We start from the raw sequence: 122935 nt of genomic DNA, 5'->3' as shown, positions 1-122935 counted from the left end.
TTTTTTTTTTTTTTTTTTTTTTTTTTTTACAGCTAGTATCCACTTATGAGTGAGTACATACCATGTTTGTCTTTCTGGGTCTGGGTTAACTCACTCAGGATGGCTTTTTCTAGCTCCGTCCATTTGCATGCAAGTTTCAAGATATTATTTTTTTTTGACCACTAAGTAGTATTCCATTGTGTAAATGTACCACATTTTCTTTATCCATTCTTCAGTTGAGGGGCACCTAGATTGTTTCCAGGTCCTGACTTTTGCAAATAATGCTGCTATGAACATAATTGAACAAATGCCCTTGTAGTATGATTGAGCATCCTTTGGGTATATACCCAAGAGTGGTATTGCTGGGTCCTGAGGTAGGTTGAGTCCTATTTTTCTTAAAAAAAAAAAACTGCCATCGTGATTTCCAGAGTGGTTGTACAAGTTTGCATTCCCACCAGCAATGAAGGAGTGTTCCCCTTACTCCACATCCTCTCCAGCCTAAGCTATCATTGGTGTTTTTGATTTTAGCCATTCTAACAGATGTAAGATGGTATCTCAGAGTCATTTTAATTTGTATTTCCCTGATATTAACTAAGGATATTGAACATTTCCTTAAGTGTCTTTTGTTTGGTCATTTGAGATTCTTCTGTTAAGAGTTCTCTGTTTAGTTCTGTAACCCACTTTTAAATTGGATTATTTGGTGTTTTGATGTCTAATTTCTTGAGTTCTTTATATATTTTGGAGATCAGTCTTCTGTCTGATGTGGGGTTGGTGAAGATCTTTTCCCATTCAGTAGGCTGCCTTTTCGTCTTATTGACTGTGACCTTTACTTTACAGAAGCTTCTCAGTTTCAGGAGGTCCCATACATTTATTGTTGCTCTCAGTGTCTATGATACTGGTGTTATATTTAGGAAAGTGGTCTCCTGTGCCTATAAATTGAAGGCTACTTCCCACTTTCTCTTCTATCAGGTTCAGTGTAGTCAGATTTATTTTGAGGTTTTTAATCTATTTGGACTTGAGTTCTGTGCATGGGGATAGATATGAATCTATTTTCATTCTTCTACATGTTGACATTCAGTTATGCCAACAGCATTTGTCAAAGATGCTTTCTTTTTCCACTGTATAATTTTAGCTTATTTGTCAAAAATCAGGTCTTCATAGGTGTGTGGATTAATATCTGGGTCTCAATTCAATTTCATTGGATGAAAGGGGAAGATGAAAGGTGAAGGGGAGCAGGGAGGAGAACTTGAGGGTACAGTATAGTCAAGATGGGGGAAAGACAGAGACAAAGAGAAAAGAAAGAGATATCTTGATTGAGGGAGCCATAATGAGACTAGCAAGAAAACTGGCACTAGAGAAATTCCCAGGAATCCACAAGGATGATCCCAGCTAAGACCCTAAGCAGTAGTGGAGAGGGTGCCCAAACTGGCCTTGCCCTGTAATCAGATTAATGACTATCTTAAATATCACCATACAACCTTTATCCAGGAACTGATGGAAGCAGAGGCAGAGAGCCACAGTGGAGCACTGGGCTGAGTTCTCAATGTCCAGCCGAAGGGTGGGAGGAGTGAGAATATGAGCAAAGAGGTCAAGATCATGATGGGGATATACACTGAAACAGCTTACCTGAGCTAATGGGAGCTCACCAACTCTAGCTAGGCAGGGAAGGAACCAGCATAGGACCAAACTATGTCCTTGGAATGTAGGTAACAGTTGTATGGCTGGGCAGACTGTGGGCCACTGGCAGTAGTACCTGGATTTATCCCTATTGCTTGTACTGGCTCTTTGGGGGGGGGATACCCTGATCAGCCTAGATATAGTAGGGAGGGCCTTGGTCCTTCCTCAAAGCAATGTGCCTTAGCCTCTCTGAGAAGTGGGGTAGTGGGGAAAGCAGAGAAAGTGTGAGGAGGTGAGGGAGTGGGAACTAGGATTGGTATGGAAAATGAAAAAAAAAAAGATGGCTTTTTTCTGCTTTTTTCAAATAAAATAAAAATAGGAGGAAAAAAAAAAAGCACTTGCAAAGAAGCTCCCTTTCATTTTTGCCTGCAGCAGTCCTATTGCAAGTGAGCTCTGAAAACTCTGGACCACTGTGGAGCTGAACCTGGAGTTGACCACACTCACATCCTAGCTCTTCTGCAACAGCTTAAGCTGGCATACCAGGCATTTGGCTAGATGATGCCCCATCCAACTAACATTCTGATATTGTTTCCTGTCCCAAATTCATGCCACCGTTGTCTCAGACTTTTATTTAAGAGTTAGAATTTTTCACTTTGTGTTTGATAGCAACCCATGCCCCCCTGTAGAGGTTGGCCACCGTGTTTATTAACATATCAATCACTGCAATGGCTATCTTTCTACCCTCCAAGTTAATAAGATTTAACTTTAACAAGACAGCCAGTTTTTTGATTCTTGAGTCTCCTAAGCTCAATAGAGACAACTTAATAACAGATCTTGGAGGGAGAAGAGGAAAACAAACAAACAAAACCCTAGTTAGTGGCATAGCTTTGGAACTGGGTACAGTCTGATTTCATCTCCTTTGGCGTTTTGATCAGCTTGAGGAGGCGGAACCTTTCTACCTATAATCTAAAGATGTTTTCTCAATGAATGTTGTTGACACCTAAACATGAGGCCTAAATATCCTGACACTATGCATAACCCTAAACTCTAAAGCTTTTTAGTGAGTCCACACTAAGAAATGTCTTCTATCTAAAATTTAAAAAAGCAAAAAAAAAAAAAAAAAACAACAACAACAAAAACCCTCTTAAATCTGTGTTCTCTTGATCATGTCCCCTATCTCGGCTACCCAGAGGCTTGACAGCTTGTTCAGCACCTGAGTGATAGTTGCTCACAACACAGGAACTGGCCCCACTCACCTCCCAAAGCTCTGAGAATTCTGTAATCTCCTCTAAGAGATAAGCATTGTTGAGAATGTTACCCAATTTCCAGGAGATTAGCAGTTGCTGTGGTGTCCTGCTCTAACCTGATACTGACAGCCCTTCACTGACTTTCAAAGCCTATATTTCACTGCTACAGCATAGCAAAAGAGCTCCGATCATGTTCCCAACAACAGCTAGGGCTTTGCCGGTAGGAAAAACTGTCCCACATGTGTGCCAGTATGCCAGATCAACTGAGGTGTTCAGTCGTCTGCCAGGAACAGGTGGTGTCCCTGTTAACACGTGATACCTGACTAAAAAAGAAATGTAGATTTCTATTGAAACAAAATGAAAGGCTCATTTGGATGGCATAACTGTGCGTGAGTCTCAGTGTGCTTCCGGATATTCACAGCGAGAGGTGAGGGGAGTGCTCTCAATAGGAGACAGCAGCTAGCTGGAATCTGGAAGCTAAATGATCAGCATGGGGCAAATGATAATCAAAGTTATAGTAAGTCAAAACAGCTAAGACAGTGTATAAATTATTTTTCCAAAGTGTTCTTTTTCTTTAACAGATATCAGTTTTTCTTTTTGTGGTTCTGGGAGTAGAACCCAGAGCCTCATACACAATAGGCAAGTATTCTACCACTGAGCTGTCTCCTGTTCTGACTTCTACCTTTGACAGCATAATCCAGTGTGGGTTTATCCTTCAATAATTATTTATCATTAAACATTTGCTCAAGACTTGGGGTATGACCAAAAAAAAAAAAAAAAAAGAGCTGTACTAAATATAAAATACAGTCATGTTAGGAGGCCACCCTTCAATTGAGAGGTGGACGTCCACTCCACAATTAGAAAGTAAAAAGTTAAATAGCAAAGTAGATAAGGCAGATTAAGAGAATTAAAGTCTTAGAAATCCTTTTTCTCAGAAATACAAACACACACACACACACACAAGACTCCATTTATCTATTTATTTATATCTATCTATCTATCTATCTATCTATCTATCTATCTATCTATCTATCTAGCCATCCAGTCAAACCAAAGGCCAGATAAAACTGTCAATCTGTGGATAAATTTCTGTGCTCACAGGGCCTGGAATGGCCTAGTAAAGCACCCACTGGAAACTGTTAACAGTCCCTAATTCACTGAAACAGGTTACAGAGACTCAACCCTAGAGGCCACTGCCAAAGCACCTTCTTTCTTCCTTCTGCTCTCAGTTCAGAAGAAAAAGAGAGCCAGTGGGGGCCTGAGGTCAGGCTTAACACTACATTCTGCAAATTACTTGCCTACTCTATCAGTGAAATTCTACTTAAAATTCAAGCAGTTGTAAACCTGGCAGGTGCTCTGGCCAAACCAAGCCCACCTCTAAAGTCAATCTCAAGACTGGCTATCAAGAAAGCACTGCCTTAGCCTGGCGATGGTGGCTCAAGTCTTTTATCCCAGGACTCAGGAGGCAGAAGCAGACAGATCTCTGTGAGTTAGATAAGAAAGCACTGCCTATATAGAGAAAATGAAGTATCGTTGTTGGTGACTCGTGAGTCTGGGAGCCATGGGGCTCCCAATCTTTCAAGCCTCGGGTTCTTCAAATGACAAACAGCCATGCTGATTCTCTGCCTCACATGTGTTTAACAACATATGCTTAGCCTAGCAGTTCAGAGGAGAGTAGAGAGCGTTCATTTCAGGAAGGAAGCAGAGACTGAAAGGTGTTTTTACATAGTTAGGGTTGACATTCTTCTTCAGTTTAAGAGCTGCTCCATGGGGGACCCTCACAGTGTCCTTTTCAGGACATCCCAGGTAACAGTCCTGCCCACAGCTAAGAGCAACCAGAGGAAGAAAGCCAGGCACCTAGCTGCTGCGGAGTTGGGAATGGGTGTGATATTTAGATGTAAAGACCTTCCAGTGAACCCAAGCGAGGAGCTGCTGTGAACACACCTGGGTCTATTAATCAGCTCAGCCTTCTTCCTATGTCACTTTAATAAGATTATCCTCTATGAACTGCCGAGGGTCCAGGGAAGCCAAGTGCTGCAGAGGGCTCTCCGGGAGGACCAGAGCCACTTCCAAATCCGGAGATGGAAACCCCACTTTTTCAAGCAGGGGGCAGACTCTCTTAAGAAAGCTATACAACTAGTTATCGAACTAGGAGATAAGCAGTGCTGACTCCCCCAGGACGAAAGCCTGGGTTTGGTTGAGCTGAAGTACAGAGAGTCTTCCACAGTTGTTGAAAGGGGGTCGCACAGACAAAACAACTTTTGATCCTGTTATTCGCACATTTTCTAGTTTCTTCCCTGTTAAATCTATAATGAAAACACACCCTCTCGCTTGATTCCTCAACGTTTGAAATGTAGATTGTCTTCGTAGGCGGCTCTGCTATGGCTCCCTTCGACCTACTCCAAACCACCACTCTGCCCCACCCCCAGCCCTGAATTGCCGCCACCCCAGTTTTTTTCTAGTGGCAACTACTATGAGGCCACCCGCAGTGCACCTACACCAGTCTAGGTCCAAGCTGCAGGCTGAGTCTCAGAGTACCGACGTCGTGACCGCACGCCTCTGTCTTTATTCCTGGTCCTGCTGGTCAGGACTTGGGCTTTCTCTGGACCTTCAGAGTGGGTTCTTCTGAACCTCAAGGCGACCTGGAGCCTTTTAGGACCAAGGGAAGCCATCGTTTCCATAGTCCGAGGCTAATCCCTGCTCTCCTAGTCCCTAGTGGCAGTCCCCTTTCCCCCCCTCCCAGCCTCTGTCGCCCCAACGTTTCCAGACACCCGCCCCGGGCCACCCGCCAGCCGCTATCACTGAAGAGGGCACGGCTGGCCTGGGGCAAAGTTGGCGGCCACCTTCGCGCACCGCTGCTCCCTCTCTTCCTCCTCTTCCTCCCTGGGGGGCCTCCGGTCGCCTCCTCCCTCGTGCAAGTCGCCAAGCTCGGTGAACCCAACAGAGCGGAGCGGCGCACTCCGGGTCACCCCCTGCTCAGCCCAAGCCCTTTCTGCTCCCAGGGGCCAAGAGGACCCAGCTCGGCTAGGGCGGCGCCGCTGCCCCGCGCCTGGCGCTCGGAAACCTTGTGCGCGGGGCAGCCCGAGGCGCTGGCTGCGATCCAGGGAGGGGAGCGGCGGGGGAAGCAGCGCGCAGGGGAGGGCAGAGGCGGAGAGCCACGAGCCCAGGAGCAGAGGCGGGCTCCGCACCGCACCGCGCCCCGCACGCTCGCTGGCTCCCGAGACGCGCGGGCGGCCGCCTGGGCGCACCAGCCGGGTCACCTTGTCCCGGAGGTAAGTCCTGAGCGGCGGAGCGGCGCGGGAAGATCGGGGGCTGCGGGAGTGGGCGGCGGCAACGGCGAGCGGGCGGCGGGCGCGGGAGGATGCCCGCGGCTCAGGCGGGCGGACGCCTCGCAGCTCGCAGACCAGGCGGCGGTGTGCCGGCCCGCGGTAAGTCCCGTTGGGTCGCGGTAGCCGGACCGGGGAGACACTGTGTCGCCCCGTGAGAGGGGAGATGGCGCCTGGCCGGGAAGATGCAGAGGACAGGAACCAGTACTATCAGCCGGCTGCACCTTGGCTCCTCGCCACCTTGGGTACCCAGGCGGCATGAAGGGGCTGCTGTGCGACGTCGGTTAGAGCTAGTGAGTCTGTGAACTGAGTGCGAAGGAGCCAGGCTGCTCCGGGCCAGGCCGGGATACGGGAACACCAGCCTAGATGATTCCGAGCATTCCCTGGAGCGACCTAGCGGAGTCCAACAGGGGCTGGTGAGCGAGGTACCCGTGGAGCTGGCACTGAAGTCCACATGGGACAGAGAAGGAAAGGGCCAAAGGAAAGGGAAGGTAGAATTCAGAAGGACCTAGATGAAGTAGGGGGCACAAGAAGCTATCTGGATGGAGGACAGGACTTCTAGAGCCCCTTAAGTCCGACCTGGAAGAGACCGGGTTTTATGAGCTCTCCGGGCCCTGGCAAGCGCGACAGTCTGCAGCCTTGGAGCCGCCAGTCCTGGCGCCTAGGTGGGGGCAAGCAGATGCGCTAACGGGGTTCAGCTACTAATTTGGTTGTCCCCAGGCGAGATTTCTACTCTTCATTCGCGCTCTTCTCTCTGTATAATGGAGAAAGAGTGGGCCACCCATGGAGTTGGACACTTTCCTTAAGAAAGGGCTTTGGGCATTTGCCTGTTCTGAGGACCCTTCCCTCGGTGTGGGAGCCTTTCAACTGAGTTTTGTGGAGGCAGCGGAGGGGCGCTTGGCTTTATTAAAGGAAAAAAAGAAAGGGGTCTTCTAGCAGTCCTCATTTTCTGTGGGGTCTTCTGGCAGCAGAAGCTCAGGCACGGGGCACCTCCGACTGAAAGTGCGCACCACGCTCCTGGCTCCTGCGGTGTTAGCTGTGGCGGTGGCGCCTCTGCGCTGCGGGTAAGAACTGGGCTGCCTGCGCCTATCAGAGCCTCACCAGGTTTTTGGTGCAGCAAACGGTGGTCCCGGCGAATTTGTTTGGGGGACGGACGTCGGTTGGGGCAATGCCGAGGGGTTCTTTTTTTTTTTTTTTTCTGTTTAGAATCAAGCAGTGGACATGCTTCTGTGAGGCCCTCTCCTACAGCCCAGCGAGTTTGGTCAGAACCCTAAGCCAGAGAGGCAGCGAGCTGCGCAGACCTGCTGCTTGAGCCCCCGGTGACAGCCTCCAACCAAACCTCAGGGCCAGCCAACTTTTCTTTGCCAAGGTGTCATTGCTGGAGCCTCGGGGGTGCGTGCAGAAAAATGGTTTCAAAGAGGAAAAATAGGGTCGCCAAAGTAGCGTCAACAGTCTGCTGTCAGTTTGGAGGATGGGAGGAAGAAACTGAGAGGAATTTTCAGAGGAGCTGAAAATTCAGAGGTATTCAGAAATTTCAGAGGTATCCCTTTGACCGGCCTTTTGAAGTTGCAGACCACAGGTGCGGGGCCTGTGGATGTGTAAGAAAGCACCTCTCTTTTTTTGCTTCCTTGCCTCGCGCCTTCAAACACTTTGGCCCCTTGCTAGGGTGAGCTTGGCCCTGCCAGTGATCAGGTGCCCTTCTTTCTCACCCTGCCCCCACTGCCTGCCTGTGCAAAGAGGACTCATAAATTAGTTGGCCCTTTTCAGTAAGGGAGAGGACTGGGCCATGGGGGCAGAGGGAGTGAGGAAGCATCTCAAACTTTTCTATTGCAGAAATTTCCAGTGGTATAGAAACATAGGTAGATGCCCCTGCCCTTCCCTTGTTTCTCAGAGTACTGGAGGCCTTATTTGAATAAAGGCTTCAAAAACCATGCCCCAAAAGATGGCTGTTTGGGGGAGGGATATGCTAATTAGCTTGGTGCAGTTATTCCACATCACACAGCTAGATCTTAGCATCACTTTGCGTCCTGCAAGTTTATACCATTATGAATGTATATACAGTAACCAACAAAGCAAATTTATGGGTCGAAAATAATAAATTATATTGCCTTTTCAACTTACTTTTTGAATGACCTAGCAAAGTGATAGGTTTACATATGGAATTTTCATTTTGGTTTTAACCTTAAGAAAAAAAAAAAGGCATTCTTAGCTGACTTCATCTGTCTGCACATAGTCCTATCTCCGTAGCTGACGGCAGTTCATTGCGGGTTGGCCTGACCATCAGAAATAACTGTTATGTGTTTGGTTTCTGTGCTGGATTGAATCCCAGGGCCTCACCACAAATGCTAAGCATGGTTGGGTTACATTTTAGCTCCAAAATATGACTGTTACTAGTGATCCCACTTAGAGCACAGATAACGTTCAAATACGAGGAAGACATTCCTCTCCCCATTCTTATTAGAGGCGGGGGGGGGGGGGTGGAAAGACATTCTTCCTGGACAAACAGGGAAAGGACATTGCAACAGGAAAGACAAATCCAGTTACTAAGGAAAGGGGACTTTTAAATTTTTCTATACCTATCTATCTGGGGGCATGAGTGATATTTTAGTTGACCGTTTGCAGCAAGAACAACAAAATAATTGGGAGAAAAATTGGTGAAAACTTTACTCAGTTCCTAAGTATGCAATTTTTTCCACATTTAATAGTGACATACATGTAAGGGCTGCAACTTGCCCTTCATATTAGCCTCCTCCAGTGAGTCTTGTTTGCCAGGAGACATTTGCTTATGTAAGTTTTCTCCGAGACACCGTCTCTGCTGTTGCTGTTGCAGGGCTCACTGGGAAGGCTGCATGCTCGAGGGGTGCATTGGGAAGCCTTGGGTGGGCCTTCCTGCCACACTTACTAGGCCCTCAGAAGAGGTGTCCTGCCTGGGATTTGGTACCCAGTGTGATTTCCATACCGTAGAGAGGGGCCACACATACCAGAGAAGGCCAGGAGGGTTTGCAGGAGGAATGTCTTCCCCTGCAGACCCCTGCTGTACACCTCTGTATTTTCTTTGGGATAAGAGTCATCTCTGAAAATGTCAGTGGAGTTCTGGGAGCTGGGTAGACTTTGGAATGCCTTCATGAAGAGCTCTATAGAAAGGGATCCTCGGTTAACCTTTTGTTAAGTGGACAACTGTCATGTCGGTGAGCGCTTTCACCACGTCCTCCCAGATAAAACCTTGATATGTTTGTGATATGCGAGGGCAGGCCCCTTTCTCACATTGTCCCTTCTAAGTTTCCCCTGCCCATTGGAGAGCACAGATCCCCAGGGATGGCAGACACCGGCCCAGTATTGCAACCTGTGGTTTGAACAATGGCAGATGTTAGACACACTATGAGACGGGAGGTCGAGGGGTCCATTTGTCAGCAGCAGCTGGTAGGAGCTGGGGGACACTGGAATGCTGCATGGGGCTGTTTTACAGACATATGCTCGTGTGAGATGTTCCGAGGGCCATAGCTTGTGACCTAGTTTCACTGCACTGGGGACATTGAGGCACAGTGTCCAAAAGGTGAAACTACTCAAAACGTTGAAGGCAGGCCACCAGAACTGTGATAATGAAGCGCAGCAGGTGGTTCTAGATGTGAATTTTTAACATTCTCGGTGCAAGACTCTTGCGTGTTTCAAATTATTGCCGAGAGTTTACAAACCTGTTTTAATTGGAGGCTGTGATCAATCAAGCAGCACTCTGCGACCCAGTTCCCTGGCCATCGTTTCTTACAAACACTGGTGTTCTGGAGGCAAAGGGAAGAGTGAGTCTTCTGTCCCCTGGCTGTCTCTCTGTCCCTGCAGAACTTTCAGAAGCAGTGGAAAAGGTCAGTGTTCCAAAGTCTGGGCTTTCCCACTGAGCTTTGAACGGGTTAGAGAAATCTCTTATCTTTCCTGAGATTCTGTTGCTTTTCCATCACCTGCTTCTCAGGATTTTAAAAACAAAACATTTAAAAACGTCACCACTGTTTGCTAAAGAAAGGAAGCTCTAGGTAAAAGATGCCCTTCGGTCTGATTTTAGTTGCTGTTCTATTGTACTCACCACGACCGCAGTAATTCTTAATAAGGAAAGCATTTTATTGAGCTTTCTCACAGTTTCAGAGGTGTAGTCCATTATCAGCAAGGCAGGAAGTATGGTTGCATTCATACAGACTTGGTGCTGGAGGAGCTAAGCGTTCTACATCCCTATCTACAGGCAGCAGGAAGGAGCAATGAGAAACTGGGTCTGATTCTGGCTTCTGAAACCTCAAAGGCACCCGCAGTGACTTGCTTCCTCCAACAAGACCACACCTACTAATGCTTGCAAACAACCCCACTGCCAATTCCCTAAGCATTCAAATATGTGAGTCTGTGGAGGCCATTCTTATTCAAACCACACCACAAGTCTTCACTGACTGTTTCTTTTGGGCATGTTTTCAGTAACTGACTAGATGAGAAAACAGAGTGGGCCTGCCTTTCCTGTATCTGTATCTTATAACTATTGGTCATCAGGAGTTCCAGGAGGACAGTGCGTCCACTTCCTGAGGGCAGCCCAGCTGTCCCACAGGAATGTGTGTGAAAGGGTCAACAGTCCTGTGTGCTAAAGATTTTCAGGGACCATGGAGACAGCCACATGAGCAGTAGTGTTGAATACAGCTAACTTAGTGAAAAGTGGGTTCCTATCACATTACAGAACTTTCCCGACTCATTGCTTACAATTCATTGCCTAAACCATCATGTCAGATTACCAACAAAAGCCAGCCACCATGTGGGACACGTGATGATTTAGACTATCACGATGATTTAGGTTGTGTGCATGACATAGTCTAAATCATTGTAAGTCTCCATGTGACAAAGAATCTATTAAATCTGTTACCCAAAATAAAGCAAAATAAGGCAGTCGAGAAAAACAATGAGTGAGCATTGGGATTGGAAGATCAGTTAGAACCAAATAACCATAAATGGAGAATCTCTACCCTCTCCCTCCCTCCCTCCCTCTCTCTCTCTCTCTCTCTCTCTCTCTCTCTCTCCCTTTCTCTCTCTCTCCTTCTCCTCCTCCACCTCCTCCTCCTCCTCCTCCTCCTCCTCTCTCCCTCCCTCTACTCCCACCCTCTACACACACACACACACACACACACACACACACACACACGGAAGATAAAATAAAAGCTGGATCTAAGCTGGATCTGTATATTCTTATAATCCCACCTACCCAGGAGGCTGAGCCAGGGGATTGTAATTTCAAGGCCTACCTAGGCTACATAAAATGTTTATGGCCAGCCTGGACAACTTACCTTATCATGAACCCATCGCAAATGAAAAGAAAAACTGAAGATAGCTCAATGGCAGATTGCTTGTCTATAGTGCAAAAAGCCTGAAAAGTTCAATTTTCAGTACCACAAAACAAGCAAACATTGTTTCAGAAAACACAGAGACAGCTTCATGTACATAAACTAACATTTAGAATCCAGTTAGTATTACTACAGAGACAAACATTTTGCTACTGAATTTCAAGTGTGTTTGTGTATGTGTCTGTATTTCTGTGTGTGCCTGTGGGTATTTAAATGCCTTTATTGGCTCTTTTTTTTCAAGTCTTTATTTTAGATGCATTGGTGTGAATATGTCAGATCCCCTGGAACTGGAGTTACAGATAGTTGTGAACTGCCATGTGGGTGCTGGGAACTGAACCTAAGTCCTAACTGCTGAGCCGTCTTTCCAGCCCCTTCAAATATGTTTAATGTGAATATTTTTGTTGGCTCTTAGTTCCTAGCTGGGTTTAAGTTGTATTATAGAACACTTTGAGGTTGTAACTCAGAGAGAGGAAACTTAGATTTAGCCTAAGATCCATCTTTCAAAAGGGCTTATGTGGAAATTCATATTTTGAACAGTTGTGATATCTCATTTGAATCTATCATTTGATAGACTGGGCTACCATTCAGATGTGTGTCTATCTGTTCCTTCCTTCCTTTTTTCTTGGTCCAAAAGTATTTAAATCTAAAATCGCAAACGTGTTTCAGACACTAAGAACCACTACGGTCGCATTCCACTGCCTCAACTTGAAACACACTTCAGAAAGCAGAACGCTGTGTTCTCACTTCCAACACATTTGGGATTCAGCCTTCTCCCTTAGGAAATTAAAACAGTGGCTGTTATATAAGCCCATTCTTCCATGGTGGGTATAATATGCATTTAAATGAATTCTTATGGGCTTGGTCCTCACCTGGTGATGGTGGCTCTGAGCTGGAGCAGGTTTGAAACAAGTGGGTTTATGTCCCAAGAGCCACTCTGGGGTAGAATTGGGACCAGTGCATGTCCATGGTGAGGCAAGCTCAAGAGTGAGTTCTAGTAGATTTCTAGGATCCCCAACTCATCCTATGAGAGACTGGCGCCAGCCCCACACTTAAAATGGAGTCTAAAAATGCATCTAGTACGATACAAGCACTTCTACACCCACCTTCACCTCCAAAAATCTCAGTTTCAGCCTGTCTTCCATATGTTTTCTTCATAAGAGACCCTATTTCTACCAGCTGAACATACCATGGGATACTGGTGCAGGGCCTTAGGGTGGTGAGAAGAGGAGAAGAGGTGAGACTTCCCAGGAGAGCAAGCTATGTGTAGCATCGGAGAGAGAGATTACAGCAGGGTCTGTCCGGAGCTTGTAGTTCAGACATCTCTAGATAGACTTCAGAACTGTTTATCTGCTCTGCATAACCCAGAACAGCTCCCTGAATTCAAAGCCACTGCAAGCAAAGAGGATCTGCAGGCTGGACCCCAGCCTTGATTGCCTATATCGCATCCAACTTTTCACTTTTCTGCCGTCTCCCACCCACCCCCATCCCTTCCATCTCCTCTACAGATCCAGGAACTGACTGATTGATGTGCCAACCACCCCCTACTCAGCTCCCGGGGCCTTAGTCCAGTTATTTCAGTGCTTTGACATAAAAAAAAAATGCTCTAAATTCCCTGACAGAAGTAGAATTTTATTTAAAATGTAAATACGGGGGAAATAATCTGTTTTACTATTTCCTTACTCTCTCGCTTTCATTTGCGACCCCACCGGTATGTGTACAAGTTGTGTATTTGGAAGGTGTGTGTGTGTGTGTGTGTGTGTGTGTGTGTATGTGCAGATGTGGCTTCTCTGACAGCAAGGGTTATGTGGTCTGCAGTACAGCTGACCAAGGGACTCAGAACTGCCATATCCTGAATCCCGAGTCACCTTCTTTGAGCCCCTTATTCAGGTCCTGGTGTGTAGTGCTCATTGGCACCATTGCTAATCTGACTGCTCCTACTGACTGGTGTCTTGGCTGTGAAAAAGAGCCCCAGATGTGTTTTACAGGACTGCAGTTAGCGATCCATGGGGAGAAAACCTATTTGTTGACTCAGAACACGTAGAGCTCTGCAGCTCCCTTTCTTGTCGCTGATTTTCCAGGCACCTTTCTGAGAGCCGCACACTTCAGGAGCCTGGGTCACTCACTGAGTGTGTCTCCATTCCCACATTTCAACAACTGCCCTATTTGATGAGCATCACCTGTCTACATGGCCAGGGACACAGGAAATGTTGGTGCAGACATGCCTGGAACACTGTGACCTCTCTCCATCTGTGCTTGGTCTTGACCCAGTCTCCAGCACTCCCTTCTTTATTAGAGTAGGAGTGTTTTTAAGTGTCCAGGTTTTCTGTGGCCTCAAGATTGCATTTGGGGAAGTTGATATTTTGATGCTTGCTTCCCATCTTATTAGCTGACCATTTTTGCTCCCCCAACTTGGAGGCTCCTTTGCAATCCACTGACCTCTTTCCCTGGCTCTATCCCCAACAGAACTCTGCACTGTCTTTTCAGCCACCAGTTCGGATCCTACAGCCTTACCCAGGTACACTGAGGCCCAAAGGAATAAGACACATAGATAGCTGTAATATTTGGTATAAGCTATAAGCTGGTCCAGGACACCCCTGCCCCTCCATGTCTTGTCTTCTAGCTATTGCAGTGACCTGCAGAGGCTTGTCTGACTAGGAATAGCAAGCAGCAACCAATTTAAGGCTCATCTCTCCCGGGGTTGGATAGAAAGACTGCCTGACTGGTGGGCTCATAGTATTTCAGTATCTGGCATGTCCACTCTGCCAGCATCAGGACCCAGGACCCAGAAGTGAAGAACAGGTTAAAAGTCATCATCCTATGCCTTAACTGGTGCTATATACCTCTTCTTAGCCATCAGGAGTTGCCTTGGATACCCAAATGCACCATGTAGATCCTTCCATCTACCCCAAGGGTCTTCCCACAGCACCACCCTGCTAGGAAGTTCTGCCTCCAGTCCTGGGCCTCATAGTCTTGGGATTCTCTGTGGCCTTTGGACATTGGAAGGGCAGCTTTAGCACTGACAGACACTTTAAACAAAGGACTGATGTTCCCCGGATTCTCTGTTGCCCCAGTGTGAAATCAGTTCCACCTCTTTAGATGCTGTCCTCCATCTGATATACGTCTGTCTGCTAAGTGGGAGTTGAGGCAGCTGTCTGTTCTTGAATGTGTATGAAGGAGCTTGGGGAGTGACAATGTCAAGGGAGTAGAGTGGAAATACGTGTCGTGCGGAGAAGATGGGCAAGTGACTGGTGCCATGGCAGGAACATGGTGAGCCTTGATAGGATGCATAGCAGCTGTCTCCTTTCTCCGTCCCACTGTGTCCCGGCAATTATCTATCCAGGTGACATAGAGCTAGGGACATAGGTTAGGGAGAACCTTGGGCCCTGGGAACATTAGCACCTCCATGGAAACTGAGCCTGTGAGAAGAGCAGAATCCTGAAGGAGCTAACAGAGAGCTGAGTGCTGGCTGATTGATGGGTCTCAGCCACTGTCACTTCTGCCTGGCTGAGGATCTTCCAGATTCCAAGGGTCTCTGACCTCATTTTCTAAACTTTCTGACCCTGGGGTTTATATTAAGGCTGGAGTGGAAAGACTGGTCTTTCTGTTCAACTCCTCACTTCAGGAATGGATGGCTGTCTCTGAAGACTGGGTGAGCTAATGGATTTAGAAAATACAGGGGTTCTAATGGAGGGGCCAGACCAAAGCTTGTGTGGCTTATTTGCATCGTGTTATGAGTGTTGGCACGGGAAAACCGACAGCAGCTTCCACTCTTAGGTCCTTATTGCTAGTGATGTTTCTCCATAGCCAGATGGCAGCACCAAGGAAGGAAACGGCAGAGTGGAAAAGGGGAAAGGGAGATGTGGAGTGTGCCTGTGACTCCATTTGGTTCTCTCGGCACACTCTGGAGATGCCCCTGATTTACACTTGGCCATTTGGCATGACTAGGAGAGCCAGAGGGTGCCAACCTGCTGTCCAGCCTTATGCTGCCAGAGTGGGGTACTGCTGCAGAGGCACATCTCCAGAGCATGCCTGCTTTGGGGCTGTTTCTAAAGGTCATGTTATCTCACCCTGCTCTGTTTGGCTGCTCAGGCCTCTGGATACTGCTGGAACCTACAGTACCTGCTAGAATTGTTGTACATCCTCTGAGAAAGGCAAAGAGATGGAGACTATTCTATCACATGGTAGATCCTAAGTGGACCAAGTCATACTTAGGTTGTTTCTCCGTGCAGTTTAGATGGCTTCCATGGGATGCAATGCCTACAGCAAGTCAGCAAGTGAGACACAGGACATAGGTTAAGCATGACTCAGGATTTAGGAGTACTGGAGAGCCAAAATCACATGCAGCACATCCAGGCAGCCGGGGGGGGGGGGCGAGGTGCTTATTGCCTGCGATGCCACAGGTCCCAGAAGAACAACAACCTAAGCTAAATAGAACAGCGGGTCTACCCTTGTTCTTCTCTTGCTCTCAACATTAATCTTTTCCCTGACGGTGGAATCTTTTTTCCTCTGCTGATACTGCCCAGAAAACGCTGGTTTTCCTGGAACTGGTTTCAGAGCCTTATGCATTTCAGAAATACATTTTAGTGAGTTGGACTTTGTCCAATAGTCTTTGGGCCAGTACATCTCTGGGGGGAAATCAGGCATGATCCCAACTGTCTCAGAAGGGCTATATCAAAGCACTTCTGTCTCTGGAGGGTCTGGCTTAGTCCAGTAGAGGATCTTGGGACCCCACTGGTGATGCATGTGTCCCTCCCTCTGCGTCTCCCCCATTCCTGCCCTTCCTGCGTGTTACAAAGCACTGTTGGGGTGAGCTATTTTGCAACACTGTGATCAAATGACTGGCAAAAAACAATACAAGTGAGGATTTATTTAGGCTTACCATCTCAGAGTTTTCAGTCCTTAGGCTTTGGCTCCATTCATTCTCAACCCATGATAAGGAAGGGTGTCACGTTGCTGTGACCTACTTTTTCCATAACATTCTAAAGTCGGTCCCTAGTTGAGGGCCAAAGTTAAACAGATAATCCTGTGGTGTTGTTTCACACCCAGACCATAACTGGAACTCCTAACCAAGCTGCCCAGTGGCATCACTGTTGGTTGTGGATTTTAGATCTTCCTCAGCTTACAGTGGGATTCTGCCCCCGAGAGCCCAATCCCATGATGAAATACGGTAAGTTTAAACTGCCCTGAACACACCTGAGTGTTACTTTCCTGTTGCCGTGATCAAACACTAGGAGCAAAAGCAGCTCACCAGAGGATGAGTCCATTTGGGTTTATGGCTCCAGAGGGAAGAATCCGTTGTGGTGGGAAGGCACAATGGAAAGTGGTGGCCATGATGGCAGATGTAGGAGGCTGAGAACTCACATCTTTAGTTGCAAGCATGGAGCTGAGAAAGGGAATTGGAAATAAGAGAATGCTATATAATCTCAAAGCCTACTTCTAGTGACGTACTTCCTCCAGCAAGGCTGTCCTACCAAAAATCCCCCAAACAGCACCTCCAAATGAGAATCCAGTGTTTAGATACCTGAGCCTGCAAGGTATATTCTTATTCACGCCACCACAGCACCCAACCTGCCGAGCATCTAAATGGCTTAGCAGCACACAGGCTGTATTCTCAGTTGTTTTCCCTTGGCACTGCAGGGCTCTCTGTGGCTCTGTCTCTCTGCCCTGGACAGCAAGGTGAATAATACCCAGACACAAGAGCACCAGACTGGATAAGAAATGAATTCAAAATCCAGAATGTATTCATTGCTGAATACTTACCAGTTTGCATCACTGTAGAGTTGGGAAATCCTAAGCAGAGCCATTGCAAGTCTGAGATCACTCGCAGATACAGCTGGGTCCCAGCTGATTTCTCTATTCTAAGACAGTACTCAAGGCTCAGACTTCAGCTCACTACATGTGATGTTCCTCAGTGGCCATATTCTCTGCAGGTTCCCTACCATCCTCCAGCCCTCCTCCCACTTCCTACCTCCTCTGGGAGGGATGCTCAGAAATGTGGTACCCACTCCCAGAGGTTTCGTTTCTCCTCTTTTCTAGGCTTAGCTGCCCCTTCTATCTGTCTAGCCACTCCTTCTCATTGGACACATCTGGACCCATTTCTGACCACCCTGTCACAGCCTTTCTGCAGCTCCTTCTACCTGCCACCTGCTGTGAGGATTGTCCCAGGAGTAAGCTTACCAGAATGCACGTCTGCCTCTCGCCCCTTACCAGCCTTCCCTTCCTCTTATCAGGCATCTCCATTCTAGATACACAGGACAGACCAATTAGAGAGAATATGAAGCTGTTGAAACAGTAGCTACAGGCCCCCCAATCTCATCACCACTTGCCCCTAATTCCAGAACATGGGGTTCCTCCTACCCTATCACGCACTTGCACATACATGCATCAGTGTATGTGTGCATACACGCCATATGCCCTCCTTCATCTCCAGCTTTGTTTAGCTTCTTCTCACTAACTTCATTCAGAACTCAACTTAGTTATCCCCTTATCCTGGTGGTGTCCTCCTCTCAAGTTCAGCATTTTCACTTCTGGGTGTCTCTGGTATCTGGCCTACCTGAACCCTGCTGTGGCACTAGCAGAACCACCAAAGATGAGATGTCGAGAATTGGCTTCGGCAAGATGTGTCTGAGATCCATAGAGTGCAGACTGTGTAGATTTCCTCATGGAGTAAAAGATCAGGAACCTTCCATGGTGAGTGATAGGGCAGAGGCCGTTTAATCAGAATGTCAGTGTTCTCTGCCTTTTAAGCTCGAGGGTGTGAGTCACAAATTCATGAAAAAATAATGAGGCTGCAATGCTAAGCATGTCTTTGCGTGAAGAATTGTTCTACCAGATAATAAAACCAAGTGGCAAGATCACATTCACTGACCTTGCATCCAGTCAAGTTTTAAGAAGGAGATGGAGAAAGTGGATCCACACCTGTTGTCAGATTAGAGAATTGGGCAGTCACTGTGGGGGAAAAAAATGGAGGCACCAAGGAAGACTAAGCAGCATTATCTTGTGATCCAACAATCCTACTTCAGGATATACATCCAAGATAATTGAAAGCAAAGTCTTGATATTTCATAGCCATATTATTGGCAAGAACTAAAACATGGAAGCCATCAACAGATGAGTGAATACGTGTGTATATGTATACGATGGAATATTACTCAGGCTCTAAGAAGAAGGAAATTCTGACATATGCTATAACCTGGATGAACTACTTGGGTACTTAAGTAAAACGAACCAATCACAAAAGATTACATACCAGTAGTCAATCTTATGGAACCTGGAAGGAGGGTGGTGGTTGCTAGGAAGAGAGGAGATAGCGGGTTATTGTTTATTGGTTATGGGGTTCCAGAAACAAAATGAGGAGGTTTCAGAGATCTGTTAGAGGCTAACGCGGTTCACTTAATGCTAATGTGCTGTAAAGTACAAAGTGGCTAAGAGGGGAAATTTGATGGCAGTGCACTTTTTACCATAGCAACAAACAATGATAACTACATTTGGAACTCTTAGAATCTTAGTTATTGGCAAATAGTTTATAGGATGTGGATATTATCTACTGCTATGTAACTAACTTGCCCCAACTCCATTCTCATGGTTCATTGGGTTAGGATTTGAACAAGGGTCCACAGAGACAGTTTGTCACCCTTTGTGGCTTCCCAGATATGTGGGATTGGAGTGTGCCAGTTTGCACCCCCTAGAACTGGGTCATGGACACATCTCATCTCTGAGCTTGCACCCAACACAGTAGCTTTGAAGTTGTTGATTTCCTTGTGTTAAAGATGATGATGTGTGAACAGGAGGGAGCCAGCCTCACATAACAGTCTCCAGTTCATACTGTGTTCATTCCATCCTGCTCTTCTAAGCCAGTCTAGACCCAAGAAGAGGCAAACTGGACCCTTTAAAGGCTTTGCAGTTACATTCGATCTATCATGGAGAAAACTCAGGACAGATAAAACACGCTAAGATATATTCCTGGGAGCCCAGTGCTAGGGACGGCAATGTGGGGGCCTGGGGAAAGCATGGAGCGTGGAGGAACTAGGCTACTTGTGTGTAAAGTGTTTGCATCTCCCCTCACGACTTCACAACACATTCTGAGTGAACAGAACACCGTAGCAGTTCATATGAAGTATTCAGATGGTAAAAATTCATGTGATTTAGGTTTTACCAAAATAAAAATAAAATCTACATTAGAAATCATATAATTCTAGGTACTAGGAAACTATTAATAGACTTTTCTAGTTGCTTTTTGTTTGTTTGTTTTGTTTTGCTGTTGGTGCTTAACAAACTGACCTCCAAACTTAGTGCTTTGGGATCTGTGGATCAGGAATTTGAATAAGGTGCAAGTGGGCAGACCGTGTAATCATGTAATTCATGGTTTCTGGGGAGTATAACTCCTATTACAACAGTCTCTGAATGAATATAAGAAGCATTAATAAAGGTATGTAAAAAAGAAGCCTGGCTATGTCTAGCCTGTAGCAGAATACCTTAGCATTGGTAAGTATGAAAACCATTGATAAACTCAATTTGTATTCTATATTCTACATAAAGAACTGAAAGCAAGAGTTGAAAACATACAATTAGTAGAAATGAACACTTGCATCAGAGAACAAGAGTCCTGTTTCAGTCATGCTGTCTGCCCCTGCTCTGTGCCAGGAGTCTACATGCATCATGTACTTCACCCGACCACATACTTCCACCTTCTTACCTCCTGAGAGGGCTGTCCTGGGTTCCCCAAGACTGCAGTCTGAGGGTGTCCCTCTGCTCTGAGTGGGTGTGTGCCTTCTCTTTTCTGTGGTAGCAGGTTTGGCTCAATTCCCACAGCAGTGGAAGCTCTTCTGGAGCCTGGGTTGCTGGGGTGGCGTTAGGCTCAGAAACACAGCTGAGAAGACTGTAGAACACCCCATGACCATGTAGCCATGCCCAGGGGGTAGGCTACCCTGTGCTGTCACGAGTGTGATGAGAAAGGTGGACCCAGGCCTCTGGCCATATCAGCAAGTAGAATGCTGTGGCAAGAATCAGCCACGACCTAAACATAAATGCTCTGGACAGAGGAGAGAGTTCCGATTTCTAGGCGGAAGGAATGGGCCGAGTCAAAGGTTAGAGAGGTCGGGTCTTGTGAAGGGTCAGATTTTGAGGTGACTTTAGAATCTAATTCACACTGATGATGTGACTAGGGTTTAGGGGACAACTTGAGGAACAGCAGGTGAAGTCAGACAGACTCACCTCCCCTGGGCTTTGCCTACTGCTGCATTCAGATTGCCCCAAACTTAGTGCATGGACACCTTGGAGGGTCAGCTGCGTCTTCTAGCCCCAGATGTGAGCACTAAGGGCATCCGGACCTGGAAGAGTTGGGACTCGGAAAGCTGGGACCCTTCCCCAAACTGTTACCGGAGGGTCCCCATGTGGACTCTCTATTAGGCTACACCATTCTACCCCACAGTACAGTGTGGCAGCCTTCAGGTTGTGTGCTTCTTAGTGACAGTTCACAGCTCTAGCTCAAGTTTTCTATCAAGGTTACACAAACGTCTCTTATTAAATCTCAGGAGTTCCAAATATCCCTGCCGGCGCCCTTCTTCTGCTAACATGAATCCCACCTAAGTAGACTTGAGGGTAGGGAGCAGAGACCCATACCCCTCCCGGCAAAAAGTGCCAGGGCCACAGATGGCATAAATGTGAGACAAGAAATATTGTTCACCCTTGAAAATATGAGTGGACACAAATCCTAAGCGGGAAAATGCTTGTGTCCACCATAAGCCTTTATGTTACATGAAAATGAAAAGAGGAGCCTTTCTCATCAGAGGATTTATTAAGGTTTATTTTTAAAAAATTATACTAATTTTTCTTAGTCTCAATTGTTCTCCAGTGTCAGTAAAAATAGTGTGTCCGACTGTTCTTAAAAGCTTCACCTAGAGTGTGAAGCTTCACTTAAGGTCATAAGTCAGAAACTGGGACAGAGATGAATGGCACCAATTTTACGTGCTGTAGGGACACATTACTCTTGTGAAAGGGAGTTTTAGGGCTTTGAATTCTTCAATTTCATCACTTCCAAATTCCTTTAGTGAAATGGTAGATTAGAAAGATGGGGGGAAAGACTGGAAATGTCGGGTCATCATTGTTCTGGTGACTTCTCCAGACTTACACAGGAATCGGTGTCAATGCCAATTGTGATCTACCTTCTCTGGGTTTTTGTTGTTATTGTTGTTTTATTCCTTTTTCTCTTTCCTTCCTACACTGTAAAGTCTCCCTTAAAGCATGAAAATTGAAGCATGCCGATATGGCACAGGTCAGAAGTAGAAGACCAAGAAATTACAGAAGCTATGTGTAGTCATCCTCCTGTTCAGGACCTGAAGATTCGAGCCCCCTCCCACCCCAGATGTGAGCCTGGAGGCAGAAGGTGCTGACTCAGTGCCCAGTGAAATCAGGACTGAATTTCTATGATTTCACAGCCTTCCCATCATGGCTGCTATGCAGCTGCTTCTACCCCAGATAGCATGTATGAAGTCAAAGAAAATACAGAAGGTGGACAGAACCTCCCAGGAGACTCCTTAGCTAGATCCATGGCCACCATTGGTTATAAGGAAGTATGGAATGAGCAGGAGGATTTAAGGTTCCTAGCCTCCTGAGGAAGGTGGCAAAGGTGACGGATTGGCATCCATCAGTGAGTGCTGCATCCAGCCAATGCCACGCCCCGAGGGCACAGCCTGGGGCATGGGTTTCAGGCAAAGATGAATGTGTTTGTAAATTCAGAGAGGAACCTATTAGTGACAGGCTTGGCCAGAGCATCAGGAAGACAGATCTAGGGTGGAAGTTCTCTGTACTTTCAACTGTACAATGCAACTGGTGAGCGCGTTGGCTGAATTTCACTGTGACCAGCTCCTGGACCACACCTTGAGAGCACCCAGATCCAGAGTGGCTCTCATATTTTGCTGACTGTTAGACTCACTTGGGATTATTTAAAAACTGGCTCACCTTCTGTAACAGTTTGGAAACGCTTTAAGTGTCTCGCTCACAGCTTTCTGAGCTGGCAGCTTCATCCGGGTATGGTGGTTGAGCTGATGGAACTTTGGGGATCTAATGGGGAGCTTGTAAGCCCCCAGGGATGCTATTCTTCAAAAACGGATTAATGCTGGCCCTGCAGGTGACTTGGGTCTCAGAAAAATGAGTTAGTTCCTAAAAGAATGGGTTCTTATAAGGAGTAACCCCGGTCCCTCGGGGCCTCTTGCTCATTATGTGATAGCTTCCTCTTACAGGCACTTCCGCTATCTTGTCAGCTCCCCCGCCAGAGCCGAGCCATTCCGGTGCCCTGCTCTCAGCTCTCCAAACTGTGAGCTGATAAGACATTTCTGTGTGTATGTGTGAAGTCTCAACCTCAAGTGTTCCATTACAGCGACGGGAAAGAGATTACACGAGAGAATACTCAAAACTACTGTAGGTGAAGTTGGGGCAGTCCCAGGCGACCCATTAGCATCCGTGTTGACTGCTGCAGCATTCAGGAGGTGGCATCTTCAAACTGGTGCCCGTGCCAGCCACCTGGGCTCCGCAGACCTGCAGGCTACAGATGAACCCGTCTGGATTGGGCCTGATAGCCTGTGTTTCTAACAGGTGCCAGGTGCTGCTGGCTCGCAGGCCACACTTCAGCAGCCAGGTCGTGACGGGCTGAGGTGAGGAGAGGGGACCGGAGGGTAGGTCAGTGTATTGGGGATGTATTGCCAAGGGAGGTAGACATGGTTTCAGCTGATGATGCTTACAACAGCTTGTTGTGGTCCACATCTGTTTTTACTTGCTGTAAAGAAACTCCCATTATCTGGATTAGGAGTCAAGAGGACAACACATTTGAGGTCATCTTATGTAACCCTACAGCAAAAAGAAGCACTAGCATCCATTTTGTTTACACCTGGAGAACGGGAATGCATGTAGAGTGTGGCGTCTCTACTGTCGCACATCTGATTTGGGGGGCAGTTTGTTGTAAGGAGGCTTGTGAGGGACTGGAGGCTTTATAGCCAGGTCTCTCTCTTCCCAGCCCCACAGCTCACCTGAGTTCATTAATCTCTTTGCTTTGGCTTCTCTAGTTTTGAATTGTAATGAGTCCCATGTTCTCAAAGAAAGGGGGGGGGAATACTTGCAAAGATATATAGTACGTTCTTTAGCATACAGTAGAATCAGGTAAATAAATGAGTGTAAATCTGCAACACCCACCCACACATGTGCATGGAATAACGTCTTATTCCTTCTCTAGAGGATCTTGCTTCTGGTGATCGTGGGTGATCGTTTCTGAGGAAGGACCTGTGACTAAGCTCCCTACTCTACACTGCCAATGTTTTCCATTAAGAGTACTAGACTGCTCTCCGTGTGACCTAGCATGGGTTCCATGGCTGTCTTTGGTCAACACATCTTACTGAATATGGTCTAGCTGACCATTCTCACTGTCGGGCACATTAATAACACCACTGTGTGCCAGCCAGGCACCACAGAGTCCTGGGTAGCTAGAGGAGTGACCAGTGACCACAGGAGAGAAGCCAAGAACCCAGGAGCCCGGCATCGCTCCAGTAGCTGGATCAGAAAACTCAGTAGCTGCTGTTTTAACCCACCTACTAAGTGTTCCGGTGTATCACCTAGGGAGTGATGGCATATGGCTAGAAAGAAACATCTGTATTCATAAGTCAATCCAGTAATTCAGTCCTTGGGGAAATGTTGGCTGTGAGCAAGACCTTCACTATTGAATTTCCACACTGGCGGTACGGAAAATCATTCAGCCAGGGTCCTTCAGATCCTGTGTTGATGCTGTATTCACACCTATACAGACTTGGGAGAGCCAAACACTTATCATGCCATATGGACACAGGCACTTCCCAGGCAGCCTTACCTTCCCACCAACACTGATGTCTGTCACTGATCATGGCTTTCACAACCTGACAGGAGCTGAGAATAGACTTCTGCCTGTTGAACCAAGACAGCGGTGGGATGGTCATAGTTTACTGGTCCCTGTGATAAGCAGGGGACGCTGGAGTCTCTTCCATACTAGAGCTGTGGTTGGGAGTACTAGCTGCACCCTCCTGTGTTTTGACTGTTTCCTGCCTAGAAAGTGGGTTCTGGTTCCGGCTTCATTGACTTCACTATTCCTCGAGTAACCCTAAGTTTCTTATCATGGGTCAGGCATGTTTTGCTTCAGCACCCACAGGGACCCAGGGAGAACCTCTGCCACATGCACTTCCTCAGAAAGGGAGACCTTTTTTTGCAAGTCCCAGGAAGGCCTTATGGTTTTCTCGAAGGGCTGAGACTTCACCAAGGAACATCGCTGAACAAAGAAAGTGTGTGCCAGACCCGAGGTCAGGGGGAGTTACTGAGGGGTGAGAATACCCTAGGCCGGAGAGGAGCAGGATGGGTGGGTCCTAGAGTGTGGGTTCCACTAAGCTTCAGCTCCAGACAAGACACTGGTGGTCTGGTGCATTTTCAACCTGTCATGGGTAAATCCTCAAATTCCAAAGGAAAAATAAAACAACAAAGCCTGGTGGAGCCCTTGCAAGGCGTGTTAGTCTGCTTATTGGGCTATGATGAAGCCTGAGGTAGGCCAGCTTTACACAGAAATATACTTCATTTAGCGGTTTCGTAGTTTTGGGGATGAATGTTCAGACTGTATTTGCACAGTGAAGGCTGGAAAGAGCCCTGCCAGAAGCGCGTGAGTGTGTGTGTGTGTGTGCGTGAGCATGCGTGTGTGTGTGTGTGTGTGTGTGTGTGTGTGTGTGTGTGTGTATGGGGGGGTGAGGGTATAATTATTCTGAGTGTTCACACCTTTGTGACACTACTATTGTGCCCCACTATTAGGAGCAGTCTGTTAAAGATTCCCACTTCCAATGTAGAAAGCCAATATCTGAACACATGAACTTTTGCAGAGGAAACAATGGATAAAATCACCAGTTTTCCTAGAGTTGGGCTGTGCTGGTCTTTGCATATTCTTTATTGCCCATGACTAAACGTGTAATCATTCAACACAAGTCCTCCTAGTTACAAGTTCCCTGGGCAGGGACTGACCCACCTGCTTAGCACCTGGTGACTCAGACCCCTTATAGTCTTCCTGTACTCGCTCTTCCATTCGGTCACATCCGGGCACGTCTGATTCTCCTGCCTAAAAGTCGGGTCCATGAGAATCAACATATTTGCAGAATGGCAGAAATCCAGAAGGTGGCTGCAATGTAGGGGGTGTGTCTATGTGGGATTAAGACATTAATTACCATAACTCTGCTCTGCTAACCCATTAATAAATGATGCAGAGAAAGTCTACCGGCCTGGGGCTGGAGAGGCACTTTGCAAATATGAGTCTATCAAAGCACTGTGGCATGCTCAAAAATGCAAGGAAGCCTTTGGACGTTACTGTGGAAAGCTTTCTTTGCCACCGTCAAAACCAATTGCTTTGGCAGAATAATGCCAACAAACCTCAATGAATCTGGATCAGTTTTTGTCCTGGCAATTAGCACACGCTTGTAAATTGACTCTGAATCTTGCTAAAGATTAAACAAACTTGTTTACATGGTCATAAGGACATGAATATCAATTATCACAAATCTATCTACCTCCCCCTCACCTATACACACACTATAAAGTTGTAAAGCTTTTTTCTTGTTTTAAGTTGATTTATTTAAGTGGATTTCCCTCTGATATTACATATCCTTTGAAAATAGTTCATGAAAATACATTGCTATTTGGGAGAGTGGCCCCTACACCTCACCTGAACAACACAATAGAGCTGGCCTGAAGGTGTAGGTATGGGAGAACTAACCCTGAAGACTTAAACCCCTGAGAACTGGCCCCACCCCTTGCTCATCACTGCAAGCAGGAAGCTAGCCAGGGCAATACTAGAGAGTGGTGGGAAAAGAGATGGGTAAGATCAGGAGGCATAATATGAAAGACACAAAGAATAAATAGAAATAAATAAATAAAAATGCATTGCTAGATGTCAGGGCCCAAAGAATCTCAGTACGAAAGTCCAACTGTGGTGCCTATTAGCATACCAAAGTGCTAGCACTGCCCCCAACACCCCAAGTGCTCTTGACTCTTCTTACCTCCTCCCCTTACCATAAACCTCTCTAGCCCATGGGCTTTGTTTCTCTTCTCCAGTTTCTGATTCCTATACGACCCTGCCATTTCTGCCATGCAGTCACTTGGTTCTCTTTGCCCTTTCCTCTCTTGGTTCCCCCTCTCTCTGTCTCTTTTGCTTCATCTCTTTTATCTTCCTTTTTCACTCACCTCCCCCCAGGCCTCACAGCCAGCCCAGTTCAGTCTGAGGGCCATGTTTAGTCTAGTTCCTTCTCTTCCTGCTCTGGATTCTTCCAGATGCCTCTGGTTGTACTCAACCTCACGCCTACACCAAAACCTTTCTCCTCATGCATACCTTGGAGTGGTCATATCCTCATTTCATTCAGGAGAGGTTTTTCAGAGGATTCTTCCACTGGGATGTCACAAACAGGGATGCATTGACTGGTCTATGATCATTTAGGAGCACGGACTTTCATTGACAGGGCATGACCAACTAGGGCTCTGTCTTGGCAGTGGTCTGCTCCAAACAAGGCCATATAACAGTGAAAGCTCGAGTTTCACATTAACGCTCATAGCACCACAAGCAGAGTGAAAGAGCAGGTGTCAGCAGGCAACCACCACGCAGATGAGAGTCTCCTGCCAGCTAGGTGCATGTGTATTCTGAAAAGCATAGGTGGGAGCTTTTCCCAGAGGCTTAGCTCTCTCATCCAGTCAATAGATGAGCGATTTGATATGCCAAGTTTTACTCCGGGTGCATGGTATTCAAAAGTTGTGACTCAACCGGAGTCTCAATGTGATGGTGTTACTTGTGTGAGGAGAGAGTTTGGGGTTGTGTGACTACTCAGAAGAAAGTTCACACGGCTGCTTGCTGGAGGTTTGTGGAGCAGCATATACACAAGCTGTGAACAACAGTGTGTTCAAGAAAATAATCCTGCAGCAAAGATCCTGAAGACAAGAGTGATCTCACCTTGCAAAGACATACACAGAGCACCAGAGTAGAGATACACAGGCCTTGAGATCCAAATGGAAATCCAGTTAGCATGTGGTGCAGGTGAAAATTGAGCAGAAATGTGGTTGTACTGGCTGGACACACACTTAGAGAATCACCAAGCAGGGACAATCGTTAGAGATGATCTCAGAGCATCCACTAGAGGCTAGATTGTCTCCTGGGTCTCAAATAGGTTTGTACTTCAGTCTATGAATATGGGGAGGGTTTGTCAGGCTCTATGCAGTAGGAAGATGGGATGGTTGGCCTTTCTAAAGTGTTAAAGGCAGGGGTAAGCAGAGATCAGGTTACAGGTAATAGATGTTCTTGTCCAGATGATGTGGATTGAAACAGTATTTTCTATGGCTGGAGATGGGTCGGGCCACTGTGACTCAGGATGACTCTGGGGTTTCAGGTGGAGTGACTGCGTGGTAGTCGCCATGAAGACAAGGATTGCTACCTGTCTTGCTTTTCTATTCAGTGCTTAGAAAATGTCTGGTGCTTCTGTACAGTTGAGTGAATAGACAGTGTGATGGAGGAAGACAGAATTCTGCATCAAAACCTGTGTGAGGACTTTGTCCCAGTGCTCATGTCAGCCAGTCATGCTCAGGGGGGCTGGCGTGATGGGGGCTAAATGAGCTATGGAGGCACCATTAGCATCATAATATCCCCAAGACCTAGGACTAGCCAACCTCAGCCAGGTAAAGGAGGAACAGGTTGGGTTCCATCATCATCTGAATGTATGTTGTCTAGGCAGAAGACTGGCTGTGGAAGCTGGGATGAAGAACAGTAGACACCATAGACTCCCTAAATGAAAGCTAGTCCGCCCATGCCTTGCTATAGGACCAGGGATTGTGCTTAAACAAAGCGGAAGCCTCACCAATCAGAAACAAAGCAAGAGATATGGCAAGGGAACAGTGTTCACATAGCAGTCTGATTAAAAAAAAAAAGCATAGGCTGAGTAAAACATGAAAGACTCACGAGGCTTGAGGTTGAGGAGTTGAGAAGAGGGTGAAAGATATAACAGAGGGTTCAGAGTCAGGAGCTGCCTAGCCTTGATGCTCAGGTGAGTCAATTAGCAATCAAATATACTGACAACTGAGGTTTTAATAATGTGCAGCTGGAGGAATCTGAGGTTAGAAGCGTGATGGCATCTGAGGAAGAAAGAGGAAAAAGGAGCTTGGAGGTTGAGAAACCAAGACCTTCGGGAGTGAGTTAGCAAACATCGATGTCACAAAATGACACAACCAATGGTGAAGAGAGAGAGAGGACCAAGTAATGGCATTCTTCTTGACACTTGTGTTGAGAGTGTCTTGGATGTTGAGCCCTAAAGATGACTAGGAACAGGAAGGGGGAAGCAGACCAATCGGGTCAGGGCACAACTGACAGAAAAGAGTCCTAGAGTGGAAATGGTGCCTCAAGGTGCAGGCCTGCTTGCTCCTGCCTCAGTTCATGCAGTAGGTGTGGTTGGCTACCTAGAGAAACCCCAGTGTGCAGGCAGGAGGGACCTGAAATGGCAGGTACCATGTGGTTCTGGTTCCTCCCGCGCCACACACCTGGCCCTTGTAGAGGTCTTTCCCAGCTATGCATGGCTCTGTGTCTAGTCCCCTTCTTTGTTGGGAGAAATGCGCACTGTTTCATTTAGGGTCTGAGAAACTCTGATACCTTCTGGATTTGATTGGTAGATAGATGTTAAATAATGGCTTGTAATCACAAAGACAATCTTAACCTGCACTTGCTGCATTATGGATGCAAACAGTTGGTTTTTTTTTGTTTTGTTTTGTTTTGTTTTGTATTGTTTTTTGGGTTTTGTTTTGGTTTGGTTTGTAATTGCACTGGATTTTTCTTTTTTCTTTTTTCTCCCTTTTTTTAATTGATTTTTATTGAGCTCTACATTTTTCTCTGCTTCCCTCCCTGCCTCTCCCCTCCCTGCTTCAACCCTCCCCCAAGGTCTCCATGCTCAGGAGATCTTGTCTTTTTCTACTTTCTACTCCCCATGTAGATTAGAACTATGCAAATCTCTCTTGGTGTCCTCATTGTTGTCTAAATTGTCTGGGATTGTCGTTTGTAGGCTGGTTTTCTTTGCTTTGTTTAAAAACCACCTATGAGTGAGTACATGTGAATATTGTTTTTCTGTGTCTGGGTTACCTCACTCAAAAATAATGTTTTCTAGCTTCATCCATTTTCCTGCAAAATTTAAGATGTCAATTTTTTTTTCTGCTGTATAGTGCTCTATTGTGTAAATGTACCACATTTTCCTTATCCATTCTTTGGTCAAGGGGCATTTAAGTTGTTTCCAAGTTCTGACTATGACAAACAAAGCTGCTATGAACATAGCTGAGCACATATCCTTGTGGCACGATTGAGCATCCTTTGGATATATACCCAAAAATAGTATTGCTGGGTCTTGAGGAAGATTGTTTCCTAATTTTTTGAGAAATCTCCCACTGACATCCAAAGGGGTTGTATCAGCTTGCACTCCCACCAGCAATGCAGAAGTGTTCCCTTTTCCCCACAACCTCTCCAGCATATGTTGTCATCAGTGTTTTTGATCTTGGCCATTCTTTCAGGTGTAAGATGGAATTTCAGAGTTGGCAAACAGTTGTTTTATGGTACAACACTATATAGTACCATCCAAGACAAGGATGTGATGCCATGGTCCAAAGGGCAGACTTGCTCCAGTCCTAGAATGGGATTCTTTTCAGTTATATTTTGTGGTCTGAATGTCCACCGCTTCTCATAATCATCACAAGATGAATTGTGTTCCTATTAGGTAAGAGAACAATGGCATGGTATGGTGTGTCTGTTCCCAGCTTGCTGAAGGTCAGCTCTAGACAACCTCAAGTGGTTCCTTCCTTTTGATGCTTTTTTGAAGGACACTCATCCATCCATCATTGTTATCCCTGTCTTAGTTCATATCTCAGAGTAGCTCCATTTCTGACTGACCAGCCATTGATATCGAGAGACAGATATGGTTCATGCTTTTGAACTCATATGTTTTCCAAGGGCTATCATGTAGAACTCTTAGGAAGAAAGAGAACACACACTAGGTGTGGTCTGGAGAAAGGAAGTTAGGTTGTGGGAGACTTGCCCTTCAAGGTCATATTAGGATCTAGCCACTTCCCCCTTGGACTTTTACTTTCTGACTGCCATGAGGTAGCAGCCTCTTCTGCCACATGATCCCGCCAGGATGTGTTGTGCCCAAAGCCACAGGTTCAAGCTGCCATGGATTGAACCCATGAAGCCAGATGCCAACTTAAATCCTTTAAGCTGTTTGTCTCGGGTGTTTTACCAGGGTGACACAAAGCTGTCTCACTCACGGGGGAGGAGCATGAGGAGGACAGTTTTGACTCACCGCCCTGTTGTTTCTGTGATGCACCAGACTGGCATCCAACATCAAACTGATCACAGCAAGCCCACTAAAGAACAGCCTTTTCTCTACGTATGGGGGATTTATTGGACAGAACAAGGCTCAAATCTTAGAACTGGGACTTGGCCTTCTAAGTACACAAAGCAAAAGTAACACAGTCCTAAAGCTATTTGGGGATTCAAGTGGGATCATACCGGCAAAGTCTGCTAAAGCCTGGCAGTAGGCTAGGCAAATAGTGGCTGCCCGCTAAGTGAAGCATGCTATTATTTTTAGAGGGGGAAAAAACAGCTCCGTTGACTGTATGGCTCAGAAGCAGTCGGTGTGTGACCCTGTCCCTTGCCCTTCCATGTGAATTTGGGGATACACTTGTCAGTCTCTGCCAGCAAGCCAGTTGGTATGTCAACAGGGATGGTGCTGAACCTGTGGTTCAATTAGAATTACTGCCATCAAAGATAGAGGCTTTTGAGTTCACTGTCACAAAGTTTCCCCCTTTTATTTAGACCCTTGCCATTTATTCCAACGACACCTTGCAGTCTTCAGCCTACAGCTGTTTCCTATTGTTGTTAAACTTACTTTATTTCTTTGCTTGGTTCCCATCAGTATGGAAGGATGCACTGGAGTGGATATGAGCTTCGATTGATGCTGGGAAGCCTAGGTGTAATTATTCACCAGGTTTTAACCCTAGGCAGGATAACTGGCTTCCCTGGCCATCTGTTTCCTCATCTATAAAATGGGCACCATAACTCATCCCTGCTGCTGTTGGCAGGCTCTCCACCCAGGGTGATGAGTGTCCATGGCTCAGCGATAGTAAAGTCTACCCCTCCCTTTACTAGATTGGCCATAAAGCTTGGCACTAAATCAAACGCTCCTGTAAACGTTCTTGGTGGTGGGAAAATGTGTTTGCTCCTGCACTGGCGATATTTAAGATGGTCTCACACTTACTTATTCTTCGGTGGCAGCCTCGGTATCTCTTTCTTATTCTCAATTCCTACCCACTTCTTTCCTAAAAAAAAAAAAAAAAAAAAAAACCTGGGCACTTTACTCTGAATCCAGCCTGAGTTAGAGTCTATTAAAGGGTTTTATAGAATCTTCATGGGCAAAATTTAGTTCAGTTACTATCTCACTGCTAGTTCATATTTTCTTAGAAGTACACAATTTTACCTGAATGTTTTTGTTTGTTTGTTTTTGTCTGTTTTATATGTAAAGCTTGGGATAGTTGATGTCCAGACCTTAAAAACAAACAATTCTTTCTGTCTTTTAATTCAGTTTTTTAAAAATCATAAACAAGATCTTTAGATTTCAAAATGATAGAAAGGGGCTGAGTACCTGGTTGGAACAGGACAGGTCTTGTCTTCCTTATGCACCACACCGTAACCATGAGGAAGTAACAGACAATTGGATGGTCTCTTTCCTCAGTAACATTGAGTCTTTGCCACCAGCTGACCTGATACCAAGGCTCTGAAATAACCCTAGATCCATTGTGTCTGAAGAGAAAGCATAGTAGGGAAGCCTCCCATATAGGGTTTCAGAACTTAGCTAATAATTCCAAGAAATATTTGAGGATTATACTCTGTTTTGTTTTTCTATTTCATCTGTGGGTTCACTTCCACTGCAACTAGACAGGAACTGTTGGCTAAATGCTCACAATTCATGGTCTTCTCCGCCTGTTCTATCTGTGTTTTTTTTTATTTTTTTAAAAATAAAACAAGCTATCTTTTTTTCATTTTACATACCAATCCCAGTTGCCACTCCCTTCCCCTCCTCCCATCCCATCCACCTAACTCCCCCACCATACCCTCATCCATTCCTTAGAGAGGGTAAGGCACAATGTTTTGGGGAAGGTCCAAGGCCCTCGCTATTATATTTAGGATGAGCAAAGTCCATCCAAAGAGAATAGATTCCAAAAAGCCAGTACCAAACAGTAGGGATAAATCCTGGTGCCACTGCCAGTGGCCCCGCAGTCTGCCCCAGCCATGCAACTGTCACCCACATTCAGAGGGACTAGTTTGGGCCTATTCTGGTTCCTTCCCTGTCCAGCTGGAGTTGGTGAGCTCCTATTAGCTCAGGTAAACTGTTTCAGTGGGTGAACCCATCATGGTCTTGACCTCTTTGCTCATATTCTCACTCCTCCCACTCTCATCTCTGTCCTTCCCCCATCTTGACAATCCTGTTACCACAAGTTCTCCTCCCCTCTCTTCTCCCCTTGTCTTCCCTTTCTGCCCTCCCTACTACCCCCCACCCCCATGCTCCCAATTTTGTCAGGCAATCTTGTTTGTTTCCCCTTTCCAGGTAGATCTATGTATGGTTTTTTTAGGGTTCACCTTGTTACTTAGCTTCTCTAGGATCATGAACTATAGGCTCGATATCCTTTGCCTCCAGCTAGTATCCACTAATGAGTGAGTAAGCCTAGTACAGGTTTGCATACAGAGAAGGCTTTGCGGTCCATGCAATACACTGACAAGTTATATCAATGGTCACTCAGCTGTTTCCCAGACCTCAGCCCAGGGTGTTTACCACATGGTGATATCAAATCCTGGACCATAAAAAAGCATCTATCTGTAGGCTCAGAAGAAAAATCCAAAGCGCCCGAGTTTATCGAGGTATCACTGGTAGGCAGAAAGTTGTGAGCATTGATAGCTGAGAAATATGCAGATCTGAGGCCATCAATCTACATCAGTCATACCCATCTACAACTCACCCATCACTTGCAAAGTTCCCCTTGCTGTCTAGTAATTATGAGTGCTAAGAACACTTTAACATTAGACATTCATTCCTAGCAAATGTCTAGGAGTTTAGTTCCTATTATTATGTATAGACTCCCAATCAGTAGGTATCTAAGACTTGCTCACTTTGCATGAGCAAAACTTGGTGCCTTTCTACCAGTATCTCCTTGTTCCTGCTTCTGCAATTTCTAGCCCCTGTCAATCACCATTCTACTTTTGGATTCTATAAATTTGACTACTTTGTATTCTCTCTATCATGTATATGGTATCTGTCCCGTGTCTTACTTCACTTAATATATGTCCTCCAGGCTCATCCATATTGCCAATAGCAGGAACTGTTGTTTCTTTTTCTTTAAAGAGTAAACACTATTCCATCATGTTTGTACAACCATGGTCTTTAATTTTCCGTCCCCTGAAGGACACTTAAGTTGGTTACAAATCTTGGCTCTCGTGAACGGCACTGCAGTGAACACAGCGTTCAGATATCTCTTTCCAGAGCTCAGTTCCATTTCCTTTAGATACATGGCCAGTAATGGGGTTTCTGCATCGTACAGTGCTTTTACATTTCATTTCTTGAGGAGCGTTCACACTGTTTTCCACAATGGCTGTTCTGGCCAGCGGGTCTTGATTTTTATGAATGTCACCATTTGAAGGAGAGGTGAAAATATTTTCTTGAGCTGATGTTTTTCTGACTGGGTTGGAAAAGAACAGGAAATGGGGCTTTGTGTTCTCTCATTATCCCACCTGCTGGCGCACAGTTAATTTCAGGAAGGCATGGAAGATAATTGGTTCCTATTCTATGGTCTGCCTCTGCTGCCCAGCAAGGCTGCATCGCATGCTGTCCATAAACACAGTTACTATGTTTACCCATAGCTGTGGAGAGCTGCCAGCACCTGCCAGCCTGAGTGGCATAAGCATTTAAGGAGCAGAATTTTGATTATGTGACATATATGTCTTGGGTTAGTTCCTCTCCACATTCCATAGCTTTGCAGCGAATCCTTGTAGTGTATATAGCTTCTCTCACTGGTCTGTCTAAGCGATTTTTGGTTTGGTAGTGGGAGAGAAGGGAACAACTAGATGTATTTGTAATAAATTAAGAGAGAGCCACTCTTCTGGCATTTAGAAATTAGGTAATAGTTGAGATCTCTATAAACAGTTTATATATACATATAAAACATATGTATACATACATATATATATACATATATATATATATGTATATATTAAAGCCAGCTCCTAATTTTCAACCTAGGGACTGAAGAGCATCACTGTGTTGTAAATTACGTCATTGCTATTGTTTTTATTGCTCTAATCAAAGCATATTTCAAATACAATCTCTGCGTCTTGAAGAGCTATGCTCACTCTTCCCATGCTTAGTGGAAAGTAAAATGACCAAATGATAGGCATTAGGAAAGAGAAACGGAAAGTGGAGGGCAGCAGTCTTTCATTGAGTATGGATTTGTTACCGGACTCCAGAGCTGGTGTCTGTATCTGTGCAGGCAAAGCACCAGGACAGACTCACATCCCTGTTGCCCCAGGGGATGCTTAATTCGCTCAGCTCTATCTTACAAATGGCACATGAAATGATGCTACATATGACGCTTGCATCTTTAAAAGTGAGCGGTTCCTTACTGTTGGAAGGTGTTATTGATAGAAAGTGACAGAAAAAATACAAAGACTGGAAATGCTACAAAAGGAAGGGAGGACATACTGTCTGCAAACTTCAGGACAAGGTGACACCTGCTATGCATGTTCCATTTGTGTCCCCATAATTGGGCAAGTCCAACTGAGGCCCACACACTCCAGGCACCTAAGGATCTGTGTGAATGCAGTCCAACACAAAATCATAAAGTCACTTAAAATATTATGAGATTGCGTGTGTGTGAGTGAGTGTGTGTGTGTGTGTGTGTGCATGCACACATGCATGCGCGTGCCTTAACCACCCAGTTCTCAACAATTCCTGGGTCCAAATGTTATAAATGACATCATGTTTCAATGACAAAATGCTGAGCACACCTACAGGACAAACCTGAACAGAATCTCAGTTTAGACAACAAACCTTGTCCCGGGAACCCCTTCTCTAAGACTACCCTAAAAAGTCTTCTTTGGATATTAACCCCAAGTGCCTCAAGGGTGACTTCCTGTCCAATGATTTATAGCCCAAGCCTTCTTCAGAAAGTGGTGGGGGAAAGCCTTCACTACCTGAGGTGGACCCAATCCATAGCTCCTGAGGGGTTTGGGCTTTCAGAGGTGTGGAACCTTCAATCCAACGTCAGAGACCCTAAAATTACAGCATCTAATGGAGAATGTCAACAAACCTACCACCTCAACAAGCCTCAACACATATCTCACTTGCCACAGAACACTCAGCTGCCAGAGCTCCCTCAAGATGCATTAGCCCACACACATCAGAGAAAAAGCATCTCGGTACAAGAGCTGAGGATGGCAAAAAGGTTATGCCTGGTTACATGATGAGTTCTATATCAGCCAGGATTACAGCGTGAGATAATGGCTCAAAAGACTAATAAAATAAAAATAATAAAGAAGGGCAGAAAGATAAAAATTAAAAGATCTGAGACTGAACGTTTTCCACCAAAGACACCTACATGTGGACCTACATGTCCATAATGACACCTATTTGTGTCTCATCTGCCAGAAGTTCACCAGCAGGTCATTGGGTTGCACATGGGTGGCAAGCTTCTCCCCATGCCGGAGAGTCTTTGTGACTTCACAGGTAGCAAAACCCAACATGAGCATTGAAAATGGCAATGCAGCTGTAATCCACAAGGACAAATGTGGGAGAAAGCACTAATGTTGATAAATCCAGCTTCTAGGATGCCTCCAGTGGGTCCTCATCAGACCTCCACACCACTTCCCAGCACCTCCCTGGCACTGCCCACTCAGGTTCATCACAACTGCTTCCTTAGATGCTCTCAGGAAAAGGTTTCTTTGGACCTGAAACAGCAGATCAATCAAGAAAATAGCACAGTGGAAAGTGATGGCCCAACCAATAACATCCTCACAAAAGACTCACGGGGAATATCAGAATCAAAGTCCAGGTGCCATGAAAACCATGTCACTTAAGGAAGTGTCCATGGCCATTAGCTATATAGAAAGCATCAACTCTGATACAGGAGTAGCTACCTGCTTTCTGATTGGATTTGAGGCCAGTTCCATAGGAACTCATGTCTGGTTCTATAAATTTGGTCAAGAACCCTTTGCTAGAGAGGTCTTCGGCTGTAGGGAGAAATCGTTTACTACCGCTATATTAAACAGTCCTTTTGCCACACTGCTTTCTAAGACTCCTGCTTATACTCAGAGGCCAGTGTTGTGTTAAACATTCATCGAAGAAGATTTATAGTGCACTACGCAGCAAATGCAGAAACTTGCAGCTGGTCAAAGCACCTAGAATCAGTGATAATGAAGTGTTTGTCATTACCAGCTATAACACCCTCTTCAAGGCTCTAGAAACACCACAAAAGAAAGGATAGGAGAAAGGTAACCATCCAGGATGGGGAGATGTACAGGAAAAACAGCCTTTTGATATGGCACAGACATCACACGTAGGAATTTAGGATTGTTGGCAATTACCACCTGCTGGGGAGGGCTGTCTCTTTCTTCAGTGGGGTAGCCAAAGATAAGTTGCCCTTGCTTCACTAAATAACTCCCCACTCCATCAAGAAGCTCTAATTAAACTCAGTGAGCCACAGATAAAAATAAAGCCTAAAAGTAAGAAGGGGACCCGTTGAAGGGGACCAGAGGGAGAGAAAGGGAATGTGGGGGGTAAATGGAGGGTGAAAGAAAGCACAGTTGGGTATATAAATAGATGAAACTCTCTGTGGTAGTTTGAATGAGCGTGGCCCCCACAGGCTTGTGTATTTGAATTCTTAGTCTCCAGTTGTTGGAACTGTTTGGTAAGAATTAGGAGGCGTGGCCTGGTTGGAGGAAGTGTGCCCCTAGGGGTGGGTTTTAAGGTTTTAAAAGATTTTCCCCATTCCCAGTATGTTCTCTCTGCCACCTGTTTGTGGATCCAGATGTAAGCTCCCAGATGCTCTGTCATCACTGCCTCTAACCTTTTGAAACCATAAATCTCAAGCTGAGTGCTTTGTTTTATAAGTTGCCTTGCTTATGGTGTTTTGTTACAGAAATAGTAACGGAGACAGAAGTTGGTACCAGGAAGAGGGCTATTGTTGTGGTGTTCCTAACCATGCTGGTTTTGAAGGAGTGTGGGATATTTTTGAGACTTTGGACTAGAAAAGTGGTTGAATGCAGCAAGCACAGTTTAATGTGGCACCCTAGAAGGAGTACAGAAGACAGTAGCCCTGAGAATGGAGGAATGGGGTCTGTATTTGGATAGCCTCTTCAAAGATACCTCCATAGTAACCTAATCCCACCCCATCAAGGTTACTTCCTACATCCACCACCTGCCTGTAGCACTGTGCTAATGTGCTGGGGACCAAGTCTTCAACAAATGAGTGTTGGAGGGCCTTCTAGACCCAAACTGTAACACAAATCTTTATTTTTTATGTCTTAATACATGTGTGCTATACCTGTCACAGAACATGAAACCAAAGCACTGTCCTGTCCTGTCTGACACCCTTCCTTAGGTTTAACTTCGATGCCTGGCTCAAAAACACCCCCAAAATGAAAACTTCAGTAAAAGCCTGACTTGTAAATGCTGAACATCTCTAAGTGTCTCTTGGGGTGGCAGGAACCCCCTGATGAGGAAGAGGGATGAGGCTGGTTTGGTTTATCCTCATACCTGTGCAGAGGGAGAGCCGCTTCCCATTGTGCAAAACAGATTGCATTGCTGATCTGACTCTGGCAGCTGCAGTTCCTGCAACTCCAGGGGAGCCCGGGGGGGGGGGTGTTTCCTAATTAGTGAAGAAAAATTGAAAATGGAAGCAAGAGAGCTTACTGCCATATAAATGCACACACACACACACACACCACACACACACACACACACACACACCGCACACACCATGGTACACACACACACAGAATGAAAAGAGGTGACATCTCCTCAAGCTGGCACACATACGAAAATAATTGGAAGCTTTTAGGAAAAGAAATAATTTCATGTTTCTAACTAGGAAAACTGTGCATTTGCATATTTTATCTATTTATGTAGAGCACAGTTTATTTTATGCCTCATATTTCAGAATTGCTTGGAACACTGTACTTCCTTATACATTAAAATTGTTGAAAATTGCTGTTCCACTGGGATCTAGAATGTTCTGCCTGTGAATTCTCTATAGAGGATCATGAGTCCTGGGGTCATGGTTGGGTCAAGGCAAAGAGCTGATGGGTCTGAAGGTGCAGAACAGTGGCATCACCGCAGATTTTGTTTCCACGTCACTGAATCCCTACGCCAGCCTTCAGGTTTATCTCAGGTCACAAGCTATGCTGTAGACAGTCTTTCCAGTGGTTGCATGTCTTTGGGGGGGCATTTTGGGGAGCAGAGATTGGAAAAGAGGCCATGAACCAGAACGGTTGGGTTCCCCTTCAGCTTTGTGTTAGTTACTCAACTGTAAGAAACTAGGTTTACCTCCCTGAACCTCAGATCCTGCTTTGAAAGTGGAAACAATGTCCACTTTTACAGAATGATGGTGGCATACTCAGTTGCAAGTGGTTGATTGTGTGCCTCTGATACCATCCATCCATCCATCCATCCATCCATCCATCCATCCATCCATCCATCCATCAGTAGGTTGTATCTTACAAACTTAATGGATGATTCACTGGTGTCTCATTCAAGAGTTATATACACTAGAGCAAATAAGGCCATTTGCCCAGGTGTGAAATACAGGTACTCACCTCTGTCAGTCCAGAGCTTTTTACCACTGGTGATCAGGGCTTTCTACCTGGGGACTTATTTTCAGCAGCAGGAGACTGTTCAGCTCACGCTGGTGAACTACCAGAGTCAGAGAGAGAATGTCGCAGAAATGGTTCCCATCAGCAACGGGCAGGGGGGTGGCGAACAGGGGCCTAGCTCTCACATTTCCGTGGAGTTCCTGAGTATCATTTTCTAGACTCCCCTGCAGGGCTGAGCCTGGCTTCCTCAGAACCTGACTGAGCAGCGTTTCTCCTGTGTTCCCCACCCTGTGCACAGCTACCTGCCCGGTTTTCTGGAACTGCTTCCTAAGTAAATTACAATCAGTCCTGAGGGTTGGACCCACATCTGTAGATTCAACCATTTTGATCCAATCATGACTCAAAGACATTTAGAAAATAATTGTCTGTAGTAAGCATGTATAGATGTCCCCCTTGTCATTGTTCCCTAAACTGTAGAATAGTGTAGCACCTTCTTATGTAATCTTTACAGTATATCATACATCATAAGCAATCTAGAGATGATTTCCAGTATATTGGAAGATGTGTCTTAGTTATATGCAAACACTGACTTAAACATACACTGTTTGTGGAGATGCTAAGTCAGCCCCACGGGGAAGCTGAGGAATGGCAGTGTCCACACTAAACCTCTCCTCTCAAGTCAGCTTCTGAAGCCAACCTCAGAGAAGCTGAGGGATGACTGACTATCCCTGCCAAGCCCTCCTCTTAGGTCAGCTTCTGGGAAGCTGTGACGACATCCAAGCACGGGGACCGTGGCATTGCTGAGAGGTGGCCTGTTCCACATCATCACCTTTTATCAGCAAGTGAATTTCTTCTCAGGAGCAGCATGGCCTGGAGCTGATGTGTCACAGGGGAGGCAATGTCACTTGGGAGTTAGCTTTGCTGATGTGGGGCTCTGGCTCCTTCGATTCAGGATGAGTCAAGGTGTGCGGAGAAGGAATACTTCTCAGGGTACTCCACAGTGCACACACACCCTGCACACACGCCCTGCACACACGCCCTGCATACACGCCCTGCTGGGGAAGAGCACTGGCCTGAAATAAACACTCTCTCAAACTGAAAAAAAAAAAAAACTATTTTAGTGGCTTTCAAGAATAAACGCCATTCTATGAACATCCCATCTACATCTTTCTTAGGAACATGCAGATCCACTTTCTGGATCAAATGCACGTCCTCCATGGTACTTGGCCATCTGGCTTCTGGCTAGCAGGGAGCCGGAGCCGGGCGGGGTGGGGGAGGGGGTCACTCTCAATTAGAAAGGAAAGAATGCCAAGGCCACTGAGTAAGACAAGAGTGTTGAATTGTAAGGCTTGATCAGAGGCAGAGCTCTGGGGTGCCTGGAAAACATATTTGAGGGATTTTCTGATATATTGACGTTTGCCCTATTCTAAACTTAGACAAGATCAGGCCCTCAGTAGAAATCAACTTTTACAAAATTATATTTGATAATCGTTGAAGATATCCCAGTAGCAAGGCTATTGTGACTGAGCTTGGCAAGCACACAAGAGTGGTCGCTTTCAGCGTCAGGGCTTGTAAGCGTTGTCTTTAACTGAGGCAGGTGAGAGCGCCAGAGCCTCACCATTATTTTTTTTTTTTTGGCTGCCCTTTCCTGATGACCATGGAGACAGGCTGGCTTTCTTTTGCTTTGCCAGGGGCAGCTTGCCAGTGGATAGAAATGATGCAGGGGAAGGGGCTGCTTCTGCCTGGGACTTATCACCCGGGGCACACCCGACAGATGTGTCAGCATGACAAGATGCACAGGTGATGCTAACGAGGTGGATGGAAGACATTATGGGGAAATGAGATTAAACCAGAGAGAGGTCAGGATCCCAAATATATACTCTGATGTCCATGGCCGACTGTGAGCTCAGCAGCAGCTGTGCGGAGAGACAATCAGTAGCGTGACTCATGGTGTCCAAGAGGTAAAAATAGGACTAGAGACTCATGGAGAGCTCATCTCCTTTTGCTCTTGATAGTAGGTGCAATGAGCGCCATCCCCAGAAACATCCACTGGAGATGCCTTACATCCCACGCACTCCAGGCTCCCTCCTGCTTGCAGGGCTTCTCTATGGCTCTTTCCCATGCCGCTCCTTACTAAATTCGCCATCCGCCTCCAAACTTTGGATGGAGTGCCAGCTTTACACAGACACGGTCTGCTCCAGCTGGATCCCTGATGACCCTAGAACAGTGCGTAGCTGTGAAGTTACTAGGCTGGTGGAATCTCTCAAAAGCCATTCCTCGCAAAGTAGAGCTGCATAATGTGTGGAGAGAGACTTCTCACTTGGAGATGATCTTCCATTGCTGTCTCTGGATGGCTTCTTATATGTATTGTGACCTAGGGAACAAATACAGGTGGAACATTAACAAAAGGACCGCATCAATGACAAACTGTTTAAAGATGATGTTGGTATCTCGGTGTGGTGGTGCTTGCCTTTAATCCCAACCCTTGTGAGGCAGAGGCAGACAGAACTCTGTGAGTTCAAGACCAGCCTGGTCTACATAATGAGTTCCAGGACAGCTAAGCTATATAGAGAGACTCTACTTAAAACCAAATATATACATACTTGCATACATACATACATACATACATACATACATACAAGACCTTTGAAAGAAAGTTAAAAGCAGTCGTTCAGATGTGCAAGCCATACTGTCTACCCTAGCCTTGGCTGTCTATCTATGGCTATAAAGCTGCTGAAGCTCTGAGTCTGGGAGCTTTGTCATCCTTTTGTGAAACAGGAAAGCTGTTGGTGTTCAGTCCTTTTGAGATTGGAACAGGATATACACTTTCCAACCTTCCCGTCATAAAAAATAATTCTTCAAAAAAATGTCAAAGAAGTCAGTCATAGTGACTCATACCTGTAGTCACAGCTACATGGTACCTCTTGAACCTGGGAATTTGAAAACCATCTGGATTACAAAAATACCCCTCTATCCTCCCAGAGTGAAAGAGGGCCAGTGATGTTTGAACATAGAAAGATGGAACTCATCAAGAGTATGAGTAGAGAATACGCAGGGGTGGTGAAAGAGGGTAGCAAAAGCCAGGCTAGAGTCTGGTATGTTCTCCAGGCATAATGTCATTGTAGGAATTTACTCAGAAGTAACACAAGATCACTTCTATTTCTATAAGACCCCCTGATGTTGTTGTTTAAACCAATCGTGTAAGTAGGAAGGTGCTAGAAGGCCCTTGATATAAACTGGGTGAAAAATGATGCTAACTTGGTCTACGGTAACAAGGGAGAATTGATTGTTCTGGTCAGAGATGCACTTTGTATGGTTTATTAGGGAGAGTTCCCTACAGGAGTAGACTTGAGGGGTGTGTGTGTGTGTGTGTGTGTGTGTGTTTGTGTGTGTGTGTGTAAAGTGAATTGATAGAACAGCTTGTGACACTTAGGGGCTGGGTATTTCATCAATGGCTGTATTCACGCTGGAAAAGAGGAGCATATATATGTTAGGTGGTCAGTACAGAGACCTGGATATCTCAGTCGTCCCAATATGGTGCTGAAACCCGGGAAGATGGCAGGAGTAGTTGTTGATTTTTCAGTCTATACTGGAGCCCAAGGAAACTGTAGTTTGATGGCGGCAGCAGCAACTGAGATAGACACACCAGCAAGAAGTGAAGGCAGACATGCAAACTGCAGTGATTTCCCTCCAAACTCTTAGGATTGAAGAAAAGTTCCATGCACTCTGGGGAAGGGTCTTTCCTCTAGTTAATCATCTCACAGACCTGTGCACAGCCCTGGCTCCTAGCTGCTTCCAGATCTTACCCACTTGACAATCAAGACAACTATTATAGATGGAGTGAAAGAGGTGGTGAAAAATAAGCTATGGGGTTGACACTTTGATTGGCGGACAGTTGGTGGGGCAGTTCACAGCACACGGTGGTGAGGATCTGGCAAAGGGTCCGATGTGTGGTGATGGTCTCCTGTTCACAGACCCCTGGCTCCAGGGAGATGAAGAATCAGAAAAAAACTGAAGCTTCTACTGGAAAAGCAGAGAAGTATGCAGGGCGACATTGGTGGGGCAAGAAAACCGGAAGCAGGTGCAGCCTTGGTCCATGGCTGATGTATTTCTGAGACATTAAGCATGGTGAGGCATAGGAGGCTTCTCTCGGCTCTTGGTTATGCATGCTCCCCTCAGTGGGACAAGAGAAGAAGATCAGGATTGCGTCCACACATCCTCACCCCTGATTTGCCCCTAATTCCCTTATCCTAGAAGCTCAGTTTGGGTGGATGCCAGGGCTCTGCATGGAGTTCTGAGATGTCTATGTTGTGTGTTAGTAGAGCCACAATATTTTAATGAAATTTAAATGAAATATGATCTTAAGGAACTGTCTGTGCTAACTACTTGTCTGCTGTGATAAAAATACTCAGACAAAAGCAACTTAAGGGAGAAAGGATTTGTTTTGACTCACAGTGCCAGGTCCCTTACAGCTAAAAGCCAGGCAGGAAGAGCTTGAGGAAGCTGGTTACATTGCATCAGCAGTTAGGAGGCAGTTAGGAAGATAAATGCTTGCCCAATCCAAGATCCCAATCCACAAAAGGACTATCCCCAGTCCAAGATCCCAATCCACAAAAGGATCCCAACCACATTTAAGGAGGTTTCTCCCACTTGAGTTATTCTCATCTAATATCCCCTTACTTGCATGCCTAGAGGCTGGCCTCCTAGATGGTATTACATCATACCAAATTGAAAATCAATATTAATTGTATAAATATATTAATATTTATATTATTGTGTATTTGCTGATTCAAAATTGACTCTCCAAGTCTGCCTCAGGTGTTTGTGTCAACTGGATGCTTTCCAGAACTATCCTTAAGAAGCTGGGCACAGACAGCAGGGGATGGGAGCGGGACTTTCTTCACCATTGCGTCGCCTGAACCAAAGTGTTAAAAACAGTAACGTGCCTCCTAAAGACTTGGAACTCTTAGCTGTCTCCCTCTCCCCATTCTACGAAATCCTCTGGTCCTGTGCTAAGTGTAGGCCGCCTACATCACAGTATTGCTGACGTGAGGTCCTCTGTTCACTACGTGGCCCCGGATGACAGATCTGATAGAGGGCGTTCATACCATCTCAAATGTTGACCCCCCCCCCACAGGATGATACTCTCCATTCCTGGTCCCAGTTTATATCAAGGGCCTGAATTAGTGCTGCAAAGTTCTATAAACAGCTCCAGAGAGGAATTTTCATGTAAGTCAGCACATCTGTATCTGGGAGCTTACTCTTGCTCTGACGTGAGAGTCTGTTAACCCAGGCTTTTAAAGGACAAAAAAATAAAAAATAAAAAATAAAAAAGAGGCTATAGACAAAAGGCATATAAAATAAAACTAAGTGTTTTGTGCTTCTGGACCCCTTCCTCCACGCCAAGGACCAAACCCAGGCCTCACACATGCTAGGCAAGAACTCTGTCACTGAGTTATATCTCCAGCCCTTGGTGTATTGAGATAGGATATATTTATGTAGCCCTGGCTGGCCTCAAACTCATTGTGTAGCCATATCTGTCTTTGAGCTTTCAGTCTTCCTCCCTCAGCCTCCCAGGAGCTAAGGACTAGATGCTCTGGGGTATTTGTACGCTGTGTGAAGATGTGTTGCTGTGATTGGTGTAATAAAGAGTTGAATGGCCACTAGCTAGGCAGGAGACAATAGGCAATACTTCCAGGCAGAGAGGACTCTGGGAAGACACTCAGGAGATGCCAGCAAAAGTGTAGACGTTGGCTATACAGTACAGGGCAGAGGTAACCAAGCCATGTGACAAAATGCAGATTAGTAGAGACAGGTGAATTTATGTTATGAGAGCCAAGCTTTCACAATTAATCCTAAATCTCCATGCCATTATTTGCAGGCTGGCAATCCCGATGAGAAAGTACGATCACAGTTAGAGTTTCGCACACCACATCCACTGAGCATAGGATAAAGTTACATTTTTAAACTATGCCAAGTGTCCACACCTCCAGAAGGAGAAAAGGCAAGTACCGTGGTATGCTCATGCTATAAGGAAACCATGTGAGATACAAAGAAATCCCCTGAGAGGTGGAGAGCCCAGTATTCATCTCCCTTGAGACCGCCAGAGTTCAAGGTGGTCAGTATATTGTTACTTAGATTTTTTTTCTGGAAACTGAAGAATTAGCTCCCAGTCAGCTTTCTGAAGTTCATCATAAGAGAAAGAATCTGCCATGCCAGGAGAGGTAGGTGTGGACACCCTCTGTCTCACACTCTGGGACATAGCAGCCAGAACAAAGGAGGATTTGATTAGGGCACCCAGGACCCTCCTAAGACCCACTGTAAGTCAAGTGTTCGGGTGTGTGTAGCTTTCTGAGAGCTGACTCCAAGATGTCATAGAAGTGTGATGGGGAAGAAACAGGAGAAGGAAGACAACCAGCACATCACTCTTTGTCAAGAGCCACCACCATGTCCTGCTGGAGCCCAGGGAGACAAGGAGAAGCTCTTCAGATTGGCTCTGCCTAGAGACTGGTGATAGTGCATGGTTGGCCCTAACTACTAGGGCCCCATCATTGAGGCCCTTGCCTAACACGCCTCCAGGGCTTCCATTAGGATAGTGCTAGTGTGTGGCTCACTGAGACACTTCAGCATCTCAGGGACCTATCTACATCCCTGGAGACGTTCTGAACAGCTTCCCTGATCCATCATTATCCCCCTGTGGTTTCTGAAGGTGAAGGTAGAACAAATGAGACTCAGCACCATTTTGCCGCTGGCTGTTGAGAGCAAGGGTCTTGCGGTAGAAGCCACATATAGCACAGTGTGGGGGCTCCTGTGTCTAAATCTCTGTTTTCAGATGACTCCTTAACATCCCTGGGAGTCCAGTTTTGCCACAATTGGATGCTGCAAGCAGGGAACTCATCTTTCAAGAGTGGGTGGTGAGACATGGGAGGTCCGGTGTCCAATGGACACAAGTGTGATCCATTCCAATGGGACACAACATCAGTGGGTAAAGGTGGTCTCCCAAGGAGACCACTGCAGGCTGATTGACCTGATCAAGTGCCTGGACCTCTTTGGAGTGCACAACAACATAATCTTTAGAACCATTAGAAAGGACAGTGCTTAATTAAAGAGGGAATAGAACAGAGAAGAGAGTAAAAAGATTAAGAGATTAAGAGAAAAGGTGAGAAAGAAAGATTAACTGGCAATGTTAACAGTAGGACAAGTGGGAAATTGATGCTGAATAGAATAATAGTGAAATGCCCTGTAATTTAAATGCTCAGATGAATAATGAGGTAAGTATAATAAAAAGAGATTAAAAATAAATGCTAAAACAAACAAGCAAAGCCCACAGCCAACAAAATTAAAAGGGAAGTCTAGAAGTGAAAGGCTGTATTTTTAAACCTAAAATAAAATCCAAATGAGCATGCAAAAGTTAAAACAAGAGCAGAAATTGGAAATGAAATAAATATAGCCCTTCAAAATGGTAAAAAAAAAAATTAAGACAAGACTTCACCAGCTCCCACTCCCACCTCCCCCACAGAACATCCTGGAATAATCTTGAACAGTCATGGAAAAGGAAACTGAACAGAGGGGGAAGCAAGGAGCTTGCAGATTAGCAGAGCCTCGCCATTGGGTTAGGAAGAAGAAGCTAGAATGGGTGGTGGTGCAGAGTTTGCTGCACAGTGTGTTCAGAAGCAGCCAAAGAAGAAGGAGGAGGGAGAAGGCCAAAGTAAGACACAGGAGAACTCCCTAGAGTGAGCTCTGACTCACCACAGTGTCCTGAGTTCAGGTGCAGATGACTGATGTTCAGAGGTGATGACCTGATGGGCTGCAGGCGTGCTTTATTTAGCCCTTAGAGGCAGAACACACACATATGTATGCAGAGGTGTGTGTGTGTGTGTATATGTATGTATGCATGTATGTATGTATGTATGTATGTATGTATGTATGTATTCCAATAATTCATAAGTGTAAAATAATCTTGGCCCTTTTCTAAAGTTGTTTATTTCTTTGAAAGCCATTCTAATAAATATCTCATACACACATATAGAAGGTATACTACTTATTTACTACTTATTCATAATATTAAATGTTATCGTTATCATTTCTAAATGTGTTTCTAGGTGACTAAATTCGAGAGTACTGTCATCATTCTCCTTAACGACACAAAGAACTTAGACCCTTCCCCCATCCCATGTAATATTATTATTCACTATTTCTGCTCCATCTAGATTGTATAACACCAGAGCTCATCTCTCTGACAGCTTTTGGTGCTGTTTTCTGCTTTCAATGCTTGCTTAAGACAACCAGCATTCCTTGCTTCCTTCTTCTACCTGTGTCTTGCTTTCACTTTCTTTGATGTCTGAGGAACATCCTTTAATCATCCTAATGATAGTTTTTAATCATCTTAACAACAGTCTACAGGCATCTCTTTTCCTGGGCCCCGAATGAAGACATTGTGAATGGAAGTTTAGTTAGATATAAAACTTTATATTTAAAGTTTTTTCTAATGAACTTTTAAATAGTTTTCAGATTTGTGTGTGTGTGTGTGTGTGTGCGCACATTTCCACACATGTGTGTATAGTTTCTGTTGTGAGAAGTATACTCTTGATGTGTTTTTCCACATAGGAATTCAGCATTTTCCCTCTGGGTAATATAACCTCTTAGTTTTGTTTTAGTGTCTTTCCTTTGCCTGATGTTAGGTCTTCTGAATCTATAAAGTACCATCTATCAGTCCTGAGAAACTCTCAGATCTCTTCAAATGTTGCCTTTTCTCCTCCTCTGTGTTCGTTTATTCTGGAATCCCTTCTCTATTCTTTCAGAATTTTTATTACTTCACTGAGGGAAAGTCTTAGCTCATTTATTGCATCTTTTATATTTTATGCTAAATTCGTGCTTCTAGTTTCTTAATTCCCTCATCAAATATTTCAGGTTTTTTATTAACGAATTGCTATGTGTGAAATTCAGTGTTTACTTTTATTTTAGAAAATTCTAATTTGGTTTGCCTAAGTGTGTATGTATGTGTGTGTGTGGTTTATGTAGTTATGTGTATGCAAGTGTGTACACATATGCACTTGGAAACGATAGACTGGTGTTAGGTGTCCTTCTTGACTTTTACTCTGCACCCTGTTTTTAGAGAGAGGCTCCCTCATTAAGCATGGAGCTCACTCATTTGGCTAGACTGGCTGGTTAGCAAGCCCAAGCAATCCTCATGGTTTTGCTGGATCACAGATGTATGACATCAGATCCAGTTTTTTATGTGGGTGCCAGGGATGAAACTCAGGTCCTCATACTTTGGGTAGCAAGCACTTTAAAGACTGCTTTTTGATGCTGTAGTTTTGCCTATTTGGATTGACTTCCTTCTTGTGTGTCTTGGATATCTTAGAGCAGACTTATTTCATTCACTACCCTGAAGTTCTGGAAAGCTCTTCTGCCTGTTTCTGGATAAGTTTTAAAGTCTTGAGTTAAGACTGTCTTCCATGGAACTATAACTGAAAATTGTCATTGACGACTTCCTGATGTCAGGCTGTGCCTGACAGATACCCCTAGGAACTGCCCATTCAAGACAACCTTTCAGAGAGCCTCAGTGTAAGGTTTCCCAACTGTGAAAATGTCAGGATTTCAAACAGCAGAGCCATGTGTCATAGTGTTTCTAGCATAGAGATTTCTCTAGCCAGGCAAGTAAAACAGTCTCCAGTTTCTCTTCACCGCCCTAATGAGCCATGTCATTCTAGTTAGCATGTCACTGGATGACACATTAGCATGTCATTGGTGAGGAAGAGGCCTGGGGACTGCAGTGTTCCTGCAGTGCTTCCTGTGCAGAAATGATGGCTATGGAAACTGCAGTGTCCTTCTGGGACACTGTATCATTGGCTACATTTTTAAAGGAAATGTTTTAATATATATATATATATATCTTCATTTGGAAAGAAAGCTTAATTCTGTTGCTTCAGGCATCAGGTCATCACAGGAGCTCCCTAGCCAGCCATGCCTGTGTCCCAGCCCCTGGCTTCCTGCCCAAGCTCTGAATCACAGGGCCCTTGCTGCTGTCAGAGGGCTGACTCATCTCTCTATTCACTGTGGAGCATCCCTCTCTGCACTGCCTTTCCAGTCTAAAACAAAGTCCACAGAGCAAACATAGTCCCCAGAGTTCACCCAGTAGAAACCCAAGTTCCTATCTATTGGCAAGTTTTGTAATGAAATGAATGAAGGGGCCTTTGGTCCAGCTTTGTGCCGGACCTCCTGTCTTCCTAAAGGCCTTCCTCTTGGCCAGGGGGGTCAGACACCCCTTGAGTGGGCTCAGGTTGGGCATCACATTCCCTGGAGTTGATGTTTTAGCCCAGTTTGTGTTGCTTGACCTCACTCCATCTTTGAAGGCCATCACAGGCTAATAAGCAAATAATGATACCATTATAGACTAGTATTCAAATAATAAATAGCTATAGGAATAAATTAAAGATATTAGCAGAGAAATTCTGCATTGCACTGAGAATCATTTTCTCATTGGTCAGAACTATGAAAGACTAATTTTAGCCACAGATATTTTCTTGTTTATCAGCCTGAACTGGTCTTCTGTGTTCTATGTGAAGGTCCAGGAAGCAGACTAAGCATTCATTATGGCAATGTGATTCTAATTAGAGGGTGGATTCAATCCTAGCCCATGAAATGGTGTATTTATTTCTGAATCTTTGTGATAAACAGGTTGTAGTTTTGTATTGAACACACACATTTTATAGAAAAAAAAACACAGAATAATGATTTTTAGTTTTTTGCTTTTGGTTTATTTGAGAAATCTGAGGTAGAGGAAAAACCTATGACATAGGAAAAAGCAAATAACTGTATTATTTTGTTTTTGTAAACCGAGGATGTCATCGTCATCAATGTCATCATCATTATTATGTCGTCATCATCATCATCATCATCAACATCATCATCATGTGCTGGGGATGAAACCCAGTACCTATACTCCAACCACCCCAGCATTTTTTAGTAACATTATTTGTGGTATGAATGATGGGCTGTCTGTATTATCATCTCTGCGTTTGTTTCTGTGAACTTGGACAAGTAAACAGCATGTGACTCTTGAAGCTTTCTTTACCATTTTGCCATGAACTGGCTCCTAGCCACAGCCAATTGCATCCTACGTCTGCCTTGAGTATCCTCACTGTTGACACAGAAAGCTGCCTCCACTTGAACTCTCTGATTTTTGGCTAATTTATATTTTTCTTGAGACTGTGTCCTTTAGAAGTGGAAAACCTTCATACCTTCATGTGCCATGGACATCCTTGCCCCCCTGACACACACACACACACACACACAAACACACACACACACACACACACACCCCTTACCAGTACCACAAAAACACTGCTTGAATGTTGTAGGTTACACCCATTGAGAAACTGATGCATGTAACATGAGGGCCTGCTTGTTGGGGTTTCTGTCCTCCCACCAGATCCCACAGCCATTTGGCCCCAAAGAAAATCACACAGAGAGTCTATATTAAGGATTAAACTGATTGGCCTATTAGCTCAGGCTTCTTATCAACTCTAATAACTCATATTAACCCATTATTCTTATCTATGTTAACCACATGGCTCCGTACCTTTTTCAGGGGGGCAGGTCACATCCTGCTTCTTTGGTATCTGGACAGGACTGGGGAGGAATGGGCTTCCTCCTTCCCAGAATTCTCCTTGACTCGCCTCTACTTCCTGCCTGGTTGTCCCGCCTATACTTCCTGACTGGCTACTGGCCAATCAGCATTTATTTAAAACATAATTAACAGAATAAAGAATTGTCCCGCACCAGATGCAGGCTCGAAGATTTTCTACAGTCTACAGTTTTATTTTCTATCTACTCAGTTTTCTACTTAATATGTGATTTTCCAGCTTCACCCTGTACTTTTTTTCACATTCTCAGACCTGGCCATCTGCATTCTAGCAAGTTCTCCAGTGATCCTGATGCACACATACATCTGAGACCTATTCTTTAATGAATCTTAGCTGAGAATAGTTCTTTGGTCTTGGCTTCTGGGTGTGATTATACCCCTTCCACTAATTGTTTGTGTGGTACAGGAACAATCTTTGGAGATTTTCCTCCAAGCCAGCAGTGTCTCTCAGAATCCAAGCTCTCATTTTGCAGCAAGAGGATCATTCAGAACATCTAATCAACTTTAATGCCAGAAGTAATAGTCTGCCTGTTGAGTGTTTAATTTTCTCCAATGTATTTCTTTATTTCTAAAAGTCTGAGCCTTCTATTTTTAGACACATTCAGCATTGTTAGCCTGTAGTCTTTATCTGATGGTGTCAGCATCTGCAGGCTTTGTGCTCCTGATTTGTGGTGTTTTGCTTATCCTTGCTAATTGCATCTTATTTCCTCTTGCATGCACGCTTGTCTTAGTCTGCTCTGATGCAATCACAAAACACCACAGGTTAAGTAATAACTAACATAAATTTATTTCTCATAGCTCTAATGTCTACTTTAGGCATTAAGTTCTATCATATTTATGTTGAAGGGGAAGCAATTCATTCAAACCATAGAAGTATTTCCTTCCCTTTAATTTTAAACCCGGGTTCATTTCATCTATGGAGAACTTATGAGGCCTGTCTCTCTAACAAACACTTTTTTCTAGGTTCTTTTGCTTTTGCCATGAACAGAGAAGGGAATTCATTGCCAAAACATTTCTAGGGACTGAGAGTATGGGCATCTTCAGAGGCTTCTAAGTAGAAATCCGCAAAAGAGAAGCTAAGCTCCAAGACTTGCCGCCTCAAAACTAGCTTCACCAATGGGAAGTTTAGAGACCAAATGGTTTGAAGACCTCCCCTCTCTCCCTTGATGGGTAGCGGTGGCCTCGCTGACAGACATGCCGCTAGCATCAGCTGTAGTGCAGCAGTGCTCCAGAGTATTGACGAGGTAACAGGGATAGCGGTCCGAAGGGGATGAAGGTGTTCTATTAAAAGTCAAATTATGTGGACTAAGCTTTGCAGATGATATGGTTCCCAACAGAACTGTCCTTGTGAGGAAGCTGCCATAGATAAACGGGAGTGAGGTGTGCATATAGTCTAATGAAAGTTTGTTCATAGGCACTAATGTTTGTGTTTCATGGCATTATCATGTACCATGAAAAATTCTTTCCTTCCACTATTTGAAAAGGTAAAATCCATCCCCATCTTCTGGGTTTTACAAACATGCATGGGTACTAGGTGTTCAGCCCATAAGCAATAGTCTGCAAATCCTGGTGATGTGAAGGTGTTTGTGATGGTAGTGGTGGTGATTGTGGTATGCTGGGGTGCTAGGGATGATGTAATGGTGATGGTGGTGTGGGTAGCACCCCTAGGGATGGAGCTAGAGATGGTTCAGGGAGTGGTCCTGAGGCTGGTAGTCAGGTTGTTACTGCTTGTGACAGTGGTAGTCATGGCGACAGTGGTGTTGCACTTCCCATGGTAGAGATAAGTTATGCTCACGGTGGTAGTGAGGGTGCTGGAGATGGCACTGATTGGCAGGCGGCACTGCTGGTGATAAAGAAACCTCCTCTTCCCAAATCTCCCTTACAAAATGCCATGCTGATAGAACTGCTAATCATTCTGATTTTGTCTGTTCATATTGAATCCACGTGTTGAAATATCACACTGTGCCCCACACATTCACATAGTTATGTGCTTATACAATTTTCAAGTTGCTTGAGGGGATGGGAGAAATGTAGAGAATCACAAAGCTATGGGGGATTAGCATGACTTCTAAAGGCAGCAAGAGCTCAAATATTCCATGTGTCCTTATTTCTGAATTCCATTATAACTGCTAGATTTCTCTGACCGTTAATAAATCAGGTGAAGAATGCATAGAGACAGCCCCGATGGTGCTATATGGAGCCTTCACTCTCCAGCAGAAGCTTGGGTTGACCTGTGAGCAGGAAGTACCAGGCCACATTGTCTACGTCACTTGCAGGGCAAGATGCTGTTCAGATGTTGGCCCTGATGCTTCATTAACTGTTGCCCCTGCTGATTGACATGCTTTTCCATGCATTTGTACTAGAGGCAATTTTTAATAATCATAACACTACTAGTAATAATGGCTGGCATGACTCTGAATACTTCATCGACAGTCACCACTGTCAAATCCCAGGCTTTTCCATGTGTTTGTACTAAAGGTGAATTTTCTGTTTTTAATTTTCTTTTTAATTAATGAGTTATTATCATTATTGATATTATTATCATTATTATTATTTTACAGCCTGACCAAAGTTACCCCTCTCTTCTCTCCTCCCCATCCCTTATCCTGCTTCCCCTCTGTCCCCCCCCAACCCCCTTCTCCTCTGTCTATTCAGAAAACTGCAGGCCTCCCATGGATAACAAGCAAACATGGCATTTCAAGATGTAACAAAATTAGGCACCTCATATTAAAGTTGGGCAAGGATTGTTGAATAAAGATTTGCATTTTTTTTGCATGGGTATTGTCTGCTTAGCTGCAGGGGAGCTGGCTATTTGTGTACAAGACTTCTAGCCGTGCTGGGGCTCAGGAGCAACTGGCACCTGGTGCCCTTTGAGTGCTTTGCTTAATTGAGCAGGGTGAGAAGGGATTAAAAGGATTGGGAGCTATCCCCGCCCATTGCACACCCAGAGCCCTGGCTCAGCTAACTGCAATTACTTAAGTTTTCTCCCTCGGTTTCCTGGGTTGTTTTAACCTTCAGCTTCTCCTGGGGAAGCCACTCTGTAGGTTGAGTTTTGTACTAAATATGACTATTGTCCACCGAAGTCTTTGTTCTAAAGTTCCTGTCAGCAGCAGAGATCCAAACATAGGCTTTCTAACTTTCGCTGTATCCCTCACATGAATAACCCATCAGGACCACGGGTGCAGGCCTGTCAACCGAGAAACGGAGGAGACCAACTAGGCCAACCAAGAAAAAGCAAAGAAAAGGGGAAATACAGATTATTTCTAAACCTAGAATTATTGATATCTTCTGAAACAAAGGAAAAGTGACTGTTTGTATTTACTTTGTTATTCATGCCTTTGTTTGAAAACAATTGTTCTTGTGGCACTGGTTTCCGGAATGTTTATTTCTTTTTGTTATTTCTCCAGAGCAAAACCTTCTATTGATCATTAGACCCACATGCAGGAAAACTAAACTTGTAACATACGATCCTGATTTCTACACAGAAGGATCCTATGTAGTTCTGTGTTATCCATGATGCAGAATGCTTCCCGGACAGGCCGGCCTGCAGGAAAGCTACAAGCTGGGTGTGTGTGAGGAGATGATGCTCTCTTGGTGTGGAAGGTGGAGAAGAGCCTTCAAGAATGGCTGCCTTATCTGCAGGAATCTAACTCCATAGAGTGCAGTCACCTGGCACTCATTGTGTCTGGGTTTTCTGTTTCCCAGTGAGACCGTGCCTGGTAGGGATGGTCTAGTCCTGCCGAAGTTTCTGAGACACGCCCCTCCCCAGCTGAGTTTGAGGTCTGTCACCCGTGTTCCATGCCATTCCTTTGTCACAAAGGTGTCCACTGAGAGTATTGTTATATTGTTTCCTTTTAAAGATAATTTTATTCTAACTGTATGCCTACCAGAGGAAAGAATTATTTTTATCAGTCACTCACCAGAAGACTGAGATTGTAACTAACTCAGTGTTATTGGAGGATTTAGTGACAATAATTAGCAAACGAAAGCTGCACCCGAACACAATGTGTGCATACAAGGAATACTATTCAGGTATAAAAGGAATACAGGGCTGTAGAATGGTCCACATTGAAAGCAATAAGCTAAAGGGAAGAAGCTAAGCACCAAAGGTTTACATGAGTCTGTGGGTGTGAAATGTCTATTACAAACAAATCGAGAGAGAGAGAGAGAGAGAGAGAGAGAGAGAGAGAGAGAGAGAGAGAGAGAGAGAGAGGTAAGGGCCAGGGGCCTGGGAAAGGGAGTTGCAAGGCCTGTTGGGTGTGTTAGGAATTCTGTAGACTTAGTGGAGAAAGTTGCCTAGCTCTTAGTAGTCCATGCCTAGACTCAGTGCAGCGCTTGAAAAGTTAGCTAAGTTTTAAGACTCATGAATTCTGTTTCAGTAGAGCTGAAGGTTTGAAAAATGAGAATAGGGCTGTAACTCGGGAGAGTAGAATGGCCCAGAACCCCTAGCACTGCAGACAAGAAGAGAATGAAATGGTTAATCTTATTAGTTTATTATTCTGTGCCTGTAACGAAAGCCCTGAGGCAGTCTGTGAAGAGGTTTCATTTAACTCAGCTTTGGAGGCCAAGCAGCTTGTCACAGATTCTCTCAAGAGCCACTTTGAGCTCTGTCACCCCACAGCAGAGTGCCATAGTGAGAGAGGAATTGAAGGGGTGAGAGTTGGGGTGCCATTAAAAATAGGAAGTCAGAAAGCCTGGCTCAAGCTTTTATGTCCCCCCCTGCCTTCCTCTGTCCCCTTTCTTCCTCTTTTCTTTCCTTCTTCCTCTCTTTCCCAGGGTTCCCTCCCTTAGCAGTCTCTTCCTATCTCCCCAGGCACTCTGAGTTGACCTAAAGATTGCATAGGTCTCCTCCTCAAATGCTCCCCTCCTCCTCAAAGGATCAGACTGCCTGTACATAACCCTGGAGACAAACTACAATCAAATCAGGGAGCCAATTGAAGTGTCCCACAGGTGTCTGGAAGCATTCATTATTCCAGCAGAGTTGGGGACCACTCTCAGTCCCAAAACATTTCAGCCTGAGAGGCAGTGAGGGGGGCTAACCTGGTCTAAGCAGTTTCAGGCTGCTCAGCTGCCTCATGGGTCTTCAGAACAGTGAGACCACACCTTCGCATCCCGTGGACCTGGGCTGGTTCCAGTCCCACTTGCCCTCTTACTGGCCAGGGTATCTTTTCTTTCAGCGTTTAGCTCAGCAACTGTACTTTTAGGCCCACAGGGCCGCCATGAGTCTGCGCCCACAGGTGCCCAGGAACTTTCATTATTTTAGCGCTCAGCGAGCTGTGTTTGCTCTTGTGCCTGAAGGCCAGGAGGAAACTGTTGCCCCAGCCTCTGTGAGAGAGTGCATCTTTCAGAGCAGGCTTAATTATTCCACCTTCTGAGACTGCTTTGTGGAACCAGAATACCAATTTATCAATTAGTGATGAGGAACTATTCTCTCGGGGACCGAGGGCACAAAGACTGTGTGACCCCCATACACCCTTTCCCTGTAATCAACAGTTTATGAATTTGCAGAGAAAATTAACCATCTTGCAGACCTGGTTCTGATTTTTGTGGTAAGATGCCAACACAATCTCCTTCCCCTTGCAGGCCAGTGTTCTTGCTTCTGTTTAAACTTCGGTGAGGGAGCTTCTGCTTGAATATGTCAAGCTGGCCATTTCTCCAAGCCCTGACCATAGAGTTCTAGTTGTTTGGTGATATCTATGGACATGTATGCACAGAACTTACAATTACGCCATCCATGCTTATAGCATAGCAGTCTAGTGGTTGGGGCTTGTTCTCCAAGAAGCAAGCTCCTGTGCAATTCTAGTTTTCTGGTTTTTTTTTTCTTTTTATTAATTAATTTATTTATTTTACATTCTGACAGCAGCCTTTCCTCCCATTCCCTCCCCTCTCCTCACTCCCACCCTCCCATTCACACACATCCCCCTTTGTAATCGCTTAGAAAGGGGCAGGCCTCTCACAGGCTTCAACAAAGCATGATACATCAAGCTGCCATGTTGATGTTCAGGCTGGGTAAGGCAGTCCAGCATGAAGAACAGGTTCCCAAGAACAAGTCAAAGAACTGGGGTCAGCCCCTGCTCCCATTGCCAGTAGTCCCACATATACAGACCAAGCTCTACAATTGTCACATATACGCAGAGGTCCTAGGTCAGTCCCATGCAGGCTTCCTGCTTGTTGGTTCACTTTATGTGACCTCCCATGAGCCAGGCTAGTGGTTTCTGTGGGTTTTCCTGCAATGGTCCTGACCCCCCTGTTCTCTACAACCCCTTCTTCATCTTCTCCGCAAGACCCCCTGTTGAAATAATGAACGGCGGGGCTGCGTCCCCAACACCCCGGCCGCTTGGCTAGCTCATGCCCAAAATAACAACACACAAACTGTATTCATTTAAGAACTGCTTGGCCCATGAACTCTAGCCCTTACAGGCTAATTCTCGCACCTGGACTAGCCCATTTCTAATCATCTGTGTAAGCACCCCAAGGTGCGCTTACTGGGAAGATTCTAGCCTCCATCCATCCTGTCCGGGAGCAGAGCAGAGTCTGACCTCACTTCCTCTTCCGCCCAGAATTCTATTCTGTTTACTCCTCCCATCTATGTTCTAACCTATCAGGGCCAGCCAAGCAGTTTCTTTTATTGCTCAGCCAATGAAATCAACAGATTGATATGACACTCCCACATCAACCCCCAGAGTAGGGCCCAATGTTGGGCAGTGGGTCCCTGAATCTGCCTCCATCAGTTGCTGAATGAAGGCTCTCCTTTGACAACCCAGGTAGTAACCAAATCAGTCACAGGGGATGGCCAGTTCAGGCTACGCAGCCACTGCAGCTCTAGATTCTGTCACAAAACACCACAGTCTTTATAAAGAAAAGAGATAAAATAAAATTAAAAATAATTTTTTAAAAGGTTAATTTCTGCATACATTTCTGGCCCAAGATAGAGAAGACACATCTTTTTGGCAGATTCCTTTTTTATTATTATTATTGATTTTTATTGAGCTCTACTTTTTTCTCTGCTCCTCTCCTTTTGGCAGAATCTTATAGTGACACATAGGAACCATCATATAGCAAGGTACAGTGTGTGCAAATGTGAGTCAGCGTGAGAGTGTGGATTTGTGCGTGAGTGCACAAGTGTGTTAGAGTGTGTGTGTATGATGTGTCCGTGTGAGAGGGTGAGTCACTGTGAGAGTGTGCCTAAGTGAGTGTGTGTTTGTGTGTCTATCACTGTGAGAATATGTGAGTGAGTGCTAGGATGGATGTGTTATGTGCATGCACGAATGTGTGTGAGATTGTGTAAGGACACGTGTGTGTGTGTGTGTGTGTGTGTGTGTGTGTGTGTGTGTGTGTGAACGTGGAAGGGCATTGTGAGAGCTCTGTGGGTTGAGTGAATGAATACGTGTGAATGTGTGTGAATTGAGGGTTTGTGAGGGGGATTGAGTGTAAGCAAGAGATGTGTGTGTGTGAGGGTGTTGACATGAATGTGTGTGGCCATGTAAGGGTACTGTGCAGACATGTGTGTATGAATGGTTCTGAAAGAGAGAGAAAGACAGAGGGCTGTGTGTGTGTGTGTGTGTGTGTGTGTGTGTGTGTGTGTCCTGGAATGTCTCTTTCCCTACAAAGTCAGCAAGACTCCATCACAAAGGTTCAGTCTGACAACATTCTATTCTTAATTCCCTCCCTAAAGTCGCTTTATACTCACCTGTTCCACCCCATAAGGTTTCACATTGGTAACAAATTTTAACGTGGGTTCCAGCAGAGGCAAAAGATATTTAAACCTCAGCACCCTGAGGCAAGAACTTAGAAGGGTCTGGAGAACCAAAGAAAAGAGAAACTGCAAGACATACAGTTAAGTTTATCTCTGAAGAGCTGAGTCTCAGTAGGAGAGAACTGGATACTGGCCTCAGCATCATCAAATCCTTAGGATACTGGTGCTGAGCCATTTGTCCTTTGGCTAGATAAAACTGCAGGGGGCACCCTGAAACCCTGCTGGCCTGTCCTGGCTGGTGCCATCAGCTCCTAAGCAGGGGAGGCCTGGGTAGGGAGAGGCTCCCATTAGGTCAGCTCAGCTGGTACATGTGAACTTTCACTAGGTCCTCACTGTTCCCTGTGTAAGGGTCTAATCAGACCAGAGTTTTTCATCTACATGGGAAGTAGAAAAAGACAAGATCTCCTGAATACATTGGGAACATGGGGAGCGTGGGAGAGGGCAGAGGGGGAGGAAAGGAAGGGGGACAAAGAAAAATATACAGCTCAATGAAAACAATAAAAAATAAAGCCATGAAAAAACACATGTGACTTACATACATCCTCTGATATACTTCAGATCATCGCTAGGTGACTCAGAATATCTAGTACAGCACGGATATTGGGTTAAGAGCTGCATTATTTGGGGAAGAATGACAGGGAAAATATTAATACAGGTGAGATATATCCCATGTACTTGTCTGTGGTTGGTTGAGTGAGTGGATGCAGAACTGAAAGGAAGGCCAACTTTGAGATTTCCAAATCTGTGCATGCTGAACACAAGCAACACTCTCAGTGTGTTCGAAAGGAATTTTAAAAATTATTTGACACAGTTTGATTTGTTTGCAAGGAAAACTGACTGACATGAAAGAAGACATAAACTTATAGCCAAATTTTAACTATTTTTAGTTTTGCTTAAATGAGAGATGAGATTTTTAAATGAATAGCATGATTGAATAATCACTCAAAAATGTTTTTTCACTTGTCACAATTTACTTAAAGTTTCAACTATAGCAATTATTATAACCAAGAATGCAAATGAACTATTTTTTAAAGAATCTGGTATTTAAATTTCTGGATCATAAGATTTTTTTTCAAATATGGAAAGCATATGTTTTTCACATTGATTACATTCTCAATTTTTTATTTTGGAATTATTCCAAAAATATAATTATAAAAAAAGAAGTCTTTTTAAATGCTGGTAAAAGGGCATGGAGAGATGGCTCAGCAATTAAGAGTGCTTTTTGGCCTCACAGAGGACCCAAGTTCACTTCCCAACACCCACATGGTGGGGCTCATAACCACCTGTAACTCTAGCACCAGGGGATCTGACGGTCTCTGGCACATATGTGCATATACACATAGAAACAGTCATAAATAAGAGATTAAAATAAATAAAATTATATTTGTCTTTAAAAAAGAAAAGTATATTCTGAAGATAAATAATTCAGGTTAGTACTAGAAAACACATTCATTGATATTATGGATGAGGCCCAAAATAAAACTAAACACATAAGAGTTTACATTGTTTAAAAATAGCGCTTCAAAATAAAAACAATCTTCTAGTTTGAAATTTGCAACATTTTATAAATTCACAGACAATTAGTTATCTGTCCTTTTTGTTCATTGTCTTCTATTGTCCATGCGTGTGGGTGGAAGAAATATATATCACAATATATGTAGCAGGTTTTGGCAAATGTTATTTATGACATGCTATTTGTAATTTCTGTATTTAGAAAATTGCCCTTTTTGTAATACATATATATGTATCACTTTTAAAATCCAGAACAAGCAAGATGCAGAAGAACAGATATTAAATGACAGCCCTAGGTGCACCCATGCCGTTATCTGAAGACATAGTTCATTCATTACTCGGCTGTCCCCTTCAGAGTCAAAAGCACCCAGTCCTAGACTTCATGGCATCAGATCAGCTGAGCTTAAGAAGACAGGTGTCACTAGACCATGAGATGGGAAATGCTTTCTCACAGTTGATTCTGGGACGTTGAAATAAATACAAACCACATCGGAAAAGAAAAAGAAGCCAGAGTCTTCGCCCTCCTCTCCTTCCCTCCCACATCACACACTGAGGAAGATCTAGGTCTGGGTCTAAGTCCCAGAGATAATAGGATGGTACTCTTGCCCTCACCTCCTCTTCTCCCTTCCCTAGCCTGTGTGCGGTCCAAGTGTCCTAGCCTTTCTCCTGTCTGTTCCCTGCCTCAGGGCCCTAAGCATATGTCATGGATCATGCCCTGCTCTTTGTGACCAAACTAACTCCCCCCCCACCCACCCTTCAGGCCTTTCCTTAAATGCAAAATCTTTATCCAGAAACTAGGTTACTACCCATCTGCTTCCTCCTACCAGGCACGTTTCACCTTGTCCCTGGCTGTCCTCACACCCCAGCACTTGGACCAACTGGTCTTCCTCCTATGCTGTGAATAGCTTCCCAGCCAGGGTGTCCATGACCCCTCATTCAGCGCATTCCCTCAGTTGGTGCCACTGGTTGCTTGTCAAGTGATTGCGCATTTGTGCCTGCTCTGTCCTTGCTGCATGCTGATGGTTTGGCTCACTTCCTTCCTGAACCTGCATCTGAGGGACAATCTGGATTCCCCATTTTGACCCTTCCACTGGTGAATTTGCATTGCTAATTGAATCCAGCTGCACTCTGAGGAGCTGATGGGTCCCTTTGAAGCCCCTTGTTCTCAAAGACTGGCTTTCACTGGCACTAGGAGATGAGTCTTCCTTTTTGCAGGTTGGTGGCCTCAGTTTGGCTTTAGGAAGCTTCAAAGCCCAGCACATCTGTAGTCTTCAGATATCACCAACCTTAAATAGGCTGGAGATTCGACGGTGCTGCGCTCGAATGTGGTTTATTCCCCAAAGGTTCATTCATGGAAGTCCATGCCAAGATCCTTTCATAGAGATACTGAGGTGCCGCTAATAGGCCAGGCCTAGAGGAAGGTTATTAGGTCACAGAGATTCTGCCCTTATGAACAGATCAATGCTGTCTCTTGGGAATGGATCAAGATTGGATGAGTTCTCTCAAAAGCATACTGTAAAGTCAGGTCACCCTGTGTGCTTGCCCCTTCCTGGCCTTTTTGCTTTCACCTTGATATTTGGACCCTTCAGACACCAGAGTCATGAGCCACACAAACCTCTTTTTGCAAGCTATCCAATGTCAAGTGTCTTACTATAGCAACAGAAACCACACTAAGATGAATAGAAGCAGCTCCTTTCCTAATAAAGTCCGTAGTGATGTTCTCTGTAGTCATCTGTGCCGACACCTTGTTGAAGGAAATCAAATGGCAGCTTTTGTTGCCAGAGGCAAGTTCTAGGAAATTGCTTGTTCTAGGAGATCGTGTAGTGATACACTTCCTGCTAAGAAATGCAGAACCTCTGGTTAAATAGCTTCTCTGTAGACGAACGTTTTATTTATGAACCAAGAGAGGCTACTGGATTTCACATCTGATCTGAGATAGGTGATCTATTGCACAGCTCTGTGGACCACTTATTGAACAAGAGGTTTTTCTCCACTGAATAAGAGTAATGCTCTGTTTTCATCAATAAAGTTCTTGGCGCACTTCCTGTAGGACCCATTGTGGGCTGTCATTAACCGAAGACTGTTTATTACTCTTCAGGCACTTAAGGAGCAAGGTTAAAGATGTAGAGCTGCTCAGTGGAAATGGAAAGGTGGCTGGCAGAGTGGGTCTGCTAGGGAGCTGGGTCTAGGAACATGGTAGGCACATTGTGAGAGCTTGAGCAGAACACTGTGAGACCCTTGAGAGCAAGTGATGTCTGAAATGGATCAAATGGGAATTACTGGATGGCAGATAAAGACAGGGTGATAGATCTCCCAAGAGAATCTTTCACATTCAAAAGATAAGTTTAAAACAGATACCTGCTCCAGAGAGAGTGAGCAGTGGGCATTCTGAATCTTAGTCCATGAGACCGAGCTGGAGGGAGATAAAGTTTAATTTGGGGCCTTGAAATGTGATCAGCATTCAAGAGAGTCTCTCAGAAGACCCTATGCCAGCAGAACCTTACACCAATTGCCCTCAGGATAAAGATGGTTAGCTTGATTGCCCATGACCCCAAATACCATTGTGCATGTGTCTTTCAAATGTGCCATCATGAATAAACTTAGAAATATTTTATAAACTATCTCTTCTGTTGATTATGTTTTGATGAATTAAAAGTAACTTTCCCAACACACACACACACACGAGGGTGGGGGGAGATGAAAGGAGAAAGTAACAGAAAATGGAGGGAGGGAAGGAAGAGGAAAGGAGGGACAGAGAGAGAGAGAGAGAGAGAGAGAGAGAGAGAGAGAGAGAGAGAGATCTGCCCCATACTGTACAGTAACATGACCATCCCAGGACCATATTTCTGATTTGTAAATTAAACATTTGACCAGCAGGGCAGAATGAGCTGAGTCTCAGTGGCATTACCAGTACCAAGAATAGGACCTGGTCCCTGAATGGCATCCAGGGGATGAAGCATGGGGAATGGCTTTTTGAAAGTTGAGACAGAGGAAGCTCTACATGGAGAGCTAAGTCTAGACTAAGAACAATAGAAACATGGAGAATCAATCACCAAATCAGCCACAAAGAAAACAGGCAAAGGTGGGAGTGGACAGGTGGCGAGAATTCGGCCTCTTCCAACTCAGGTGTGTTCTGTTGCCCTTTGTTACCTTCTATTTTGGTGGTTTTCTAGGGAAGGAAATTCGTAACAGGTTTTCAATGGTTCTTCAGAAGTAGTCTCAGGTTAACAGTTGCCTTATTAACCTTAGTAGACACTGGAGTTGGACCAGCTATGCTTTGAGTTTGTCTTTTGTGAACTGAGCTCGTGACTCTGAACATGCCCCGTGCCCGCCTCCCACACCAGAAGCCTGCCCATGACAGAGGACTGGAGAAGCTAAACTGAGTCTTACCGACAGGTAGTTTTGTCCCCTTGGGAGTAAGGGCAATAGTAAGGGCAACGAGCAGCTGCTCTTCTTGACATTAACCGCACTGGAGGAGACTCTTCGGCTTGCCTCATCGTGACTTTTTTCACAAAGGTGGGACACACAGCGCACAGCAGCATTGCCATGGCTCTCGGGTCATGCAAACTCAAAGGGTCTGGTAGGATATTCTGTGGCTTCTGCATATTCTATTCGCTACCCTGAAGTCAGCTGAGCAGTAGAGTCGGGATTACCGTGGAGTACCAGATCTGGGTTTCTCTTCTTTCCTGGCACTCATTCCCCACACTGCTCACAGACCCGAAGACTTAAATGGCCTGTGTGATGAGCACGTTCCACTCAACAACCTTTGCAGTTCATCGGTTGTCTCTTAACACAGGGACTCAAGACCCTCCAGGTAGGGATATAGATGCAGTTTAGTGATACATTCTCTAGGATGTACCAGATCCAGACTTAGATACCCAGCACTGAAAAACAAACAAGGCGAAGCCTCCTAGAAGACGCCACCCTTCTTTCCCCATGTCTCTTGGTCCTCTCTCTGCTCACCTACCACCACCAGCACTTCCCCTACTCTCGGCCTGGGCTTGATGCTTCTCCCTCTGTCTGCAGTGTCCCTTACACACACAGCTTCACTGAGCGGCAAATGATCTTTATTAGAGAAAATTGCAGATGTGCATGGAACTAGAGAGAATTATATAGCAGACCACATATTTCATCGACCAATTTCATGAATTCTCAATTCCTCATCAGCGCTATGTCAGTACTCACTCCTTCTACACAGAACATTTTAAAGGCAGTCCCAGGCATTTAGCTATTAATAATAGCTATTAGTAGACTTCGTCTTGGGGCTAGAGAGATGCCTCAGAGGTTTTTACTGTTCTTACAGAAGATCCAGGTTCAGCGCTCAACACCTGAGTCAGCCAGCTTATATCTTCCTGAAACTCCAGCACGAGGAGATCTGGCTTCCTCTTCTGGCCTTCAGGGAACACCTGAATTCTTATTCGGATGCCTATACACATATACACAATTAAATAATAAATCTTTCAAAAATTCGTGGGACCTGCATTCATATCTTACATTTCTCTTCTTTAAAAAAATCATACATGTGTTCAATGCATATTTGATAATTTCATACTTATATACCATGTGTTTTGTTCAGATTCAGCTCCATGACTCTCTTGCTTCCATCCCTCCCTCCCTCTCTCCCTCCCTCCCTCCCTCCCTCCCTCCCTCCCTCATTTATTGGACCCCGTTTTCTTTCTAGCTAGTCTCACTCTTACTTCCATGTCTTATTCTAGGAGCAGGAGAGGTGGTTTTCCTTAGGGAAGCGCACACCAATTGGTTGTCTAGTGCCAAATAGTCATCCTGAAAGTGTCCGTACATGACGCATTATATGGCCAGAGCAGGTTATACTCATATTAATATAGTATAAAATTTTATATAAATATTATTTATGCAATAAAATTTATATAAAATTATTTTTATAAATATATTTATATAGATATATTTATATTATGCATGCCATAATAACTAATAAAAAAGAGGCCATGAATTTGAAGGAGAGTGGAGAGGGGTATATGGGAGGGTTTGGAGGGAGAAAATATTATAATTATATTATAATCTAAAAATAAAGAAGCAAAAAGAGTAAGTAATCAGCTATAGAATCAAGAAACTTGCTACATAACACTGCTATAGACTAGTATAAGCCCACCGCCAGCTCACCCAACCTTAAGCCTTCATGTGCAGACTGAGATGCAGAAATCATATTTAGAATGTAGGTTGTGATTCAAAAGGTATGTATCTGCTGCAGTTTCTGCTCTGCATGTGTCCTGTATGCATGTGTGGATCAGGGGATGGACCCAGGACCCCGTGTGCACTGTGTTCTGTCTCTCTGAGCTCTACTGCAGCTCTTTTACTAAGATCTAACCAACTCTCAGGTTTCACTTTGAACAACAAGCTACAGGGACAATGAAAGAAATGAAGCCATTTCTGCCACAGCACACCTTCCTATTGAAGCCCCCTCCAGTGCACAGCCAACTCAGGGAGACAATTATTCTAATTGCACAATTCTGAAGACGGTTTACTTCAACACACAGTCCCTGGATGCTGGCTCCATACCTTGTGCTAGAAAGGGAAAACATGCCACTGATTGATTGATCATAACTTCCGGTCTGGGGAGAAGAAGGATGCTGACCTCAGCAGCTGTCAGACTGACTATCAGAATGCAACAGGAATCGTTAAGGGTAAAAGTCAAGAAGAGGCGCTTGGTGCTCACCATCCAGTGGAAATGTTACTTCTGGCTGTCCAAGAGCATACAACTCAGTGGAAAAGGCTAAAAGGTTGAATTTGAACAAATGTATTAGTGTTTGCTAGAAAACTGTTTTACAAGGTTCTGTGTAGATGGAATTCAGGCTGAGAAGCTGGGTCTTCAGGGTTTAGCTGGACTTGCTAGTTCACCCACCAGACCACAGTAGTGCAAGGGACTCAGTTAGGAGCACAGGCCAGAGCCTACTCTGTAAAAGGAAGAAGACTGGACCAGAAACATCCCAGAAGCACACTGTGGTTGCCTGGAAGACATGAAGCATAAAGGTGGTCCTCAAAAATGTTACCCTTGCTGTGTTACAGTCACCCCTACAGAATCTCTCTTCAAGCAGTTTAATTCAAGATTTTAGTTCTCAAATAGTAATAACATCTCCAGAGACAGGCATGTCAAAACTGCATAATCAGAGGTGATGGTGCATTGTGACCCCTCTCTAAACTGTCCATGGTTTCACATTAATAATTCTTATTATCTCTCAGTGCTTTTTGCTGTAGCTTGACCTCGCTATTTGAATCTGATCTCAGAATTTTCAATTAGCCACAAAGGTCCTCTCTACCGCTCCTCCTTTCATCAGAGTGCAATTTTAGATGACTCTATTTACCACTGCATATAATAAAACGTCTATAATTAGAAAATACTTAAATGTTATAGAAAATGTTAGTGCCAGAGGAGCCCGAGATGAAGCTTGTGTGTGTGGATCCGTGTTCGTGTGTGTGTGTCTCCATACGTGTTTGGATGTGTGTGAAGGTCAGAGCTTGCCCGTCACACGTCTTCCTCGGTCATTTCTCTACCTTAGTTTTTTGAGACAGAGCCTCTCACTGAACCCGAAGCTTGCTGATTCAGGGAGACAGGCTGGTCAGTGAGCTCCAGGGATCCTCCTGTCTCTGCCCCCATGGCAGAGACCACCACACTTGGCGTTCTTCTTTTATGTGGGTTCTTGGGATGAAACTAGGGCCTCATGCTTGCACAGCAAGCACTTTGCTAACTGTGCCATCTCCTCAGCCCACACAAGATGATATTATACAGAAAATGGCTATTAACACGCAATCTGAGGAGATGCACTCATTACATTCCCTAGAACTTTAAGCTCTGGTCTCCTTCGTACTTCCTTCCTCTCCCTCCTTCCTCTTTCTCTTTCTTTGTACGTTGTGCAAGCCTAGGTGATAAAATTATCTAAGGGGGACCAATTTGGAGTTGGTGTTTATTTGTAAGTGCAGTCTGTGTTCATCCTACTAGGTACACAAGAGCGCATGATGTATGCCTTAGTGTGGAACTGTGCCCACATACAGTCTAGGGGCATGGGCTTCCTGTCATTATTTTCTTTGTCTGTGCAGGGTATGGTTTTTAAACTGTCTTCCCTTGGTATGTTTCCTTCTTGAATGAATGGTTGTGTACTCATTATAGTCAATTCCCACTACAGACGCACAATTCTATTTCTCTGTAGACCATTGGGATGCTAATGTGATTGAGTTTCTTAGAGCTTCAGGATGTCTGTTGGCAGGCAGAGGCTTCTGTAGGGCTGCAGTCGATCCAGTTCCTGCAGCTTCCCCCATTTGGAAGCCAAGACTTCATAGAGAAGCAGGTAATCGATTTCTGGCTCCATTTGCATGGCACATTAATGGAGCCTCTTTAAAATTCACAGAACAGGATGGACTGTATTTGTCTGACTCTGTAACTACTATGCATGGCAGATGCCTAGTAAACTCTGACGCAATGTGGGTCTGTGTGATGAGCTTTGCATAATTTTTTACTTTCTCTGTTTCCTGCTCCTCTAGGGAAATGGGTCCTATGGGGCTCGTGTGACCAGTGAGCACAGCCTGCTAGCCTGACGCCCAGCAGGGAGGGAGTCTACCATGGATGGCATCGTCGAGCAGAAGAGTGTTCTGGTACACAGTAAGATCAGTGATGCTGGCAAAAGGAATGGCTTAATTAACACCAGAAACTTCATGGCTGAGAGCAGGGATGGCCTGGTGTCTGTTTACCCAGCACCTCAGTACCAGAGCCACAGGCTGGTGGCCAGTGCAGCACCAGGAAGCCTGGAAGGAGGCAGGAGTGAGCCAGTGCAGCAGCTGCTGGACCCAAACACGCTGCAGCAGTCCGTGGAGTCCCACTATCGTCCCAACATCATCCTCTACTCAGATGGTGTGCTCCGCTCCTGGGGGGATGGCGTGGCCACTGACTGCTGTGAGACCACCTTCATTGAGGACCGGTCACCCACCAAAGACAGCCTGGAGTACCCCGATGGGAAATTCATCGACCTCTCAGCTGATGACATCAAAATCCACACCCTGTCCTATGACGTGGAGGAGGAAGAGGAGTTACAGGAGCTGGAGGTCAGAGGATGTGCTTGTTGGAGTCCTTCTGGGATTGGGGTCATGGGGTCTGGGGGATACTTGGGAGCACTCAGCAAAAGCCATTTGTGTTTTGTCATGGAAAAATACAGAAGGTGTTCTTGGTATCACTTTATTCCTGAGCATTTGCAAAGGATGGAAGTAATGAAAAAAGACTGGGGACTGTGGCTGATTCTGGCCAAAGGTGACCCTTGATAAGAGCCCTGTAGGTGAGGCAACAGACACCAGCACTGGCATGGTAGTTGAGGATTCTGCCACTGATTAACCTATGAGGGAGAGAGAGGGACACATGAGTTAGTGACACATGGTGTGGGAACAAGTGGTAAAGTGGTTTACTGTCATAGTGGGTCCCTTAGTTTGACACCTGAAGTTTCTACTAGTAGATCATTGCTAGCTCAGAACTCTCCAGACGAAACAATAGAAATTTAAAAGGGGAGAAAAAGTAATTAAACCTAGGACCTCTCAAATCCTAGGAAAGCGTTGGTCCACTGAACTACGCCTTTCCTCTTTAGTAGTTAAGGCAAGAGAGGGCATTTGAATTACACACACAAAGACATGGCGAGCAGGACTCTGAGATAGGACACAGCGATTGCCAGCCACGTGATGTGTGAGTCACTGAGAGGCCGCTGCCATGCAGGTAGAGTAGTGAACAGAGGGTGTTCTGCAGGCACTTGAGTACAGTGGTCAGGAATGGAGCCTGTGAGGGCCCACAGGCCTAGGAATAGCCACCTCCATAGGCAGAGACCATTATATCATCTTGTGACATTGACGGGAAGAGAAGGGCATGAGGCTAGCCAGAGCCTGAGGGAAGCTAGATGTTGGGTGCTCTGGCTTCTGGGCTAATGCCTGTTGCTAGTGTCTGCTGTTTTCCAAAGTCTCAGGGTTTGGCCAAGGGGAAGTGTCTAAATCTGCCTGTCCTGTATGAATCAGGGAAGCAAGCACCACCGGTACGTGTGAATCTGACACAGACATTCTGACAAAGGACTATCTTGTTGGCTCTGAAAACAGTCCCCAGAGAAGATGTGGAACTGACCTTGTGGTTTGAATGTGAGGCTGTCGGAGATCGTTACAGAAGAAGTGGAACCCCTATCCTGTATCTGGGGAATAGATATGTAGAGGCTTGAGGGGTTATTGTGAGAGAATCTCAGCCCTAGGAGATACGGTAAACACAGAAAGAGCTGGCCCTGAATCAAACGGAATAGAAATACTGAGGACTTTGAGGCACGGTAAATATAGAGCTCAGAAAGCAGGGTCCTACCACCCAGAACCTTAACCATCTAATGGAGACTGGATTCAGGAAAGTTATACACTAAGCCATAGAACTGAAGGGCAGGTTGACAAGCCGGAGCTTTCAGGGACAGGGAGCAGGGCGGGCGAGTCCAAGCCCATCCCTACCTTTCATGTCCCTTGGCTACTTTGCTGTGCAACATTTTGTGGGCCAACCTGCTAGATTCCAATTTAAAAAGTATGGAACCTTCTAGTATCTAATCCGCAAAACAGCACAGAGGAAGTGGAATGCTACATGGAGGAACTGAGGCCTGTAGGCTGCAGGCTTTGATTTCTGCCTTTGGCTGTAGCAGAGCATCAAAGATTTCAGGCAGGAAGGCCATGGCAAATATGCTGGACGGTTCTGTGTCAACTCGACACAAGCTAAAGCCATCTGAGAGGAGAGAACCTCAATTAAGAAAATGCCTCCATAAGATCAGGCTGTAGGCAAGCCTGTAAGGCAATTTCTTAATTAGTGATCTATGGGGGAGGGCCCAGCCCATTGTGAGTAGTGCTAGCCTTGGGTTTGTGTTCCTGGATTCTATAAGAAAGTAGGCTAAGCAAACCATGAGGAACAAGCCAGTAAGCCACACCTCTCTATGGCCTCTGCATCTTTCATATTCTATATTGTTGACTGAGGGTTTTCTGTCCTGCCTGGTTCCTGCAGTCGTTAAGTCCCAAAGAAATCACACAGAGGTCTACATTAATCATAAACTGATTGGCCCATTAGCCCAGGCTTCTTATTAACTCTTATAACTTACATTAGCCCATTATTCTTGTCTATGTTAACCAGGTAGCTCGGTACCTTTTTTGGCGAGGCAGTCACATCTTGCTTGTTCTGTGGCTGGATCAGGACGACGGACTAGGACTTCCTTCTTCCCAGAATTACCTGTTCTCCTTGACCCACCTCTACTTACTGTCTGGTTGTCCTGCCTATACTTTTCGCCTGGCTACTGGCCAATCAGCATTTATTTAAAATATAATTGACAAAATACAGACCATTGTCCCACACCACTATACCTGCCTGAGTTCTTGCTCTCACTACTTAAAAAAAAAAAGGTTTTTATTGATTTTTTGTAGATTTCATATTACGTATCCTGATCTCATTCTTCTCCATTCCCTTGCCTCTACCCTCTGTCCTTGTGAACCCCCCCAAAGCAAAACAAAATAAAAATATCAATGTGGAAGCTGTAGTGTGGTCTAGTGAGCCACATACCTCTTAGTCCATACATCGTTACTTGTAAGTATTCTTTGCAATGGAACGTTGGTTTGGCTTAAGGCTTCTGGCTTCTGCTACTCTGTTGATACTGGGTCCTCACTGGGACTCCTCCTGGATACCCTGTTGTTGTCCTGTGTCATGTAGACCCTGAAAGGTCTGCAGATCCCACCCCTTCACATACTCCAGCCCATCCCAGATAAGGTGGATGTTGGGGCAGGATAACTCATAGTCCTGGTTCTGAGCCTGGGTGGTGGCTGGGATGGTCAGTCCACCAGCTTTCCCTTATGGTCACCTCCCTCATAGTCACCCCCAGGGTGCGCTCTCCAGCACTGACCCAGCTAGCTCACCCACTGTAGCAGGCAGCAAGGAGCAGGGCCAGCTCTCCTGCTCATGTCTGGTTCTCCTGCATGCACACCACCAGAGCCAGCTCCGCCGTCTTGCCCAGGCGCGCTGTAGGGCCTGCTCTCCGGACTGCTGCAGTTGGTAAAGAACAAAGGCAGCTCTTTTGTTCTTGTGCCCCAGAAGCCAGCTCTCCGGCCTGCTGCAGTTGGCAAGGGCTGGGAGGAGGGTATATTGTCCTCCACCCATGCTACCACATACAAGGGAGGAAGTAGGTACCACTCTCCCGTTTCTTGTCCACAACACCAGTTCGCTTGTACCCCCGCCTGCAGGGTCTAGGGTTAGGTGCAGGGCCCTGCTCTCTCGCTTGCTGTAGTTGGTGAGGGGCGGGACCAGATCTCCAGCTCTAGTGACCCTTTCTTTGGCCAACTCTCTCTGTCACAGGTGGCAAGGAATGGGGGGGGGCGTCTTTCACTCACTCATGTCACTACATGGGTGACAAAGGATTTGGGATCAGCTCTCCCACTCTCGTACCCTCTGGGCAGGCTCCTCTGCACCCCCACCGAGAGGGTCAGCTCTGCTCTGCTGCCCTGGTGAGGTGCCAATTCTCCTTCTCTCGTGACCCCAGGGCCAGCTCTCCCACTCACCACAGGCTTGGGGGGAGCTTTTCACTCCCTCACCCACTACCATATGGCAGATGAGAACTGGGGTCAGGTTTCCCACACACTTTTGCAGGGGCGCATCACCTGCGCCCCCTTTCCCATCAACAGGGTCAGGCCTTCTGTGCTGCCAGGGCAGGGTGCAGAACCTGCTCTCAGGAGTCCTGCAGCCAGTGAAGGTCAGCTCTCCTATTCTTGTGATCCCGGGACCAGCTTTTCCCACCTGCCACCAGCAGTGAAGGACAAGGGGCAAGGTGAGTAGCTCTCCCTTGCCCACACCACCGCCCGACAAACAGTAGGTCTAGCTTTCCTACTCTCCTGCCTTGAGGGCCAGCTCACCTGCACCCACGCCAACAGGGACAACTCTGCAGTGCTGCCCAGATGAGGTGCAGAAGCTGCTCTTGGGGAGGGACGGGGTCAATTCTCCCTAGTGCTGCAGCTCCGTTCACTACTTTTGATAATGAGCAGTTACGTGGAACTGTGAGTGAAACAAACTCTTTCCTCCCCAAGTTCTTTTGGCCATGGTGTTTCAGCACAGCAATGTTAATCCTAACTCAGACAGACAGCATGCATTTTGGGAAGCTGCTCTAGCTACAGAGTTGACAGAGGATGAGAGAGAGATGTAGGGGAATAGAAGGAGGAGACATAGCGAACTGGAGGCACAGAGCCCTGTTATCATACGGGCCGGAGAGGAAATCAGGACAGCATTAGCAATGGGGAATCATTGGTGGTAAAGAGAGGGGCCCACAAAGCATGTGCAGCTCTGGAAGGGGGTTGGAAAGTCAGCTCCAAGGTACACTATGTCCTTGTCATTGCGGCGTGGGATAGTGGCTAGACTGAAACTGTAAAAGAAATTTATGAATGTCTCCATTATTCTCTTTCCTTTTATCTGTGTATTATTTCCTTGTCCCTCTTGACACACTCATATGCGTTCCCTGAATAATCGACTCTGTCAAGACCACTGGGAGCTGAAGAGGTGCTTGTGTATCTTCTTAGGCCTCAGCCAATATCTCTTCTGAGACTTCAGAAAGGCCTAAGAATTTTCTTCCTCTTTAACACTTCTGTGGGTATCTGACTGAGCTTGCAACTAAACGACCAATATTTAAATGCAGTTGGTATTGATTAGTGCTATGTCTGGATCAACATTTTTGGCAATCCATTACCAGCTGGGCTCCATTTAGTGCAAGTTTTTTTTTTTTTTTCACACAGTGACCTCAGTTTATTGCTTTTTTGTTTCGTTTTGTTTATGGAACCCTGCGGAGGTCTGACATCTATCCAGAAGTGACCTCTTGATTTAAAAATTAGGAGGTGGTGTTAAGGGGGGCAGAGTTGCCCACCCTGATAAGTACAGGACTTTGATGGGTAGCACAAGGGCCTGAGGAAATGAGCTGTACCACCCAAATGCCTTCCTCTGCCCATGCAACGGCACTGGTAACCAAGAGAAAAAAATTCTTTAAGAATCGGGTAATTGGAATATTAAGTTATGGTGTTACTCAGTGTTTGTATTTTAGAGTGGCCTTTCACTATTTGACACAGTACATTGGTATTTCTACTTTGGTCAGATGAAAGGCCTTTAACTAACATTAATGGAACAGCACAGTGTTCAGAATAAATGTCCACTCGGGCATTTAGATAGACTTTCTGGTTAATCTCTGGGAGCTCACCCAGGCTAAGACAGTCCCATCCCCCTCAGACTCTGAGGACAAATCAGGACATAGTATAGCCACTCTCAACTCCTCAAATCTAAGACCTAACCCCAGTGGTGGATTTTAAGGAGATACCCAGAGTGACTACTGGGTCTTTCAGGAAACTTAGAAGAACAAAGAAATGCTCTCAAAAACATTCTTAGTGTATAACAGCAATCTGTTGTTGGTGCTTTTTTTTGTATGGGGAGGGGAGAAGTAAGAAAAAGAAAAGAAAAAATATATTAACTGATTAACTGTTCTGCGGGTTTTGTTTGTTTCTTCATTCTATGAAGTAATTGACAGACATATGCTAGTTAGCATGTGCTGTGTAACAAATCACTTCAAGGCTTGGTGACTTAAAAAAAGCATTTCTCATGAGGCCAACACTGGCTGAGCTTAGCTGGCTGTTGGTCCCCTGGCCTCACTCATTGCTTAACTGTTAGTTGATTGGCTTAGCAGCTGTGCTTGTGAATGCTGGCTACCTTTGGGCTGCAGTGATGGAGTGACAGGTTAGAATACTTTCCACCAGGAGAAGGAAGTAGCAAGATGCTCGCCAGCTTTTCTTTTGGAGAGGGCAATCCTAGATCCAGGAGAGCCTTTCCCATCCAGTCACAATTCTGAGACTACGTAAGGAGTCTCCATTGGCCTTTGTGTTTGTGGAAGTGGTCATGCATGGCTTCCACAGTCTGTTTCAAGAAGACTCCTGGAAGGTTTTACTGTTTCATCAGGTGTTCGCCATCTTTCCTGCTTCGAGTTACCAAGTGAATCAGGATGCGGTTTGGTATGGTATGAGAGAAAGCTGAAGGACCTCCCAGGGTTTTTCAGGATAGCTCACTCATTACACAGGCATCTTGCTGGTTTCTTCAGGGCAGTTGGGGTAGAAATAATTGCCTGGTGTCCAGCCCCTCAGGACATCCTTCCTGGCAGGAAGGAAGCTTAGGTTTAGGTGAGGGCTGGGAATCAAATGAAGCAATAGTCACATACTAGGAATTTGGTATTGGTGTGTGATCATTGCTTTATCTGATTGCCAGCCCTCACCTCAAACCTGAAGCTTCCAGGAGCACAGACAACAGGAAGCCGCTTCTCATTTCACACAAATAAGCTCAAGCAGGGAGATTACAGGGGCACATAGCAAAGCAATTCTACAAAACATACAATGGGAGTTAAAGGCACTGAGTGAGCTGAAGTGCTTAGAGGCCACTGTAGGAGGACTTCCCTGACCTCCTGCTGTCAGCATTGATGACCTGTAGCAAAAGACACATCCCTGCTGGTTTGCTTGTTTCAATGCGCACCTGTTTAGACTTACACAGAACACTGTCTACACCTGCCCATGAGGTCTGGGCCTTTTCTTCATTGTAGTAAAAAAAGGGGGAGACAAGTGGAAGCCCACAGAGCACTGGCTCCATTCCAGACACTTTGCGGATTGTGACATATGATGCTCACGGCACTAGAGATAGGGAACACCAAAGTTTCACTCTAGATGAGGGAAGTGCTTCCAGCATCACACATCTGGCTTTGCTGGAGCCCTTGGAGCTAAAACAGAGCAGCTAACTCTGGGTTCTTGCCTCAGGACGATGATGGTTTTATTATTTATTTATTTATTTATTTATTTATTTATTTATTTATTTATTTGTGTGCTGGAAGAGGGGTATACTATGGTAAGCTTCTGTGTCAGCATTGTGCAGTGTCCCCACACTGATCACAAAAAGACACATCTGGGATTGTCACTGGCCACTGCTTAGCTTCTGAGAACCCCCTAGCCTGGACCCTCTGAGACTTCTGTGTTTGTGTTTCCATTCAGAAACTCGTGGCTTGTGTGACTGCAACTGCAATGAAGATTTATGCAGTCATTCATGCTCAGGACAGCAGAGAGTCTTCAACAGACAACTGAGGAGAACCAAATAATGAGGATAAGACCGGCCAGTAACATACAGAATAGTTGACTCAAAGGATGCAAAACAAATTTAGAAGACGGTAGCATTTTCAAAATGTGAATTTCCTGGCTTCAGATATGAGGGATTAATTATGTGATCAAGTGGTCAGGGGACCTTAGGCTGATTTAGGTAGGAGGATTTTGGAGGATTTGTTTGTTTGTTGTTTGTTTGTTTTTGTTTACATCACTGCCCTGACTGGAAACCTTTAAAAAGAAAAGTATGAACCTTAAAGAATGGTAGTTGTAATGAACAACTTGTCTTTGTGTGCCCTGGGGTGAGAGAGAAGGGGGATTCCACAGTTAAGGATGCTGTAAGCTGATGTAAATATGCTGGCGTGCTATCCACCCTCCTTTGACACTGCTGTTTCTCTGTCCAAGTGGGGTACTAGATCTGTCTCTCAAGTATGTAGATTCCTCTGTCCCACTGAGCCTTTTTTGAGAAAGATTTTTATTATTTTAATTTATTTCAGATTGCATTTTCAATTTGCTTTCTGGTGAGTCAATAGCAGTTTCTCTCCCTTTACTAACAAGATGTTGAATCATTGTCATCATGTTCTCTTTTCTTCTTAAATATGGCTTCCTTTATTCTAGGCTTATGTTGTCAACAGCTGCACTGAGTCTTTCTTTTCCTACCAACTGCACAGCTGTGCCCACTCCCCAGACTGCTTTTCTTTGCCCTGGATATGGATCATGCTTTCTAGATTTTTTACTTGAAATGTGGGTTACTTAATCCTCTCTGTTTTTATTTATTTTTATTACTTGATTTGTTAGTGACTTGTCTGGACTAATGTGTACAATCTTTTTTTTTCTTCTGTGGTATGTGGCCAATTCTACTACTCCCGTCGTGGGTTTTTTTTTTTTTTTTCTCTTTCTACTTCTCCCCTCTACCACTGGGATTTAGATCATTACTGGTTAGAAACCATGTCCAAATAATTCCAGCAGATGATGTTTTCAATGTACCCACAGATCCCGTGTTGCTGGGGATCTTTCAGTTTTCCCCAGATTCTACTGTCTACCTTGCTTCTTCTACTTCATCCCTTGCTTTGTCCCAAGGTCATCCAGGAAGAGAGGTGAGCTTACACAGACTCTCAGTGGGTCTCTCATTTCCAGGAATGCTCTATTAAATTTCTGACTAGATTCAATTTGACACTTGGCCCAAGACTATAGCCCTAGATTCCCAACTCTCCTAACCAGGCATGGGTCTCAACTTCTGCTTCTAGTATTTTGTGCTTCCTACCAGCAAAGCTCCTAGTTTCTCTAGATAGTTCTATTCTCAAAGAAATGCTTCAGGGACCATGCCGAGAGAAGGCAAGGAGTAGCCCACAAGAATGGCAGGACCCCATCTGTTCTTATTTAATTCAATTGTTTTCCACAGACAAACATCTTTGGTGAGTTGATGGTCTTTGTTGAGCTTGAGAGCCCTGATCTGGCTGTTACTATTTTTTTGAGTTTCTACAGACAGGATTTGACTTCTTCCTTGCTTTCAAGAACTCTTGTGAAGACTTGCTGGAATGTTATGTGAACTCCTGGACATATGGGTACCTCAGCATACCTCAGATGTGACAGATGAGGACAGGGGGTGTTTAGATGTGAACAGACGGTATACTGGCTGGTTTTTCCTGCTAACTAACTAGAGATACCTGGGAAGAAGGAACTTCAGTTGAAGAATTTTCTCCACCCATGAGCATGTCTGGGGGGGGCATTTTCTTGACTGCTGGTTGATGTTGAAGGGCCCGTCCACTGTAGGTGGTGCCACCCCTAGGCAGTATTTCTGGGCTGTATAAGAAAGGTCGGTAGCCAAGTAAGTCAGAGGGAGTCAGCCAGTAAGCAGCATTCTTCTGTGATTTCTGCTCCAGTTCCTGCCTCTGGGTGTCTTCCCTTGATGGTGGACTCTAACGTGCAAGGTATAATACATACATCCATCTTTCTTTCTTCCTCAAGTTTGTTTTGGTTAGTGTTCTTTTGTTTTGTTTTAGATTTATTTTAGGTACATGGGTGTTTTACCTGCATGTATATCTGTGCACCACTTACACACAATGCCTCTAGAAGACAAAAAGAAGGCACTGCATCTCCTTGAACAGTAGTTACAGACCTTCTTTTGCCAGTCACTGTGTGGGTGCTGGGAATCGAACTTGGACCTCTGCAAGAACAACCAGTATGACCTTAGCTGCTAAGTCATCTCTCTAGCCCCTTGATCAGTGATTTATTGTAGCAACAGAAATCAAACTAGAACAGATGGCTTATGGTTAGCCTGAGAATTTTTAATTAAATTAATTATCTTTAAATAATATGACAAATCACTACATATGGTATTAGAAAATTAAGCTATTCATGTTTTTCCCTTGGGACAATCTACCCATGAAAATTGTATTTAGACACTTCTGTTTCTTTGGGATCTGTGTTAGGTCACAAACAAGGTAACTATTTTATGTCACTGTGGTCCCATGGGATTTTCTAGGGCTCTAGCTGCCCTTCCACCTTGTCCTATGAAAAAGCACTGTACAAGTAACTTTGACTCACCAAGAAATGAAGTCCACTTCAAAAAATGTATTTGCTGATCTAGACATAATACCAAATGCAATTTCCATATAAATTATTTTTATCTCTCTGTGTGTGTGTGAGTGTGTGTGTGTGTTGTTCATCTTCCAACTGTTTTTGTTGTTTCCTTGTTTTGTTTGCTTTGTCTGTATTTTCTGCTACATATGACATGCTAGCTAACCTACAAACTTCTGGGAATTCTTCTGTCTTAACCACACATCCCCCCATAGGAAAAGATGATTATAAATGCATGTTCTATCACGTCCAGCTGTATGTGTATTCTGGTGATTCAAACTGAGGATCTCATACTTGCATGGCAACTACTTTACCTATTAAGCCACAATCCCCATCCTTATCTACAGGGAAGTTATTTATAATATATATATTATAAATTATGAATAGTCATATATTATTTATGTTATATGTTTTAAATCATATAAATCATAGATAGTCACATATGTGACATATAGTATTATATAGTAGAATGACATTGATTATTTTAATTTGGGGTATAAAAATTAATTGAAATATATAACAGGCATGCTTTTCAAATAACAATAACCAACAATCTTGTGTCTATTATGTCTCAAGAAATCCACATATCCAGAAATGAGCCCAATCTGGACTATAGAAGGATTTCTAGTGGTTAGATTAAAAAAAAAAAGCATTTCTCAGTAACTTGTGAAATAAGTTTTGTGTACGTTCCCTACACTCACACCAAAGGAGTAATTTTCCTTACATCTATCAGAAGAGACACATGGTTCTCCAATTGACATTCACCCGAGGTGCCTGTCAGCCTATCAGGATATTAAAGCCCATGCTGGTCTTCTTGCTCCCTTTTATACAAGTCAAAGCCCATGATAGCATCCTAGCCCTTCTTATCTCCTCTGCCCTAAACTTCTTTCAGCTCCCTTGCTTCCCTTCCCCCAGCTACTCACCCTCTTTATATCCAACCCTGCTAGGCTACTAACCCTCCTTTCCTATTCTCTCTCTCTCTCTCTCTCTCTCTCTCTCTCTCTCTCTCTCTCCACCTATGCCGTTCCCTTGCTCTCTCACTATACTCTGTTTCTAGCTCTTGCTATTGTCTCCTGCTCTCCCACTTCCCTAGCCCTGGCCATGTCCAGTCTGCTGTCTTTTCTCTCTGGTCTCTTACAGATGCCTCTGGATATTTTTCTCTCTCTCATTCGCAATAAAAACCTTTCCAGATAACGGAGTGGTCATGTCGGCAATTGCTTTACTGCGCCCCCTCGCCCTTCGCACGCTGTGTCACCATCTTCTATATTTTTATCTTATACTTGTCAGTAGAAGCGCTGAGGTTGTAACAAAGCCATTTGATGGGAAGGGCAGACTTGCCCTATAGTATATTCTCTTGTCATAGAAATTCAGGGTCATTACTCATATTCCCCTGAAATGTACCCCCAACCCGGCACTAAGCAAAGGCACAGGCGACAACCAAATTTGCTGGAGGCAGCAAAGGCTGTAATTGGAATACGCAGTGTGCTGGTCAGCAGCCTTCATGGTGACTACTGGGTCATTATCAGTCTCCTGAGTAGCTGAAGCTCTGTTATAGCTATGGAGCCAATAAACAGAATCATGACCAGAGAACAGAGCCTCCTGTCCCCGCAAGATGATCATTACTGTCACGAAATCTGCCCTTTCTGAGCCGCGTGCTTTTTAGCATGGAAATTGAAACAAATGGAGTTCGAATAACAATGAAAAGGAAAGCCCGTAACTGACAGATCCTCTTTCGCTCTCAGTTTCGAACAAATACCAAAAGAATTCTCGTTCTAAATGAAAATGTGCTTATATTGTTTCCCCAATGTGACTAAAGTCTTCTTGTCTCAACACTCAAGAAGATCTAGGACAGATTGTGCTGCTTGGTTCCCGTTGTCAGCTTGACACAGACTAGAGTCACTTGGAAGAGAACTTTAATTGAAGAACTGCTTGGGTCAGGTTGACCTCGTTGGCCTGTGGGCACGTGTGGTGCAATGTGTTGACTACTGACTGACATAGGAGGGCCCAACCCACTGTGGCTGATGCCGTCCCTAGTGCATTATCAGGGTTTTCTAGAGTAACAAATTGTGTATGTGAGTGTGTGTGTGTGTGTATACATATACATATATCGAAAGAGAAATAGAGAGAGAGAGAGAGAGAGAGAGAGAGAGAGAGAGAGAGAGACTGACTTTGTTACAGGTTGTGCTCCAGCTAATCCAACAATGACTGCCTATAAATGAAGGTCTAAGAATCTAGTAGTTTTTCCGTCCATGAGGCTGAATTTCTCATTTGGTCTTCGGTGTACATCAGAATCCCAAAGAAGGAGCCTCTAATGGCAGTGAAGGAATAGACTCACCAGTGAGATGAAAGCAAACAGGCAAAGAGTAAAAGCCTCTTTCTCCCATGGCTTATAGAGGCTGCCAGCAGAAGGTGCGGCCTAGATTCTAGGTGGGTCTTCCCACCTCAGTGATCAGAAAGACAAAATACTGACAGTGATTGTGAGACTAGGATCAAAGATCATTCTTTGCATTTAAAGAAGTCATTGAATCTGGAAGCGTGTTGGCTAAAGAGGTGTGTGTGTGGGGGGGTATTTCAATGGGCAAAAACACTGCAAACATAAGGACCAGAATCCACTTAAAAGCCAAGTGGGTGTGGAGCCCACCCATGATCCCAGCACCCAGGAGACAGGAAGGTGATTTCTTTTGTGAAATAGCTAGCCAGACTAGCCAAAATGGCACACTCCAGGATAAGTAAGAAAAAACATGCCTCACCTATGAGAGAAGATACCCAGTGTCAACTTCCAGCCTCCAATTACCTGGACCCACACACCTTTGAATATGTGTACAGGCACACATGTTACACATGTATATGTCTGCTAAAAAGGATGCCAAGAGCAGCTCCCTCCAGCTCCCTCCAGTTCCCTCCAGCTCCAACTCCTGTGAATTTGCTGTTTTTATGAACTGTGACCAGGAACTGTGAGCCAAAATACACTTTTCCTTTCCTGTAGTACTCGTGTTGTGGTGTTTCATCACAACTAGAGAAGAAACTAAGAAAACTTCACACAAACACATCTTCATATTATGATTCTGATATTACTGGTCATACCAATCATACTATTGACAATAAGCCATGAAATCCATCATTAAATCAAAGCTGAGCACGCGTGTAGCTTTAGTGGCTAGTCTCCGTTTCTCCTTTCAGGGCTCAGATCACAGTATCTTCTGGCAACATAAAAGAAGCACGCATCGGACGCTGGTTAGCTTGGGCTGCAGCACAGAAGGATGCGTCGAAGGGAACGCTGGGCAGGGATGGATGACACAGACCTAGAGTCGGTGCTCTGCAGTTTTAAAAGTTAGGCTTTTGAAATAGTAAGAAGAATTTGTGTTATGTTGTGTTGTTTTAGTAGCTTCGCCTGTTAGAATCATCAGGTGCTGGAGACAGAAGCTATCCTTATAGATAAAGACCAAACCCTCCACGCTCAGGGGTCTTGCACTGCAGGCTGCATGACTAGTGTTTTCCTCAGAAATAAACACACCATTTGGGGACAGAAGGATGGGAGAAAGACCCCCCCATTGTGAAATGCATGCTGAGCAGATCTTTTCTGGGATCTCTTCAATGAGACCTGTTTTCACTCCCATGTGGAGGCCTAAGGAATAGCAGGGAGCCTGGATAGTTTAGAAGCTGGAGTTTTCTATAGATCTCCGAAGATAGGTGGGTTTTTTTTTTCTTTCTCTCTTTTCTCACAGAAAATGAAAAATAACATTGTTTCTCATGAACCCGTCACCAGGGAAATGTGAAACCGAGGGAGGAAAAGCGGCCACCATCTCATTTAGAAACCACATGCTCAAGACACGAAGTTCACGTTGTGGGTCGCTGGTGTTAATTGGAAAACATCCCCCGGGTCTGCAGCGGGTTTTCACACTGCGCCTGAAGTGCACTTGGAAGCATAGAGTCGGGGTACAGCAGGGCCATGTGTTAGACCACAAGTACTTAAGAATCCCACTGCTGCATAGGTGAGAGCCGCCGGGGCCTGTGTGGGGAGGCAGCACTGCCATGAAACCAGTGGATTACAGGCAGCAAGGGAGCAGTCGGTGGAGTTCATTCAGAATAGTTTGGGGATCTTAACGCCTCGAGTGTGGCGTTCCCTGTCAAGCTTTACTCTGTGGATTATAACACGGAGGATCGGCACAGAGATTGCTGTTTCGGAAAGGCTGGAGGTACAGAGTCCAGGATGAGGTGGGTGACTATTATTGACTATTACATACCAAAGGAAGAGAGAAAGGGGGTCAAGTGGAGAGAAAGTCAAGGAGATAAAGAGAAAATGAGGGAAGGAGGGAGGGAGAGGATCTACCAGAATCCTACCTAGGCAAGCATCTGGCCCCAAGGTCTTAGAAATTCATGGTGCGCCTTAGAAAGTCGGAATCTGCTATGAACATAGTATGCAGAAACTACTGTTTGAACTTGCATCCTCCAAAACCTTCTGTCTTTATTTTCATGTATTTTCTCACAGCAATAAAAAGTGTAAGAAGAAATTCCTATATTGCTGTAAGTCTCAGGATGTGCTTCCAGAGGTCATGGGCTAAGGGTAGTCGCAGTGTTTGGTGTGCTAGTGAAGGCTGAAGAAAAACAGCGCAGAACTTCTTAACGTTCTCTTTAAGATGATGCTGTGTTTCAGCATAAATATGTGAACAGAAGGTATTTGTGTCCCCACTGCTCACATCGCTCCCTGCCGGGGGGGGGGGGTCACCAGTCACCACCAGCAATGCCTGACAGACTGAAACTGTCTGGGGTAACCAGAACTAGCTGTGGAAGTCCAGGAACCTTTGAGGGACACAGAAGAGCTTCTGTCTGGCAGCATCACCCTTACCTATTTATGGAATGCCTCATCTTTTGTTAGGGAGATGTGCTCACCTCCTATTACAACCAAGCTGTTGACAGCAATGTAGGCACAAAATAAAGCCAGAGTGGTCACTGTGCGGGGGTGCAGGAATTCTGCAAGCTGACCGCTGCCACCCTTGAGCCTTGACTGTGAGTGCTCCACTAAAGAGGAATAAGGCTGTATGTGAAAGGAAGACAATCATGTCCCATAGAGTGACAGATGCCAAAGTAGACATTCCAACCACCGCTTTTCTACCCTATCTATCTGCATATTAAATTCACATACAGAATCAGGTATTAGATCTCTGCGGCCCTGAGGCATCATGGTGTCTTGACCACAAGAACATCTCGGACCAAGGACGTTGATGACTGACCCAAGGGTCTCACAGCTAGGAAAGAGCAAATCAAACTTTAAAGCCACCCCCCCCTTGCTTTGTATCTTAAGGTCATGCTGATCCAAATGAGCTGAATTAGAACTAGAAGACCCAGCTTTCTATTGAAACCATTTTTAAACTACTTTAAAAACCGGCAACTAAATCCTGAATCTCAGTGAAGGGTGTGTGCTGCAGAGTCGGGGAAATGGCCGTGACTCACAGTGCCGAGCATCTAGAAAGATGAGAAGAGAAGGCTGGGTAGGAAAGTGAGCAGATGGGCAGACACACGATGAAGCCAATTGTGGCATCTGAGTAGCAGCCACAGGAAGATTTGCTTTAGGATCCTTTTAACCGTTGGTGGGCCTTATCGCCTCAGAATAGATGTTGGTGCAGAACATAGCTCAGGTAGTTTTCTTTTGACACTTGTCAACTCACCTATTCTAACCTGTTTTAAAACTATCATACACTGACGTTAGTGGTGTCTTTCACATTAGGGCTTAGACAGGTAGGCATATTTGTTCTTTTAGATAAGGCAATTTAGGAACCAAGTATATAAGAATTCTATTCTAAATATATATAAGTCATCTCACTTACATGTAAGGCATGCAATCATAAAACTTTGGGGAAAGAAAGCATAGAAACTATCCGTTACTTAAGTATTAGATGGAAGAGTTTTAGATATGGTATCAAAAGTACAATGCAGATTAATGTATTTTAATTTCACAAAAGCCACTATCAAGTTGAAGTAAAAACCAAGCTGCAAAGTGGGTGAGAATACTAGAAGAAAGAAAACATCACATACCCAACAAAGACTTTGTATGACACTTTCTTCGTTTCTTTTCTAGTTGTGATAAAAAATACCCTTACAAACGTAGTTTAGGGAATAAAGGGTTTATTTTACCTCTAGTTCCTGGTTACAGTTCCTCACAGCAGGAAATTCATAGTGGCCTGAGCCTAAGGGAGATGATCTTGTCACATCCATAACTGAGAACAGAAAGCCGTGAATGCATGTGTGCTTGGGCTCAGCTTGATTCCTTTATTCTTACATAGATGAGATCACATGCCTAGGGAATGGTGCCACCCATAGCGGGCTGGGTCTTCACACCTCAGTTAATAGTAAATAGAATCAAGACAGACTCCTGCAGCTATGCCAACTTTATCTAGACAACCCCTCGCCAAGACTGTTCCAACGTGATTCTCAATTATGTCAAGTTAAACTATCTTATCACAGTGTGTATAAATTTCTCTGAACTCAAATGTAAGTAACCAGACAGTTCAGTCTAAAATGGGGAAAATCCAGTAGCATAAATAGATGGCAAATGGGTACATACAAAACATGTCCAATAGCATCAGCCGTCTGGGAAGCACAGAGAAAATTATGAGTAGATATTATGACTTACCTATTAGAGTGACCAGAATCAGAAGGAAAGGAAGACAGACCACAACATCAAAAATCCCATAACCTGGTACCACCGGGTGCTGGTGAGGATGCAGAGTAAACAGCTCTGAAAATTACCTCAGGCTCAAAGACAGGAAGTGTCATGAAATCCCTGTTGACGAGAACTTTATTAGGAGACTTACAACCTCATAGCCGTAACCAGCCATGATGAAGCCCACGATAGGCTGGGGGTGCCTTGCAAGAGTTAGAGCATTGCACTGAGGACAGCTTGGTGGGGTCTTGGATGGAGAGGGAGAGACTTCAATTCTGCAAGACACAGATGCAGATAGAAATGCAGCCCGCTGCAGCCACTCCGAATAACAGTTTGTTCCTTATAAAGTTAAACTAGCCCTGACTAAGTGGTTTCTGTATGTGTGTTTGACAAAATACAATCATACATCCACATGAATTTCTGAACAAATCTATCCGTAATATTTACTTTGAATAATGTAAAAACAGAAGCAGCCAAACGTCTCCAGTGGAGGGATGGATAGACACATTGTGGTACCTCTTTCCCATGGATTATTATGCAGCAAGAGGGAAAGAGTGATACCTGGATGTCTCCTAGGAGTGTTACACTGACTGTAGAAGGCCTGTCTCACAAGATTATGTGCTGTGTGATCCCCTTTGTGTGATATTGCCCAAAGTCATCACCGTAAGAGCAGACAATAGTTCAAGGATGATCCAGAGCTGAGACTGAGCACGGATGTGAGCTGAAGAGGAAGAGGACACAGGCTCCTGGAAATGATGGACAATTTCTATCTCTTGATTACTGGTAGTTATATAAACCCACGGGAGAACCTGAATCCACAGAAGCGTCACCACTGACACCAAGGTCACTAGAGAGCAGGTGGCTGCTGTCAGGCTAGCACTGAGTCACAGGTACTGAGTCGATGTCACTGTGTTGGCTTTGATCGTTGGACTGTGGTTATGTAAGGCATAAGTCAGGGCATGTGGGGACTCTGTTCTATCTTTGCCATTTCTACAGGAACTCTGTTCTATTTTTAAAATTTGTATGAGTGTCTAAAATTATTTCAAAGTGTATATATATATATACATGTTATATTTCAAAGTGAATATATACTATTTCAAAGTATGTATATTTCTGTGTATTATTTCGAAGTACATACAATCTATATACTTTGAATAATTTATGCACACTCAAATGTATGTAAATATGGCAATTACTAATGAATTCTAATATTATTCTTTAGTCTTCAAATTCTAACTAAATAGACACCTTAAATAAATGTTTTCCTTTAAATCTCAGAGTGTTTCAGAACACCTAAGAAAAATGTGAGTCAGAGAGTTGTTTAAAATGGCCGATACCCAATTACACAGAACACACAGCCGTTTTGGTGAACACAAAGATTTGCTGTAATTGGTGCTTTCACAGAAGCAGCTGCTGGCTTAGAAAATAATTCTCTGAACGAAAGTGCCCACCTGTGCTGTAGGTGCTTCTTGCATGCGGTATGTGTGGACCCTTGGTCAGCTGGGGATACTGGGCCAAGAGAGAAGATGGCTGGATCACATCTGGGTCTGCTGGAGGACAGGATCCTCCAGCTCCCATGTTTTGAGTTTTGGCTCCCCTCCTAGTTGTGAATAAGTGGATACCAAGTTCTAAAACTCTCCAGAGCTGGTGCTGCTGGCCGGTATCTGGAACTTGGAGATGGTGAACTGGTATCACGCTGCTCAGGTGGGGATCTGCTGCTCACCTGCTTTGGAGCAAGTGCAATGAGATCCTCATCCCAGATAAAGAGGCTGGCAACCTGGGCAGAAGACAGGGCTGGGGACAGGGGTAGAAACGGCTAATGGTCTTGCGAGGGGAGGGTCACTGTGGTATTCCTTTCCCAGAGCATTTGGGATAATCTTTACCCATTGCAGGGATACAGAGAATACTACTGAGAAGATGCTAGCTGTGGATAAATGAGTTTCAGCTTCCCCAAGTTTGTCCTGAGTTCTAGAAGGGGCTGGCTTGCTGCTTGGCTGCTGCACCTCCCAGCCCGTACTCCTTACCCTGCACCCTGCAATTACAGTCTTGGTTTTCTGGCAAATTCCTTCTAGTTCACACTAGTGGAGCTGTTAGGCTACAGAGCTTGAGAATTCAACCAGCATCCTGTGACTTAAACAACGAGTTCTCTTCCAGATGAGCCAGCAGCTGTTTGCTTGGTGGCCCTGCACTGGGTGCTCATTTGCTGTGTCCTTTGAGAAGCCATCCTGACCCCAAGACCTGTCCCCTCTTTGGTTTGCTCAGCTCAAGCTCATCTGTTGGAAGCATTTGATGTCTTATGTTCTTAAGGGCAGATGTGTGTACCAAATACCACGAAGTAGTTTCCCTGTGGAAACATAAAAAGGACAAACAGGATGAGAGCCAGATTGCAATGCTAAATACATTTTCATGTGTCATAAAAAGGGATTCAGTTTCTTCTTTTTTTCATTTTTTTCCAGTGGCATCCACATCAGCATTTCCATTAAAGCACAATCAGAAGAAGAAGAAAAAAATTGTATGCAATGCTTAATCCCCAAAGGAAAAGAATTCAATTTAAAGTGGAGTTTTCCTACTGAAATAGAACATTTATGAGGAGACTTTTGACATTTTATGTTTAAGGTTATAGCAGACAAAAAGTTGCAATACTAATGCACAAGTTCTATTTTCTGTGCTCTTTGGAAGTAAGCTGCAGTTGTGATGTTTCTTTATATAAACTTAAATATAAGTAGAAAAATATATTTACACGCATGTATGTGCGCACATACACATATTCTAAGAATATAATTATTAGGAAATTAACAGTTACAATACTCTTTCCTAATCTATGAAATGCATTCCTTTTTCTTCTTTCTTTCTTTCTTTCTTTCTTTCTTTCTTTCTTTCTTTCTTTCTTTCTCCCTGTATTGCTTGTGTAGCAATCCAGTTTCCACACTGCATACATTGTCATAGCACTAGCATCTTCTTTAGTGTGGAAGAGTCCTGCTGTCTGTTCTTGTTGATCATGACCTTGACTTTTTAAGAGTATGTGTCAGTTACATTGAAGGCCAGCTGTAAATTCAGGCTTGTCTGATTGACTCTATATAATTAATCTTAAGCTACACAAATGGTACCATATCTCCCAGTCCGACCAGTCAGGATGATGATAGCATCTATTTGCCTTTTACCAGTCTGGGTAGCTCTGATTTCTTCCTTTGGTGCCTGCCAAATTTCTCACTGAGCACAGGACTACGTTGCTTGGTAATCCCTGAGTGATGTGCAGGGAGGTGCTCATGTTAGCACCTTTTGACAAATGCCCAGCACTTGTGATCCCTGTGATATTTGTGAATAGACTTGTATATGATGTGTGTATTACACAGCAACATACATGTTCTTTCACACACTTGATAACTAGATGTATCTTATAACAGACACTATTAGGAAATTTCATTGTGCAAGCATCATAAATTGGAGTGACATAAACTAAGATGGCTCCGATGTCACTTGGAATGATATTCTGTGTGACCATCATTGTATATGGAGTCCGTCACCGAGGGAAGTGTCCTGAGTTACAAGCTTGTGTGCTTTTCTATCTCTCTACGGATATGGTATTTATTAATATTCACTTCTGGTCTCATCTATCATTTTCTTACAAGCTTCATTATGTTCCCCTGTAGGGCCACAGCACAGTTCATTTGACCACCTGTCCTGTGGCTCTTCTTTCAAAACTGGAACACTCCTTCCTGGAGTGAGGATGGAGGAACATATGACGCAGGAGCTGCTCACAGAACTTACAAGACTCGGGAAGCAAAGACAGTCACAGAGCCTCTGGCCAAGGTCATATAAGCAATACCAACTGCTGGTGAGAGAGACACTCCAGCCAACAGATCTGTCTGTAGACTGTACAGGGAGCCCCAGAGGTGCAGCCTTGTGAGTCATGATCCATTCAGAGTGGGCTTTTGGTTTATTCAGCTGCCTGTGGGCTCCCCATGCTCCTGTTAGTAACTACTCCAATGAGCCCATTGGTTCACCAAGCTAGAGTTGGGTACAGTCAGTTCTTTGGTCTGCCATTTGCCTTTCTGACGTATAAACATTTGCTTATGTCTGTCTAGGAAGAGTCATGCAACAACACCCTTCATGGAATGAACATTCAAGTTTAGCTGTTGCCAATATTTTGCAGCTACTCGTAGCGTTGCAATGAAGCTTCGTGTGCTCCTGCATCTTACGTTTCTGTTGTGTAATCTTTCAGATCAATTCCTAGGACTGGGATTGTGAGACCAGAGACTAAGATCCATGTTGTTGTTATATCCTGACAGCTTTGCTTTCTAAAGGTCGCACTGACTGGCATCCTGTCCCCGTGCAGTCTCACCAACCACACAGCTGCTCAGTCAGCCTTCAGGCAGGGATTGTTCAAGTTTGGTGATGCGGTGGGGTCTGAAGTGAAAGCCTGTTCAAGAACAGAGCCTGTTCTTTTAAGGTCCCTCACCAAGGAAAAGGAAGTGAAATGTCACAGGGAAGTGTGTTCAAGGTTGACTGATATCACCAGACTAGACTAAGAGACATTGACCATCTTGTAATTCAGTCTTAAGGCCAGAGAACCTTATTGGACAAGCAGCATCTGGAAGAACAATGGGGCTGGTTAATATATAATGTGACAGTGGTCGGTCACTTGCCTTGCCTATAGCTTTTCTCTGTTCTTGACTTTGCTTTCAGAAAGGGAACATTTTCAGGAGGGGTGAGGAACAGGGTCCCTGCCTATATGACGGGGTATTTTTCCAACTTTCCTTGTAAAACCAGTTAAAAATAATAAAGGGCAGATTAAGCTCTAAGTTCCCCAAACATAACAAACTAGAGTTTGAAATCCGAAATAGGCACTTGTCTTAGAAAATATTCATGTGGTCACTACATGCTATGAAGAATCGCCTGTATGAATGATGTAGGTCCATCTGCTAACTGTGTCAACCACTGACAGCTTGGCCTGTAGCTGCGAGACTAACCCTCTGAGTATTTCCCTATTACTTAAGTTGATGTAAGGTATGCCTAGTTTTCTCACGCAGTAGGGTGTGGCTGGCTGGTGGCATGGGCTAGATGTAGTCTTTCCTCCATCCACCTCATGCTATGTACCCTCTTACTGTCCACGGTCCTAAGTCCACGTCGACCCATGGCCTTTGCGTGTGCTGATTCTTCTGCATGTAGATCCTTCACTAAGTCGAGGACCATCAAACTGAAGTCTCATTTTCTTCCTAAAGCCTGAAGTTTGTTGTGTATGTTTAGTATTTCCCAAAGACCATGTGTTAAATGCTTGATTCCCATTCTGGCAGTATTGTGTGATGGTGGAGCCTAGCAGGAAGCCCGTAGTGGGTGTGTCTTTAAAGAAGACAATGGGACCTGGTTCATGTTAGACTGAGCTACATCCTCAACCTGCTGCAGGTTTACTTTGCTTCTGCCTTACCACCTCATGATACACTTTCAATCTGTGGGGAACCTAGGGCCAAACAGGAGAAACTAAAGACATACTCCTAAGATACACCCAGGATGGCTTATGTATTGTTTAGGATGATTGTACTCATGTCCTGAAATGGGCCTTCCTTGTGTCCTGTGTTTGTGGGATCCCAGATCTCTGAGCCATGCAGGTACCACACAATAAGGCTAGACAGGATGCCATGGATTTTAATGTCACCCGATTTTGAGTAAAGCAGGGAACGTGGACCTTATCTGAGCTTCGTTTCTATTGGATGCAAAAAAATGCCATGACCAAAAGCCAGAGGGAAGGGTTTATTTCATCTTTTATTTCATAAACTCCAGACCACCAGGCAGGACCTCACGGTAGGAACTGAAAGAGAGGCCATGGAAGAAAGCTGCTTACTAGCTTCTTCCCCAGGACTCAGTCGACTTGGTTTTTATACAGCCCAAGTCCACCTTTCCAGAGGTGGTACCACCTGCAGTGATGGGAACCTCCCCACATCGTCATTAATCAAGAAAATTCTCTGCAGATTTGCCTGCAGGCCACTCTGGTGGAGTCATTTCTCAGCTGAAGTTGATGTTTCTGTTGACTAAGGCCTCAGGGGAGTTCTCTATCCAGCAACGGTTCACTGAGTCCTCTCTGTGCCAGGGATGTGTGTCACCTGTGATCTCTGCCTGCCAGGAGCTCAGACCAAGTCAGTTGGTAGACAGCAACATGGCTGAAAATTTCTGGGTAGGTGAAGATTCTGCCAAGGAAGGTTCAGACAGTCTGTTCAGTGTCGGGGAGTCCCTGGTGATGCAGGTACATGAGAGAAGTGTGCAGATAGATAAATAGATAGATAGATAGATAGATAGATAGATAGATAGATAGATGATATATATATGATATATATGATAGATAGGTAGATAGATAGATAGATGATAGATAGAGATAATAGATAGATGATAGATAGATAGATAGATAGATAGATAGATAGATAGATAGATGATAGATAGATAGATAGATAGATAGATAGATAGATGGATAGATAGATAGATGGATAGGTAGATAGATACTGAACACTGTGGCTTCTGAGTAACAGAATGTGTAGTGAGTCCCCGGAGCCAGCTCTTGGTTGTATCTAATTCTAAGTGATTGAGGTTTGCATAGGTCTGCATGGCTAGCAGCTGATGGCTCCGCATAATGAACCCAGCCAGAGTGCCTCCTAGGACCAAATGGTGACCTTCCTGCCCAGATAACAGGGTGGAGGAAGAAGGATGACTCCAGGACCCCACACTAGTGGTGACACCTGGAGGGGGTTCAAGTAACAGAGCTAAATCAAAGTTTGCTCCCTGGAAACAATCAGTATTACTTGCTCGCATTGCTGCAGTCGGTGTGGAACTCGGGGAAGATCAGCAACAAAGCCTGACCTTGAGACTATTTAACAATAAAACAAATAAATAAAATGACACTTGAGACCCACAAGCCCAGTGGAGAGATATGTCACTCAGGGGAGCAACCAATCAGCAGGCACAGGCTGCAGGGCCAGCAGTCCACTTGCCTCTGCCTTGCTTCCTACAGCTCGCAAGGAGACATCTCATGAATCCTGAACTTCTGTGAGTGGTTCCCATCTGCTGCAGATGTTCCAGACAGTGACCTAGGAAAGGGATTTAAAAGACAGCTGCCCTACAAGCCGAGTCTCCTCTGCATGGGCGGTGCATATTGCATCTCCTTGGCAAAGGAATCTGCACGTCTCTTGGGCCAGCTGTATCTCCTCTCCCCATTCAGTGGCTCTCTGCCCATGACCACTTAAACCCATCAGGATCCTGCAGACGGAGGAGCAAAGGAAGGATTATAAGCCAGGATGTTCTTATCGTCTCTGTAATTTTTCTTGAATTTTGAAAATCCATTTTAATCAAGCTGATTAATTATTTTGGTGTCAGGCAAGAACAACTCTGTGACTTCTGTGTGTGGTTCAATTAAGAAGCAGCAAAGTATGTATTGTTCTGAAACCCATTTCTCCACAGCACAGGGAGAGTGATGTGATTCTTCAGAGACGGGAGAGCCAGCCCCTACGGTGCTAGCATGCTTGCGGTGCTGTGGAGGAGCAGATTCCAGCCTTGTCTGTAAGGGAAAATTTCAGAATCACTGTGGCTACTGTCATGCCTACACAAGCATCTTGGCACACACCAATTAAGAAGCAAGATCATCAGAGTCCCTGGTGGCCAAAGTGAAGGAGCATCTAGATGTAGGTGACACAAAACAGTTTTCTGTGCAGCTGGCTATGAGTTCAAGCATAGCACGAAGCCTGGAATAAACAGTGCGGAGCTGGCTAAGCGGGGTGGTTGGCAAGAATGTCAACCTCTCCCAGCCACTGCTTTGCCTATTATAAAACAGAAATGGCAATAAAAGTTCAATTATATCTAGAGTCCTTATGAGACACAATGACCTCAGGAGCACAGAACTCTTTGTAAACTAAAAGCCAAAACCTGAAAACTAAGAATCCAAACAAATAGGCACAGATTTGTTGCCCATGAGCCAAAACCTCCGCTCTGGTCAGGGCAACATTGGTCTGTAGCTCAAGAAGGTGAAGGTCTGGAGAAAGAAGATGGATGACCTTTGACTTCCAAGAGTGCTCTTTAGATCCCGGTGGACTTGTCACAGGCCAAATTCTCAGGCACTTCCTGCAGAGATGGCCCTCCAGCAGGACAGTCAACGTGCAGCTGTGGCCGTAAACCTCCTCTCTGCTTCACTAGTCTTTGGCAGGAAATAGAGCTAAAGGTGACAGGTGTGTATGTGAAGAGGCACTGTGTGGCAACATTCAGGCTGAGCACAGCGCCTCCTTCATCCTGATAGGTGATTCCATGCTATGCAAGGCCTGGGCAGTGCAGTCCCTGGATCTTGCATGAATTATGCATCCCTGCTGGCTGTGTTGATTTCCGTCTCAGATAGCCATAATGATAGTAATTTTCATTTTCCTTTACTGTTCTGAAGACCATATGGGAGATGTGTACGGAATAAAATGAAGTGAAATTCCACAGATGTAGTTCCGTAGAAGGGACACTGTACAATCCCTTCTACACATGGAAGGGATGCAGTACCAGGCAGAAGACTCATACCTGGGCAGAGAGCAACAGTGACCAGCAGGACAGGGCCATACTAGGGAGCTGGCCTTATAGCCTCTAGAGATGACTTTTGCTCTGGGGAGTGAAGCATAGGGAGAACCAGCCCTATGTGGGCAGTGGGTCATCAGCTTCCATGGCAGGGTCACCCGAAGAAACCCTTGTTTGTTATGTGAGTGATCCCAACACCCTGTGCTTGTTTTCTCTAGTAACTACACAGAAACCAAGTTTTCACTCCGATTCCCTGACCTCTCAATGCAACGCTGTGTGGTCTGCCTGGCGGCTGGGGCTTCCGGCAGTTTTATGTGTTAAATTTTGAACGGCATCATTTTCATTTGGGGGACTTTTGCATCTGTGTATGAGTGACTCCATGCTGCTGGGGGGTTGGGGTGGGTGGTGGCTAGCCTGATGTGGCAGGTGTCGATTGGAATCACCCCACAGTCATGCACCATAGTACGTTGTCAAGCTTCTCCCTCTCGGCTGGGGCGGGAGCTGAATGATAATGAGCCCTTTGAAGAGGAGATGCTCTCTTTCTTTTTATGTTCTTAGAAACAGTGTCTGGAGCAAGCTAGGGCTTCATCTTTGTGTGAGATAAACAGTTGGAGGAGGCAGCCTTGGTTTTTGATGAGTCGGCACGAAGGGCATGCGCTCTGATGAGATAAAATCCTCTGGGAGTGGAACCAGCCAAGGGTGTCCATCCAAGATCTGGGAAGCAAGCATGCACGAGGTAGCTAGGCAGTGGTTATCCCAAAGTCTTAGAATCATTCTTGCTGATATTCCCAGCCCACCCACCTAACCACCTACATCAGATTCCCAGGAAATTCTCACCATGTCTGTGAGAGTCCCATGTGCCACTGTATCACGGGGAAGAGAAAGCTGCATTTACAGGCAGCTGCTCCCAGAACAGCTGTCACATCCGCAGGAGGGAGGCTGCACATCTGGGTAGCACTCGGGTCCCTTACATCCTGACTCAGATCAGCATCAAAGGAAATTTGAGCTTATCCAGAGACAGCATCCTCCCTCTGTCCACACTAGCCCCACCATGTGCTGAGCACAAAAAGCAAGATACAAGTAGGTCGTGTCTCCTGAAAGTCCCCAAGGCCACCATCTTTATCCCTATCACCCCACACCAGGATCCCAAAGATCTCTGAAATACGATTTTCCTCACTGGCCTCCCAATAATCCCACTCTAAGTCTAAGCAATCCTCTATGTCAGAATTCATTTAATGCCTGAAGAAATCAATGATAAACCGAAACAAAACAGCAACAACATAAGCAAAGCTCTAAGTTGATCCACGGTGAGCTGAGGACCTCTTGTATCACAATTCTTTTCCGAAGCATTTGCCTACTGTGTAGCTGTGGACAAGGTTTGGACTGGGAAGGCCTTTAGCTTTCCTGATCTTGGCCAGGTTTCCCCACTGCTACCCAGATTGTTCGAGGCTCACCCTTGCTGGTGATCGTGGTAACAAGATCATCAGCAAAGAGCAGCTAGAGCAGCAGCCTGGCAGGGCCTGCTCCTGCCAGGTGGCATCCCGTTACTCCTTCACTGAACCTCCCTCCCGTCCTTCTCCTTGTCTCTGCAGAGTGACTACTCCAGCGACACGGAGAGCGAGGACAACTTCCTCATGATGCCCCCGCGGGACCACCTGGGGCTCAGCGTCTTCTCCATGCTCTGCTGCTTCTGGCCTTTGGGCATCGCGGCCTTCTACTTGTCCCATGAGGTAAGGCCTCTAGTAGCTGGGTAATACACACTACAGGGTGATGTTCACACAAACACACCATGACCAAGGATAGCCAAGGAAGCCTGGCTGTTGTCTGCCAGGAAGGGTGTCGTCAAGCAGGGTTGTGAGGTGGCTTTACCTCCGGGTCAGTCAGCTTTGTCCTTGTAGAGGTAATACTGGCTTCAGAAACAGAACTGATGGACCGAAGCAGGCATCCACCTATCAGAGGACAGATGTGTTGAAATAGGAGCAGCAGGGCTGCGTCCCCGGCACCCGGCCGCCCGCATGGCTAGCTTATGCCCCGAAATAATTACACGGAAACTGTATTCTTTCAAACACTGCCTGGCCCGGCTAGTTTCAGCTTCTTATTGGCTAGCTCTTACATATTGTTCTAACCCATTTCTAATATTCTATGTAGCCCATGAGCTGGCTTACCAGGGAGGATCTTAACCTGCGTCTGTCTGGAGCGGGAGAATCATGGCGACTCTTCCACTCAGCTTCTTTTTCCCAGCATTCTCTTCTGTCTACTCCGCCTACCTAATTTTCTGTCCTATGAGGGCTGAGGCAGTTTCTTTATTATTAACCAATGAAATCAACAGATAAGATACAAGACCCACCTCCATCACAGATGGCCTTTGGAGGCTTGACCTTAAAATGAGACTTGGTCTGTCATTTGTAGGAAAACGTCTGGTCCGGGTTAGAGATACCTTTATAAACAGTGGACCTAGCCAGAAAGGAGGAAACAGAGTTTGTTTTCATTGGCAAAGGCTCGTTGTTGTAAAATATTCATGTAACAGAGAGCCTGGTCTCCAATAGCCCATGGATCCTTCATGGGTGGGAGACCCTAAGGTACCAGTTCCCAGCTTATCTTACTATACAGCATCCCACCGGAATGCATTTGCTAGGTTTTCCCTATCAAAGAGACAGCTTTTATATTCTTATTCATAAAGGAAAGGCATTCACGTGCACTAATTAAAGCATGAAATTACCATCACCACCACCTACTACCATTGTCCCAACCAGAGCAGGGAGAAAGGCAGCCCAGGGTAGCGCAGAGTGCTAGAAGCCCTAGTGCCCCTGGAAGTTCTCCCAGTGGCAGATGACCCCTGCGGGAGGCCAGGATACTCCCACTGGCTGCTAGGATTCCCAGGCTGAGGCTGCAAACTACTCACTGACATACTTGAAATAGCCTTTTCCTTGTTTGAACATGGCTTTCCTGTGTGAACCAGCAGTTACTTCTTGATGGCCTCTGAGTTGATGAAGTTTGACCTGGTGTGGTGAGGGAAGCCCTGCCTAGCTCCCTTTTTGGCACCTGCATGGCTCCAGCAGTGGCCAACTGCCTGCCTCCAGTTTCTAATATCCTAAGAGGAAGGGTTGAGGGCCTCTTGAGGATCACTGCTGTTTGCAAAGACCAAGACACAGAGAATTGCTTCAAGACAGGATGTGGGTGGGGTGGGAGGTATATGGAGTCAGACAAGGATGGTGGAGCAGGGCACAGCTCCTGTTTTGTGCTGTTCTTTGGTCTCAGTTCTGGATGATAAGCACTAGGTGGGTGATCCTGGACCCCTAAGGTTATGCTGAGAGCTTGCTCAAGGGCCAGCCCTGGCCTGAAAGGTCTGTCTAGGTGTCTCTTGTGAATGTGCTCTATGAATGTTACACCCCATGACTGTACTCAACAGTATAAACTTGTGCAGAAGGCCAGATGCCCGGACCCAGGCAGCTGTGAGTTGAGGCAGGCTCAGATGAGCCTGGCGTCCAAGGCTTCCACAGGCACTGCCCATACTGCCCATAAGGGTATGTGAGGGTTTGAGAAAGACTTTGTGAGATATTCTTGGTGAGTCCAGTCTGCTCCTGCCTATATAAGAAGCACCCTAAATCTGGGTTAGACAATAAGTCTTATTAATAAAGAGGGGCGGGGCCAAGACCATGACGTGAAAAGAGCCAGCCGCTCACCCAGCAAGCTCATTGTGGATCTAACTCATGATCTGAATATGCTACCAATTGCATCTAGACCCAGGATCCTGTACTTCATATCCATGTCGTCCTAGAATAAGAAGAATGTGGTTCAACTGCCCTCCTGGATGCAGGGGCACGTGAAAAACCAGAGCTAAGATTTGACATCAAGTTTTGAAGTGGGGCTGGTGTTTTCCCTCAGGTTTCACTGGGGAAGGTGTCACCTCTTCCCATGGTATCAAATACTGAAATCCTAGTTAAATGGCGTGGATCAAGGAATGTGTGTCCACACCAGAAGCTGCTTCTTCACATATCCTGCAGTGAAGCCCCTGCCTCTTGTAGGCTGGGTGAGTTGTGGCCAGCACCTTTGACCCAAAGGTGTTACAGCACTCAGAGTCTCGTCTTAGAAATGGTAAGAACCTCTTAGACTCAAGCCTCAGGATTCAAGAAGTTTAATGCCTTTGGTGGTCAAGATGGTTGTTACTGTTCGGCAGGAAATACAAAGTATACCTTCTGTACCAACTTCTAGTGACTTTCTTTTTTCTTTTTTTGGAAGGAAGACTAAAATATTTGCAGTGGGTAGGGGTGGGTCTGTGCTGCTAGAGAAGGAAGAGGTGCTCCCAGCTCCTCTCCCTCCTCCCCAGCTTTACTTTGCCCTGCATTCAGAGAATGAGTTCCCTGCTGTGGAACCCACGGCTATGCAGTTGTTTCCATTAAAGCTGTCTGGATGGAGTCCCCTTTGCAGGGCCTGTGTCCAAGTTCTATCTAGATGGGGGCTTCTATACTCAACCACTTCCCAGAGCCTTCGCCCAGCCCAAAGGCTGCTGTGCACTCTGTTTATGCCTCTGCAACCCAAACTGCAGACAGGAAAGAAATCTCCAGGCCCTTTGAGGAGAGCAGGCAGCTGCTGGGAGGAGAGTGCATGGCAGGGACTAGAACAGACACCCTCAGAATCAAGCTCTAAATTGAATCAGAGCTGGCCTGGGCACACTGGCCTGCACATGGCCAGCTGGGACTTCTAATCCTGGGGCCTGGAGGGAGAAGCCTGGTGACTGCTCTCTCTGGAGGTTCTTGACAGATGTTTTCAAGGCCCAGAGTGCTCAGCTGTGGAGCCTCCAGGGAGCTACAGCCAAGCACAGTGCTATTCTAAAGACAGGCTCCCCAAGGCTGTGGAAGTGCTCCCAAGAAGTCTTTGAATTCCACATGTGACTTCAGTTGTTTTTGTTTGATTGGTTGGTTTTTGTTGTTGTTTCTTTTCCTTTCCAACTAAACCTATCTTAGAGTATCCACTGGCAAGTCACCTGTGCCTACCTATTGCCAAAGCAACTCTCAGGTGACAGAAATACACATGGCCATTCTGGGAAAGCAAAGCAGGGGAGGCTGATTAAATCAGTCCGTGGTGAGAAGATTGAATCGCTGTTCTGGGCTTATAAACTTGGGCTTTTGGGGTTCCGTCTTTTTCTAAGACAGATCTGAGATCCTTGCATATGCGCAACCCCTCCATTCCTGTTTCCTGGTCCATAGCATGTCATCAAAATAATTGCCACACCCAAGATTTCCCAGATGGAGCTAGGACAGAAAGCACAATGGTGCCCTGCTGGGCCCCACAGGTGTCCAAGCACTGTGGATCTGCAGGCAGGTGGCTACAGACAGCAGCCAGGATTCCTAAAGTTGTGAGATCAGACTAACTGTATGACAGACAGCAGGAGTAATGGCCACAGGCCACTCACTGTGCGCCAGAGACCACATGCCACCCTGCATCCCTGCTAAAGCACTGATCCCTCTGGGAAGAGAATGCTTTGGGACCACACTTTCCCTCCCCAGCACAGACCTGCTCCTCTGTTGTGAGAGCTGGGAACCTCCATTTTGACAAGCTTGCTGGCTGATTTCTTAAGCTCTCAGTGTGAGCCGTCCACTCAGTGAGCTCAGGTAGACTGCTGTCTACCCGAGTGGCCTCATGAGGACTGGGATCACCTATATCTTACTGTGGCTGAGCCTGGACTCAGAGAGGTAGCGTGCAAACTGGGGGAGAGTGGTCGAGGATAGAGAATCTGGCAAGAAACCTGCCAGGCAACATTGTGCCCTGGGCTGTAACAAAGGACTTGGTATAGATGCAGAGTGGCAGCCGGCAAGTGAAGGCTGCGGCCCACTTCATTTTCATGGTGTCATCTGCCCCTTATGAGAGCCAGCTCAGTAAACCAGCTCACAGAGAAAGGCGTGAACTGCAGATTAAGTGAGAAGCTGGTGTTTCCAAACGATACTAAGGGTAGAAATAAATCTCAGTTTGCTGAGCAACTGTTGTAAGCTAGTTAATGCCCACGCTTATCTTCTTTAATCCCTCCAATAAGTCTAAAAGTGAAAAATTAATATCTCCATCGAAATGGAAAAAGTTTCAAGGATTAAAACAACTTCCATATCTCATAAAGGTGGCAAGTATGGGGGCGCAGGAGGCAAAGCGCTGGTACTTCTATCTCTTAAGACAGAATCTGCTGCCCCAGAACCCCTTTATCCACACACAAACACATCCAGGATCACGGGGCTCCCTCCTCGGTCCTCTGCCCCTGCAGCCCACTTGAAGAATGTGTGGCACGGGGATCCCAGGGGAAACATGGTCGTGTTTGACTTTGTGGCCCGGCACTGTGCCTTGGAACAGATGGTGACCTGAAGCTGCAGCTGGACACACTCCCCAGAGGCCTTGGGTCTGGATCTGCGCCACAGGCCCTGAGGTCGCGTGTGCAAGGTGACTAGTGGAGTGTTCTCTTTGAGACATTCATTATGCCCTTGATTTCATTTCATTTCCTTTACTAATGGCAATATTACAGCAATAATTAAATGGGAGATGGAATTTTACGAATTTAGGAATTTTATGAATAATGACAGCTAAGGGAACCAGGAAAATGAAGGGGAAAGAGGACCTTCATCTAGAGGGACAGGGGTCCTGCAGAGCTGGTCAGCATCTCCTTGGGATGTACTCAGGAGCCTACATCTATTGAACACACGACTGTGTCAGCCCTGATCCAGGGTGCTGTGGTAAACAAGATGGGTCAAACTCCCCCTTCATAGAGTTGGCATTCCAGTGAAGTCAGGCAGAGAAAAACAAGAATAAAACCAGAAGATTATGCAGGAGAAAGATAACACTGCAAACAGATATGGGAGATAAAATTTAAAGGTGTGGTCACAGAAAGGGCTGCCAAGGAGGTGACAGTTCATGACAAAGCCATAGGCCTAAGCCAAGAGGTGCTCTTGAGAAATATCCTTCCTGGCAGAGACAACCAGTGTTGGCTCTGTGATGGGAACCAGTCTGGCACACGTGAAGAATGACCTGGTATGACTGAAGCCAGGAGACTACTGTGGGTGAGAGATGGAAACCAGGACGGAGAAACAGGTATGGCTGTGTAGGTAGACCCAAAGACCTTTATCTGTCAAAATGAGCTAGACTCTGATTTGGGTCTGAGGAGCCATGTGGTTTTACAGCAGAAGGCAGCTGGCAGCAGAGTCCCAGAGTTAAAGGTGCCATCATAATCCAGAAGAAAGCCAGTGGGGCTGGACCACTCCTGCTACCAGGGGTTTTAAAGTAGAGAGGCTGGAATGTCTTCTGGAAGAATGACCTCTGAGTTTGCATTGTGACTTGAAGAGACAGAGATGGAGTCCCTGGAGATGGGACATTATGCCCCAGGAAGGCATGCATGTAAAAGGAGCAGGATGGGGGCTTGGCTTGGCTTCAGCAAGTGTGTCGGCACAGAAGAAAGGCACACACAGAGCAGGTAGATTGGATGTGTGGTTTGGGGTTCAGGGGAAAGATTGGGTACAAATGTGAGCCAAGACTAAAGCCAAGAACTGAACCTTAAGCATCAGAGGGAGCAGTCAGGAGGTGGGTGGGAAAGTCCTCAGGGACTGGAGGGAGGGGCAGTCTGAGGAGTAGACTCGAGAGGGTGTGAGACAGAACCCTTCCATGCTCAGGGAACCATGCCACAGAAAACAGAACAGTAGGCCCTGGGCAGGCACCCAGGAAGGCGCCGTGGGTGCTGGGGCATTCTAGTTCTTGATCTCTTGTTGGCAACACACTGAAAACTCCTGGAGCTCTACCCACGCCTATGATTCGTGCACTTTCTGCAGGTCTATCACACTACAGTTAAAAGGATGCACACATACATGAGAAACAGCAGTTGGATGTGGTTGAATATGGACAGAGCTGTGGCTTTTACAGTTTGTTATGAATAAAAAATAGGGTAATATTTAATGTTAATTAATAGGGATTGCATTGAATCTATAGATTTCTTTTGGTAGGATTGCCATTTTTACTATGTTAATTCTTACCTACCCATTACTGTACTCACAAAAGCCTGTGGGATCTCCACAGCATTCTTTGGTTCCTTCATCTCTAAGGGGAAATTGCCACCATTTCATTGTTAAGGAAGATCTCTAGGCACTTTGTCTTTAAGTCATGGATGGGTTTCGGGTACCTAAACATTTTGGACCAATGACAAATAATCTATGAGTGCTCTTCTTTCCTGTGCCGATGTGGCAAGCTTACGGGCTGTTAGAAAGCATTGAGCTCCCTTGCGTTTGTAGAACACTCCCTGCAGAATTGTTGAGCTTCTCTTTGCCTCATTACCTCTTGTAATTTCTTCATTGAGTTTTGGTGCCATTGGTATGCTGCTTGCAGAGTTCCTTCTTCATTTGTTCTCTGCGGCTTGGTTTGAAACAAATCATTGACTATTTTAACGGTAGGTGAAGTTCAGGGGTAGGAGCTTCTGTGTCTAGGAAGGGGCTTTGTTGTCAGGAGGACTTTAAATTAATGGTTTAATTTTTTAATGCTGATAAGGCTGGTTGGATTTTTTTTTCTTCTCACATTAGTTTTGGTAACTGTGCTTTTAAGCTTCTCATAGAGCATCTGTCAGATAATGCCACTTGTGCCTGTGCTTTTGCCTGTGACTGGACATGTGTGGTTATTAGAACACCGGGACTGGGAGTGGGAGTCTTGGAGGAAGTGCCTCATCCGTCAGTTTTTTTAACATGAGAAGAAAAGCTGATTTGCCCCTGGGAAGAATGATAGGTTGATAAGGCATTTGAAACTGACTTTTGTCAGTTCCGTATAGATCGTCAATTTCACTAATCTCTTTTAAGATATGAGTTTAGGCTGCTCCTGTCTTCTTTTTAGGCTCTAAATAGACAGATATATGAATGGATGGGTAAACAGAAAGACGCAAATGCTTCCTGAAGGCAGTAATGCTACTGTTTGATCCCACAGGCCCTTGTTTGCTTGGGCCTCATCTTCCGGTTGACTTGGTCCTCATCCTCACAGCATCTTTGACCCTCCACTTGATAGAGCTACTGCCCTGCCTGCTTAACATGTGACTTTTGGGGTTTCCATTCTAGTGAATCTGATGGTGGTAAATCCTCTCAGTTCTGTGTCTTTGGAAATACCCTGTTGTCACTTTGATCCCTGCAGGTGTGAGCCCCTGGTGTGGAATTCTAGTCAATAACTCCCTCTTCCATGTCTCAACTTCTGCCAAACCATCCCCAGAGTGATAACCTTGGGTTTGTCTGATGACGAGTTTTAAGAGTTCGGATTCGGCTTCCTCAGACCAGCTAGGCTTTTTCTATGTTCCACTCCCCTTCCCACATTTCCGAGCCTTTTCTTCTTGATCAGTTTCTTGATCACAATGAGCAAGTACTTTACGGACTTTTCCTAGCAAGGGTCAGTTCCCTTGACCTCCCGCTGCTTAGCTCTCTGGTCCTCTGTCTCAGGGCAGTGACTGATTTTCCAAGGTCACCATTTTTGGCGCCTTCTAGACTTAAACTTGTTTCTCTCCTGTCCCACAAAGTAGCGAAAACACCTTCCTGAGCACCTCTATGGATGACACAACAGTGTTCCCACACGTTTTGATCATTCTTCTAGTTTCCTGGCCTCTCCTTAATCTTGGTCTTATAACCATTCATCTTATTTCTTTGATGCTTACTAAAATAGCTTTTATTTTCTCTACAAAATTTTTAGACACCATCTGTTGAAAGACTACTAGTCTGCCATTACCCAAAGCAGGAGTCTGCATTTCTGTCTCTTTAAATTATTCAAATGAATAATATCCTCCTTTTCCAGTATCAGTATTTGAATTTAGACTGGTGAATTGGTGAATCCTCATGATGGATTTCAATTATCTATTGCTCAAACTCCCATCCCTTTTGGTGCTAATTGAAATTTAAGCTGTGTTGCTTAAATTTGCATGGATAACCGAGTGCCATCTACTGGGGCTGAATCATGTAAGATATTTGGCATTCCCTGGTAATTCTCATTCAAAAGCCAAGGAAGAAGAAGTTCAGTAATACAGAGAAACAGCAAGCCAGGTCTGGCCCCTTGTGCCTGCTCACTCAATGCAGTTGTTTGTAGCAGATGTAGAGATCCAAGTACAGTGTCACCTAAGGGTGTCAGACATAGTTGGGCAGGGCTGGCTACAGCAAAGAGCCAATCCAGCCACCCCGTGCTCTGAGTGAAACACAATGGGCAGCCAGCACTCACACCACCGAGGCCTCATGAGCTTTAGAGGCAGAGCCAGTGTGTTCTCTAAACTGTTCTCCAGGAAGGAGTAGGCTGTTGCGGTCAGGTGAAACTATTCCTAAATGAGCTAAGCCCTTGGCCCTCCAGTTCCTTCCTGGAAATAAGACAGAGGCGATTAAAGTAGGAGGCTGACCTGAGAAGGCACACCGTATGTAGTAGAAAGCCGACTGACTCCAAGCTAAGAAGACAGGTGGGACCTGAGAGCCCTCTAGACAAACTAGAATTGTCCCTAATGGGCACAGCATTTAAAGCCAGGGGGAATTCCCCTGCAAGCACAGCATCAAGCAGCAGTGGAGAGAAACATAGTTTGCTGACATTGTCTTACCCAGGGTGTCTTTTTTCATGGGGAAAAGAGCAGAGACCCTGGTCAGGCACTGCCCGGCCCTGCTGGAGATGGATGCTGAGAGCCAGCCGCCCGGTTTGTTAGCACCTCGCCTCACTCCATGGTGCTCCTTTGACTACTAGGATTATTTGCCTTGGCCCCCCTTCCGTCATCTAAACCAAAACTGACAGGCTGTTTTCAGAAACTATCGCCTATTTGCCTTTCTCTTGGGGAAAAAAAAAAAAGGCATATGTATAGATTGACCTCTCTAAGCCCGGGCACAAAGACAGGCTTAGAAATATTTATTTCTTTGTTCAATATTGTGGCTTAGAACTTGAGAATCACGTGAATCTGGAGGCCATGGGCTTCCCACACTGGATGGTATACGTAACAGTCACAGGTCTTCGGGGGCAATGCCCTTTGCACTTCGCTGTCTGCCTTTTCTGACCTCGAGTTTATTACTCTTCAGCGTCACTAGGTTTAGAGTAAATTGGATCCTATGGCTGAGTGCACCCCATAAGCGCTAGCCGATTTCATCAGCTCAAGCTTTAATTTTGCACCTGAGAGCCACAGCTCTCCAGGCAGGGAGTTGGGGAGATTGTCTTCTGAGAGCTAGGAGATTGCTGTAATGGGAAGAGAAAGTGCCCCAGCACTGAGACAGTTGGGGAACAGGAGACAGGACCACACCAGGAGACTGCAGACAAGGACAGAGCAGATAGAAAGACTGGCTTACCTCAGCGTCCCCAGGCAAGTGACACAAGAGCACAGGGGACAGTGAGGGAGCTGCGGTGGCCTGTAAACACAGGCCGAATCAAGGACAGCGCGGCTGCTTCATTGAAAAGCCCGGCGGAGGGGACAGTGTGTCAGGTGGACATGTCATACCTGCGTCAAGAGACTGCATTCAACTCAACAGGCATCAGCTGTGAGCCCTCTCCCGACCCCCCCCTCTCTCTCCCTCACTGCTTTTCTTCCTGCTTCTCTCTCCCCTCCCCTATCTCTATCTGTGTTCCCATATGAATATTTAATATGCTGATTGTAGCATCTAAGAGTCATTTTTGCAACTTCTGAATTTAAACAATTCCACATAAATATTAATGACCTGATACAGTCAAGACAGATCAGATTCCTGATTTCCACCTCTTTCCATGGAATATCTATGCTATAGATGAGTCACTGATTCAAAAAAAAAAAACTTGTTTGGATAAATAAGTGAACAAATCCTGTCTGTTTTCCCCTGTGGCGTGTTGAATGGATTTTTTTTTTTCAGTTGTGGGAAAGCTTTGTCTGGATAATTAGTGTTGATTTTGTGATTAGTGGTGTATAGTTGAGAATAACGTGAGCTGATTTTGAAAGCACCGTACTGTTGGTGCTCTGTGGACACTTTGGCACCCAGAGGTGAAATCTCAGTGTGTTCCATTGTGTGTTCTTCTGTCTAGGCTTAGGGCTTGCTCGGAGTGTGCTTCCAGTGTGTGATGCTTTCTGGTAGACGGTGTCACTGACGCTATTAATTAGGGTGGAGCGGTCCGCCAGCAGCAGTGTGGCTCACGCACCTCTTTTGCGTCTCTTTGAACACTGAGCCCTCTAGATGAGGATTTTGGTACCCTGATGGTGCAAGGCCAGAAGCTGCTGGTTTGTAGACAGCATTGTTAGCCTTTTCTGAGAGAGCTAAGTCCTGTTTAGCCAGAGCCTGGGGGCACACTTTCTTTCAGGAATGCTCTGGTTGGTCACAGCCTCCCCACAGTATCTTCACAACGGTTGGGTTCCCATGCCAACATCCAGTGGCCTAGGTCTGGTCTCAAGGCTCTTTCTGTATCCAGGGACATGACTGTGATTCCGTGACCTGTGAATAGATAGTCTTGCCTTCTAAGCTCGTGTGATCACCAGGACTGGCCAATCTTGCTGCAGGCAATGACTCACAAACATGGTTTTACAGAAGCCATTTTGTCATGAAATTTCACTCTTTTGCTATGCTAGCCAATTAATATTCTCTCTAGTAGGTAAACCCACATGAATAATGCATACGCAATATAAAACACTAGCAATGTTATCTTCTAAATCCAACCCTAGAGAGAAGATCTGTCTCCCTGGGACCAGCTTTAAATGGGAACACTTGAAGGTACTCACATTCAACACCCCCCCCGTCCCTCCCCCCACACACACAGGAGTTAACAAACTCAGGAAAGAGGCCCAAACACGTCACTTTTGGCAGGAACTTACAGGAACTTAAGTGAACCTTTTATGGGTAAGCCACTGATAAAGAGGCCACAGAAACCACGTTTTCTTGTGGTAAGGGAAGCTTTCAGGCTTTCATGAGGCCCAGATGTGTCTCCGTGGCCAGGTGACTGTTCAGAGAGACGAGGATAAGAGCAGTACAGTTCGGATACAGAGATTGCCAGCAGTGGCGATCACACAAATCCTGCGCTCTTAACTACTTCCAAATCTGTGAATTGAAGCTAAGGTCAGGGCTGGGGAGACGACTCAGGCAGTTACTTGCAAACCTGGGGACCTGAGTTTGAATCCTCAACACCCGCATAAAAAGCCAGGCAAAGAATGGTTGTCTGGATTACACACACGCATGCAGACACACAGGAATAAACCGTATCCATTCACACGTGTACACACGCACACATGCATGCATATATGCACACATGTGCAGGCCTCTGCTTGCACACAAAGGCTACAATCACATCCTTTTTGACAACTAGGTTTTTACACCATTTTGTTGCTGGTGTTTGGGCTTAGCGTTTCCAGGTTCTTGATCTCTTATTCAAGGAAATTAATTAGTTAAAGTCCACAGCCCCACTTGGAACTCATCCCACCTCTCCCAGAGCCCCTCCCTGTGTTGCTGCCTGCCCTCCCACCTTCAGCTTCCATGTCACTAATGACTGTTGTGCAGGGTGCTGCCCTGACCCCTCCCTCATAGCCAGGCTGCGTTAGCTTGTGGTTATTACAAGGTAATAATAACCTGAGAAAAGAAAGAGTCACTGTGGTTCATGGTTTCAGAGGTTTCAGCCAGTGGCCCATTGGCTTGTTGTTTTGGGGGACTTGTGGCAGATTTTGTGTAACTCCTATGTTTCTGCTTCCTCCTACGTTAAAACTTCCCAATTTGGATGGAAACTTTTTAAAAATAGAATGTGAAAAGGGCAGTGAAATAACATGATGTCCTGGGGGAAAGTGACACACCCCATCCTACAGGATGCCCATTAAGACAGGAAGCGGACAACTCAAAATAGCTTCAAGAAGTCCCCGAAACCGACCAGACTCACTAAGCCCCTCCTTCTTGAATAAAGGCTGCTGAGACTTATTCTCAGACAAGCTGAGTTTCTCAGAAGAGGCTCACATCAAGCAGCATGGAAGGAGCAGAGACCAGCCCAACTGCTTATGGGAAACAACAGCCAGCCAAGCTTCGTTAAAGAGGTGCAGACCAGCTGAGCCACTGAAAAGGAATATTCTCCAACCTGTTGAGCTGGCGGCAGACTGTGCTGTGTGCTCCAGAGTTCCAGCTCTTGTGATCTGTCTCATACTAGGGTAGGCTTTGGTGGTGCAGCTGTCTTTGAGTCATTTCTTTCCCTGTAAGTAACCCCTCACCCACATCCCTAGGAGTAGCTCCAGCAAAGCTCATTGCTTCACCAAGTTAGACTGGTGGTGTTCATGTTTTGGTCTGACCTCGGTTTCCTACCTAGGATGATGTATTTGCTCACATCTCCCCAGGAACTGTGTCACACAACAGTAAGATGCAAAAGACACACAAAGACGAAGGCGCTGGGTCTCCTACCTCCTTCCGGGGCATACCCCTAGGCCCCAGCTCTTAAAGGTTCTAGCACTTTCAGAAGCACCAGTGAGAACTAAGCCCTTACCACCTGAGTCTTCAGGGGACAACAACTCAGTTTACGGTACAGGCCGTGACCCCGGTGGTCCCTTGAAGTAACCTGGCTCTTTTGCCTTATTCCCCTCAAGGTACCAGCTTCATTGTGTGGAGCAGCTACGGGCTCAGGAATCACAGAGATTCTCACAAGACCCATCTTCCTGTCAGCATCAACATGATCCCAAAGGTTGAACAACCTGTCATTCAGGTGTTCTGGAATAAAATACAGATTTCACACAGCCGTTGCTTCTGGCTTGAATTGCCATGTGGTAACAAGAGTTTTTTCTTCCTGTGTCCTGTTCACTACACAGCTGCCAACAGTGACATAACCACGTCATGGCAAGCAAGAAAACGGCATCCTGATGAACAAGACTTAACTTATCACAAATCCTACAGGCCACGCTCTGTTAAATGCAGACAGTTTGGCTTCTCTCCACACTCACATCAGAGGCTTTCCTGAGACTGGCCAGTCTGTTCTAACCCTCCCTCCTACACACAATGACAAAACAAATGCATACTGTAATTTTTAAAGCTCCATCTAGATCCAAATTCTAGTTGTTCTCTGACCTCTACACAAATGCTATGCTCACTCACACATACTTGGGTAAGTGAATAGGATTTTTTTTAAATATTAAAACTCTTTGTTATTTCTTATCCCAAACTTGGGGACATGCAGGCCACACAGCAGTCTGCGTATTTCACAACAAACAGTCCCCTTTTTTAGTAGAGGGGAGTGTTCTGATGTGGATTGGAAGGGGGATTATGTCCTCAACTTTCAGAAAGGACTTCTCAATGTAGTAATGTCCAGTTGAGAATATTGTGGTGGTCCCCACCCACCCAGACATCCAAGCCACCCTGTTTTGAAGCAGGGGAGGAAATAATTCTACCCTCGTTTTCCATGGCATACTGCATCCCAAGCCCAAAGTCTAATAGCCGACTTTGGCAAGAAGGCTAAAAGCAGACTTGGCACAACCTTTCATTAACCTGAGGAAGAATTAATTTTATTCCTCAGTAACTAAACAGAATTGGAAAGCTGGGGGACAGGCTTCAACAGAACCACCTCAGACACGTTTCTGAATATAGCTTACCTTAGACATATTCTTTCTCAAATCCAGCCCAGAAGGGTAATTGTTCTTCAGCCTAAGCAGCAAGTGGAGTTCACCTCTCAGCAACCTGAGATCTGAGGAAGGCCCTGATGGAGACAGCAGAGTGGACACTCAGGAACATTAGTGTGTCATGTGGGTACTGAGTGGTGCCTTAGCCACACTTACAGGTACCAAGTGCCACATTAATCTATAGTTCGGAAGTCCTTCCTCACAACTGAGAAGAGAAAGGAAGGAATTCCCTACAAAGTAACTGAGTCTCTAGGGGATCCCATATGACCTCTGTGGGTCTTGCACATACAGAGTATACACATATACATAAACATACATACATACAGACAGAGAGACACTCATATACATTAAATAAAAATAAGAAAATCTTGAAATCAGGAGGGACTAACTTGTTAAAAGCCTCTTTATTCAAATTTTCTGCTCATGTAAGTTGTAAAGACAATTTCAGGAAGCCAATTAGAAGAATTTGAGGAAATGTAGTCTGACACCAGAAGCTAACACTAGAATAATTCAGTCAGAAGATTTAAATGAATGGTCAATTATATAGGAGAAATGGATTCTAGCTTCCATCCTCTTGAAAAGTGCTCATAAGATAAATCTGACTAAAGCCTTAATCATTACCACCTTGCTGTCAAAATGGAAATCCTGATTTGCCTGTGTAGATGCTCAAAGTATATTTAAAATATTTATCGTGTGTAAATTAATGCAGTTGGTGGGTTGGGGAATTAGATGAACTGAGTTTAATAATACCTCCTAGTTGGGATCAAGAGTGGGGAAAAGTCCTGAGTTGTCAAATATTTTGGTATAACATTATTGCTTTCAAGTGCTTCTGCTCCTTTGCAATTAGCTTATATGTCAAGGGGTTCTCCGAGAGGCTTGCTTTAATAACTGAAAACCTCACGTTGAAAGGAATAGCTGATTTACACACATTTATCAAAATCTTTACAGCTTCTCATACCTGAAGACGCTTAGGCACTTTCCTCGCTGGGATTTTAACCTCCCTCCCTGTAGTTGGTCCACATGACTTTTCTACATCACCATGGCCTGCCTTGCTAATGTGATGTACGTTTATATTTCTCCTGCCCTAAAGTTGTTTGGTGAACCCAGAAGTATTATTCTAATATCACAGATTAAACTGAGAGTGATGTCTGAAGCCACAAGGCAGTGAGGTGTGTTGTGACCTGGAGCCAGCCCACATGCTGTATTTGAATGTGAAATGCCCGTGTAAGTTCATGTGTTTGAACACTTGACTTCCAGGTGTAAGTGCTGGTTTTGGAAGACTATAGAGCCTTTAGGAGAGAGGATTTCTTTAGGGAAGGTATGTCATGTACTATGTGCTGGTGAAGGGAGCTGGAGGCTTTAAGGCAAAGCCCTACTCTTTATCTACCCTGTGCTTCCCGGACTGCAAACAGATGAACCAGGCAGGGCCAGTCACCTACTACCCAACTCTCTGCTTTCCCAGCCATAGTAGACGGCTCCCTTTTTAAACAGTGAGCTACCACAGAGCCTTCCTTCCTTAAGCGATCACTGTCGGGTACTTTGCGTCAGCAATGGCAAAAGTAACCAATACTCGAGGGCTTTTTCCCTTAGGTTCTGCCCTGTCCTCCACTCCTTTACCCCAGTACTCCCTGCCATAAGAGCACTCACTTTTCTGTAATTGCTGGACATCTCCATGTGGTCAGTGGGACTTTGAAGGGATATGGGAGTGTGAGAACTTCATGCTATACCCACTGCATCTGCCTCATGGGCCTGGGAGTTTATAGCTTCCCGGTTCTAGGTCCTCCACAGGTCCTGTCCATATAGATATAAATATAGATAAATGATAGATACATACATACAGACAGACAAAGAGGATTTATTAGAATGATATATAGGCTATAGTCCAGCTAATCCAGCAATGGCTGCCTATGAATGGCAGGTCTAAGAACCCAGTAGTTGCTCAGTTCATGATCCTGGATGTCTCAGCTGGTCTTCACTATTTGCCAGAATCCTGAAGAAGTAGTCTCTAATGCCAATTAAGGATCGAACTTGCTAGTAAGGCAAAAGCAATCAGTCAAAGAGCGAAAACTCCCTTTCTCCATATGCTTATTTAGACTTCCTTCAGAAGGTGTGGCCCAGATTAGAGGTGGGTCTTCTCACCTCTAAATATCTGCTTTAAAGGTGTCTTCCCACTTCAGAGGTCCAGATTAGAAGTGGATCTCCCCACAAATTAAACAAAAATACCTCACAGCTGTGCTCCTCCAGTTTGGGGATTTAGTTAATCCCAGGTGTAGTCAAGTTGACAACCAAGAATAGCCCTTACACCGTCTTTGGCAGGACAGCGGCGCTGGTGTCTTAGGAGTGGATATTTACTGGGGTCATAGGCAATGCCTAGCTTCAGCTTGGACCTGGATGCCTCCTTCTTCAAGATACTCCAAGCCTAGGAAAAAAAAAAAAAAAAACATACGTGACTCCCTGTAGTGTCATTTCACTTGTATTTTAATAAATAAAATTCGCCTGAGGATCAGAAAAGTAAAATAGCCACACTGTCCAGCCTTATAAACCAGGCAGCAATAACACACACCTTTAATCTCAGTAACCACACTAGCTTTCCATAGAAAAGCTATGGCGGTAGTAGTGCGTGCCTTTAATCCCAGAACTAGAGAGGATTATAAAATGGGAGGAGACAGCTCCCAGACACAGTCTCATTCTGAGATTCCTAGAGGCAAGTTCACCATTTCAGACTGAGGAAGTAAGAGCCAGTGGCTAGCTGCTTTGCTTTTCAGATCTTCAGATAAAACCCCATTTTCTCTCTCTGAGTTTTTATTAATCATGCATCAATTCCCATAATAGAGGTATTAAAGGATACTCCAGAACAGAGGGCCTGGAAGATGCCCAGTGATGGGGGCCCTAAAGGATGTCCAAAGATGGAAGGTCTGGGAAGTACCCCAGGATGGTGGGTCTGAGAAAGGTCCCAGAAAGAAATACCTAGGAGGATTGAGGAGGCGGTCCAGATGAAGGATCCGGGCAGTGCCCGAAGATGACAAATGTGAGGGGTGCCCCAGGATGGCAGGTCTGAGAGTATCCCTGTGATGAAAGACATGAGGTGTACTTCATGGGGGTGGGCCTGAAAAGCGCCTGATGGTGGAGGTTTTAAGACACTGCCAGGATGGGGGGTTGGGGGCTTGAGGGATGGAGGAACGCCGCAGAACAGAAGGTTTAAAAGCATTCTCCAGGATAGAGAGCCTGAGGGAACTCACAAAGGAGGACTTAAGGGAAGACTAATGAGGGAGGGTGTAAGGTGATTGCCCCCCAAAATGGATCACTGAAGGGGTGCTCAAGACAGTATGCCTGCAGTATCGTGGGATAGTACCAAGGCTATATAGGACAGTAGAGTTGCGATGCTGTGGCCTCATACTGCTCTCCTGTAGTTGGCAGTAGACTCCCACATTGCTCTTTGGCTTATTCTTCAGCCTATTCACAAAGCTCCCCAAGAGAAGAAAGCACCCCTCAGCAATGTCTTCACCACCTTCACATGTGATCCTCCCCTTCTGAAGCTAAAGGAAGGCTGTTCGTATTAAATCACTTCTTCCCGCAGGTCACAGCGCAAATGCCCTCCGCATAACCACGCTAAAGGAATGCTTTACACACCAGAAATAGCCACTGTGACCCCTTCTTCTTACTGGCAGAGTCTTTCATTTTCTGTCTCACTCTTCTCACCTTGATGCTGGCAGCTGCCTCTCCTCTTCCTTGATTTCCTTCTCCTTTCTTCCCCTCCTCTTGCTCCATTGCCCCTCCTCCCTTTCCTCTTTCCTCTCCTCCTAGCCCTCTTATGCTCCTTCAGTTTTTTAACTCCTGTTTCCAGGCCAATTTCTATGATGAGTTTCCTCAATTACAGCAACAACAAGAAAACAAACAAGAAATGTCATCCGATATGTGAAGGAATGAAAAACCACTTGTTTTCACCCAGCTGTGGCCTCTGTGAACCCTCTGATTCTCTGATGAGGAGATGGAGGTTTGGGGAGCAAATGGGAGGTGAGTGTATTCCCAGGCCCGGATGGCAGGGGTGAGGTTCTTTAGTTTGAAGCTTGCTGAAATGCTTGGGGGAAGGCTGTGGTGTGGGGCTCATCTGCTTTAGTAATAGGAAAATTAGTCTGGATCCACTCTGGCCATGTGACTAAGTAGAACCTGCAGCCACTCTTGACCGTGAAGGTCTCAGGGATTCTTCCATCAGAGTGTGAAAGAAAGATCTGGCCAGTGCTGGGGCCACATGTCCTTATCTGAGCAACCCTTAGTGCACAGCCACCCAGCTGTCACTCCTGCCATAGCTTAGTCTCTCCTTTCTAGACTGTTCTCAGACATGGAGCAGGAAGTCACTTGGAAGGCACTAATCAAATCTCCCTAAATTCACCTGCGTTTAAGATGTCATAACAGAAACAGGACAGAAGTAGATGCTTATACTAGATCTCAAGCAGAACTTGCCTAGGGGGCCAGTCTGGAGGATGTGGAACAGAGGAACAGGGCACTGGTCAGCAAGAGTTGTCAGTCACAAAATTTCATTTCTTTCAAGGATTCTTCTTATTGCAATGAGAAAAGGGTAGTGGGAGCATTGAGACTTCCCAAGTGCAAAGCAAAGTAGGGCTATGGAGCCAGAAAATAGAAGAAAAGCCTTCCCTCCCCCCAGCTTTCCCCATCACCACACAACACACACACACACACACACACACACACACACACACACACACATTTGTTCTTAGGTGATTCCCATGGAACAAGCTAGTGTGACACCAACCAGATCAGGCATTTGGTGCACTCCACACATGATCACACATATACCTTATCCAAACACTGTGCTTATTTTTTACATTGTTAAATACAACCGATGTTGTCATGAACAGCTGCTGTAATTTGAATGTATCTCTCCACCGTTCTTGCATTGAGAACTTAATCTCCAGTCACGTGTTAATAGTATTTGGAGGTTGGTCCTTTGAGAAGGGATTAGTGCTGTTAATTAGATAAGGTCAGTAGAAGTGGTCCCTTGGTGGTGTTGGTGGTTTTCTAAGAAGAGAAACCTGAAATGCATATTTGTTCTAGCACCATGTGATGCCTTTGGACATGTTATAATGCAGCAGAAGGTCCTAGCCAGATGCTGAGCATATGCCATCCCTTGTTCTCCAAGTTCCCAACCTCCCAAACTGAGAGCCGCATTTCCTTCTCTTTATAAGTCGCTTGCTCTCAGCTATTCTGAGATACACAACAGAACACAGAATAAGCTAATAGTATAACCCTTACGAACTATAGTACGTTATTCTGTGAGACTCCACTGATAAAAGAGGTTTTTTTTTTTCCAATAGTGACAAGAACATGCAGTATCCAGGCCCCAGATGGTATGACCCAGCTGAACATTCATGTGTAAAATCATAGCTCAGTATTTTCCAGTTGAGAGCATCAAAGAAGCTTATGGTAGTTAATCTTGACTGTCAAATTGATTGCATAAAATATGCCCAGAAGAATTAGTAAAGAATGCTCCTGGGTGTGCTTGTCAGGTCTTTCCAGAGTTGATTAGATCTTGAAGGCTTTGATCTAATGAATGGATTAGCTCCTTGATAGATTCATAGTATGATGGCATTGTTAATAGGTAAGATGTGGGTAAAACTTAGGACTTAGAGGAAATAGCTAACTTGGGCTTAGCCTTGAGAACTTTCTCTCTTCTGGGGTCTTTCTGTGTTCTCATTGTCTGTGCTTTCTTGCCCCTATGATGTGTTTTCTGCTCTACCATCTCTTCCAAGACTCTATGGCTTTACTCTTGAAATAATCAGTCCAAGTAACTCTTCTCTCCTTTGCTCTTGTCAGGTATTTGGTCAAAGCAACAAGAAAAGTAACTTACATACAGGATGAAACTAAGCCTTCTGGGTTCAAAGCCTGAATAAGGCAAGGTTCTATCAAGGTTCTCTATCAGAACACAGGCCCCAGAACCTTCATATAGACTCAGAAGTACACTAACTGCTGAGTGGTTAGAAATCCTGACTCAGGCAGGAGCTTCCTTAACACTACAGGAGAAAGTGAGGTCTATGGCAGGGTAAACTTGTATCAAACTTTGACCTCTCTGCATAGCTCTTGTTGATTTTTGGAGAAAGGTTATGTATATAACCTGCTCCCTGTTTTCCTAAAACTCAAAATGTTATGTAGGACCTGGGTGCTGCAAAACTCCTATACCTTTTGGAATGAGGCAACACCATCATTAGGTTCATGTTTCTGTGTGGCCAAGGAGTTCAATGATCACTGTGACATGGGATTATTTCTGCTCAGTGAAATCTAGAACCTCAGATGGACAGATATAAATTGAGTCTGCATATTCATTTTCTGGCTGCCCAGATCTGAATAATCACACAGAAACTATATTCATCACAACACTGTTTGGCCAATGACTTAGGTATATTCCTAACTAGCTCTTACATCTTAAATTAACTTATTTCTATTCATCTGTGTCTCTACAAGGCTGTGACTTACCAGTAAGGTTCTGGCATCCTTCTCCTTTGGCATCTTCATGGTGTCTCTCTGAGTCTGCCTACTCTCTATCTCTGTTTAGATTTCCCTCCTGGTTTTATTCTGCCATACCATAGGTCAAAATATCTTCTTTATTAACCAATGGTAATAAAACATATTCACAGCATACAGAGGGGAATCCCACATCAGGCAGAACCACTAGGAAGTGTCTTCTCTCATGACTGGTGGTCAGAGTTGGCTATGGGTGCTGCTTTCGCCAGGCTGTTTAGGAGAGCAGCCATCCCTTTCCTTGCCAAATGATCTTTCTACAGGCTAATGTGAGCATCCTTATAGCATGGCAATGTGTCACAGGAGCAAATGTCTCAGGCACCTAGGAGCACAAGACCTTGTTATGATCTGACCTCCAAAGCCATGCAGCATTACATATGCTAGACTCCAGCTAGTTGAGGTATTCATGGGATGCAACTAAGACACTGAGGATACTAGAAGAGATGGAGAGGTGATACCCATCACAGCAGCCCTTTGGGATTCGTATAATCTGCCAGAAGCTATATTTCCAAGAATGAATGAATATGGTGCCAAGATATATGTATTGTAAGGTATATGAGGAAATGACCAAGGACAAAACGATTTTCTCTTTTCCTTTCTTTTTTCTAGTTGAGAATAGATTTTTTTTTCATGCTGTATATGCCTTCCACTTCCCCAGCTCCTACCAGATTGTTCCTACTTCCCCATCTATCTAAATCTATACACATTCTCGTTCTTTTCTTAGGAAACAATCAAGCATCTAAAAATGAGAGAAAGAGAAAAAAGATAAGGTAAAATAAAACCAGTAACCTTAATAAGAGAAAACAAACAATCAAACAAAGAAAAATCAAAGAAAAAGCACAAGAAACATAAATATACACACATTTGCACACACATACAAGTAACATAATAGACCGAGCAGGTTACATTTGTATACATAAACATATGTGCATGAAATAGCAACTAACAAAAAAGGCCATAAATTTGTTAGAGGGCAAGGAGGAGTATATGGGAGGATTTGGGAGAAGGAAAGGGAAGGAATAAATGATGCAGTTATATATTAAAATCTCAAGAACTAAAAATTTTAAAAATAACAAATGTTTTAAAAATTACATCACCTGTAAAAAAAGGGGGAGAGAAAGAAAACATCCATCAAAGTCAAGACAAATTCTCAAACAAGTGAGTTGATTGCCAGCAGATCTGAGCTTATGAGAAATACTGAATAAATATTTCATGCAGAAAGAAATGATATAGGTTAAAAAATGGATCTGTAGATGATGGTGGCGCACGCCTTTAATCCCAGCACTCGGGAGGCAGAGGCAGGTGGATCTCTGTGAGTTCGAGACCAGCCTGGTCTACAGAGCTAGTTCCAGGACAGGTTCCAAAGCCACAGAGAAACCCTGTCTCGAAAAAACAACAACAACAAAAAAAGAATAAATACTAGCAAAAAATAATCCTATTTTTTCTCTTCTTGATTTATCTAAAGCAAGAATCTAGTGTATAGACTGTGAGACATAGCAGCACACCCCAAGGGAGAGAGCAGAGCGCACTGCTGGAAGGAACTCTAGTGACACATGCAAAGGCTTAAAGTTAGTTTGCATGCGTTGTATACCCTGAGCAGTCACTAAAATATATGTACATATAAAGTAGGATAAATAAGTCAGTGGATGAGACAAAAGAGGATTGATACAAAATGTTCAACTAAATCCGAAAAAGCTGAAAAAAGTGAAGAAAAACCAGAACAAATGTACCAAACATTAGGGTGATATCTTTCAGTCTTATAAGGATATCCTCAACGGATAGAGATCATCAGAGTAGATTTTTAAAACAATGAAATCAAACGATATGTTGATTACAAGAAATCTTAAACATAAAAACATAAACAAATGAAAAGGAGCATAGAAAAATGAACTATTATAAGGCAAGTGAAAATAAATATAGCCCAGTATTCCAGTCTTATTTCTGTTGCTATGACAAACTACCTAGACATGATTTACTTCAGCTCATAATCCCATACTATAGCTTGGGATGTCACAGTAATGGGAACTTTAACAACTGGTCATCATAGCCTCAGTCAAGATCAGAGAGAATGAAGGCATACATACTCTCTTACTTAGTTGTCCTCAGCTCAATCTTTCCACTCATAGAGTTCTTAAGACCTCTTGCTAAGGGAACCGTGCTTCCAGCTTTGGACTGAGGCCTCCCACATCAACGAGCTTAAGACCATCCCCATCGACCTGCCAACAAGACAAGACAATGTGGAAAGTCTCCATTGGTAATCTCCTCCCAGGTCATTCTAGAGTACATCAAGTTGGCAATTAAATTTAATCATCACAGGTAGCTATGTTAATTTCAGGCAACAATGTACACCAGTACACTAACCATATGCACATCTGACTACAAAGAGTCACAGATGAGGCAGAAACTGATGGAACTGAGGAGGTGTAGGTGCAATTACAGTTGGAGATTCAGCTCCTATCACTAGCTCACAGATTAGAGAGAAAATTAGGAACGATATAGATGACTTAACCACCACTGTCAATCAACTTGACCTCATTGACAGTAAAGGAACAGCTCCCTTAACAGCAGAATACATTCTCATTTCAAATGCATAGTCAGAGTGCCTAAGGTAGCAACATTCTGTGTCAAAACAATCAAAGATTGAAAAGAAGAGAAAAATTGTAAAGGATGTGGTAGATTCTGAAATGTTAATGTTTTATTCAAAAAATATGGATTGCACAAATGTGGGTCACACAGGTGCACACAGCATTGGTGAATATTGTCAGCTTGTGATGTCATATCATTGGAAATTAACAGCAACACATATATACCATTAAACAACTCTTGAGTAGAAGGGGATTAACAGACAATGAAATTCCAGAACTTTTGAAAGTGCTAGCAATTGATCTATAAATATAAGGACTAATTTATAGACTGGAAAATGACCTCAAAATAAAATACAAGAATTAATACAAGTACAAATGAAAATTAACAACTAATAATGGAAAGGCAGTCAATTAATGAGTAAGTAAACGACCCATTTTATTATGTTCTAATTAATATAATATACAACAAACAGTTTTGAGGAAGGAAAGGGAGAAACCCAAATACACAAATTAAGAAATATAATAATGGGAAAAATATTTATACAGATAGTTAATATATGAAATAGTCATTAGGACTAGAAAGGTGGTAGGTGTCATTACAAGTGCTTATTGCTCTATCAAAGGACCTAAGGTCAGATCCCAAAACCCATAGATGTCAGTTCGCTAATGACTGAGACTCCAGTTCCAAAGGACATGATACCTAGCCTGCCCCCATTCTGTCTTCTGGTATACACCCCCACCATTGGCAACCCTATGCCTGTGAGTAAAATATCACAGATAAAATTTTTCAATGCCTTGTGAACACAAGGCAGTCTCTGCCACAAAGAACCTGAATTTTCTAACCTAAGAAACATTGGCCTTCCCTCTGGCCTGCATAGTGTCATCTTGACAATGTTAAGGCCTATGAATGCCTGTGGGTCCTTCTCCTAGCAATTTTTCTGGAATTGGTCTGAAGGTCAAGTTTTATAATGCCGCTCCTGGTTACCCTGCACAAATCGATCATGCATCGTTTCTATTCTAATGTCATTTGAACAAAAAAAAAACATATTCCATTTTAGTGTATTTTTCAATAACCAACACTTTTCCATAATCCTGGGAATGAGCACAGCTTTGACAATCAACCAACCAGTTCTCATAAGAACAAACAACAAGACCCAGAGTTCTCTGCCACTAAACTTCACAAAGAACACATTTATGATCTGAGTTTGAAAATAGGGCAAAGGCGCCAAGGGAGGAACCATTGTTCAACCCTCCCTCACATCCTCCTTGGAGCAGATCCCCTTCTCTCCTGTGACATTATAAATGTGGTGTTATACCACCAGCTACTCCCCTCCGTGTGGTACACACATTGACCCTAGACAGCAGGGCGGCTGTGAAGAACTGAAGAGCGGTCCTGCTCAGTGGTGGCCAGTCTGTACATCTTTTATTCATGTTTTTTGGTTCACAGCAGATGTGAAACCAGTTGGATCATTTGTACTTAACAGCATTCAGATGAGAGCGGAATGGTCCCCAGCTAGGAAGAAGAAAACCCAGTCAGAGAGGCAAGCACTAGAAAGTTGTAAGCAGCCTGCTCAGCCTGTCCTTATGCAAAGATTCTTCTGGATGGGCTGGAGAGATAGCTTAACCAATGAAGTGTTTGCATTACTAAAATCTCATAAAGATCTGGAAGACACACGATTATAATCCCAGCATGAAAGAAGCAGAGGCAGGTGAATACAATATCTGCAGCTCACTGGCCAGCCATCTGGTCACCTCAGTGAGCCCCAGATAACAATGAAATACCCTATTCGAGAAAAACAAAACAAGTGTCTCTTAAAGAATGATACTTATGGTATCTTTAAACTCTGGGCACATGTATACATGTTTGTTCATATAACTTATAGTGGATACGTGTGCATGCATGCACGCATGCACATGCGTGCGCGCGCGCGCGCGCGCACACACACACACACACACACACACACACACACACACGATTCTCTTAGAAGAAACAAGGCCAGAATTAACTGTGACTGACAGAAGACAAGTAGAAAACTCTGGCACAGCCAGAGCCTGGAGGCCCTATTCTCAGAAGAAACAGGGGTGTCCATGACCTTCATGAACTGAAGTGATGGGCTTTCTGCAGTCCAGGTGTGACAATAACCCCATTATATCAGAGGCGGAAATCCTGAGTGAATAGTACCCTGATTGCTTACTGGGGGACAGAGATGCCGACTCTAGGACTGTTTCCATGTTGGGATAGCCTATATTAGTACATAAGGACCTACATGTACACAATTCTTCCAGAGTCTGACAGCCTAGAACTGAAGACCCCTTTCTGTTCCTCGCTGAATGAGAATATATATGTTGGTGATCACAGGCATAAATTTTGGTGTCAGAATAACAGTTCCTGGGAAATGTGCCCTCTGTGAGGTGGCTATCCTTGTGAAGTTGGCGTCCATTCCCATCATTTTTATCTGTTTCTCACATCTGAAACCTCTCTGCTATTTGAGGACAGAAATTTTTGACCCACCCAGTTCCATAGCTGTTTGGTCCCAAATAAATACACAGAGGCTTTTATTAATTATAAACTGTTTGGCCTATTGCTCAGGATTATTACTAACTAGCTCTTACAGCTTAAATTAACCCATAATTCTTATTTATGTTTATAGACATGTGGCTGGTACCTTTTCTCAGTAAGGCATTCTCATCTTTTTTTTTTTCTCTGCATCTGGCTGGGGAACGCATGTCTGCCTTTCCTCTTCCCAGAATTCTCCTAGTCTAGTCACCCTGCCTATACTTCCTGCCTGGCTACACTCCAATCAGTGTTTTATTAAACTAATAGGAGTGACAAATCTTTACAGTGTACAAGAGCATTTTCCTACAGCAACCTTTGAAGCTTCTCTTTCCCTTGACCTTCAGAAGACAGAAGTAAAAAACCACCCCAGGCATAAAAAAAAGCCTACAGCTGAAGTTGAGCCCAGTCAATTCACTCAATAAAGCTCTCAGATATAAAGGATCTCAGGATTCTGAAGAACAGGAAGCTAAGGATCCAGAGGGCCTACTATCTTGAGGGAAAACTACCCTGCCTGTGCTAAAGGAGAGCTTCTAGAGTTCACATAGGCACATCTAGCTAGAAAGAGCAAAAGAGCCCCTGAGAGAGAATCTCATGCCCTTCACATGAATGAAGAAACCAGTCCTGGTGATGAGGAACAGGCCCAAATCATATGCACAGCAAGTCTGAATGGCATCTATTTGGTTTCACCCTCTCTGGAAGCACCTCTCTTCTGATATCAGGCACAGACCATGTGGCTGTGGCTTATGTGGTCTCTGTAGGCTAACTTCCTGCCTGAAGTAGGAGCACTGTAGCCACAAGGAAAAGGGATACAGCTTCTGAAGAGCAATGCACAAACCCCTACAGTCTTCCTTAGAAAGTTCCAGTAAAAAAGAAAAATCAAAAACTGAGATGAAAAATACAAACTCAAAAGTGGGATCAGTGTATGATTTTTTATCTTAGTGATTCCAATTTTTGTTTTACCTAATTTACTTTCTATAATAACCACAGAAAACTCCATTTAGTTTTAACTCCATCAGAGACCCCTGTTGTCTGTAGGCTAAGGAATCTTTAGGGATCCCTGAGAAAATTGACGTAATGACCAAGTCCTGGGAAGACCTTGTTGATATATGTCACCTGTCAAGATTCAGGAGGTCTTCCCTGATCAAACCTGATCCATATCAACCCTGAAGGAATCCACACCCTCTCGTTTCCTGTGGAAATAAAGGCAAAACCTCCAAAGCAAAGCATTTGTTTGTTGAGTTTCATTTTAAAGTTAAGACATTCTTAAAATATCTAGACTGGATTATTTCAGCAGTCCCTCTTTCAATCCCATGTCTCTTGGCAGCTGTCAAATTATCAGCAACCAAAAAATTCAAAACCAAAACAATACTATATAGGATCCAGACTTCCTGTGTATTTTCATCTTTATGTGGCTTATTGTTTTACATTATTTTTACTGCCTCTTTAAAGACCTTACTTTAATATTTTTAAACTATTTCTTCCTATGACTGTCTCTTTTTCTTTTCTGTGAACATTGTTAAATACACTATAACCTGTTTAGTTTTTTTTTTTTTTAAATCTGGACCCTTTCTGACCATGTAAGAAACTTTAAACTGGTAAGCTACAGCTGGGTCCTCCACATAACTTTATCAGCTGACTCCACGCCCTTCTTGGTCCATGAAAGCCAAGCCTAAAGCTAGCAGCCTGGTTGGAGATGCATTTGACCAGGAACTGCATTCAACACTCCAGAGCTCAGAGCTCTAGAATACCAATGCTTGATTGTGGCAGGAGTTTTTGCTTTGTTTTTTGTTGATCTATGATGGGCCTAAAAGATTGGTTTAACCCTTTGTGTTTCTACTTCTGTCTCTGATGATACTGCTAATTTCTGTGTACTGATCCCAAATTTACTAAAATTCCAGATTGGAACTTTGACCAAAGAAGAGGATGGAATGTATAACCCTAAAATAACTCTAAAGCCATTTTTGACACCTCTGAGGCCTCTCAAAAGTAGTGCTGCCCCCTCCCCTGGGAACCAGAAATCTAACAATTAGTCTTTGTGAATGTTCTCCAGAAATTGGGGCAAGATAACCTTTAAGTTGTTGACTCAGTTCCTGATGAATGTGCCAGGTGGGAGGCCTCCCAGAGACTTAATTTGACTCAGCCCTTGGGAAGGGGGTCAAAGTGACCCTCAGATGTTTCCTCTTACAGCCTGTACCAGTTATTTGGTGTCTTTCTGGCCTCTAATTCAGAAAGACCCTGTCATGACAGAATTAATAAAATACTCATGTTTTTACATCAGCTGTGGTTTGAGAGGAGGTTTCTTGGGGCAACTCCTCCTCACCATAACTGGACAAAATGCAAAAAATCATTCTTTTTACTTTGTTTTTTGTTTGTTTGTTTGTTTTTTAATGTACTAGTTGCTCAAGAGCTTACTGTAAGAAGACACT

The 122935-nt window shown here is 44.9% G+C and overlaps 1 protein-coding gene across 3 annotated transcripts; it reads left to right on the top strand.

Annotated features, from left to right (window-relative positions):
• The first annotated feature begins 5845 nt into the window (after window positions 1–5845).
• On the top strand, window positions 5846–107949 carry Syndig1 (synapse differentiation inducing 1). Of its 3 annotated transcripts, none has more exons than XM_050131460.1 (4): window positions 5846–6115; window positions 67873–68430; window positions 94885–95022; window positions 107811–107949. In XM_050131460.1, the coding sequence occupies exons 2-4, from the start codon at window positions 67951–67953 to the stop codon at window positions 107895–107897; spliced, it is 705 nt and encodes a 234-aa protein (XP_049987417.1). In that variant the 5' UTR covers window positions 5846–6115; window positions 67873–67950; the 3' UTR covers window positions 107898–107949. The 3 variants fall into 3 exon arrangements, with proteins under 3 accessions (XP_049987417.1, XP_049987418.1, XP_049987419.1); XM_050131461.1 differs by lacking the exon at window positions 5846–6115 and adding an exon at window positions 6193–6271; XM_050131462.1 differs by lacking the exon at window positions 5846–6115 and adding an exon at window positions 7097–7233.
• The last annotated feature ends 14986 nt before the right edge of the window (window positions 107950–122935 follow it).

The sequence above is a fragment of the Alexandromys fortis genome, unplaced genomic scaffold, assembly GCF_014885135.2.
Source record: "Alexandromys fortis isolate MF-2015 unplaced genomic scaffold, M_Fortis_MF-2015_v1.1 scaffold_383, whole genome shotgun sequence".
NCBI lineage: Eukaryota > Metazoa > Chordata > Mammalia > Rodentia > Cricetidae > Alexandromys > Alexandromys fortis.
Note: the sequence above shows the minus strand (reverse complement) of the source record. Positions and strands in the feature narration are given on the sequence as shown.

Coding starts and splice junctions, on each gene's coding strand:
- Syndig1 (XM_050131460.1), top strand. CDS start 67,951: ATGGATGGCATCGTCGAGCAGAAGAGTGTTCTGGTACACAGTAAGATC. Junction 68,431..94,884: donor AGGAGTTACAGGAGCTGGAG/GTCAGAGGATGT, acceptor TTGTCTCTGCAG/AGTGACTACTCCAGCGACAC. Junction 95,023..107,810: donor CCTTCTACTTGTCCCATGAG/GTAAGGCCTCTA, acceptor ATTCCCCTCAAG/GTACCAGCTTCATTGTGTGG.